Raw genomic sequence first — 109,342 nt, forward strand, 5'->3', positions numbered from 1 at the left:
TGGTTGATGAGTTACATGAGACAGGAACTGCCCTTCCGCTGGAAAAATGAAAGTGACACTTGATCAGTAGACTGTGTATTACAGAAATTGCAAACCCATTAATGTATATGGCATGCTTTTTTTTGTCAGTCCCTCACCCTGTTTTCTCTCCATTTCTTCCTTCTCCCACCTCCTGAACAAATTGGGCTATTTTTTCGTATTGGTCCAATTAAATCAGGTGATGTGCAGTCTGTATGCAACTAAAAAAGCTTCTGAACATAGCTGCATTTCTGGGGTCCGTCCATCTTCGAGATGTGGGCAAGCGTCGAATGTTATTCAATGGGACCTATTGAGCCCTCGTTCAGCTGGGGTCACGGAATTCCTGCGCTGCTGCAAGTTTAAAAGGGTTGCAGCAGCAGAAATAAATTTCTGTTGTTGAAGTTTGTTCTGCAAACGCAGGATAATGTGAATGAGCAGCCAAAACAGCAATAGGGCATCACACTTGGAGGAGGAGGCCATGGGAATCTTACTGCAGCAGAGCTGTCATTTTTCTTTCCTCTGCAATGGCACATCAGCTGAATGAATCAGGCAGCTGGAGGTCACTAATTCTGTCAGTAGCAGCAACACTGTATTGAGGATCTGGGTTCAGAATCAGAAAAGTTCAAAATGGTGTGAAACTCTACTGGTATTCATATTAATGCAGTGCAGCAACTATTGCTGGCACAAACTTACTATTTACCCATACGTTCTTACAGTATTTGACTGGCTTCCTGAGATTGCCTGTTAGGCTTCCTAATACCTGCCCTTCCCAAGAGCACTATTTTAGTAGGTATTCTACAACCTGCTACTGTACGATTAACTCCTTCCATTTACAGCACCTGCATAATGTATGTTTTGTCTTCTCAACGCTTAGGGTAAGTACCTCGATGGTAAACAAGTTAGTAGTATCCTTCATGTTAGCAATTTTAACTACGCAGTCTATTACTTTTGGTTTTGAAGAAAATTGCACGTCATTCGTGTTTGTTACCTCTAGACTTCACTATTCTAATGCATTCCTGGCCCACCTTCTGTGTTCTACCTCTGTAAACTTGATCCAATCTCTTCTGCTTGTGTCTCAACTCATGCCAAATCCCATTCACCCCTGTGCTCACTGATCTGCACTGGTCCCTGATTCAATATCTCAATTTTAAAATTCTGATCCTTGTTTTTAAAGCCCTTTATGGCACGCGCCTTTTTATTTATGTAATTTCTTCTAGCTCTATAGTCCTTCCAGTTATCTGCGCTGCTCTAATTCTGGCCTCAAAAGCAACCCCAAATTTAATTGTTTCACCAGTAGTGGCTATGCTTTCAGCTGCCTGGGCCCTAAGCTCTGAAATTTATTCCCTAAATCTCTATGCTCTCCTTTAAAACAGTTCTTATTACCTACCTGTATCAACAAGCTTTGATCAAGATTCGGTCATCTATCCTAATGTCTCTTTATGTGGCTCAGTGCAATATTTTGCTTTATACTGGTCCTATGAAGCATCTTGGCGCATTTGTTATGTTAAACATATGCCGAATAAATACAAGCTGTTGTATAACAAGAGGGAAAGTATGAGAATGCACCCCTTCTCCACAAACAAGACTTCCAAATGCAGGACTCTGAAGGGACAGAAGGAGAAGGAGAGTACCAGGCCCAGTAGAGTGCTTGTAGTATACTTATTCTTCCTTTGGCCTTCATTCTGATAGACACCCTAACTGATACTGTAACAAGCATTAAACAGCAGACCCCTATACCAGTATTGTAAATCAATGGATTCTGAGGGCAATTTTTTAACCACCTTTTGTTGTGTTTCTATAGGCATGGTAGAAAAAGCTAAAGCATTTAGAGCTCATGAGCTAGCAATAAGAATGTCATAGGGCTGGTATGCTCAGGATTGTCCAAGCCAGAAACATAGACATAGCAGGACCAGCTGGGTCTGATTATCAGGGAGATTATACAAAACATGACTGGTTATCCTAGAAATCTAGGGACACAGATCAGTTGTTAACCACTTATAACAAAGTGGTGTGTTTATCCACTGAACCAGTGGAGCTTTATTGAGCCAATTTATATACTTCAGATCCAAAGTTCCGTGCGCAACGTTAATCTATATGGCTAATGAAATCGACAAACTCCATCTTACTGCTGCTAAAATGAATTAAGCAGTAAGTTATTAGATTAAAAGAATGTATTCCCTTGCTTGAACCACTTCTTTCCCCCAACAATGAAATGGTATATATAACCTGATCCCCATGCTGATGATTTAATTGTAAAATGGTAGTCACCCAATGGTTTTTTCCATGCATTGGTGTACTGAGACATTTAAACTATTCTATATATAAGTAGTCATTTGGTAGTATAGATTTTGAGAATTGCTAAAAAAAAAGAGACATGTTGAAGCATACCAATAAAAGGGGAAAGCAACAATTTATACTGTAAGTGAAGAGAGCGCTGATTGGTTGGCAAGTGGACTCTGATTGGTAGAGTCGTTGCCATGGAGAATACACCAGTGATGGTATTCTTGCGAAGTGTCCTGATGAGTGCAAGATGAAAAGCTTTGACATGTCTCTTTATTTTAGGCAATACTATTGTATGTGCTGAATTACTTGGAGTACATTGATATATGTGCTACAAATGGTTGTTGTGCTTTTAGGTTTGCAAGGAATCCGTATCTTGTGTCCTGCTCAGGGCCACGATCTAGTGACTGCTGCTGAGTGTATTTTTGTGGACTTCTTAATGAGATATGCCTGTAATGCTCTCCGTGGCTGAATAACCTGTTGACATTCTCTTGACAAAAAAATTTAGAATGGCCATGTTGGAAGGGTACTGGATTACAGCTGGTGCACTGGAAAACACCATCCACAACTGAAATTTTAGATGAGATGAAGGGGCAAAAAAAGGAAAACTATTGCTCTGACAAATTCATGGAAAACTGGTTAAGATAATCAAAGAAAATGCTTCTGCCATACTTCTGACAGAAATAACGTCATTTATAATGTTCTGAAATGTCACAGTTCTCAAACATCAAATAACATTTTATTTTCATCTTTGACAAATGCTAATGATCTTAGTACGAATATAACTGGTAGAAAGCAACATCAAAACGAGGCTTCAAACAGAAGACAAAAGTGGAGCATAAATTACTAAAGAGAGTCACAAAAGAGCAGATAGGCTCATTAAAAACACATTTAATTTTGATAATCAGAATAGGGACATGACAGAAATGCTAAATGAATTCTCATGTCCTATGCAGAAGGATGATGCAATGCTTGAGGTACACAGAAAACTAGAGACTAGATAAAGAGGGAAAGTTAAAGCTTAATTCAAAGTGGGAAAAAATGAAATGAACAAAATAATGGGATTGAAGTCAGATGGCTTCCACCTGAGGATATTAGAGCTGGAAACACCGAGAAGGGAAAATAATAAACCAAATAAGTATATTCAAGTGAGTTTGCCATCGGAAGATTCCTATAACTTATCAGAGTCAAAATAGGGGAGCACACACATCCCCGCCACGATACTTGAGAAAGGTATAACAGACTAGGGTAGGTCAGTATGATTTTGTGAAAGGTAGGTTATGTGATAACTACTGACTGTTGGATAAAGGAAAGTCAATGGATCTCGTATGCATGGATTTTGAGAAGGCATTTGGTAAAATTCTGCATAAGGGATTGCTGGCAAGAATTAAGGCATCTGAAATTAGAATTAGCCTTGTGGCAAAGATGGGAAGTCAGGTGGAAGAAAGCAGATAAAGTTGGGATAAAAGAGACAGATAAATTGGTAAGCAGTGAAATGTGTTTCCCCCCAAGAATTGGTGCTGGGGCTTTTCATTGTATATGAATGACCAAGATTTTGGAATAGTTTATCCAAGTTTTTCAGATGATTTTAATAAAGAAGGGAAGGTATAATGAATTGTAAAGGGAACTGAAAATTGCAGAGAATCTAAATAAACAAATTATAAAGATGGCAGATTTATTTTTATGTAACAAAATGTGAGCGAGGACACTTGAGACACAACAATGGCATATAGGGGTATATGTGGGTGATAAGAACTAAGGAATGTAAAGCAAAAACAGCAAATCTGGAAATCTCAGATCAGGCAGCACCTATGGAGGGAGAAAGAATTAACATTGCAGTTTGATGAATTTTCATTAGGATTGATGAGAAGCCATCAACCTCATGCATTGAGTCTGTTTCTCTCGCTCTACATGTGATGGCTGACCTGCTGAGTATTTCAAGCATTTTCTGCTTTTGTTGTAGGTTTCCAGTACCCTCAGCATTTTGTTTTCATTAAAGGCTCCAGGCACATGAAGCATTAATAACTGGTTCACAAATGCAAAAGAGCAACCAAAAATGTTAATGGTTGCTGGGTTTCATCACTTGGTTTAGAATACAAATGTAAGAAAACCCACCAGTAGATCAACCCATATCTTCAATCCATATCAATATATCACCAGCAATCCTATGAGGCCTAATTGTGTAATAAGTCCTTGTTTGGCACTTTACTGAATGTTTTTTGGAAGTTCAATACAACACATACACTGGTTCCCCTTATTTATCATGCTAGTTAAAACCTTAAAAATCTCTGGCAAATTTATCAGAAACGTTTTTCCTTTAATAAGTCTGTGTTCACACTGGCCATTCACACTATGATTTTCTAAGTGTCCTGATACTATGTCCCTAATAATAAAACCCAGCACTTCCCTTAATACTGATGTCAGACTAACTGGCTTGTAGTTTCCTGTTTTCTTCCTCACTCCTTTTTTGAGTAGTAGGGTTACGTTTGCTACCTTGCGATCCACAGGCAGCATTCAAAAGTGGAGAATTCTGGAAGATCAAATCCAATCAGCATATCTATAGCAATCACTTTTAAAGCCCTGGGATGTGGCCACCAGGTTGCTGATTTTTAGTCTTATACTTTCTCATGTGCTATTTCTTTACTAATACTCATTCCCTTAAGTTCCTCCTTTTCAGTACATCTTTTGTTCCACACTATTTGCAGAGTGTTTTTGTGTTTTCTGCTGTGAAGACAGGTACAAAGCATTTGCATTTAGCATCAGTGTCATTTCCTTAATTTCTCTTGTTTCTGCCTCTAAAGGACTCATCTTTTACTTTTACTAATCTTTTTACATTTTTTTATTCATTTACAGGATGTGGGCTTTGCTGGCTGGGCCAGCATTTATTGCCCATCCCTAGTTGCCGTCGAGAAGGTGGTGGTGAGCTGCCTTCTTGAACCGCTGCAGTCCATGTGGTGTAGATACATCCACAGTGCTGGTAGGAAGGGAGTTCCAGGATTTTGACCCAGCAACAGTGAAGGAATGGCAATATATTTTCAAGTCAAGACTGACTTGGAGGGGAACTTCCAATTGGTGGTATTCCCATCTGTCTGCTGCCCTTGTCCTTCTAAATGGTAGTGGTTGTGGGTTTGGAAGGTGCTGTCTAAGGAGCCTTGGTGAATTCCTGCAGTGCATCTTGTAGCTGGTACACACTGCTGCTACTGTGTGTCGGAGGTGGAGGGAGTGAAAGTTTGTGGATGTGGTGCAATCGAGCAGGCTGCTTTGTCCTGGATGGTGTCAAGCTACTTGAGAGTTGTGGGAGCTGCACTCATCCAGGCAAGTGGGGAGCATTCCATCACATCCCTGACTTAGACCATAAGACCTAGGAGCAGAAATTGGGTCATTCGGCCCATCGAGTCTGCTCCGCCATTCAATCATGGCTAAGTTTCTCAACCCCAATTTCCCACCTTCTCCCCATAACCTTTGAGCCCCTTACCAGTCAAGAACCTATCTATCTCGGTCTTAAATACACTCAATGACCTGGCCTCCACAGCCTTCTGTGGCAATGAATTCCATAGATTCACAACTCTCTGGCTAAAGAAGTTTATCCACCTTCAGACCTTTCAGTTTTCCTAGCACCTTCTTCTTCGTAATGGCCACCATTCTCACCTCTGCCCCCGACTCTCTTGAGGATGTCACTCGTGTCTTCCACCGTGAAGGCTGATGCAAAGTACCTTTTCAGTTCTTCCGCCATTTCTTTGTTCCCCACTACCAATTCTCCAGCGTCATTTTCCAATGGCCCAATGTCCACTTTTGCCTCTCTCTTACCCTTTATATATCTAAAAAAACTCTTGCAATCTTCTTTTGTTTTACTGGCTAGTTTACCCTCATATTTAATCTTCTCCATCCTTATTTCTTTTTTAGTTGTCCTCTGTTGGTCTTTGTAGGCTTCCCAATCCCCAGGTTTCCCACTCCTCTTCGCCACGTTGTATGCTTTCTCTTTAGTTTTTATGCTGTCCCTGACTTCCCTTATCAGCCATGGTTGCCTCGTCCTCCCTTTAGTATGCTTCTTCTTTCTAGGGATGAATTTTTGCCGTGTCTCCCAAATTACTCCCAGAAACTCCTGCCATTGCTGTTCCACTGTCTTTCCTGCTAGGCTCATCTCCCAGTCAATTCTGGCCAGCTCTTCCCTCATGCCTCTGTAGTTGCCTTTATTCAACTATAATACAGTTATAAAAATAAAAACAAAAAAACTGCGGATGCTGGAAATCCAAAACAAAAACAAAAACAGAATTACCTGGAAAAACTCAGCAGGTCTGGCAGCATCGGCGGAGAAGAAAAGAGTTGACGTTTCGAGTCCTCATGACCCTTCGACAGAACTTGAGTTCGAGTCCAAGAAAGAGTTGAAATATAAGCTGGTTTAAGGTGTGTGTGTGGGGGGCGGAGAGAGAGAGGAGTGGGGGTGTGGTTGTAGGGACAAACAAGCAGTGATAGAAGCAGATCATCAAAAGATGTCAACAACAATAGTACAAAAGAACACATAGGTGTTAAAGTTAAAGTTGGTGATATTATCTAAACGAATGTGCTAATTAAGAATGGATGGTAGGGCACTCAACGTATAGCTCTAGTGGGGGTGGGGAGAGCATAAAAGATGTAAAAAAAAATGGAAATAGGTGGGAAAAGGAAAATCTATATAATTTATTGGAAAAAAAAAGGAAGGGGGAAACAGAAAGGGGGTGGGGATGGGGGAGGGAGCTCACGACCTAAAGTTGTTGAATTCAATAGCCATCCGGACTGAATATTGAATTCAACAACTTTAGGTCGTGAGCTCCCTCCCCCATCCCCAACCCCTTTCTGTTTTGCCCTTCCTTTTTTTTTTCCAATAAATTATATAGATTTTCCTTTTCCCACCTATTTCCATTTTTTTTTTACATCTTTTATGCTCTCCCCACCCCCACTAGAGCTATAACTTGAGTGCCCTACCATCCATTCTTAATTAGCACATTCGTTTAGATAATATCACCAACTTTAACTTTAACACCTATGTGTTCTATTGTACTATTGTCGTTGACATCTTTTGATGATCTGCTTCTATCACTGCTTGTTTGTCCCTACAACCACACCCCCACTCCACCTCTCTCTCTCTCTCTCTCTCTCCGCCCCCCCACACACACACCTTAAACCAGCTTATATTTCAACTCTTTCTTGGACTCGAACTCAAGTTCTGTCGAAGGGTCATGAGGACTCGAAACGTCAATTCTTTTCTTCTCCGCCGATGCTGCCAGACCTGCTGAGTTTTTCCAGGTAATTCTGTTTTTGTTATAATACAGTTACATCTGATTCCAGCTTTTTCCTCTCAAATTGCAGAGTAAATTCTATCATATTATGGTCACTTCCTCCTAAGGGTTCCTTCATCTTAAGCTCCCTTATCAAATCTGCCTCATTACACATCACTAAATCTAGAATTGCCTGTTCCAGCACAAGCTGCTCCAAAAAGCCATCTCATAGACATTCCACAAATTCCTTTTCTTGGGATCTACTATCAACCTGATTTTCCCAGTCTACCTGAGTATTGAAATCCCCCATGATCACTGTAACCTTGCCTTTCTTACACACCTTTTCTATCTCCTGGTGTATCTTGTGCCCCACATCCTGACTACTGTTCAGAGGCCTGTACATAACTCCCATTATGGTTTTTTTTACCTTTGCTGATGGTCGAGAGGAGACTGATGGGGTGGTAATTGGCCAGATTGGATTTCTTCTGCTTTTTATGTACAGAACATAACTGGGCAAATTTTCCACATAGCCAGGTAGATGCCAGTGTTGTAGCTGTACTGGAACAGCTTCACTAGGGGCATGGCAAGTTCTGGAGCACAAGTCTTCAGTACCATTGCTGGAATATTGTCAAGGCCTATAACCTTTGCACTATCCAGTGCCTTCAGCCAGTTCTTGGTATCACGTGGAGTGAATCAAATTGGCTGAAGACTGGCATCTGTGATGCTGGGGACCTCCGAAGATGGCCGAGATGGATCATCCACTGAGGATGGGGATATTTGTGGAGCCTTCTCCTCCAGTGAGTTGTTTAATTGCCCACCACCATTCACGACTGGATGTGGCAGGACTGCAGAGCTTAGATGTGATTCGTTGGGATCGTTTAGCAATGTCTATCACTTGCTGCTTATGTTGTTAGGCATGCAACCAGTCCTGTGTTCTAGCTCCAGCAGGTTGACACCTCATTGTTAGGTATGCCTGGTGCTGTTCCTGGCTTGGCTTCCTGTACTCTTCATTGAACCAGGGTTGATCCCTGGCTTGATGGTAATGGTAGAGTGGGGGATATGCTGGGACATGAGGTTACAGATTGTGTTCGAGTACAAATCTGCTGCTCCTGATGTTCCACTGAACCTCATGGATGCCCAGTCTTCAGTTGCTAGATCTGTTTGAAATCTATCACATTTAACACGGTGCCACACAACATAATGGAGGGTACTCTCAATGTGAAGGTGGTACTTTGTCTCCACAAGGACTGTGCAGTGGTCACTCCTACTGATATTGTCTTGCTCAGATGCATCTACAGCAGGCAGGTTGGTGAGGATGAGATCAAGTATGCTTTTCCCTCTTGTTGGTTCCCTCACCACCTGCCACAGACCCCGTCCAACACTATGTCCTTTGGGACTTGGCCAGCTCGGTCAATAGTGGTGCTACCAAGCCACTCTTGGTGGCGGACTTGAAGTCCCCCACCCAGACTACATTCTGCGTCTTTGCTACCCTCAGTGCTTCCTCCAGGTGTTGTTTAACATGCTGTCCCATCAGCTGAGGGAGGACAGTACATGGTAATCAGCAGGAGGTTTCCTTGCCCATGTTTGACCTGATGCCTTGAGACCTTATGGGGACTGGAATCGATGTTAAGGACTACCAGGGCAACTCCCTCCTGACTGTTTACCACAATGCCGCCATCTCTGCCGGTGGGACAGGACGTATCCAGGGATGGTGACGGTGATGTCTGGGACATCTGTAAGATATGATTCCGTGAGGATGACTATGTTAGGCTGTTGCTTGACTATTGTGTGAAACAGCTCTCCCAACTTTGGCACTAGCCCCCAGATGTTAGTAAGGAGGACTTTCCTGGGTAGACAGGGCTGGGTTTGCCGTTGTCATTTCCGGTGCTTAGATCGATGACGGGTTGTCCGTCCAGTTTCATTCCTTTTTTGAGACTTTCAGCAATCTACCTTGGCCAACTCACCCCTTATATCTATGTAGTTTGCTTTGCTCAGGTTTAAGAACATAGTTTTGCACTTAACTAAATCACTCTCAAAATCAATATAAAATTCTATAATATTATGAATGTTCTTCCCCAGAGGCTTCTTAACTACATGGTTATTAATTAACTGATTCAAATTGCACAAAAGTAGATCTAAAATAGCCTATTCCATAGTTGGTTCCTTGATATATCAATCCAGAAAACTATCCTGAATGCATTCCATGAACTTGTCTCCACACCATCACAGAAAATTTGGCTTGATGAGTCCACATGAAGATTAAAGATCCCCATGATTACTGTATTACTCTTGTTCTATGCACCTCTAATTTACTAATTTATACTGATGAACATACTACAACTATTTTTAAGGGTCTATGAAGTACCCCCACCAGTGTTTTGTGATCCTTGTCATTGCTAAGCTCTACTGATTCTATATCTTGATCTTCTGAGCTGACATCCTTTATCTCTACTGTCTTTATCCCATTCATTATCAGGGCTAACTTCTTCGTCCTTTCCATTTTGCCTGTTTCTTCGAAAAATAAAGTACCAGTATTCTGGAATATTTAGTTCCCCAATCTTGGTCACTCTGCTGTTATGGCACAGCCGATGGTAAATGCTGAGTTGTTCAAATCCCAGAGGGAAACTTGAAACAACTACCAGAACTTGTTTTGCAGTTTGAATAAATTTCAAGATGTGCACCTTGAATTCAATAGTAATAAGACCACCAAGTCTTATAGGTTTTTACAAAACGAGATTAAACATTTATTAATAGAAGAAATGATTTTAAATACATATATAGATCTACAAATTACTACGATGATAACTTCAAATCCCCTAATTAAGCTAACCCCCAGTTACACTTTTGTTTAGGCAACAGTAAGACGCATAGATTTTAAAAGACCCAGGCAAGGTGACACACAATGAATAACCTGAACCAGTCAAATTCAACATGAGTTTTCTTAACTTCAGTTCTTTGAAGACAGCAGCTTGAGGTGTAGATGCTGAAGGCCTTTCACACTTGTTAGATCTTAAAAATACTTTCCCTGATACACAACCTTCGCTCCTTTATACATATTTTCCCCTTTGAATGCAAATTCCCATTGTTTCACTATTTCTTTTACCTTTCTGATAATAAAAATCTCTTATAGTATTAAGTTTTACCAGTAATCTTTGGGAAAAATAAACACAATCTTTCTAAACTTCACCTGCCTAGGTGACACATTTCACTCCCTCTTTGAAAACAGCCGAGTCTGGCTTATTTAAAAATGCAAATATTCCCTTGACACCTATGTTTACCTACTTAACATTTCAAACCTAGCTCATCTTCTACCACATCAAAGCCTTCAGACCATTTGCCTTTAATCCAATTAAGTCTCTCTCTCTCTCTCTCACACACATAGACAGATACCACTATTTTACAATAAATTCCAATAACGTTATGAGAATTATTATATCTCCCTGACACTGCAACCATGTCTCTGTAATGGCAATTAGATCAAACCAATTTATTTCTATCTGTGCTATTATTTCACCTGTTTTGTTGTGAATGCTTTGCGCATTTACAGTGCCTTTTTCTTTAACATTTTTCTCGGATGTCACCTTAGTCACTAACGCCCTATTACCTTTGTTATCTTCTTGGCCCTCTGCTTATTTTTACCTAAATTGTTAATCTGCACTACAGCCTTGACTTTTCTCTGACTGCTTCTGAATTTACTCTTCCCTGAATCCTGATGTCTCTTATCACTCCTGAGACATGCCATGAATGGAATTAACATTACACCAACAGTAACCTCAGCTGAGTCAGTGATAGGGCACTACAATTGGTTGAAAATCCTGGGGAAGTGAGGGGAAAACAAAACAGCCATAATTCCCACTAATGATTGCCTCATCAAAGCATATGTGTAGGACCATCAGGTCAATACAGGATGAGGACTGTGATGCTTTCCACAACCTAACAGCCTGCTGACACTCACTATTTAGGCTTCCACATTAATAATAACCAATTTTATAAGGTATCAGACAACTGTAGGTATCCATGGAATCTGTATCCCAGCAAGAGTCAGCATTTTTGAACAAGAGGAAAAAAATGGAATGGGACCATCAGCAGATTTAATGAAAGTCTTCATATCTTCAAAATCTTGGTTCAATCAATATTTCTCCTCTGGCCTACCCTCACCACCTGTTCATGAATGATTTATGGGGGATGGCTCAGATATCAGTTTGTTGACTATTTTTTCTTCTTCTTTGGAGGTGGGGTTACCCTCAATAGCTGGGGTTATTGGCAACGTTACTCTTGGGTTCAGGAGTTTCAGAACAGACACCCTCTGAATAGCATAGTTAAGGTTAGCAGAATGAATTATGGGTAAGAATGAATCTAAATTTTCTACAGCATCCTATCACTACCTCAAACTTTCCATAACTAATTACTTTGAGGTAGCATTTTTGCTATTTGGCAGAAACAACAGTCACTTTTGCACACAGCAAGTCCCATAAACATCAAATGAGGTGGCCTTTAAATCTATTTTTACTGGTGCTAGTTGAGGTAGAATGTTGGCCAGGACAGCTGAAGTTCTGAGGTAAATATGATGGAAACTTTTACATCCATTTGAACCACTGGAAAACACAAACATGGTTTTCATTTCACTGAACCATTCAAAAGACAGCACCTCCAGCAATGCAGTACTCTTAGTGAGATATAGAGAAGTCACCCTAGGTTGTTTTGGAGTGATGCTTGAAACCACAACTTTCTGAATGAGTGTTACCAACTAAAACAAGATGAAGCCTGTGACAATTTTACACCTAGGATAATGTAGAGTCTGGCGTGCTTCTTAAGCTGTGCCAGAAGTTCATGGATTTTTTTCATCTCAGATGCTCAGCCTCCTAAAGTCAGTGCAACTAAAAATTGTGAGAGATGTAAAAGGAGCTGCTGATTCACTATCAACCATGATAGCACAAAGTCAAATTTAGCCCTCTTAACATTTCCTCAAAACTGAAATTCCTGATATGTGGTGGAATCATCTTCATTATTACTCTATGTATCTTCTCAAGGGCAATAATATTCTGTGTGACCAGCACTGCACAATATAACCCTGACCAGTAACCTGACCTTTGCAGCAACAATACAACCTTTTAGATGTTTTACTCTATTGTTTTAATACCAATATGCAATGTTCTGTGAAGGATACAGTGCTGCTGCCCAGAGGCGGGAGGCTGATAACTGATGGTGCTTGTGTTAGGCGGAAGAAGCCAGCTGATCCTGATGGGTGAAAGTACAAACGAGCCTTTGGAGTGAAAACCTGTCCAACCTTCATTGGCATGAACAGTGCTGGAAAACAGATTTCATCTACCAGGGACAGAGAAAGACATGAATAAATGAACATATGCATTTTTTTTGGCAATTTTCTCTCCTTTTCTGAAATCATCCTGTTGGGATACTGTTTTAGTGGCAGCAGTTGCCTCTTGGTCATTTGTGAACCAGCATGAGTTGACAACAAGCTATGAGTTTAAAAGGGAAAATTTTCTTCCCATCGGGGGGTTGGGTGGCAGCGGGCGCGCAGCTGATTGCCGCCTGCAATTGGCTGCATGCCGCCATTTTATGTGGGTGGGCCAATTAAGGCCCACCCAGCATGATGCACACCCGGAAGTGCTGAGCGCTCCCTGTGTGGGCGGGGGGAGTAGGCTGAGTCGAGGCCTGCACTCTTTCACGCATGCATGTGAAAGAGCGCAGATTAGCTTGATTTTTAAAGATTTTAATAAAGAAAAAAAAAATTTAAGACATGGCCCCTCATGTGACAGTGTCACATGAGCTGGGACATGTCAATGAACTTTAATAAAAACCTTCATTCAATTTATAAACACTTCATGAAACCTCATCCCGCCTGTGGATGAGGTTTCATGATAAATGCAAAGGCTGCCTGGGCGCTTCGCCTGCCCACCAACCTTAAGGTTGGATGGGCAGTTCAGTTATTCACTTTAATTAGTTTTTAAATGGCCTTAATAGGCCTTTGATAGTTTGGCAGCGGGTGCGCAAAACTGAGGATCAGAATGATGCACAATGACATCGGGACACATGGCCAACATCACCGCGTGTCATTTTACATGTCGGCGAGTGAGGACTGCCCCCTCACGCCGACCCGAAGATTCTGGCCATAGGAATCATCACAATCTATACAGTTCCGATCATCGGCTAATGCCTATACACATACACTTTTGATTTGGGATCAATGGCTGGTGAATGGGACAGACCCAATATCAAATTTGGGAACTTCATGTTTGTATGACTCAGGCTTATCTTTTAATTATTAAGGGGCATCTTTGGTTGTCATCATGACGACATTTCATTTGTATCATTGTGTGATTGCAAGCCAACAAATATGGTTTGCAGTATAATTTATTGTATTTTTCATCTCCTTAAAGCTGCTTGTGTCTGCTGAGGATGGCCCCTACACACACATCATTACTGTTCTACAGCTGGGACCCTGGGAAATATGTGAGTAAAGGTGACTTTTCTTCCTCTAGGGACTGTGTCTGGCTTCCATCTGACCATAATAATAGTTGTGAATGGAAAGCTTAGCAAGTGGGAAATTATATGAGTGAGCCTGTGACCAGCTCTTCAATGCTGCATGTGCCTCCTTCATGATGAGGGATCTCCTGTAAACATTAAGTTGTTTAAATAATTTCCTCTCAACCACCTTCCCTCTTCTGGTCCCCTGAATTCCATCAGGAAAATGCCCCTACCTTGGAGGAGCAAGTTTCTCCTGCACAGGTGAAGCTCACTCAGGTTGTTCAGTCTTGTTTTTGCAAAGACCAACTTCACAAGTAGTCACTTGCTCAAGGGTTACTTGTATAGAATTATTATAAACCAACTCAATTCTATTAATTTCTTAAACACGATATTTTGCTCCCTCTTTTTTGTGCCTCCTCTAAAACCCCACCTACAGCATCATCTGAGAGACTGCGAATTAAGTACAGGGACATACATATTACAAGGCTGTGGAAGCTGCAAGTAATGAGGGGTGACTGTGTGGCTTTAGGGAAGTGTCAGTATGAATTTTTGTCAAGCTTGGCATTTTTGATACCTACGCGTCAACCTGGAAAACTAGCAAAAGCCAACAACTTAAAAAATTACCAAAACACAACAGATAACGCAAACAGCCCTGAATATTAGAAATGGGAGCTTGAAATTGTGTCAACCAGGGTGTTGGGGATAGGGATAATAATTCTAGAGTGGTTCTGATAGGCGAGCAGAACCCAATTTGATGGGTTTATTGACATATGGTGCTCCTGAAATTGGTGGAAACCTTTTTACACTGTCCTCATTGCATTACATCGCACGGCTAGTTTGGAAGTGTGTCGAGAAGTCTTTCTGGGAAAGCCACCTGAAGCACCCTGGTAAGACCAGCAGGATGTGTGTCTGCGAAGAGCAGGCTTGGGACCTGTTCTAGGCTTGGGCCCTTCCCCAGACCGAGGGAAGATCCCAACTATTAATAGTGCAACAATAATCCACAACAAGAGAAACTGATCACTCTAACAGTGATCTTACCCCTGAGGGGAGAAAGTAGTGTAGCAGTAATGACACTGGCTTAGTAATCCAGAGATCCAGGCTAATGGTCTGAGAACGTGGATTTATATCCCACCATGGCAGCTGGTGGAATTTGAATTCAGTTAATTAAAAAAATGGAATTGAAAATTAGACTCAGTCATGGTGGCCGTGAAACTATTATTGATTGTCATACGAATCCACCTGGTTCGCTAATGTCCTTTGGGGAAGGAAGTCTGGCAAACCTACTTGCTCTGGTCTACGTACAACTCCAGACCAACAGCACTGTGGTTTACTCTCAACTGCCCACTGAGATGGCCTAGTTCATAGGCAATTAGGGATAGGCAACAAATGCTGGCCATGTCAGTGACACCCACATCCCAAAGAATAAAAAGAAATTTGCCCAAATTCAGGTAAAAAATATATCGCACCTATTTTAATTTTTCGAAGAAGTGACCAGGTGTGTAGATGAGGGCAATGCATTTGACGTAGTCTACTTGGACTTCAGCAAGACTTTTGATAAGGTCCCGCATGGGAGACTGAGACCATGGGATCCAAGGCAATTTGGCAAACTGGATCCAGAATTGGCTGAGTGGCAAGAAGCAGAGGGTGATGTTCGAGGGGTGTTTCTGTGACTGGGTGCCCGTGTCCAGTGGAGTTCCACAGGGATCAGTGTTGGGTCCCTTGCTGTTTGTGGTATATATAAATGATTTAGACTTGAATGTAGGAGGGTTGGTCAATAAGTTCGCGGATGACACGAAAATTGCTGGGGTGGCAAATAATGAGGAGATCAGCTTTAGATTACAGGAGGATATAGACGGGCTGGTCAGATGGGCTGATCAGTGGCAAATGGAATTTAATCCAGATAAGTGTGAGGTGATGCACTTGGGCAGGACAAACAAAGCACAGGAATACATGATGAATGGTAGGACCCTGGGAAGTATCGAGGATCAGAAGGACCATGGTGTACATGTCCACCAGTCCATTAAGGTAGGACAAGTAGATAAGGTGGTTAAGAAGGCATATGAGATACTTGCCTTTATTAGCCGAGGCATAGACTATAAGAGCAGGGAGGTTATGCTGGAACTGTATAAAACGCTGGTTAGGCCACAGCTAGAGTATTACGTGCGGTTCTGGAATCTGCATTATAGGAAGGATGTGATTGCACTAGAGAGAGTGCAGAGGAGATTTACCAGGATGTTGCTTGGGCTGGAGAGTTTTAGTTATGAGGAGAGATTGGATAGACTGGGGTTATTTTCCCTGAAGGAGAGGAGATTAATTGGGGACATGATTGAGGTGTATAAAGTTATGAGGGGCATAGATAGGGTAGACAGAAAGGAACTTTTCCCCTTGGGGGAGGGATCAATAGCCAGCGGGCATAGATTTAAGGTGAGGGGCAGGAAATTTAGAGGGGATGTGAGGAAGAATTTTATCACGCAGAGGGTGGTGGGAATCTGGAACTCACTGTCTGAAAAGGTGCTGGAGGTAGAAACATTGAAGAGGTATTTGGATGCCCACTTGCGATGCCATGGCATTCAAGGCTATGGGCCTAGTGCCGGAAAATGGGATTAGAATAGATACTTGTTTGACCGGCGCAGACTTGATGGGCTGAAGGGCCTTTTTCTGTGCTGTAGACCTCTATGACTTTATTTTCAGTCCCATCCAGGTGCAACTCTGACTTTAAGCTGACTCAGCTGTGGATACCTTACCCTTTTAGGTAAATCACTTTATTTCCGGATTAGGGACAGAGTCAGCAAGGGAGTTCCTCTTCCTCCACATTTGACCTCGGTTTCTATCTCCTGCTTCTGTAGTGGGGGATTTAATGTCATTGTATTTTGGGGAGGAACTCCTGATCTCTCAAGAATTTCCACTCACATAAGGTAGCAGCTAATCCTTTAAGAGGTGGATGTGGTGCTAAGAAGGAGGGAGGTAAAATTGATGTTGAGGGACAGAGACAAGAGTAGTGCTGAGGAAGAGAGTCAGTAGTCGCATTGATTTTCTTCCACAAATGCAGACATTTCCTGAAAACATTGAACATCCCTGTGAAAGATGGATATTTGGCATGAAAGTTAACAACAAGATTTGGAGTGAGGGCTCCAGCTGCGACTAAGCTTTCTAATGTTGAAATTGCTAAGCCATGTGTGTTTGAAACGGACCTTTTCTTTATTCATTTATGGGATGTGGGCATCGCCGGCTGGGCCAGCATTAATTGCCCATCCCTAATTGCCATTGAGAAGGTGGTGGTGAGCTGCCTTCTTGAACCGCTGCAGTCCATGTGGTGTAGGTACACCCAGAGTGCTGTTATGGAGGGAGTTCCAGGATTTTGACCCAGCGACAGTGAAGGGACGGCAATAAACTTCCAAGTCAAGGTGGTGAGTGCCTTGGAGGGGAACTTCCAGGCGGCGGTGTTTCCATATATCTACTGCCCTTGTCCTTTAAGATGGTTGTGGTCGCAGGTTTGGAAGGTACTGTCTAAGGAGCATTGGTGAGTTCCTGCAGTGCATCTTGTAGATGGTATACACTGTTGGCACTATGCATCGGTGGGGGAGGGAGTGACTGTTTGTGAATGGGGTGCCTATCAAGTGGACTGCTTTGTCCTGGATGATGTCAAGATTCTTGAATGTTGTTGGAGCTGCACTCATCCAGGCAACTGGAGAGTATTCTATCACACTCCTGACTTGTGCCTTGTAGATGGTGGATAGATTTTGGGGAGTCAGGAGGTGAGTTACTCGCCACCGGATTCCTAGCCTCTGGCCTGCTCTTGTAGCCACATTATTTATAAGGCTAGCCCAGTTCAGTTTCTGGTTAATGGTAACCCCCAGGTTGTTGATAGTGTGGGATTCAGCATTGATAATGCCATTGAATGTCAAAGGGTGATGGTTAGATTCTCTCTTGTTGGCGATGGTCATTGCCTGTGTGGCGCGCATTTTACTGGCCACTTGTCAGCCCAAGCCTAGATATCGTCCAGGTCTTGCTGCATTTGGACATGGACTGCTTCAGTATCTGAGGAGTCGCAAATGGCGCTGAGCACTGTACAATCATCAGCAAACAATTCCACCTTATGATGGAAGGAAGGTCATTGAAGAAGCAGCTGAAGATGGTTGGGCCTAGGACACTACCCTGAGGAGCTCCTGCAGTGATGTCCTGGAGCTGAGATGATTGACATCAAACAACCGCAGCCATCTTCCTTTGTGCTAGGTTTGTCTCCAACCAGTGGAGAGTTTTTCCCCCAATTCCCATTGACTCCAGTTTTGCTAGGGCTCCTTGATGCCACACTCAGTCAACTCTGCCTTGATGTCAAGGGCAGTCACTTTCACCTCACCTCTGGAGTTCAGCTCTTTTGTACATGCTTGAGCCAAAGCGAGAATGAGCTCAGGAGCTGATTGGCCCTGGCAGAACCCAAAGAGGGCATCAGTGAACAGGTTATTGCTAAGCAAGTATAGCTTGATAGCACTTTACTGATGATCGAGAGTAGACTGATGGGGCGGTAACTGGCCGTGTTGGATTTGTCCTGCTTTTTGTCAATGAGACATACCTGGGCAATTTTCCACATTGCCAGGTAGATGCCAGTATTGTAGCTGTATTGGAACAGTTTAGCTAGGGCGTGGTAAGTTCTGGAGCATAAGTCTTCAGTACTATTACCGGAATATTGTCAGGTCTCTTAGCCTTTCTAGTATCCAGTGCCTTCAGCTGTTTCTTACTATCATGTGGAGTGAATATAATTGGCTGAAGACTGGCATCTGTGATGTAGGGGACCGCTGGAGGAGGCCATGATGGATCATCCACTCGACACTTCTGGCTGAAGATTGTAGCAAATACTTCAGCCTTATCTTTTGCACTTGTGCTGGGCTCCCCATCATTGAGGATGGGGATAGTCGTGGAGCCTCCTCCTCCAGTGATTTGTTTAAGCGTCTACCACCATTTACGGCTGGATGTGGCAGGACTGCAGAGCTTAGATCTAATCTGTTGGTTGTGGGATTGCTTAGCTCTGTCTATCACTTGCTGCTTATGCGGTTTGGCATGTGGGTAGTCCTCTGTTATAGCTTCACCAGCTTGACACCTCACTTTTAGGTATGCCTGATGCTGCACCTGGTATGCCCTCCTGCAATCTTCATTGAACCAGGATTGATCCCTTTGACTGGGCGTAATGGAAGAGTGGGGGATATGCCAGGCCATGAGTTTACAGATTGTGGTTGAGTACAATTCTGCTGCTGCTGCTAATGGCCCACAGCGCCTCATGGATACCCAGTCTTGAGTTGCTAGATCTGTTCAAAATCTATCCCATTTAGCATGGTGGTAGTGCCACACAACAAGCTGGAGGGTATCAATGTGAAGGCAAGATTTTGCTGGACTGTGCGGTGGTCACTCCCGTTATTATCATGGACAGATGCATCTGCAGCAGGCAGATTGGTGAGGGTGAGATCAGGTATATTTTTCCCTCTTGTTGATTCCCTCATCACCTGCTGCAGACCTATTCTAGCAGCTATGTCCTTTAGGAATCGGTCAGCTCGATCTGTCGTGGTGCTACCGAGCCACTTGAAGTCCCCCACCCAGAGTACATTCTGTGGCATTGTCACCCTCAGTGCTTCCTCCAAGTGGTTTTCAAGATAGAGAAGTACTGATTCATCAACTGAGGTGGTGGTGGTGGTGGGGTTGGGGGGGTGGGGTGGGGGGTTTGTCAGTGGGTATGTCGTAATCAGCAGGAGATTTCCTTGCCAATGTTGGACCTGATGCCATGAGACTTCATGCGGTCTGCAGCTTATGTTGAGGCCTCCCAGGGCAATTCCCTCCCAACTGTATACCACTGCCCCACCACCTCTGCCGGGTCTATTCTGCCAGTGGGACAGGACAAATGTAGGGATGTTGATGGTGGTGTCTGGGAAGGTATATAAAGTACGATTCCATGACTATGGCTATGTTTGACTAGTCCAGAGACAGCTCTCCCAACTTTGGCACAAGCACCCAAATGTTAGTATGGAGGACTTTGCAGGGAGGACAAGGCTGCATTTGCCATTGTTATTTCCGGTGCCTAGGTCGATGCCAGGTGGTCAGTCCAGTTTCATTCCTTTTAGGCTTTAAAGCGGTTTGATACAATTGATTGGCTTGCTAGGCCATTTCAGAGGGCATTTGATAGTCAACCATGTTGCTGTGGGTCTGGAGTCGCACATAGGCCAGACTAGAAGAGGATGGCAGGTTTCCTTCCCTAAGGGACATTAGTGAACCAGATGGGTTTGACCGACATTCCAGATTTTTATTGAATTCAAATTTCACCACCTGCCTTGGTGGCATTCGAACCCGGGTCCCCGACAAGTTACCCTGGGTCTCTAGATTACTAGTCTGGTGACAATACCACTATGCCACCCTTTCCCCGTGTACCCCAGCGCCCATGTACCCCAGTAGGAATCACTGCCTTTGGGCAAGATGGGGAGAAACTTGGCAGTAAAACAGCAAACAAAAACTTGACTGTATTTCAGTTTGTGTGAAGTGTTTTAGCCAGACCACAAACCTTTGCTTCTGTTACCATTTTTCTTGCTGTCTGAATGCAGGTGAAGTCTCTTCTGGACTGAAAGCTGCTTCTCAAGATTCCGACGAGTCTCAGACTGAAGATTTTCAATTGCACTCTGTTTGCTTCTCCACATGTTCTCCTCCAGCACTTTCATTCTCTCCCAAACCTGAAAGAGAACACCAAACTCCTGTAGTGCCGTGGGTTCTCCCTTGTCATTCCACTGTGGAAACGTGAGTCTGAATCCAGTCCAGAATGATGGGGTGTAGTTCCCTGCTATCTGCTGCCCGCAAGAGTCCTAGTCATGTGAATTTGTACAACTTCAAACCATAAATAGTGGGAATATGCCTTATCCAACTTTGATTTGACAATCTCATTCAGAGGGATCACAAATATGGGAAATGTAAAAATGTTACAGGAAATTGGGTCAGGAACTTTAAAGTAAAATTTAATAGAAAAGGTTTCTGGCTTTATTTATTTCTCTGTTGACTGATTCCTGCTAGTGACAGCAGCTCTGCTACCATTCTCCATCTCTCTTACTCAAACAATGCACTGGAAAGGGTCAACTTACCCGCTTTTCCCTCCTCCAAACAGCATTATGTATGGTGACTCCATTATTTGGCAAAGTACCCGGATTTAATTATGGTGCAATTCTGAGACAAAAAGACCAAGAAAATCCCTGATTCAATCTCTGTACTGTTAGGAACATAGGAAATAGGAGCAGGAGTAGGCCATTCGGCCCCTCAAGCCTGCTCTGCCATTCAACTAGATCATGGCTGATCTTCTACCTCATACCCATTTCCCCAGCCTCTTCCTGTATGCCTTTATTCCCTCAGAGACTGAAAATCTGTCAATCTCATCCTTAAATATATCAATTATCGATTTAAAAAACTAAATGTAGAAATGGTGGTTCTGCAAGGCAATTCAATTTTCCCTTCCTCCTACATCCTGGAGGTTTTAAGACCCAATCATTGCAGCACTTGAGCAACCACTTTTGGATTTACTTTGACTGTTCTTCTTTTCTTTTCAACATTGGTGGCACTTAGGCCTTGACAAATTCACAACTATAAAGGAGACATCACAGCGATATAGGCTGCTACTCCTGACACAATTGTCTGACTCAACCACATGGAAGTAAAATTCTAGTTGTTGTTCTACATCTACAGCAGTCATAAGAAAGAAGACAACCTTATGTTCTTGACTTAAAATCTTAAAATCAAAAGAATAAATAGCTCCTACTCACACTCATCTTCTGTTTTTTAGCAGCACTGTGGGGAGAATGAGACAGAGATTCACAATGAGACAGACAAACACAGAGTGAGGGGAACAACCAGAGCCAAGATTTTTCACAATTATTGCGATGGGAGGGATCGGTAAGCTATGAGAATGTGACTTCAATGGATCTCCTGACAGATTAGCAAGACAAGTTTACAGATGAGACATTTGGGTTCTAGAATTCCTTGTCAACTTGGTGGATAAATGCGCCACCCAGTATGTTATTACATTCTGAAGGCAGAGAAAATTCATTGTTCAACGCCAGTCTGCTGAATTAGCTCTTTGCTTGAGTAACTGTTGGAGGCACCAAACGATCCGCAGTATTCCTAGGCCAGGGTTCCCATTTCAGATCAAAAGTCTATGAGTGTCATCCTTCTGCTACAGGACACGAGGCCTCCCTAGGTGCAAACACTGTGTGCTCCGAGTTTCCCTCACTCCCACCGTGATACACCTAGTCCTAGGTGGTATTTTTTTTGCCTCTTTACAGTGGCATGGCACAGTTTGGAAGCAGTAATGGGTATCACCTCTGTTCTACCACTTCATGCCATACATAATGGTGACAAAGTTTTCCCCAAAACATTTTCTTTAAATTTCTTCCCCATCCCTTCTGAAGATGTTAACTCTTGTTCTGGGTGCAGTTATGTGGACAAATAACCATCATCTATGCGGGGGCCTACTCCTTCTAGCACTGAAAACCCAGGTACTGCAGAATTGAATTTTGCAGCCCAAATTTTCCACCTTTGAAACTATTTTTGAAACTATATAAAATAAACTTTATTCTCACTTTGATAACCTGATTCCTATCTCTTCATTTCTCACAATTAAGTGGTTTAGCTGGCACCAATTTCTTACCATTTCTGTGGTGGTTTTGGACTGGTTTGTGATGATCTGGAGCTTCGATCTGAGCGATTAAATGTCCTTCCTTCCTTTGTCTCTGTGTCACCACTCTGGTCCACAGCTGTCGATTGTGCATTCTCTGATCTCAGCACCCTCTCTGCCACATCTTTTTAAAAATATAAACTTTGGTTTGTTTAGACTACCCATTTCAGTCTTAGAAAAATAAGCTTAAAATTAAATTCATTAGAATTAATTAATAAAAGCACATACTTCAAGATGTACTGCAAACACTTAAGACTGTTAACCTAAATGTTGAACTCTGTCAGGTCATTAGATTCGTGCAGGATAGCTGATGAGATCCATCTCAAAGAATAAATAAAACCACAGCTCGAGATAGGAACAGATGACAAAGGCACTTTAATGCATGTTAACCCAAGCATCCAGAAAATAAAGAACTATTGCAACATCCAATTGTACCTTGATCAATTTTTGAGGTTTTCATCTCCAGCCATTCCACATGTTGATCATACTTTGTGCAAGAAGTTCTATCAGATGTCATTCCATATATCTACCCATTGGCAATTTGAATCTAAGCTCCGTCCCATTGGCATTGCATTCAAGTATTGCTGACGTTTCATGTTTTCCATACTATTTAATATCTTGTGATATACAGTTGCCATTAAGACCAAGGAATTCTGATTTTTCCTGTCTTTCCTCACATCTGAGTTCTCTGATTTTTGGGGTCAGGGGAGTGACTATGCTCTCCACCATTTCCAGGTTTTGAATTTTTCCCTTTTATCTTAAGCGATCAAACCTGGACATAATACTCATGGTGCAGTCTAACTCAAACACTTAAGTTTCACTATAAGCATTTCAGACATTGGCACGTTTATGCAGCAATACTGTTCAGCATTCTACGTTTTGATATGGCTTGATGTTAACTGCAAGTCTACAAACAAGCCAGGAGTTTAAACTTCATTTTTAGTTATTGCTACACTTTTCTCAAATTCCTTTGCCCATTTTTTTCTCTTCTTGATGCACTGCAGGAATTCACCAAGGCTCCTTAGACAGCACCTTCCAAACTCACGACCACTAATATTTAGAAGGATAAGGGCAGCAGATGCATGGGAACACCACCACCTGGAGGTTCCCCTCCAAGTCACTCACAGTCCTGACTTGGAAATATATCACCGTTGCTGGGTCAAAATCCTAAAACTCCCTCTAACAGCACTGTGGGTGTACCTACACCACATAGACTACAGTGGTTCAAGAAGGTGCTCACCACCACCTTCTCAAGGGAAACTAGGGTTGGGCAATAAATACTGGCCCAACCAGCGAAGCCCACATCCCGTGAATGAATTAAAAACTGTGGCAGGGTGGGGAAGTGGCTGTGCAACATTTTGAAAGGTACATCATGTGAAGCAGCCTTGATGAAAAAGCCTCTTATGCTACATTTGCAGAAGTCTGCTGTGTCCAGCAACTAAAGTTGTGTTAAAGGTCTTTGGAAGTCCAGTAGGTGCTGTGGCAACCTTACTGGACTGCTTATTTAAACTTAAAATCTATTTTGAACTGTTACCTTAAAGGTGGTGTGTAGTTGGAAGTCAGGTTAAGTTGGAATTTTGAGATTTGTTCTGATATCAAGTAACTGTAATCTTATGTGTGTGTTTGATTTTTTTAAACAAATGTTTTAATTTAATTTTTTAAAATCTCTGAAGTTGTTAGCGGACTCATTACTTTGGTATTCAGTGCACAAATCTTCTTGTAACAAATACAAATTGCAAAACCATTGTGATAGTGTGGCCAAGTCTCCCTTGTGGATTTGTTCTGCCTGGCACATATCACCTGCCACATCATAACAGTCCCCTATGATCTAAAGTGCCTTGTTTTCTTCCCAATATCTATGTAAATAGTAACATGACCAAGGGATCATAACAGAGAATTAAATTCAATACAATAGCTTCAAGAATGTATCACGTTCTGTCATGTACATTTTCCCCTCCAAATGGTAGACTGAACAAACTATTACTGAATCAAGACATAGGCTTTGAACTAATACTTGGTTTTATTTATGTAAGATGCATGAATGAATAGTCAACAGTTTTGATATAGTGGGATATACATTTCCTTATTCTCCTTAGTATTGGATTCGGAGTCTAGATGGAGTTTCTTTAGGGTTTGCCTATTACCCTATGAATGCTGCCATAGACGGTTATTTGTAAAAACCATTCTTGTTTATTTACAGATCAATATACATCTCAGTCCTCTAGACCAGGTCTTACTTCTGCTTCCCACCAAATTTCAGTCTCTTAGCCATGTGACATTGCATCAAAGTTACATCAGTATCAGGTGTTCCTAATGTTAATCCTTTACATCTCCCCGCAAGTCTTTATCCCTGTTATGACCAATGAAGTTGGTAAAGCAGAGTTATTTAAAAATCCCAGAGGGAAACTTTAAACAACTATCATAACCTATAATTTTAAGTGTTATGTTTGAGATGACTCTAAACTCAGGAATCAGACCATCAGTTCTCAAGGTTTTACTTTAAACTAAATGAAACATTTTATTAATTTACACAGGTTAAAAATATACATGGCTACAAATTACTACCATCATAGTTTTTAACAAATTTCAAATAATCTCCATTCCACTAAGGCGACAGCACCCCACAGACTTAACCAAACACTAGACAAAGCATTTCCCCTTATGAATTCAAAACCTATGGAGCCAGTTGGAGGCTTACTGCTGCCTTTTGATCTTACATTGCCTCTGCTCTGCACACCCGAAAACTGCTGAAGTTATACCTACCATGCCCATTGAATGTTAATTCTCATTGTATCAACAACTTCTGAACTAAACCTCTCTAACAATGAAACCCCATTCATTGTACCAATTTTATTTGCAATATAAACATTTTACTTGGTGGCTGCTAGATAGGCATCAAGTTTTCATCCCACTTCTTGAATGCTGTATTCAAAAAATGCAAATGCACGCTATCTCTCTTACATACCAAAACTAGTACATATCAAAGCATCCAGCCTAGCTGGCTTTAATTCAATTAAGACACACCCACAGACTAAACCTCTATTTTAAAAGAAAAATATTTTCTAATAATATTATATACATTAATAGCTTCATGACAATCCCAACTATATACATCCTCCTACAATTCCCCCTAAAGTCTCAGACTTCACAGGGTTAGCTCTGTGGTGCTTTGACCAATCTCCCTGATCTGATCCTGATTTAATTTTAAGGTTGAGGACGAACTACACTCTCTTGTCATTCAATAGGAGTGTCTTCCACCTTGATGGTTGTAGAGTTTCTGGTTAAATCCACTGGGATTTAAATAATATGTCCAAAGTTCCACTGGTTTCCTTCCCAGTGATATCAAGGCTCCTTGGTTCCTTCTGATATTTCCCTGATCTGGCTCAACTCTATAAGATCTCAGTTGTGAAGCTCTTTCTTTAACAGTGCCTTCTTTCTGTTGACCTCGTATCCACACTCTCTCCCTGGGCTGTAGCACTTTCAACTCTCGTGCTCTGTGCTGAAGTTGAAATTATGAGCTTGACTGTCTCTTTGTTGTCCCTGATGCTTCCTAACTTTCTGAGATCATGTTAGGTTGTAGTGATTGTTGTAGAGCTGGAGTTGTATTCGCAGCCATCTTCCCATCAATAGTTCTGATGGTGAGAACCTGTTTTTTAGCGGTGAAGTTCTGTCGTTAAGAAGGGTTAAGTTCATGGCCAGGATTTTCCATTCCGAGCCTAAGTCCTGTTGTGGGGGCGGGAACTGAGCGTTTCCCACCATAGAGCTCAGTGGGAATTTGCATCAAATCGTGCTGGGCTCATTAATTATGCAGTCAGGGGTCTCCTGACGTATTGTACGGTAGGGCGGGATGGATGTCATATCCGGGCGCTATATTTAAAAGGCGCCTGGGCATCAACTTCTCTATTGTGAACTCACCATGGAGGAGGAGATCCCAGGTAGTGTTGGCTCCCAGGTTCAGCAATGCTTCCCTTAATGTGCTGCTCAACACAGTGGAGGCCAGGAGGGGTGTCCTGTACCCCAAGGATAGAAGAAGGATGCCGAGCCATGTGACTAACCCTGCATGGGAGGAAGATGCCAGGGTGGTCAGTGCCCATGGCCTCCACCGGAGGACTGCCCTGTTGTACCAGAAATGGATGAATGACCTCATCTTTGCTGCCAGGGTAAGTGAACCCTTAATTGCTCACATTCAGTTTACTGAATGGTAAAGGGCTCAAGGGCCTCAGTGGCAAGGACACCATTCTTGTGGCCCATGCATAAAATTGATAAAGTGATGCCTCATAGACCCACTGCAATCCATCTAGTCTGCAGATAGAGAGGCCACTGCAGGTCCCTGACCCTTCCACTGAGAGCTCAGATCCTGTCTGGGGGTTGGTGGGGATGGGGGGTGGTGGGGGGGAAGGGGCTTAGGCACCAGCAAGCACTGCTAATGACATGCTTCTGTGAGCTTTATCCTTCTATCTCATGGGTTCACCACTCTGGTGAGTGCTGCCCCATAACCCTTGTGAACAACCTGCAGTCACATGGTACCCAATCTAGTGGGTTATTTGTAAGAGTGGAAGAATGAAAGAGATACCTGAAACCCAATTGCTCTCAACTCCACCTTGTCTCTTTGCACAGGGAATGTTATGGAACAACAGGAGAGAGACAGAGAGAGAAAAGACAGGAAGGGGCCCGCTTGAACTAAAGAACCTTGCAGAGTTTGAGGAGTGGGCAGCCCAGTTGGCAGCGGAGGAACCGGACTGAGACTGTCCAGATGGAGAGGTCAGTGGGCAGCCTCCATCCAGTACAATCTATGCATAATGTAGTCACATAGAAACCTAAGGGTCATGTGTTCCTCCATGTTGGAGGTAGCTCATCCAGTCATTCGCTCTCCCCTGTCTCAATTACAGGTGCCAGCAGGAAGAGGAGAAGGCCAGAAGAGGAAACCTTGTCCAGCAGTAGAGGACCAAGGACGTTGGGGAAGAGGAAGAAAGTGCAACTGGAAAACCGTCACAGCAGTCATCAGCTCCCTCCACCAGCCCAGAGACACAAACCTCAGTGGGTACTGATCTAGTTTAGACCATAAGCAATAGGAGCAGAAATTAGGCCATTCGGCCCATCGAGTCTGCTCCACCATTCAATCATGGCTGATAAATTTCTCAACCCCATTCTCCTGCCTTCTCCCCGTAACCTTTGATCCCCTTACCAATCAAGAACCTAACTACCTCGGTCTTAAACACACTCAATTACCTGGCCTCCACAGCCTTCTGTGGCAATGAATTCCATAGATTCACCACTCTCTGGCTAAAGAAGTTTCTCCCCATCTCTGTTTTAAAAGGTCTTCCCTTTACTCTGAGGCTGTGCCCTCAGGTCCTAGTCTCTCCTACTAATGGAAACATCTTCCCCACGTCCACTCTATCCAGGCCTTTCAGTATTCTGTAAGTTTCAATCAGATCCCCTCTCATCCTTCTAAACTCCATCGAGTATAGACTCAGAGTCCTCAAACGTTCCTCATATGTTAACCCTTTCATTCCTGGGATCGTTCTCGTGAACCTCCTCTGGACCCTGTCCAGGGCCAGCACATCCTTCCTGAGATATGGGGCCAAAAATTGCTCACAATATTCTAAATGTGGTCTGACCAGAGCCTTATAAAGCCTCAGCAGCACATCCCTGCTTTTATATTCTAGTCCTCTCAAAATAAATGCCAACATTGCATTTGCCTTCTTAACTACCAATTCAACCTGCAAGTTAACCTTAAGAGAATCCTGGACTAGGACTCCCAAGTCCCTTTGCACTCCAGACTTCTGAATTCTCTCCCCACTTAGAAAATAGTCTATGCCTCTATTCTTCCTATCAAAGTGCATGACCTCACACTTGCCCACGTTGTATTCCATCTGCCACTTCTTTGCCCATTCTCCTAACCTGTCCAATTCCTTCTGAAGCCTCCCCGCCTCCTCAATACTACCTGTCCCTCCACCTATCTTTGTTTAGGCAGGGTCTCACATTCTGGTGGTCACTGCACGGACACATGTCCACAGCAGGAGGAGGCAGGGTCAGTCAGCCAAGCTCACCAGCACTCGGAGGACTGCTGGGGAAGAGGCATCTGTGACATCCAAGTTGGATGATGAGCTTCTGGGATTGGCCTTGCATGTGATGCTGCAGATGCAGCAAGAGACAAGGGAACATCAGGCAGAGATGGCGAAGGCTCTCAACAGTGTGGCATGTGAGGCGGGAGTCTGTCTGCTTGTTCTCTGACGAAGTGGTTCTGCTTCATGAGGAATGCCAAGGAGAACCTCATCTAGCAGAACGCCAATTTTTTGTCAGAAATATGCGCAGACCTGCACTCCACTGCTGTAGCCATGGGTGAGATCTTGTTGTGGCTACGTGTCAGGGGGACAGGGCACCTCAACTTCCCTCCAAGTGCCCCTTCTCCGCAAGATGTCAGGCAGGGGCCCTCGGGCATTCAAAGGATTGGCTGTTGGACACCCCTGGGACCTCTACTCAGGACTCTGAGGGTGTCCAGCCCTTCGGAATCCCCCTTACCTGTGACCCCTTTAGCCTTGTCCTCTGTGACCACAGAGGAAGCAGCTGCCCCACAGCAGGACAGCCAAAGTAACCCAGGGCCCTCCAGGCCTCAGATCTCCAAGGACAGACTCCAAGGTCATTCAAGACAACAAGGCAAATTAGTCACAGGCTGCCTCCATCCCTGCTTGGATGTCGGGGGAGCACCTAAAAAAAAGTGATAAGCGATGAAAGATTAAGAAATGATTTCACACATGGTTTCATGGGTGCACTCTAATTGTTAATGTTCCTATACTTTTGTAAATAAACTACACTTGCCCTTTAATGAGGTCTGATGTGGTTCGTAGTCATGAAGCCTGTGTGCCATTCCCCTTCCATCTCACCCCCAACCACCCCCCACCACCCAACTATCTTCAGGGGGATACCACAGGCTGGGTCCATGTTCCCCAGAATCATGCATGGAGAGGGAAGCAAAGATTTTTGCCAGAGCCCTTGCGAGCCATATGCAAGAAGACACCCGTGCATACTGAGCCTTTGACCTTCATGTGTTCATCTCAGCATTGTCAATACCACGTGCTGGCACTCCCCTTCAGTTGTCCAGTTGAGCTGACCTGCCATTCCACCCACCCCCAATGACCCAACCCCATGCAGCATCTCAAGATCTCCACCTCGAGGCTCTGGGTAGTTGCAAGCGGCCATGGTCCCTGTGACTTTTCGGATAGAGGCCAACACCTTCTAGCTTCCCCTCTGTGATCCATACCCTTCCACCATATCCATAGCGTGACCTTTGACCTCCCACAGTCACCCTACAACCCTCCCCCATTACCCTGCGTACCATGCAGGTGAATGTCCATGTCCCCTACCTTCCCGAGGAGCCCGCCCCCACGACAAGAGACATGCCCCATCCCTAGCCTGCTGATCCCCATAATCCGGCTTTATTTTCATGTCCCCTTCAACAACCATCAGCGTCCCTTCATCCGTCACTGCAGAACCCTCACCCGAACAGCTCCCACTGCGCCCTTTAACCCTCATCACCCCTTCCAATTTCCACTGTATGCCCTCCGGGACTCATCAGTTGACACCACTCCCTCTGAATCCCTTTCCTCTCTTCCCCCCACCCATACCTGCTCACACCTGCATCGCCCCCGTGCCCGTTGACACCTGCACCGCCCCCGTGCCCGTTGACATCTGCACAGCCCCCGTGCCCGTTGACACCTGCACCGCCCCTGTGCCCGTTGACACCTGCACCGCCCCCGTGCCCGTTGACACCTGCACCGCCCCCGTGCCCGTTCACACCAACACTGCCCGCATGCCTGTTCACACCTGCAACACCCCCCCCATGCCCATTCACACTTGCGCACATCTCCATGCCCGTTCCTACCTGCACACCATCTACCCTCCTGCCCACACTCCACTACTGCCCTTTTCACCCTCCCTATCCACACACCTCACCCATTCTACGACCCCCGCAGCATCTCTCACCTTCCCCTGCCAACTCCAACATCCCCCACCCCTCATTAGGCCTCCACATCTGCCCCACCTCTTCATTTCTCTCCTCCCCGTCTAAACACCTCCACCCATCCTGCACAAACCATTGCCACCCGACAACACCTCACGCAGTTGACCACTTACAGCATGAAGATCCACGTCCCAGAAGCTCTTGCGGCACGAGGATCCATGTCCCGGAAGCGCCTGCGATGTGAGGATTCACGTCCCGGACACTCCTGCGGCACGAGGATCCATGTCCCGGAAGCGCCTGCGACGTGAGGATCCATGTCCCGGAAACTCCTGCGGCACGAGGATCCATGTCCCAGAAGCTCCTGCGACGCGAGGATCCACGTCCCGGAAGCTCCTGCAGCGCGAGGATCCACGTCCCGGAAGGCCCTTTGGCACGAGGATCCATGTCCCAGAAACTCCTGCGGCACGAGGATCCACGTCCCGGAAGCTCCTGCGGCACGAGGATCCACGTCCCGGAAGCTCCTGCGGCACGAGGATCCACATCCCGGAAACTCCTTCGGCACGAGGATCCACGTCCCGGAAGGCCCTTCGGCACGAGGATCCATGTCCCGGAAGCTCCTGCGGCACGAGGATCCACGTCCCGGAAGCTCCTGCAGCACGAGGATCCACGTCCCGGAAGCTCCTGCAGCGCGAGGATCCACTTCCCGGAAGCTCCTGCAGCACGAGGATCTACGTCCCGGAAGGCCCTTTGGCACGAGGATCCATGTCCCAGAAGCTCCACCCACTCATTGCTGCACGTGGTGTTCCAGGATCCACGGTCACCGGAGGCCTCAATCTTCTACTCTCCACAAGCAGCCCCAGGCTTTCTTCCAGATGATTCCTGACATGTCCACACCACATTGTTCCAGTGTGACGTCCCGCTGGTGGCGCAGATAATTGGATGGGAGGCGGGGACAATTACGGTCAGGGCTTCATCTGCATCCCATTAACGGGATAAAAAATGGCTTCACGCTAGCCTCTGACAGGAATGGCAGCCCACCATGACAGGCGGGAGCGAACGTTCCCATAGTCATTTTCAGTGGAAACCAATTTTTCAGCTTCCACCATATTGCCACCCCCCACCTGCCATTACACCCGCTGCTGTTGGAAACGGAAAATCCCGGCCAACAGCTTGATTACATACGAACATACAAATTAGCTGCAAGATAGGCCACTCGGCCCCTTGAGCCTGCGCCGCCATTCAATAAGACCATGGCTGATCTGATTTCTCCACTTTCCGGCCTACCCCCTATAATCTTTCACTGCCCTATTTATCAAGAACCTACCTACCTCTGCCTCAAAAATATTCAAAGACTCTGCTTCCACCACCTTTTGAGGATGAGAGTTGCAAAGACTCATGACCATCTATGAGAAAAAAATTCTCATCTCTGCTTTAAATGGGCAACCCCTTATTTTTAAACTGTGTCCCCTGGTTCTAGATTCTCCAACAAAAGGAAACATGCTTCCCACATCCACCCTGTCAAGACCCCTCAGGATCTTATATGTTTCAGTCAAGTCACCTTGTATTGCTCTAAATTCCAGCAAATACAAGCCTAGCCTGTCCAATATTTCCTGATAAAACAACCCACCCATTCCAGGTATTAATCTAGTAAACCTTCTCTGAACTGCTTCCAACGCACTTACGTCCTCCCTTAAACAAGGAGACCAGTACAGTACACAGTACTCCAGATGTGGTCTCACCAATGCCCTGTATAAAGTTATAGAGTCATTATGGCAAAGGGGGAGGCCATTCGACCCATTGAGTCCATTCCAGCTCTCTGTACAGCAATCCAGTCAGTCCCAATTCCCACTCTGTTCTCATCATCTAAGTTATTTCCCTGAAGTGCCTATCCAATTTCTTTTGAAGTCATTGACTTCCAACACCCTTGTAGGCAGTGATCTTCAGGTCAGTGCCACTCGCTGCATAAAAAAAGTTCTTCCTCAGATTCTCCCTGTATCTCTTACCTAAAACCTTAAATCTGTGTCCCCTAGTCCTTGTACAATCAGCCAATAAGAAGTTTTTCTTTCTCTATCTTATCTAAACATGTCATAATCCCCTACAGTTCTATCAAATCTCTCTTCGATCTCCTTTGCTCCAAGGAGGACAATCTCCCAGCTTCTCCAACCTAACATTGTAGCTAAATTTCCTCATCCCTGGAACCATTCTGGTAGAGGGAGATGGTAGCACAGTGGTAATATCACTAGACTAGCAACCCAGAGGCCCAGGTCAATGCTCTAAAGTCATGGGTTCAAATCTCACCACTAAATCCGGAATATAAAGTCAGTATCAGTGGCGGTGACCACAAAACCATTGTTGTAAAAAACCCATCTGGTTTCCTTCCTTTATGGAAGGAAATCTGCCATCCTTAACCAGTCTGGCCGACATGTGACTCCAGACCCACAGCAATGTGGTTGACTCCTAACTGCCTTCTGTATCGGCTGAGCAAGCCACTCAGTTCAAGGACAATCAGGGATGGGCAACAAATGCTGGCCTCGTCAATGATGCCCACATCCAAAAAAGAACTTTTAAAAAAACAATCTCCTCTGCACCCTCTCAAGGACCTTCACATCCTTCCTAAAGCGTGGTGACCAGAACTGGACACAGTTCTCCAGCTGTGGCCTAACCAGAACCTTATAAAGGTTCAGCATAACTTCCCTGCTTTTGTACTCAATGCCTCTATTTATGAAGGCCAATATCCTAAGATCCCATATGCTTTGCTAACTACTCTGTCGGTATGTCCTGCCACCTTTAAAGATGTGTGCCCATGAAAACCAGGTCTTTCTGTTCATGCACTTTCTTTGGAACTCAATCTATATTGTTCTCCCTATCTCTTTAGCCAAAATGCATCACATTCTCTACATTAAATTCCACCTGTCACTTGACTGCCCATTCTGTTAATCTATCTATGCCTTGTTAGTATTATTGGCATCATCCTCACTGTTTTGCCACACTTCCAAGTTGGCATCATTGGCAAATTTTGAAATTTTATTTTTTATTCCAAGATCCAAGTCTTTCATATATATCAAAAAAGCAATGGTCCTAGCACTAAAGCTTCTATTACCACTGTCTATCACCCTCCAATCTGAAAAACAACCATTTACCACAACTTCCTGTTCTCTGTCCTTAAGCCAATTTTTTATCCCAGCTGATATTAACCCTGCTATTCCATGAGCCTCAATTTTGTTAACCAGCCTTTTATATGGTACTTTGTCAAGCACTCTCTTAAAATCCATATAGACAACATCCACTGCATTCCCTTCATCAACCTTCTCTGTTACTTCATCAAAAAATTCAATTAAATTCATCAAGCACCATCTGTCTTTAGTGCTGTGATGTTTGCACAGAAATACTATACTCAGCACGTTGAAAAGGAAGGAAGACAGCCAATGAAGTACCTTTGAAGTGTGATCTCTATGGTAATTTCAGAAACATGGCAGCCAATTTGTGCACAGCAAGCTCCCACAAACACCAACAAGATAATGATCAGATGTTCTTATTTTGTGATATTGATTGAATGATAACTATTGGCCAGGGCACCAGTAATAACTCCCCTGTTCTTCTTTAAGTAGTGTCAATGGATCTTTTACATCCACCCAAACAGGCAGATGATGTTTGGGTTTAACATCTCATCTAAAAGATGGCACCTCTGACAGTGCAGCACTCTCTCTGTATCATGCTTAATTTTTGTGCTCAAGCCCTGGAGTGGATCTAGTACCCAGAACCTTGTGATTCAAGAGGCAAGAGTGCCACCAACTAAGCCACACTGACTCTGCAGCACTACTGCACATATATAAACACACGCATGGCCACGGACTAACTGCCTCCAGAATCTCTCACAGCACTATGGGCAGAATTTTACCCCACCCCCCTGTCACAGGTTTCAGCTCCCCTCCCATTCTGAGACTGGACTTCCTCCAATCAACTGAGGGGCGTAAGTCCCAGCTCCATCTCCTTGGAGTATTAAATGGCTGTGGGGCAGGCAGTATTGGCAGTGATGTGTTCGCTGCAGACTTCTCTCGAATACTCAGTAAATGAATCGTATCTCATGAGTCTATGTCTAAAATGTTTAATTCGAGATGGCATTTTTGTAATTTCCTTTGTATTAAGAAGAACATCCAAAGGTTTGTGGCCAGTTTCAATTTTAAATCTTAATCCCATGATATAATCAGAGAATCTCTCGTAGGTCCATGTGGCTGCTAATGCTTCTTTATCTATGGATGCATTCTTCTCTGTGTCCATGAGAGATCCTGAGGCGTAATTAACTGATGGTCTTTGTCCATCTTTTTGAACATGAAACAACATCATGACCAAGTCTGTAGATGATGCGTCTGCTGCTACAATTGTTGGCAATTCTGATTGGTAGTGCACTAGAATTTCTGATGAAATTAAGAGATTTTTGATCTTGTCAAAAGCATTTTGCTGGTCCACGTTCCAGCATTACTGTTGATTTTGTCTCAACAGCTGTCGTAACAGCTTGTTGATTTCCAACAAGTTTGGTAGGAACTTGCCTACTTGATTGACCATCCCAAGGAGCCACTGTAATTCTGCAATGTTTTCAGGCTGTGGGAACTTTCTAATGACCTTGGTTTCCCTAATTCCCAAAGCTTGGACAATATGTCCTAAGAATTTTATCATAGGCTTTGCAAATTCACATTTGTCATTTAATGTCAAACCTGCTTCTTGTAGGACTTTGAGGACTGTTCTTACACAATGGTCATGTTCTCTCTTTAATGAACCATGTATGAGAATGTTGTCCATATGCCATATTGCTCCTTCTTTGTCTTCCAGGGTCAGAGACATTGTTCCTTGGAATATCTCAGGTGCAGAAGCAATTTAAAAAAAAAATTAATTCTCGGGATGTGGGCTTCGCTGGCCAGGCAGCATTTGTTGCCCATCTCTAGTTGCCCTTCAGAAGGTGGTGGTGAGCTGCCTTCTTGAACTGCTGCAGTCCATGCAGTGCTGTTAGGAAGGGAGTTCCAGGATTTTGACCCAGCGACAGTGAAGGAACAGTGAGATATTTCTAAGTCAGGATGGTATGTGGCTTGGAGGGGAACTTCTAGGTGGTGGAGTTCCCATCTATCTGCTGCCCTTGTCCTTCTAGCTGGTAGTGGTTATGGATTTGAAAGGTGATGCCTAAGGAGCCTTGGTGAATTCCTGCAGTGCATCTTGTAGATGGTACACACTGCTGCTACTGTGCATCGATGGCGGAGAGAATGAAAGTTTCTGGATGTGGTGCCAATCAAGTGGGCTGCTTTGTCCTGGACGGTGTCAAACTTCTTGAGTGTTGTGGGAGCCGCACTCATCCAGGCAAGTGGGGAGTATTCCATCACACTCATGACTTGTACCTTGTAGATGGTGGACAGGCTTTGGAGAGTCAGGAGGTGAGTTACTCGTCACATTATTCCTAGCCTCTGACCTGCTCTTGTAGCCACAGCATTTATATGGCTAGTCCAGTTCAGTTTCTGGTCAATGGTAACCCCCTATGTTGATTATGGGGGATTCAGTGATGGTAATGCCATTGAACATCAAAGGGCGATGATTGGATTCTCTCTTGTTGGCGATGGTCATTGCCTGACAGTTGTGTGGCGTGAATGTTACTTTCCACTTGTCAGCCCAAGCCCGGATATTGTCCAGGTCTTGCTGCTTTGGATATGGACTGCTTCAGCATTTGAGGAGTTGCAAATGGTGCTGAACATTGTGCAATCATCAGCAAACATCCCCACTTCTGACCTTATGATGGAAGGAAGGTCATTGCGGAAGCAGCTGAAGATGGTTGGGCCTAGGACACTACCCTGAGGAATTCCTGCGGTGACATCCTGGAGCTGAGAGGACTGACCTCCAACAACCACAACCATTTTTCTTTCTGTTTGGTATGACTCCAACCAGCGGAGAGTTTTCCCCCCGATTCCCATTGACTGCAGTTTTGCTAGGGCTCCTTGATGCCATACTCGATCAAATGCAGCCTTGATATCAAGGGCAGTCATTCTCACCTCACCTCAGGAGTTCAGCTCTTTGGTCCATGTTTGAACCAAGGCTGTAATGAGGTCAGGAGCTGAGTGGCCCTGGCAGAATCCAAACATGGCATCAGTGACCAGGCTATTGCTCAGCAAGTGCCACTTGATAGCACTGTTGATGACCCCTTCCATTACTTTACTGATGATCGAGAGTAATTGGGGTGGTAATTGTCTGGGTTGGATTTGTCCTGCTTTTGTGTACAGGACACACGCGAGCAATTTTCCACATAGCCTGGCAGATGCCAGTGTTGTAGCTGTACTGGAACAGCTTGGCTAGTGGTGCGGCAAGTTCTGGAGCACAAATCTTCAGTTCTATTGCTGGAACATTGTCAGAGCCCATAACCTTTGCAGTATCCAGTATCTTCAGCCATTTCTTGATATCATGTCATAAATGATCAGCTGTCCTTTTTTACTATCAGGCAGTTTGATGTTCATTGTTGTTCATGCACAAATTAGTATTATCAAAAAGCAAAGCATGATTTTCTTTAATAAATTTAAAAAAATAAAGTTCAGGATTAAGATTATCAGGTTTTAAGTTACAGCCCAAATGGAACATCTGTGATGCTGGGGACCTCCAGAGGAGGCCGAGATGGACCATCCACTCTGCCCTGAGGGTTATGTGATGTGCTGCTTTCAGTTTTCCTGAGCTTGAAAATAGAGATGGAAATTCATTCCCCAATGCCTCACTGGACTGCTCATCGGCAATTTCATCAACCTTGTAAATGAGCCTCAGTTACAAGCATGCTTTTCTGCTCAGTAAGGATGATTCCTGGTCCTTTATCACATATAGGGATTCCACAATTCCTTTATCCTTGTATCTTAATCTTGTCAAGTGTTGACCTATTACTTTTAAAGGTGTCCCTCCTGGACCTTGCAACTGGATGGAGGATGGCTGTAATGTAATATTTTTAAGCCATTTTACTTCATCAGGTAATACTCGAATACATGCCCCAGTACCTAGCTTGCATTCTGTGCGGTGACCATCAATTTCTAATTTAATGCTTCAATAGTTATTTTCTGTTTTGTTAACTTCTCCTAAGGTGGCTATTTGTTATTTTTGTGGCTCTTCCACTTCTTGGATTTTACTTAGTTTCATTGTTCTCTCTTTCTTCATATGAGCTATTTGTTTAATTCTTTCATGGGATGTGGCTGGCTAGCATTTTTATTGCCCATTCCTAATTGCTCTTGAGAAGATGGTGGTGAGCCACCTTCTTGAACTGCCTCAGTCCATGTGGTATAGGTACACCCACAGTGCTGTTAGGGAGGGAGGAAGTTCCAGGATTTTGACCCAACCACAGTGAAGGAACAGCGATATATTTCCAAGTTAAGATGCTATATGGCTTGAAGGGGAAATTGCAGATGGTGGTGTTCCCATGCATCTGCTGCCCTTGTCCTTCTAGGTGGTAGAGGTCATGGGTTTGGAAGGGACTGCGAAAGGAGTCTTGGTGAGTTTCTGAAATCCATCTTGTAGGTGGTACACCCAGAAATCATCAGTGGTGGATTTTTAATGTGGTGGATAGGGTGCCAATCAAGCAGGCTCCATTGCCCTGGATTGTGTCGAGCTTCTTGATTGTTGTTGGAGATGCACTCATTCAGGCAAGTGAAGAGTATTCCATCACGTTCCTGATTTGTGCCTTGTAGATGGTGAATCAGGAGGTGAGTTACTTGCCACACAATTCCCTGCTTTTGTAGCCACAGTATTTATACAGCTGGTCCAGTTTAGTTTCTGGTCAATACTAACCTCCAGGATGTTGATAGTGAGGGATTCAACAATGGTAATGCCATTGAATATCAAGGGGAGAAGGTTGGATTCTCTCAAGTTGGAAATGGTCATTGCCTGGCACTTCTGTGGTGCAAATGTTACTGTTGGAGCTTTGGATCCTGCTTGTGTAGGGTTTTCCCATCACACCAAGAGCATCTCAAGATGGCATTTGGTACACTTTTTCCAATTTCGCGGGCTTTTGCTTCACTGTGTTTTCTCTTTTCTGTCTGATATATTAAATGGCTTCATTTATTTTTCTCCAAGGGACATCACTTTCCCCATGAACAACCAACCTGTTTAGCTTCCTAAGCTGAATCTGTCACACTATTTGCCCTGGCTTTAAGTTAAATCTTACCTCATTTGCAAAAGATAAGATAGGATTTTATCCAAGATCCCATCCACTATATAATGGCATATTATTTCATCTCTGGAGGATTCTGTTGTCACAATTCCCTACAAGTCTGTACAGGTCATTTATAAATGAATCCATGGACTCGCCTGGTTTTTGCCTCCTCTTATAAATTTCACTTGCTCAATGATCAAATATTTTTGAGTGTTGAAGTATGAATTGAATACCTGGAAGACTTCCTCGTATGAGCTCAAAGCCTCATCAATACCCTGTCTTGCAATAATGTCATCTGCTATGACCCCTGCTGCATAGAGTAAAGTACTGACCGGAACTTTCTGGTCCTTCTTAGGCAAATCTGAAGCTGTTCTGTATCTGGAGAATCTCTTCCTCTAATTGTCACAGTGTTGAGTATGTTGCTAGCCTTCAGCACTTCAGAATGGTTCAGGGAGTGGCAATGTCGAGCTTACCCTAAGCACTGGATCTATTGCTGCTCCAGATGTTTGGCTTTTTGACTGTGGTCTGTCCTCACTGCTGATAGGACTCTGGGTCTGTGTGGCTGCTTGCATCTGCAGCACCCACGATGCTCCATTCTCAGGTGAGTCTTCAATCTTTTTTCCTGTCTTCCAAGCATTCAGAGGTATCTCAGGTGTGCAGTTTTCCCTTGGAGTTTTTCTGGGCCTTTCCAGTCTGTCTGTTGCCACCATGTTTAAGGTGGTGCATATAAACAGTCGACAGAAATCATCAGCTGCCACCATGTTTCATCTTGGGTTGAGATCTGAATGGGGTTTCTTTAGGGTTTGCCTGTTACCCTAAGAATGCTGCCATGGACCGTTATTCGAAAAAAAAACATTCTTGTATATTTGCAGATAGATATACATCTCAGCACACTACACGAAATGCTTCCCAGCAGATCGCAGTCTCTTAGTTATGTGACATTGCGTCACAGTTACATCAGAGTTATATCAGTTATCAGATGTTCCTAATGTTAACCCTTTTACTCTACAAGTGTATAAAAGAAAAATGCAACTTGATCTTTCTCTAAATAAGGACCTTAAAACAAAAAAAACACACCAAACACACAGCAATGCGGTTAACACTTAACTACCTTCTGAAATGGCCTCGCAAGCCACCCAGGCAAGTGAAACCTCTATGACAAAGTATAATATTACTCCCGGTGATGGTGCTGAACTGCTGACCCTCTGATTGGGCCGGAAGCTCTTGGGGTGGGCCACCATCCTTACCAGAACAATGGTCCTGGTGGCCATCACTTAAAGGGTACCACAGGCCAAATGCAGCCACGGGTTCCGCTGCTTACCAAAGCAGGGTCACCCCTACCTCCTCACCCCACTTCCGGCCATGCTGCCACTGAAAAATCCCAGCCAGACTGTTGACTTAACGCCCCTCCCTCAATATTTCACCAGGGTAACTTCAGGTTATGACTTTACACCCTGGTAGAGGACTCAAACATACAACCTTCTGATCTAGGTACAATAGTACCGACTATTGAAACAGGTTGTCAGATCTTGAAGAATAATCTGAGGCAGCAATCACTTGGGAAGTACGGCAGAGTCGAAAAGATGTAGGTTAATGGCCTTGTGATGCTGTGAGTCCCAAGTCTAAATATTTTCAAATACACTGAAGTACTTTGACAGCTACCCCAACTGAGTCCAGATAATTCATCCAGATTAGGTATACAACCTAGGATCTTTGCAGCTTTTATGATTCCTTCTCATATTGGACAGAAAATGATCAAACATAGCCTTTCAGCAACTCAACTTTTGGCTGTTTTACAAAGAAAACATTATTGCCCCAAATCCAGATTTTATGATATTACAGACCATAGTAAAGAGCTGAATGCCACTCAAAGAGACCACAAGTGTTAGTCATTGATGTATAACAATATTAATGTAGAACTCTTTCATAATTCTCAAAGTGGTAGCAGTCAAATATGGAAATACAACTATAAATATGCACATACACAAGCATATCCTTATACACCCCTAGTTACCTGACATTAAGCTCTGCTGGAGAAGACTGTCTGTTGCAGGTGATCTGAGCAACTCCAGAAGGTTGCACATCTCCTTCCTGAAATTTCACAGCAAAGTAGCAATGAGATTCTGAGTTCAAACAAATTTTGTGCCATTTGTATACTTCTCATTTGTGTTGGCCAGTACCTTTAGAACATATGCTGCTTCTTTCTTTGTGTGCTATTTCCATCAACTGATTGGGCACAAAATCATGAAAATATCACATGAGAAGGGGGTTCCAATGTATTGTCAGGGTTATGCTGTTCCTCATTCTTGTCATTTCAGAGCTATAAGAGCCAGCTCAGAATTTGCCAGATTTTTTTTTTATTCATTCAAGGAATGTGGGCATTGCTGGCTAGACCAGCATTTATTGCCCATCCCTAATTGCCATTGAGAGGTGCTGGTGAGCTGCCTTCTTGAACCACTGCAGTCTCTGTGGTGTAGGTACACCCACAGTGCTTTTAGGGAGGGAGTTCCAGGATTTTGACCCAGCGACAGTGAAGGAACAGCAATATGTTTCCAAGTTTGGTTGATGAATGGGTTGGAGGGGAACTTCCGTGTGTTCCCATCTATCTGCTGCCCCTGTCCTATGAGAGGTAGTGGTCATGGGTTCGGAAGGTGCTTTCAAAGAAGCCTTGGTGAATTCTTGCAGTGCATCTGGTACACATTGCTGCCACTGTGCATCGGTGATGGAGGGAGTGTGTTTGTGGAAAGGGCGCCAATCAAGCGGGCTGCTTTGCCCTGGATGGTGCCAAGCCTTTTGATTGTAGTTGGAGCTGCACTCATCCTGGCAAAGGGAGCGTGTTCCATCACACTCCTGACTTGTGTCCTGTAGATTGTGGACAGGCTTTGGGGAGTCAGGAGATGAGTTACTTGCCGCAGGATTCCTAGCCTATGACTGCTCTTGTATCCAGTACTTATGTGGCCAGTCCAGTTCAGTTTCTGGTCAATAGTAACCCCCAGGAGGTTGATAGTGAGGGATTCAGCAAAGGTAATGCCATTGAATGTCAAGGGGCGACGGATAGATTCTCCCTTGTTGTAGATGGTCATTGCCTACCACTTGTCCAGGTCTTAGTGCATTTGGACATGGATTGCTTCAGTATCTGAGGAGTTGTGAATGATGCTGAACATTGTACAATCATTAGCAAACATCCCCATTTCTGACCTTATGATGGAAAGAAGGTCATTGATGAAGCAGCTGAGGATGGTTGGGCCTAGGACACTACCCTGAGGAACTCCTGCAGTTATGTCCTGGAACTGAGATGACTGACCTCCAACAACCACAACCATCTATCTTTGTGGGAGGTATGACTCCAACCAGTGGAGAGATTTCCCCTAATACTCATTGACTCCAGCTATGTTAGGGCTCCTTGATGCCATACTCGGTCAAATGCAGCCTTGATGTCAAGGGCAGTCACTCTCACCTCACCTCTGGAGTTCAGCTCTTTTGTTCATGTTTGAACCAAGGCTGCATTGAGGTCAGGAGCTGAGTGGCCCTGGTGGAACCCAATCTGAGTGTCAGTGAGCAGGTTATTGCTAAACAAGTGCCGCTTGATAGCACTGTTGATGACCCCTTCCATCTCTTTACTGATGATTGAGAGTAGACTGGTGAGGTGGTAATTGTCTGGGTTGGATTTGTCCTGCTTTTTGATTTCAGGACAAATCTGGGCAATTTTCCAAATTGCTGGGTAGATGCCAGTGTTGTAGCTGTACCAGATCAGCTTGGCTACGGGCGCAGCAAGTTCTGGAGCATAAGTCTTCTGTACTATTGCCAGAATATTGTCAGGGTCCATAGTCTTTGCAGTATCCAGTGCCTTTAGCCATTTCTTGATATCACGTGGAGTGGATCGAATTGGCTGAAGTCTGGCATCTGTGATGCTGAGGACCTCTGGAAGAGGCCAAGATGAATCATCCACTTTGCATTTCCGGCTCAAGATTGTTGGGAAGACTTCTGCCTTGTCTTTTGCACCGATGTGTTAGGCTCCCTCATCATTGAGGGTGGGGATATTTGTGGAGTCTCCTCCTCCAGTGAGTTGTTTAATTGTCCACCAACATTCACGGTTGGATGTGGCAGGACTGCAGAGCTTAGATTTTATCCCTTGGTTGCTGCTTACGCTGTTTGACATGCAAGTAGTCCTGTGTTGTAGCTTCACAGGTTGACAGCTCATTTTTAGGTATGCCTGGTACTGCTCTTGGCATGCCCTCCTGCACTCTTCACTGAACCAGGGTTGATCCCTGGTTTGGTGGTAATGGTAGTGTGGGGGATATGATGAGCCATGAGGTTACAGATTGTTGAGTACAATTCTGCTGCTGCTGGTGGCCCACAGCACCTCATGGATGCCCAGTCTTGATCTGTTCGAAATCTATCCCATTTAGCATCATGGTAGTGGCACACAACACAATGGAGGGTATCCTCAATGTGAAGATAGGACTTGGTCTCCACATGGACTGTGCGGTGGTCACTGCTACTGATGCTGTCATGGACAGATGTATCTGCAGCAGGCAGCTTAGTGAGGATAAGGTCACGTATGTTTTTTCCCTTTTGTTGGTTTCTTCACCACCTGCCACAGACCCAGTGTAGCAGCTACGTCCTTTAGGACTCAACCAGCTCAGTCAATAGAGGTGCTACAGGTGATGGACATTGAAGTAGTACATTTCTCACCTTTGCCGCCCTCAGTGCTTCCTCCAAGTGGTATTCAACATGGAGGAGCACTGATTCATCAGCTGGTGTGGGGCGGGGGGGGGGGGGGGGGGGGGGGGTGTGTGTGCAGTCTGTGGTAATCAGCAGGGAGTTTCCTTGTCCATGCTTGACCTGATGCCATGAGACTCATTGGGGTCTGGAGCTGATGTTGAGGACTCCTCGGGTAACTCCTTCCTCACTGTATACTACTGTGCCGCCACCTCTGCTGGGTCTCTCCTGCCGGTGGGACTGGACATAGCCAGGCATGGTAATGGTGGTGTCTGGGACATTGTCTATAAAGTATAATTCCATGAGTATAACTATGTCAGGTTGTTGCTTGACTGGTCTGTGAGACAGTTCTCCCAATTTTGGCACAAGCCCCCAGATGTTAGTCAGGAGGACTTTGCAGGGTCAACAGGGCTGAGTTTGCCATTATAAGTTCAGGTGCCTAGGTAGATGCCAGGTGGTCCGTCCAGTTTCATTCCTTTGAGACTTTTTAGTGGTTTGATACAACTGGGTGACTTGCTAGGCCATTTCAGAGGGCGTTTGAGAGTCAACCACATTGCTGTGGGTCTGGAGTCACATGTAGGCCAGACCAGGTAAGGATGGCAGATTTCTTTCCCTAAAGGGCATTAGTAAACCAGGTGGGTTTTTACCACAATCGACAATGGTTTCATGGTCAACATTAGACTTTTAATTCCTGATTTTTATTGAAATTTCATCTGCCATGGTAGGATTCAAACCAGTGTCCCTGGAGCATTATGCTGGGAGTCTGGATTACTGGTCTATGCCACTGAGTATGGGAGTGGCCTCTGAGTAGTCCATCCTTGGGGGTCTGGTGAAGAAGGTGGATTCCATCCAGATACCCTAACTTTCAAAGCCTATTTTAGAGTGGGCACTCCTGGCAGCTGAAGGAAATGTTCCTTTCAAGTACACATTCAAATGTCATCATGCATGGACAATTTGCATCAAGGTCAGTCTAAACCTATAATAGAGTTTATGCATAACTGGGAACACACTGTAAGATGGAACTTCAATCTAGAACAAAACTTGATCAGTCTGGGATATAGGACATCTGGCAAATTCTGAGCTGGTTCTCAAAGCTCGAAATGACAAGAATGAGAAGCAACATAATCTTGACAATACACTGGAACCCCCTTCTCATGTGATATTTTCATTCCCAAACTCCTTAGTTATATTGCTTAGACTATCAGGGTTGCTGAATTTGTGTCACTTGCGCGAAATATCATGATGTTGTGTCTGCATGTATCTCTTCTGGAAATTGGGGAAAGATTATTTCAACTCATATTACTTACACCACTCTTTCAGAAACAAAGCCACGGGTGAAAATGCACTTTCAAAGGGTACAAACTCTTCATTTACTTAACCCATGAGGGAGGCTAGGAATCATACGAGGAATAACTCACCTCCTGATTCCCCAAAGTCTGTACACCATCTACAAGGTACAAGTCAGGGGTATGATGGAATACTCTCCACTTGCCTGGATGAGTGCAGCCCCCACAACACTCAAGAAGCTTGACACCATCCAGGACAAGGCAGCTTGCTTGATTGGCACCATATCCACAAACATTCACTCCTTCCACCATCGACGCACAGTAGCAGCAGTGTGTACCATCTACAAGCTGCACTGCAGAATTTCACAAAGACTCCTTCAACAGCACCTTCAAAACCCACGACCACTACTATCTAGAAGGACAAGGGTGGCAGATAGATGGGAACATCATCACATGGAAGTTCCCCTCCAAGTCACTCACCATCCTGACTTGGAAATATATTGCTGTTCCTTCACTGTCGCTGGGTCAAAATCCTGGAACTCCCTCCCTAACAGCACTGTGGGTGCACCTAGACCACATGGACTGCAGCATTTCAAGAAGGCAGCTCATCACCACCTTCACAAGGGCAATTAGGGATGGACAATGTATGCTGGCATAGTCAGTAAGGCCCACATCCCCTGAATGAACAAAAAAAAAATTTAAAAATCCCAGAGGTCAATGGTCTCACTCAGCCACAGAGTAGACACCTCCATTTCTCTGCTGAGCTGAATTCAATCCTGGATCTCACTGGAGAAAATAATTTTAAAATTATTATCCCACTCAACCTTCATGTCTAATTATCTTAGTTCTAGCACACATAGCTAAAAGCTAAGATGGCAAATCTGGCATTAAACATCTGCCTTCTCCTTCACTGATGTGAGAGGTATGATCCTCTATTGTAGTTAGCCACAATTACTCACTCGTGCAGTTCCTGTAGCTGGGCAAGCTGGAGATTGTGCTCTTTTATCAAAAGCTGCACTTCTTCCTCAGAAACCAAATTCTGAAAAAAAGGAGGAAAATATAATAGATTAACTTCATCGCGTTGAGTGTTAGACTAAAATGTTGGTTCAAGTCTAGCCCTGACTGATGAGTTGATGTGTTTGAGTTTGACTATGAAGAGTCTTTCCAGTACTAACATACCTTATGTACATGAGAAGGAAACAAAATAATGGACACGTGGGAGTGAGTGGCAGGTTGGAATCTAATTGAGGGTTCAGCTGATTTTGACATTGACAATAGTATACAGTAAGACACTGTTTTGGCAGACTGTTCAACTGTGGAGTGCATCAGAATCAAGCCCTATTCAGTTCTCATCGAACATTTGTAGATAAGCACTTGTCACCTGAGATGACTGGATAGTGATTGGCAATAGGAATCTCTGGTTACTTTTATGTCACTTTTTAATCTTCTCTTTCTGTCCAGCTGTGCATTGCACTTACTGATTTTTCTACAGGAGAGGATGCCCAGGACATTGCAGAAGTGCAGCATTCTCTTAGCTCAGGTCTCTTGAAGCAATTCTCAAGCTCAACTCGACTAGTTTCCTTAAGGTCTATCCCTGTGGAAGAATCATGCACAAAGGATTACAGTGGAAGTTAGTGTTTTAAATTCAGAATAGTCACAAGCCTGAAATGTCTCCAGATGATTTTCCATTCCCATCTTCGGGGAAATGTTTAGCCTTTCCTCCTGACAATGTCTGATATTAGGATCTTGCCATGTGAGATGCATAGATGCAAGAGATGCTCCCTGTTATTTATAGTAGGTTACATGCATTTTAAATCTAGTTAATTTTTAAAATGAAGAAACTGAGGCCAAAGGCCAAGAATGAGAATGTCAAACACAAAGGTTCATCTTGTTTGTTATTACTTCTTCCCTCTCTCTTGGAGGCACTAGTTTCTTGTTGGTTTAGTTCCATGGATGCTGGCTACCACATTACCATCAAAATAACCGAGTGAGTGACAACACACTGTTCAACTGGCAAGGGCATCACAGCTGAACAAGATCCTGTCCTCACCAAATGCATACATGCACTTTTAATCCAGAAGCACTAGAAGTAATCAGGGGCTGAATTCTACCTAGTTCCCTGAAAAAGCTATGGCCCATTTACTATTGCCTCAGACAAGATCAGAAAACTCAGCTGAAACCAGGAATCAAAGCTGGAATAATCCTAGTCTAATGGCTCAGTAATACACCAATATGCAGTGCATATGACAAAAAAACTCCAGGAAATCTCTATTTATATTTTTAAAAAGAATTTTCATTGACATAGCATCGTTTATGTCCTCAGGATAGCCTAGAAACCTTCACAGTCAATTAAATACTTCTAAAATATAGCCACTGTAAATTTCAGAATGTACAGTGAAATGTACACTGTAGCCAAATGTCTCAGTCAATCTGAACACAGCTACTTCCCACAAACAGCAATGAGATAAATGACAAGATAATCTATTGTTTTTAATGGTGTTATTTGAGAGGTAAATACTGGCCAGGACACTAGGAGAATTTTCTTGGGCCAGGATTTTCCAGCCCCCTGTGGCGGGACCTGCCGTGGGAGATGCGGCAGGCCAGGCAAAAGTCCATTGAATTTCGGCATAACCAGGAGATCCCAGTGGTGGGAGGGGCTGAAAAATCCCGGCCTTGCACTTTTTCAGCGTGTCAAGGATCTATTAAGTCCACCTGAGAGGGCAGAAAGGACTACAATTTTATGAATTATCAGAAAGACAGCACCTTCAAGAATGCAGCATACCCTCAGTACAATGCTAAGTGTCTTCCTGGATCATGTTCTCTGGGGCTTGAACCTGCAACCTTCTGTTTCAGAGGCAAGAGCCCGCATGACAAGGCTGACACCTTGGCCTCAGGTGTAACCTTGTACATAATTTGTGGGAGCTGGACTGAGAGGGAAGTCCCTATGTACTCTTGTGGGACCTGGGCAACTTTTACTCTCCTGCCTCATTTAATTATCCTGACACTATCACCCGATGCCTGCAAGAGGCAGGAGTAAAATATCAAACAACTACTGAACAGCAAGAGGTAACAAAGGATATGGTCCCTAGAAAGGTAAATTCTTGACAATTGTAGTTGGTGGTGGGGTGGGGGGGGAGCTTGGGGCAGAGATGTAGGATCAGGAGGATCCTCTTTGACCCTGTTCCTGAATGATTCGTACATTTCAATTAAAATAGCATCAGAGTCCAAATTACATCATCAGATCACAACATTTAAATATTTGTGAGGCCTCCTTTGCCTGCAACAGGTAGTCTTGATGCCAAGAGTTAAAATGGTGGTGAGTGGGTAGTATTTAGTTGCCATTTTAATACACTGCCTACACTGTTTCCCGCTGGGTAAAAATTGGGGTTTTTAAAATTTTATTTCAAATTATCTTCCATAACTAGTTTTGCCTGTAGCATCCAAGACGAGCTCCTCTAGACTCCAAGCCTCAGTGGACTGGTCCTTCCACATTTCTTCCTCCATCTCCTCCAAGTGGAGGCTGATGCATAGGGCCGCCATGGTTCTAACTGGTAAGCGTGAAGATTTAGGAGTAAAAAGTTGAATTTCTACATTATTCATATGTTTCTGTTCCTTCTGTAGATCCTGAGAGGAAGTCAAGGTAGGGGAATCAGCCTCTCAACCAGGGGACAACTGCATTCTACTTCATTTATTTACTCCATTTAAGTTCCGCTCATCAAGTTGAAGGGTATCAGTGCTGCACAGTAGAACATTGTTCCACTTTTGCCCTGAAGCACCAATACAAAGCAGCAAAAAGCTTTATTTACATTTTCCCAAGAGGTTATTCTAGGTCAAGTCCAGCACAGGTTAAATGCAGAATGAAGCTCCCTTTACACTGTTCCTTCAATCGTTCTCAGTTCAGCACTGGCTAGCAGCAGCATAAAGAACCCTTAGCGCTGTTCAGTGAAGCATCAGATCAGAAAAATTTTGGGTTAGAAGCAAAGAGAAGCTTCTTTTAAGATGCTCCTTTAAGCATGTCAAGGCAGTTACAATACTGTTTATGTGCTCCTTCTACACTGCCATAGTAGCAGTTCTTAAGCTCACCCTCCATTGTATTAATGTAACATTTAAGACATCCATCATCGTTGAGTGAGACTGCCAATCCTATTATTCATAATTTAATCCTATGGTCCCACAACTACCCATAACTAGGCTGAAATTCCTTCAACTCATTTCAATCACAAGTACTGCATCCTAAAAGCCCAAGCATGTAAGGCTACATTTAAATACAAACTTAAAAGAATTGTATTTTAATTATGCTGCCCAGAATGTTCCAGGTTTTATCTTCAGTCTTTGCTGAGTTACCTAATCTCAGCCAGGTAGCAATATGGTTGCTACAGCAGCCTTCAACACCCTTTGGTTAATGAACATATGAAATTGGAGAAGTAGGCCATATGGCCCTTCAAGCCAGCTCCACCATTCAATAAGATCATGGCTGATCTGTTGTGTCGAATTCCACATTCCCATCTACCTCTGATAACCTTTGATTCCCTTGCCTAACAAGAATCTATCTATATCTGCCTTAAAAATATTCAATGACCCCGCCTCCACCACCTTCTGAGGCAGAGTCGCACAACCCTCTGAGAGAACATATTTCTCCTCATCTCTATCCTAAGAGGGTGACCCCGAATAGTTATGGACTCACCCACAAGAGGAAAAATCCTTTCGGCGTCCACCTTGTCAAGGCCATTCAGGATCTTGTATATTTCAATCAAATCACCCCTCACTCTTCTAAACTCCAATGGAAACAAGCCCAGTCTGTCCAACCTTTCCTCATAAGACAACCCACTCATTCCGGGTATCAATCTAGTAAACCTCCTATGAACTGCCTCCAATGCATTTACATCCTTCCTTAAATAAAGAGACCAAAACTGCACACACTATTCGAGATGCGGTCACACCAACGCCCTGTATAACTGAAGCATACCATCCTTACTTTTATGTTCAATCCCTCTCATAATAAATGATAACATTCCATTAGCCTTATTTATTTGCAGTACCTGCAAACTAACTTTGTGTGATTCATGTACTAGAACGCCTAGATCCCTCTGCACCTCAGAATCATGCAGCCATTCTCCATTTAAATAATATTCTGCTTTTTTGTTCTTCCTGCCAGAAAGAACAACTTCACATTTTCCCACATTAAACTCCATTTGCCAGATCTTTGCCTACTCACACAACCTATCTATATCCATCTGCAACCTCATGTCCTCTTCATAACATACTTCCCTACCTATCTTTGTGTCATCTGCAAATTCAGCTACCATGTCTTCACTCCCCTCATCTAAGTCATTGATGTAAATAGTGAAAAGTTGAGGACCCAGTACAGACCCCTGTGGAACTCTACTTGTCACATTCTGCCAATCCGAAAAAAACCCATTTATGCATACTCTCTGCTTTCTGCCTGCCAGCCAATCTTCGATCCATGCTAATATGTTGCCCACTACACCATGTGCTTTTATTTTCTGTAATAATCTTTGATGTGGCACCTTATCAAATGCCTTCTGGAAATCCAAGTACAGTATGTCTACTGGCTCCCCTTTATCCACTGCACATGTTATTACTTCAAAAAAACTCCAATAAATTGATTAAACATGATTTCCCTTTCACAAAATCATGCTGACTTTTCCCTATTGCCTTGAGCTCTTCTAAGTGCCCAGCTATAACCTCCTTATTGATCGATTCTAATAACTTCCCCATGACAAATGTCAAGCTAACTGGCGTATATGAATCTCACAGGCTGCTGCCAGGGAGCTCTCAAGGCCACATATGTGAAGTCGATGGCACCCTGCACTTGTGGGAAATGGGCGATCGCAGCGAATCCCACAGCTTTGTCAGCCAGGCTTGCTTCATCCATGCAAAACTGCACAAAATGGTGAGCTTTACTGAAAAGGGCATCTGTGATTTCCCTTTTGCATTTGTGTGTTGCCGATTGTGAGATTCCACAAAGGTGGAAGCCCTAGAAGGACCTGTTGGCAAAAAGTTCAGTGCAGCTGTAACCTTCAGAGAAACAGGCATTGGATGCCCTCCAAGTCCGTGCGGTGTGAGTTCCTCACAGGGAATGTGACAAATGTGAGCTACCACATCCCTAGGCGTGAAGGCATCTGTGGCGCTGTCTTTTGCTCAACTCCATGTATGAACTCCATCTTCTGTAGGCCCTTGGTCTACAGAACATCTTTGTGGATTTAGCCCCTCCTTCGCAGAATCTGGAACTTCCTGGCTTCGCTAGCTCTTGATTCTCAGGGCAATGGTCTTCCCAGAGCTGTGCCAAATGGCGACAGGCCCTTTTTCTCCTCATTCTAATCATAGCTATCAACAAGGCACCGTTGCCTGCAGCCTGCATTCTCCACTCCTCCTTGTATCTGTGAACGTATATAATTGAGCAATCAATGTAATTCCCTTTGAATGGTCTCCTTCCATATACAAGGCAGGAATCCAGTCTGTAGCCCTTAACTTGCACTCAGTCTATATGTGGCATACCAATGCCACCCCTTGCAGGATGACATCATCATGGTGGACGACAGGTGGCTAAGTATCCCGCTCAGATGTGGCTGCACGTTTACGAGGGTCTGATGAGGGTCAAAAGACCCATGTCCTATAATTTACCGTCAGGCTTCTGGTGGTTGTCTTCCAGTGGCCTTGATAATAACTATCAATAACCCAATCATTGTACTTATATCATGACTGCAAGCATGGTGCCTTGAATGCCATGATCAGTGCACAGGGAACACCGAGGCTTGTAGGGTTTATGCTGCATTTGTGCAGCAGCCATAGCCCTTGATTGTTTGACCCTACATCCATTCTCACATGCCTCTATAAGGATCTGAGGTCACTTAAGACCATATGCACCACAGCACCTAAACTTGATGAATTCTCGTCCAAATGTGCAACATTCGTAAAGGAGCCAAACTTGCTCATTGTGTATTGGACCCTAAAGTTCAGCACTCAGCTGAGGCAAGCTCTCCATGGTTCGAGCAGGAACCTGATAGGGTGCCCTTTTAATTGGCCAAAAATTGTTTGGCTGATCTCCTCCCACACATCCAGAGACCCCTCCCCGACCAATCTTTTCTAGCTTGTTTTTCAAACTGCGTCATTCCTAAGTGAATGCAAAAATTGTGTTGTTGACTTTTGTGAAAAGACCAGCTTCCAACCTCCTCCAATCGCCATCAAGTTCCTCCCATCCCCCTCGATACTCACTGCCTCCTAATTCCCATTCCTCCTGAAGCTATCCAGCCTCCCTGTTAACTTTGATCCCATCATCATTCATGTGGATATTCCTGTTCTCCACTCCAAACCCCTCAACGTTGATGTCCCCATGTTGTTTGTCGACCTGACCCCTCCACTTCTCGAGGTCATATGCACCTTGCTTTTTGGGACTGCATCCCCACCAGCAATAAGACCATCCAATACCCACCCCCATGACTTTTCAGCTACCAACTTACAGGATCCAAATTCCTCCCCAGTGCCCTCTGCCTCACAACACCATGGGCTGAATTTTGCCCTTGACGGGCGGGCGGGCAGGCCCGACCGACTCAGCAGCAGGCGGGCAGCTGATCGCCACCACCGAAACGGGCCACGCCGCCATTTTAAGTGGGCGGGCCAATTAAGACCCACCCAGCGCGACGCCCGATGGGAAGTGCTATGCGCCTCCTGTGCAGGCAGGGGGATTCCCCAAATGCGAGAGTGCGCTCTTTCGTGCATGTGTGTGAAAGAGCGCACATCTCCCTGAGGCTAAGTGGTGCCTCAGGGAGATCGCTGAGAGGTTTTCAAAGTTTAAAAATAGAAAAATAAAAAAATTAACATGTTGCCCTCATGTGACAATGTCACATGAGATGGGACATGTTAATAAAGTGCACAAAAACTTTATTAAAGTTTTTTTAAAACCGACATGAAACCTCATCCTGCCGGTGGATGAGGTTTCATGTTTTTTCAGAAGCCCGACAGGGCTCCTGGCCTGCCCACCAGCCTTAAGGTTGGACGGGCAGGACCTTTAATTGTTTTAATTATCCTGTCAATGGCCTTAATTGGCCATTGACAGGTCGGCGGGCAGACAGCTGATTGCGCTGTGCCCCCACCTACCTGAAGATTTAAATGGGGTGGGATGACGTCGGGAGTTCCCCCCGACGTCACCCCACATCATTTTCGAGTCAGCGAGCGGGCCATGCCCCCTTCTTGCCAACGAAAAAATTCAGCCCCATGACTCAAACCCCCAGGACCAAATTCCTTAGGTGACTGACCATGCCATACTGTGCAATACTGTCACTGCCCAGAGAGGCCTTGCCCTGCACAAGACCAGGACTAAGTCATGCGAGCCATGCAGAGCCCTGCACAGCCTGAGGACAGTCTCTTCAATATGCACTGACAGAGTGGCCTCAGCCCCAGGACAGTCTGTGACTCTTCCTTGGACAATCTTATAACTCTTGCTCCTGGACAGTTTTTCACTCTTCCACTCTGTTCCTTGATCACCCCTAGTCCTGCTTCTGTCTGTTCCCTTCCTCTCATGTTTCCCTCCCAACCATGCCAGTCTATGCCCTTCCTTCGTGTTCCCCCACCTCCCGAGTCCTGCCTCTGTCTCCCCCACACCTCTCATATTTCAGACCACCCAATCCTGCCTCTGTCTTCCCCTCTCCTCTCATATTCTCCCCCAGTCCTGCCTCTGTCCTCCCCCATCCCCTCTTGTGTTTCCACCCCCTCAAGTCCTGCCTTTGCCTCCCACCTCCCCTCTCGAGTTTCCCCAACTCCTCCCTCCGCGCTGGTCTTGCCTCCTGTGCCCAGCCAGTGTTACAGGCACCCGATATTTTGCAGTCTTAAAGGAAGGCAAAAGCAGCATCTACTGACCATCAAGTCATGGATGAAGTGAAGCTTGCCAGGTGCATGCCACTTACATACAGTCGTAAAACAGACCGTTCCAATTATTTGCTGGCAGGGCACTCAGTTTGGAGGGGGAATGTAATTCTGGCGAGATGCCTTTTAATGAACATTCATGAGATGCAAATGAATGCAAATGTGGTTCCCAACATAGATCAGCAGGAAACTTGATCTGCCTTTAACCCGCCATCAAAATTGGGAGAACAAAGTTCCAAACTAATTTTCCGCCAGCAAGAAACTGACTTTTTCAATTTAGTGCCTCTGCCTACCACGCCAATGGTGGGAGCAGAAAATTCTGCCCCTTTTATCGGTTGATCACTATTTCTAGGGCTAGATTGAGAGGGAATGCTCCACACTCTAGATCCTTTTGTGCAATGTACCTTCGTCTCATCCAAAGAGGTGCCAGACACAAGCTGTGAGAGCCCTGCTGATGTAACACTAAGTGATTGACGCATATAGGTTTGGTCTCTGGTACACCCTTGATCTGAGCTGTGCCATAAAGTGGCTGGGGGCACAGTGGAAAGAGAAAGAAAATCAGAGGAATTTACATTCCTTGGACAGTTCCCAGCTCAATAAGCCAACATTCTTGGCAGCAAAGGCATCATGGCTGGGTAGAATGAGGTAGCCAAAAATTCACAGGAAAAATGATACTAAAAATAATTAATAGGAAAACAGCAGTGTGTCATTGCTACCTGTGGCAATCTGAACTCCCCTTTGGCAATCACTCCTTCCTGATTACGGTAAAGCAACACCTCCAGCATAGAGAAATCCTCCTTTTCTCCTGACATCAGCAATTCAAACTTTGCTCCTTGGGTGCTGAGATACAAATAAAAAACATGAACAGCGTCACCAGACAGAAAACAACATTTTTATATCCCTGAAATTTCAGTGTCATCAGATAGCATATTTTCCTTTATGATTTTCCAGTTTATTTTTCCCTTTTATGTCCACAGACCAAGGAAAGGATTTTTTTTCTAAATTGAGAAATTAAAGTGAGAAGGCCTAAATGCAGAATGTCACAAAGGTTGAAGACAAGAGGAAAAGAAGTAGCATTAGCTGGTAGATTGTAAGAAGACCAGCAGACAGAGAGGTAACAAGTTCCAGAGTTACAGTGGAATAGGACACTTTGATCTTCGTTTTTAACATTGCAAAATAAAATAACTGTTATATGTTACAGTGGTTCCACCTGATTAATGAGTTGTACTAAACTGAACCTGAAGATGCCCCTCTTCTAATGAGACCCAATCTTTGATAATTTTCTGGTTTCTTGGTATACTTGAGAACTGAATTCCAGGATTGGGTTTTCAGAAGCGGTCTGAATGAGCATGGCAAGACCGGGTCATTGCAATATCCTCTGACATAGGTGAATACTGTCTGGATTTAAGCAATTTTGTTATGTATTAAAACCCACCCTGTTATGCTGGCTGCATTGGTCATTATTATATAATTGCAGCTGCACCTGAAAGCTTAAGGTCAACACTCTCCCGCAGCTGAGGACAGGATTGGGCTCAGCTGTGACAAATATCCGGTCAACACTTACTGTCCACGTTCACAATTGAAAAATAGCCACTTGCACGAGATACTGGAAAACATCCATTGCCTGGAACTGTATTCCGGCATGAGTCAGTTTAAAGGAACAGCAAAGATAATGGTGTGGGTGAAAGGCATCACTTACCCAGTCAGCACAGACTCCATGGCTGACTTTGCAAAATCACTCTTGGCTGCTTCTGACATTTTTAATATTCCAGATGTAGACTCAGTGACAGGCAGATCTGTCAGTATAATAAAATTTGTAACACTTAGCATTAAATGAGTGTCATAAACCCAATAAATCAGAGTATAGCACCAGGCTCACAGTGTGTTATATTCAGTGCAATATTCTTTCCTGCATTTACATTTTGTTAGTGTTATTTCCATAATATCTTTCATATTACACACATGAGAGATTAGTAGTAATTGGGGATTTAATAGCCAAGGGTGCAGACATGCAGTTCTGCTATCATCGATGTGAGACCAGTACGCTTTGGTGCCTTTCTGGTGCCAAGGGAAGGAATACCACTGAAAGGGTGCAGAGCATTCTGCAAGGGGAAGGCAAAGAGCCAGAAGTCATAGTCCATGTCAGACCCAATGAGATAGGGAGGAAGCAGGTTGACATCCTGCAGTCAGAGTTTAAGGAGTTAGGGAGGGAGTTAAAAAACAGGTCATCAAAGGTAGCATTCTGTGGATTATTCCCAGTGTATGTATGCTGGTACTGTATAAAACATTGGTTAAGCCACAGCTGGAATTTTGCATAATGTCCTGGTCATCCCATTACAGGAAGAACATAATTGCTCTGGAGAGAGCACAGAAAAGATTTACAAGAATGTTGCCAGGGCTGGAAAATTGCAGCTATAAGGAGAGATTGCAAAGGCTAGGGTTGTTTTCCTTAGAACAGAGAAGACTAAGGGGTGACTTGATTGAGGTGTACAAAATTATGAGGGGCTAAGATAGAGTGGACAGGGAAGACTTAATTCCTCTAGTAGAGAGGTCAATTACCAGGGGGCACAGATTTAAGGTGATTGGTAGAAGGATTAGAGGGGATATGAGGAAATACCTTTTCGCCAGAGGGTGGTAGGCATCTGGAATTCACTGCCCGGATTGGGTAGTTGAGGAAGAAGCCCTCAACTCATTTAAAAGGTACATGGATCTGCACCTGAAGTGCAGTAACCTGCAAGGCTACGGATCAGATGCTAGAAGGTGAGATTAGAATGGATGGCTGGTTTTTTTCCTCAGCTGGTGCAAACACAATGGATTGAATGGCCTCTTTCTGTGTCATAACTTTTCTATGGTTCTATGAGTTATAGAATCACATAAGAGCATATGAAATAGGAAAAGGAGTAGACTATTCGGCCCCTCTAGCCTGCTCCACTATTCAATAAGATCAGGCTGATGATCTCGTATTTCGATTTCCACATACTCATCTAACTCCAATAACCTTTGATTCCCTTGCCTAACAAGAATCTATCTACCTCTGCCTTAAAAATATTCAATGACCCCACCTCCACCGCCTTCTGAGCCAGAGAATTCCAAAGTCACAGAACCCTCAGAGAAAAAATTCCTACTCATCTCTGTCTTGAGAGGGCAACCCCTAATTTTAAAACAGGGGTTACAGTACAGGAGGAGGTCATTTTGCCCATTGTGTCCATGTCAGCTCTCAACAAGAACAACTCAGCTCGTCCCACTCCATTTTCCATAGCCCTGCAAATGTTCCCTCTTCAGATGCTTATCCAATTCCCTTTTGAAAGTCATGATTGAATCTGCCTCCACCACACTCTCAGGCACACAGTGCAGACCTTAGCCAGTTGCCGCATAAAAAAAAATTTCCTCGTGCTGTCATTGATTCTTTTGCCAATCACCTTAATCTGTGTCCTCTGATTCCCTACCCTTCCACCAATGGGAATGGTTTCTCCTTATCTACTCTGTTTAGAACCCTCTTGATTTTGAACATCTTCACCAAATCTTCTCTCAGTCTTCTCTAAGGATAACAACCCCAGCTTCTCCAACCTAGCCACATAACTGAAGCCTCTCATCCCTAGAACAATTCTTGTAAATTGTTTCTGCACCTCCTAAAACCATCATATCATTCCTAAAGGAGGAGGTAGCAGGATAATGCACAGTGATAAATATAGTGCACCTGAGAGGGCCTCCGATTCCTGGGACATTGGGACCATTCTGTGGCAGGAAGGGCTTCTTCAATATGGATGGATTCCATCTAAACAGAGCTGAGGCCAATAACCTTGCTGTGGGAGGGAATTTAAAAACTAATTCAGCAGGGAGTTGGGCACCAAGATATATTAAAAAAGTACAAAGGTGCACAGAGGACTGGGAAAGACAGAGTTAGAAATAATACAGAAGTAGGTGTGACCACAGAATATGCTAATGTGTCCAAGTTAAATCTTGAGTGCATATGTGGGAACATAATTTGATGAGCTGCAGGCACAAATAGCCACGTAGGAATAAAGCTGCACAAAAAGGTTGCTTCAATGTAAATTCTTGTAAACTGGACACCAGACTAGAGAGAGGGATCCACAGTGACAATTGCGGTGCTGGAGACATTAATGTACATGTCTCCAGATGGAGAGGAGGGTCGACTCCTGAGTCCAGCCCCAAGAACTCTTATAGCAAAAGTGCTATAAGAGGTCTACTGACCTCATGTGGGTGCTCAACATTAGTGAATACATCTTCACATGATATCTCCTACCACTGCTCCACCAGCCTCATCACTCACCCAGCAGCACTCCCTAGTATTCTAGACTCATGTCTAACTTCCAAATACCCCACCTCATCCTCAATGCTCCTAGACTCACACCAGCTCTCATAGCCTTTACTTACCTCCAGCTATTCATCCACGACAGGCACATGACCCAAACACAGAGCTACACAAGCTCTGACATTCTGCCCTCCCTCTTGCAGGACAAGGTGGCACAGAATAGAAGGAAACAGAGCAGAGCTGGTGGGGGACATCTTAGACGTACAATGTAAATGATTCTCTGCATCATGGTGCCGGCTGTGACAGGGCCAGCAGTATCTGATATAGAGAGGTCTTTAAGCTAAACGTGGGAGGGTGAGGGATCAAGCTTGGATAGATGTGGCAAATCAAGGAGTAGATTCAAGGCAGGGGACCATAATAGTAATATGGGAAATGAGGGTCAGAGAATAGCAGGAAGGGGCAGAGAGATAAAAGCTGAGAATACACCAACAGTCAAGACTAGATGTTACAAAATTAACAAAAAGACAAAACTAAAGGCTCTGTATCTAAATGTGCAATGTTTCTGTAACAAAGTAAATAAATTGATAGCGCACATTGAAGTAAATAAATATGAAAGCCACTATGGAGGCATGGCTGCAGGATGACAAGGATTGGGTCCTGAATATTGAGGGTTTATGACATTCAAGAAGAATAAGGAGGCTAGGTAAAGGTGGAGGGGTAGCACTGTTGATCAAGGATGGTGTTTGTGCAATAGTTACAGATGACCTTGGTTCAGGTGATCAAATGTAGAATCGGTTTCGGTGGAGATGAGGAATAGTAGGGAAAAGAAGTCACTAGTGGGAGTGGTCCACACGCCCCCTAACAGTAACCACAATTTAGGACAAAGTATACAAGAAGAAATATTGAGTGCTTGTGATAAAGAGACGGCAATAATCATTGGTGATTTTAATCTACATATTAGACTTGGTGTGGTGTAATGTGACAGGATTAATTAAAGACCTCAGCGTAAAGGCACCCCTAGGTAGGGAAAGAATGGGTCTAAGACTAGTATTTTAAACTTAAATAAGGGCAACTATGTGGGCATGAAAGCTGAACTAGTTGAAGTGGACTGGGATACTAGGCTAGGGGATAGATTCAATGGAGCAGCAGTGGCAGACATTTAAGGGGATATTTCAGAATGCTCAGAATAAGTGTATTCCAATTATAAAGAAAAATTCTAAAGGGAGGACCCACAATCCATGGTTAACATGGTTGACAAAGAAGTTAAGGAAAGCATCAAACTTAAGAAAAAAGCATAACTGCACAAAAATGAGTGGCAGGTCAGATGATTGGTCAGAATATAAAGAAAGGCAGAGAATGAATAAAAGGTTAATCAGGAGTAAGAAATTAGTATATGAGAGGAAGCTAGCTAGAAATGTAAAATCTCAAAGCAAGAGTTTCTACAGGTATATAAAAAGGAAAAAAATAAAACGAGTGTTGGTCCTCTAGAGAGTGACAATGGAGAGTTAGTAGTAGATAATAAGGAAATGGCAGATGAAATGAACAAATATTTTGCTTCTGTCTTCATTATAGAGGATACAAAAAACATTCTGGTAATAACTTTAAAACAGGAGGTGGAAGGCAGAGGGGAACGTGGTGAAATTACAATCACTGGGAAAGTGGTTCAAGGCAAATTGATGGAGCTGTGGGCTGAATAGTCTCCGGGTTCTGAGGAAGTGGGTGCATTGGTGTTAATTTTCCTACATTCTGGAAAGGTTGCATCTAACTGGAAAGTAGCAAATATAACCCCTCTATTTAAGAAGGGAGGGACACAGAAAACAGGAAATAATAGGCCAGTTAGCTTGACATCTGTCACTGGGAAAGTGTTGGAATTGGTCATTAAAGAGGTTACAGCTGAGCACTTAAGAAACTCAAGCTAATCAGGAAGAGTCAACATGGTTTTGTGAAAGGGAAATCATGTTTAATCAATTTATTGGAGTTCTTTGAAGGAGTAACATGCACTGTGGATAAAGGGGAGCCTGTAGACGTACTGGGATTTCCAAAGGCATTTGATGAGGTGCCATATCAACGGTTATAGTGGAAAATAAAAGCTCATGGTGTAGTGGGTAACATATTATCATGGATAGAAGATTGGCTGGCTGGCAGAAAACCAAGAGAGTGCATAAATGGGTCTTTTTCTAATTGGCAGGATGTGATCCGTGGAGTTCGGCAGGTGTCTGTGCTGGGGCCTCAACTTTTTACAATTTGTTTCAATGACTTAGATGACGGGAGTGAAGGCATGATAGCTAATTTTGTAGATGACACAAAGAAAGATAGGAAAGTATGTTGTGAAGAGGACATAAGGAGGTTGGAGATGGATATAGGTAGGTTGAATGAGTGGGCAAAAAAATGGCAGATGGAGTATAATGTGGGAAAATATGAAGCTGTTCACTTTGGCAGGAAGAATAAAAAAGCAGCGTATTACTTAACCGGAGAACAGCTGCAGAATTCCAAGCTGGAGTGGGATCTAGAAGTTCCAGTGCATGAGTTACAAAAAGTTAGCATGTAAGCACAGCAAGTAATTAAGAAGGCTACTGGAATGCTACTCTTTATTATGAGAGGAATTGAACATTAATGTAAGGATGTTATGCTTCAGTTGTACAGGGCTTGGTGAAACCGCATCATGAATATTGTGTGCAGTTTTGGTCTCCTTATTTAAGGAAGGATGTAAATGCTTTGGAGGTGGTTCAAAGGTTTACTAGATTGATACCTGGAAAGATAAAAACAAAAAAACTGCGGATGCTGGAAATCCAAAACAAAAACAGAATTACCTGGAAAAACTCAGCAGGTCTGGCAGCTTCGGCGGAGAAGAAAAGAGTTGACGTTTCGAGTCCTCATGACCCTTCGACAGAACTTGAGTTCGAGTCCAAGAAAGAGTTGAAATATAAGCTGGTTTAAGGTGTGGAGGGGGGGGGCGGTGGAGAGAGAGAGAGAGAGAGAGAGAGAAGTGGAGGGGGGTGGTGTGGTTGTAGGCAAAAGCAGCGATAGAAGATCATCAAAAGATGTCAACAAACAACAGGACAAAAGAACACATAGGTGTTAAAGTTGGTGATATTATCTAAACGAATGTGCTAATTAAGAATGGATGGTAGGGCACTCAAGGTATAGCTCTAGTGGGGGTGGGGAGAGTATAAAAGATTTAAAATATGTAAAAATAATGGAAATAGGTGGGAAAAGAAAAATCTATATAATTTATTGGAAAAAAACAAAAGGAAGGGGGAAACAGAAAGGGGGTGGGGATGGAGGGGGGAGCTCAAGACCTAAAGTTGTTGAATTCAATATTGAATTTCTTTTCTTCTCCGCCGATGCTGCCAAACCTACTGAGTTTTTCCAGGTAATTCTGTTTTTGTTTTTGATACCTGGAAAGAGCAGGTTGTTTTATGAGGAAAGGTTAGACAGGCTGAGCTTGTTTTCATTGGAGTTTAGAAAACTGAGGGGTGACTTGATTGAAGTACATAAGATTCTGAATAGTACTGACAAGGTGGACGTGGAAAGGATTTTCCTCTTGTGGGTGAGTCCAGATCTCGGGGCACTGTTTAAACTTAGGGGTTGCCTTTTTAGGACAGAGATGAGGAGAATTTTTTTCTCTCAAAGGGTTGTGTGACTTTGGAACTCTCTGCCTCAGAAGCGGGGTCATTGAATATTTTTAAGGCGAAGATTCTTGTGATGCAAGTGAATCAAAAATTATTGGGGGTAGACGGGAATATGGAATTTGAAACACAAACAGATCAGCCATGATCTTAATAAATAGCAGAGCAGGCTCGAGGTGCCGAATGGCATACTTCTGCTCCTAGGTCATATGTTCGTCTGACGACAAACACTGTCATTAAAATGGCTGAGTGGTTGTTCAATTATTTCCCTGAAAGTGCTTCTTTATTTATAGTGACAAAAATCATATTCATCTTACCTTGTTTACCTGCACTTATTTTGACCTGTTTCTGTATTTTTTTGTTCTGCTTGGTCTCTGGGTCCTGGATAAGCTGTATCTGGTGACTTTCTTGTCGATAGGTAAAGAGGCAGGACAGACCTTGCTCAAAGGCGCCATAAAATTTAGTCACTGTCACACAGAGAAATCTGATTAAAAGAAACATTTGCACATTATAATTTAGGCTAACAGAAATGAAAGTCTGCTGCACTGTGAATTATAACTCCATTATGAGTGGAACCATATAAAACTCTATCAAATGGCATACGTCCATTAAAATTGAGACACTTTGGAACGGAATGTGAATCTTGGAGAGCAAAAAAGTAAATTTTAAGACCTCACTTCTACTATAGAGTCTCACTCAAATAGAACGTGGATCAAGGAACCGGATGCAGATCCAATTCATGCACACCCTAATGGCTGGTAATTAAAATTAATCACTGGAAAAAAAGGAGCATCACAAGTGGGGTGCACAAATTTTCACAGCTTTGATCGGCATTCCAGTTAAACGAAGTTCTGCAGAAAGAGGCTATCCTCAGAGCATTTATCCTTATATTAGACTCAGTGTTCAGCAATCACATAAAACTAGTTAGTTGCCTTGAACTGGTTGAAATCAGTAAGGAACATGCAAGGTGACAGGTGACTATGTCAGAGTGAGATTGAAACTGAGTGAGTAGCGAATTAGGTTCACGTGGGAATTTGGTGCATGGGGGAAAAGAGGTATGGTATACATAGCAATTACTCTAAGTTAATTAAGAAAGTAATTAAATTAAGCCAACAACACATTACAGAGCCCATAAATCAACAGGAATTTGGAGAGAGAGAGAGAGCCCATAAAACAGTGGAGAGAGAGCCGGAAGCGTACAGGTTAAATCTATAAATGATGTCACAGGAGTCCCTAAGTTGATTGGTTGGTAAGTATAGGGCTTTCCAGACTTGGCACAGTGGAGACAATTGGTGATTGTCATCAAAGTATAATAATTCTCGTAATATTATTGTGATTTATTGTAAAAGTAGATTAATAGTAGGGTTTGGATAGTTTGTGTATGTGTGTGGGATTTAACGGAATTGGAGACAGCTCGTCTGGAGGTTTTGACTCATCAAAAGAAGCTAGGTTTGAAATGAAATAAATACGTAAACATGGCTGAAGTTTTAGAATGTGAAGTGAGGAGAATTTGCATTTTTAGATAAATCAGTGTGTTTAAATTTCAAAGACATGCTAGGATGTTACACCCAGCCAGAGAAGCAAGGCCAAGCAGTGTTTATTTTTCCCAAAGGTTACTGATATTATCAGCACCATGAAAAGATTTATTTAATGAGAAAGGTAAAGTTCCAAAGACATATGGGAACAATGGAATTTGCATTAAAAGGGAGAAATATGTATAAAGAAGATTCAGGTTATGTGTTAGAGAGGCATCATAAAATCTACCAGAAGTGTGAAATGCTTCCAGTATTTTGGCAATATGCTGCTGTCTACAGAAGCCAAATCTGGGAAAAGCCACTTTGAATTCTACTGTCCAGGGTATTGTGGTGACTTGCCTGGATCTGTTTAAAATCTTTCTTACTGTTGCCTTAATGGGGGTGTACCTGGAAGCCAGATCAATTAGGGGTTTTAGGAGTTATTATAGCAGTGATTTGTAGACTTATGTATATGTTTGAAATCTTTTGTAATAAATTTTTAAATTTAGCTTTCTAAAAAAAACTCCAAAGTCTGGGTTTGCTTATTACTACTGAACACAGACCACACATCCTAAAATAAATACAAATTGCAAAACCATGGTGACCACATGATCAAGATTCCCTTGTAGATTTGATCCACCTGGCACACATCATCTGCCACATCATGAGTGACTGGTAAGTTATTACATTATACCATACTGTAGTAAACACTTTAAATTTTAAGGTATGTCAGTGCAGCGCAGTCATGTGTAATGTGCATCCTGTGGGATGTGGGAAGTCAAGCAGGCACAAAGTGTCCTCAATGACTACAGCTGCAGGAAGTTGAGCGCTGGGGTGTGGAACTTGAGTGGAGCTGGAATCACTGTGGTGCATCCGCAAGGCAGAAAATTATATGGATAGCACGTACATAGAGAGGGAATGGGTGACCACTAGAGTATCCAACAGAAACAGGCAGGAATCCCCTGAAGCTATCTCGCTCTCTAACCACTTTTCCATTTTGGATACTGGTAAGCAAAATAGTTCCTCAGGGGACTGTAGCAACAGCCAAGCTCATAGGAGAACGGGTGGCTCAGCTGCACAGGAGGGGAAGAAGAAGACTGCAAGCGCTTTAGTGGTAGGGGATTCCATAGTTAGGGGAGCAGACAGGTGCTATCGTGGCCGTAGATGTGACTCCAAGATGATACGTTGCCTCCCTGGTGCCAGAGTCAAGGATGTGTCAGAGCAGCTGCAGGACATTTTTTGGGGGAGGGTGATCAGCCAGAGGTCATGGTCCACACTGGGACCAATGACACAGGTAGGAAAAAGGATGAGGTCCTGAAAGCAGATTTTAGGGAGTTGGAGAGGGAATTGAAAATCAGGACCTCAAGAGCAGTAATCTCAGGATTACTCCCAGTGCCACATGCTAGTGAACATAAGAATAGGAAGATTGAGCAGTTCAACACACAGCTGGAGAAATGGGGTAGGAAGGAGAGTGTTGGATTTGAGGCATTGGGACTCACTCTAGGGCAGGTGGGACCTGTACAAGAAGGACAGGCTACACCCTAACAGGACTAGGACTAACGTCCTCACAGGGAGGCTTGCTACTGCTGTCGGGGAGGGTTTAAACTAGATTAGCAGGGGGATGGGAACCTGAGGGGAAATTCAGAGAGTAGAAAAACTGGCATTGGGAAGTAGAGAAGTATAGGAGGATATATCAGAGAGTAGTATCAAAATAGACAGAATACTTCGAGAGTTTGATAGAATTAGAGAAGGCAATAGTAAGTCATTAAATGGGGTCAGAATAAGGGGGAAAGTAAAAACACCTTAATCAGGGCTAAGGTGCATGTATGTGAATGCATGGAGTGTGGTTAATAAGATTGGTGAACTACTGGCAACAGGTTGACATATGGAATTATGATATTATTGCTATAACAGAGACCTGGCTCAAAAAATGGCATGGCTGGGCATTAAATATGCCTGGGTACAAGGTGTTTAGGAGAGACGGAAAAGGAAGTAAAAGGCAGGGAGTGGCAGTATTGACTAAAGATGGCATTACAGTACAGGAGAGAAAGAGAATGTTCTAGAGGGGTCAAGCACAGAATCTCTCTGGCTAGAGTAAAGGAATAAAGGTGCAATAACCTTGATTGGTGTAGTATATAAACCACAGTGGAAGGGATGTGGAGGAACAAATCTGCAAAAAAAATTCAGAGAGGTGCAAGAATTATAAATAATAATGGGGCGCTTCAATTATCCAAATATCGACTGGGATAGGAATGGCACAAAGGGACAAGAGGGACGAGAGTTACTGGAATGTGTTCCAAGATAATTTTCTGTGGTAGTATGTTTCCAGTCCAATGAGAGGGAAGGCACCGTTGGAACCAGTTTTGGGGAATGTGTTGGCCCAAGGGGATTAAAAATCAATGGGAGAGCATTTAGGGGACAGTGACCATTGTATCATCAGGTTTAGGTTGGCCATGGAAAAGGACAAGGAACAATCCAGGACAGGGATAATTGATTGGGGGGAAGCCAACTTCAATGGGATGAGAATGCATCTGAGTTGAGTGAGTTGGAGTCAAATGTTGGCAGAAAAGATGGTGGCTGAACAATGGGCCACCTTCAAAGAAAAAGTATTGCAGGCAATGTCAAGGTATGTTCCCTTGAAGAGGAAAGGTAGGACAAATAAATCCAGAGCACCCTGGATGATGAGAGAAATAGAGGTGAAGATGAAAAGGAAGAAGTGCTCATACAACAGATGTCAGGTAGAAAATACAATGGAGCATCAGGCTAAATATAAAAGGACCAGGAGGGAAGTGAAAAAACTAATAAGAGAAGCAAGAAGAGAGCATGAAAAGAGACTGACAGTTAATATAAAAGGAAATCCCAAGGTCTTCTATAAGCATATAAATAATAAAAGGTGGTAAAAGAAAGAGTTAGACCAATTAGGGGTAGAAAAAGAGACTTGCACATGGAGGCAGGAGAAATAGTGGAGGTATGAAATGAGTACTTTGCATCTGTCTTTACAAAGTAAGGAGATGCTACTCAGGCTGAAGTGAGAGAGGAGGTAACTGGTACACTATAAGAATTTACAATTGAGAAGGAAGGGGTTTTAGAAAGGCTATCTTTAGTTAAAATTGATAAGGTACCAAGAACGGGTGAGATGCATCCAAGGTTATTGAGGGAAGTGAGAGTGGAAATTGCAGAGGCACTAATGATAATCTTCCAGTCTTCCTTAGGCACAGGGGTGGTGGTACCAGAGGACTACAGAATTGTGAATGTTACACCTTTGTTCAAAAATGGGTGCAAGGATAAAGGCAGCAACTACCAGTCAGTTTGACTTTCAGTGGTAGGGAAATTTCTGGAAATTATAGTTTGGGACAAAATCAATAGTCATTTAGACAAGCACAGGATAATTAAAGAAAGCCAGCATGGATTCAATAAGGGAAAATCATGTTTAACTAACTTGCTGGAGTTTTTTGAGGAAGTAACAGAGAAGGTTGATAAGGGCAATGCTGTTGATGTGGTGTATATGGATTGTCAAAAGGCATTTGATACAGTGCCACACAACAGACTTGTGAGCAAAATGCCAGCTCGTGGAATAAAAGGCAGAACAGGGGCATGGATAAGAATTGTCGAAGTGACAGGAAACAAAGAATAGTGGTTAATGGATGTTTTTCAGATTGGAGGAAGGTTTGTGGTGGAGTTCCCCAGAGGTCAGTGTCGGGACCCTTGCTCTTCCTGATATACATTATGACCTAGACCATGGTGTTCAGGCCATGATTTCAAAATTTGCAGTTGATACAAAGATTGGAAATGTTGCACTTCAAAAGGACATAGGCATGTTGGTGGATTGGGCAGACAAGTGGAAATGAAGTTCAATGAAGAGTAGTGTAAGGTGATTCATTTTGGCAGGAAGAATATGGATGGACAGTATAAAATAAAGGAAGAACAGAGGGTGTGTATGTACATATGTCATTGAGGATGGCAGGGCATGTTGAGAGAGCAGTTAATAAAGCATATAGTATCTTAGGCTTTATTAATAGAAGCATGAAATAGAAACAAGAGTAAGGAGGTCATGTTGAACTAATTTACTAGACACTAGTTAGGCCTCATCTGGAGTACTGAGTCCAGTTCTGGGTGCCATACTTGAGGAAAGATGTGAAGCCATTGGAGAGAGTACAGAGCAGATTCACAAGAATGATTCCAGGGATGAAGAACTGTAGCAATGAGGATAGATTGGAGAGGTTGGTTCTGTTTTCCTTGGAGAATGGAAGGTTGAGAGGAGACTGAGGTCGAGATATTCAAGATCCTGAGGAGTTTGGACAGGGGGATATAGTGAGAAACTGTTCCCACTCAAGAGAACATCAAGAACTAGAGGGCATAGATTCAAAATAATTGGCGAAAGGAGTAAAATTGATGTGAGGAAAAAATTTTTCACCCAGACAGTTGTTGGAGTCTGGAACGAGCTTCCTGAGAGGATGGTGGAGGCAGGTTTGATCAAGGCATTCAAAAAGGAATTGGACGGCCATCTGAAAAAAAAAATGTGCAAGGTTACAGGGAAAAAGCAGAGGAGTAAGACTAGGTAAAATGCTCTTTCAGAGAGCCAGTGCAGACTCCATGGGCCAAATGGACTCCTTCTGCACTGCAAATTTTCGGTGATTCTGTGAAACCCTGAGCTCCATTGACTATTGAGTGAGTAGATTTGATACTCTGTCAAAGATTAAGGCCAAAAATAAAAATACAGAGGCAAACAACTTTAGGAAGATAACCTTTGAAGCTTTCAGAAGGATCTTAAAAGCAGAAACCAATAATGTGGAAAGAAAATATTTCACATAGCTGTATAGAGCTCTACTTATTCAGCAGGATAAGGAATACACACTGTGAAACTTTACAGAGTTCTGTAGATTTAACAGGTAATTTCTCATGTAATCAATCAAGGTTAGGGATACATGCTATGAAATTCTATGATATTCATGTTTATACAATAGAGAAAGATACACTTACTGTGAAACTATACGTGAATTCCTCTTTACTTAGCTGGATAAAAGTTTTAAAAATGCCCGTTGAGTTCCATGGTTACTAACAAGTTAATTGTTCTTTCTATACAGAAGATGGGGAGATAGTGGTGTGTTGTAATGTCACTGGACTAGTAATCCAGAAGCCCAGGTGAATTCTCTGGGGACATGGATTCAAATCCCATCATGGCAGCTGGTGCAATTTAAATTCAATAAATAAAATATGGAATTAAGCGCTGGGCTCAGTAATGGTGACCATGAAACTTTCATTGATTGTCATAAAAACCCAGCTGGTTCACTAATGTCCTTTAGGGAAGGAAATCTGCAGTCCTTTCCTGGTCTGGCCCATGTGTGACTCCAAACCCACAGCTGTCCTCTGTAATAGTTGAGCAATCCACACAGTTCAAGGGCAATTAGGGATGGGCAACAAATCCTGGTCTTGCCATCAATGTCCGCATCCTATGAAAGAATAAGGAAAAAAAAACCTCTCTTACCTTTGGTGGAGAGCGTCACCAGTCCAGGTTCCTTGCTCCTGCGTCTGTCCTTCAGTCTGTGCTTCTCCATCAACAATGTCCTTCTTTAACAGGACACTTTCACCCTCCAATGAAAACTGCAGAGAAAGGTGAACAAGCAAGCATAAGGCTGGTAAAAGGCAGGAAACCCATGCAGAGTTGAATGGGAATGTCAATGTCAGGATGAGCACAGAAATACATTTTTAACGTAACATCTTTAGTGTTGCTTTACTGTTGGGATCAGTGCATGAGTGATGTGAAATTACTTTGACTTGATTCAACGATATTGATTTAACCATAGGTGACCACTGTGATAAAGGCAGTGCTGCACTCTACCTCAGTACAATTTCTGCAATAAATTTTGGTTTTGTTGACATGACTTGAAAAGATAGATATTTATGTAATTTAAAGATTGACTGCAGGTTGCTGTATTATTTGATAAAGACATCATTGTCAAAATTCCTGGACCTGGGTTGGCAATTAAAGCCTTGAAATAGGAGACTATAATTTGGGACAAACACCAGTTCTGCTGGGTCTCTATTGCCTTTTACTGATCAATGATAATTTTTGCATCCATTCCTTCTGCCCTGACATCAATACAGAGGTGGGTTTGGTGGGATAACATTCCTAACCAGAAATCCTACCAGTCCTGCATACTTGTTGCCTGCATGATAGAAGCAGTCTCTGTGAATGTAGGCAAGAGATGTTGACAAGCCACGTGATTGTGACAAGCCAATTCTCTAGTCACTCAATGTTCATATGTCCACTTTCCAATACTGGTTGGTGATCAGGAAAGGAATAAGTAAGATCAGCTGAGTGCAGGCCAAGCACCTTATACCCTGCTTAGTTTATTGCCTTCAGATGTCAGCCTTGGCTCTATCACCTCTGAATCAAAGGGTCATGGGCTCACCTCGTTCAGAGACATGAGTTCATAATCTCAAGTACCAATTCAGTGCTACAGTGATGAAGGTGCTGTCTTTTGAATTTTTTAAAAAATTCATTCACGGGATGTGGGCTTTGCTGGCTGGGTCAGCATTTATTGCCCATCCCTAGTTGCCCTTGAGAAGGTTGTGGTGAGCTGCCATCTTGAGCCGCTGCAGGCCATGTGGTGTAGGTACACTCATAGTGCTATTAAGAAGGAAGTTCCAGGATTTTGACCCAGCGACAGTGACAGAATGGCGATATATTTCCAAGTTAGGATGGTGAGTGACTTGGAGGAGAACTTCCAGTTGGTGGGATTCCCATCTATCTGCTGCCCTTGTCCTTCTAGATGGTAGTGGTTATGGGTTTGGAAGATGATGTCTAAGTAGCCTAGGTGAATTCCTACAGTGCATCTTGTAGATGGTACACATTGCTGCTACTGGGCGTTGGTGGTGGAGGGAGTGGATGTTTGTGGATGTGGTGCCAATCGAGCAGGCTGCTTTGTCCTGGACGGTGTCAAGCTTTTTGACTGTTGTGGGAGCTGCACTCATCCAATCAAGTGGGGAGTATTCTATCACACTCCTGGCTTGTGCCTTGTAGATGGTGGACAGGCTTTGGGGAGTCAGGAGGTGAGCTACTTGCCGCAGGAATCCTAGTCTCTGACCTGCTCTTGTAACCACAGCATTTATATGGCTAGTCTAGTTTAGTCTCTGGTCAATGGTAACCACCCCCCAGGATGTTGATAGTGGGGGATTCAGTGATGGTAATGCCATTGACCATCAAGAGGCAATGGTTGGATTCTCTCTTGCAGGAGATGGTCATTGCCTGACACTTGTGTGGCATGAATATTACTTGCCACTTGTCAGCCCAAGCCTGGATATTGTCCAGGTCTTGCTGCATTTGGACGTGGGCTGCTACAGTATCTGATGAGTCATAAATGGTGCTGAACATTGTGCAATCATCAGCGAACATTCCCACTTCTGACATGATGGAAGGAAGGTCATTGATGAAACAGCTGAAGACGATTGGGCCGAGGACAGTACCCTGAGCAACTCCTGCAGTGATGTCCTGCAGCTGAGATGACTGACCTCCGACAACCACAACCATCTTCCTTTGAGCTAGGTATAACTCCAACCAGCAGAGAGTTTTCCTTCCGATTTCCATTGATTCCAGTTTTGCTAGGGCTCCTTGATATCACATCAGTCAAATGCAGCCTTGACATCAAGGGCAGTCACTCTCACCTTACCTCACCTCAGGAGTTCAGCTCATGTCCCTGATTCAATCAAGGCTGTAATGGGGGTCAGGAGTTGAGTGGCCCTGGCGGAACCCAAACAGGGTGTCAGTGAGCAGGTTACTGCTAAGCAAGTGCCGCTTGATAGCACTGTTGATGACCCCTTCCAATACTTGACTGATGATCGAGAGTAGACTGATGGGGCGCTAATTGGCAGGGTTGGATTTGTCCTGCTTTTTGTGTGCAGGACAAACCTGGGCAATTTTCTATATAGCCAGGTAGGTGCCAGTGTTGAAGCTGAACTGGCTAGGGGCGCGGCAAGTTCTGGAGCACAAGTCTTCAGTACTGTTGCCAGAAGATTGTCAGGGCCCATTGCCTTTGCAGTATCCAGTGCCTTCAGCCGTTTCTTGATATGGAGTGAATCAAATTAGCTGAAGACTGGCATCTGTGATGCTGGGGACCTCCAGAGGAGGCCAAGATGGATCATCCACTTGGCACTTCTGGCTGAAGATTGCAGCAAATACTTCAGCCTTATCTTTTGCACTGATGTGTTGGGCTTCTCCATCATTGAGGATGGGGATATTTGTGGAGCCTCCTCCTCTAGTTGTTTAATTGTCCACCACCATTCACGACTGGTTGTGGCAGGACTGTAGAGCTTAGGTCTGATCCATTGGTTGTGGGATCGCTTAGCTCTATCAGTTGCTTATGCTGTTTGGCATGCAAGTAGTCCTCTGTTGTAGCTTCACCAGGTTGACACCTCACTTTTAGGTGTGCCTGGTGCTGCTCCTGGTAAGCCCTCTTGTACTCTTTAATGAACCAGGGTTGATACCTTGGCTTGATGGTAATTGTACAGTGGGGGATATGCGGGGTCATGAGGTTAAGGATTGTGTTCGAGTATAATTCTGCTGCTGATGGCCCACAGCACCTCATGGATGTCCAGTCTTGAGCTGCTAGATCTATTTGAAATCTATCCCATTTAGCATGGTAGTGGTGCCACAAAACACGATGGACGGTATCCATAATGTGAAGACGGGACTTGGTCTCCACAAAGACCGTGCGGTGGTCACTCCTACCGATACTGTCATGAATAGATGCATCTGCGGCAGGCAGGTTGATGAGGATGAGGCCAAGTATGTTTTTCCCTCACCACCTGCCACAGACCCAGTCTAGCAGCTATGTCATTTAGGACTCAGCCAACTCAGTCAGTAGTGGTGCTACCAAGCCACTCTTGGTGATGAACATTGAAGTCCCCCACCCAGAGTACATTCTGCACTCTGGTTAGTTTCAGTGTTTCCTCCAAGTGATGTTCAACTAATTCATTAGCTGAGTGAGGGTGGTATGTGGTAATCAGCAGGAGGTTTCCTTGCATATGTTTGACCTGATGCCATGAGATTTTGTGGGGTCTGGAGTCGATGTTGAGGACTCCCAGGGCAACTCCCTCCCGACTGTGTACACCACTGTGCCGCCACTCTGCCAGGTCTGTCCTGCCAGTGGGACAGAGCATACCCAGGGCTAGTGGTGGTGGTGTCTGGGACATTATCTGTAAGGTATGAGTCCGTGAGGATGACTATGTCAGGCTTTTGCTTGACTAGTCTGTGAGACAGCTCTCCCAATTTTGCCCCTAGCCCCCAGATGTTAGTAAGGAGGATTTTGCAGGGTTGACAGGGCTGAGATTGCTGTTATCGTTTCCGATGCCTAGGTCGATGCTGGGTGGTCCATCTGGTTTCATTCCTTTTTTTTTGACTTTGTAGTAGTTTGATATAATTGAGTAGCTTGCTAGGCCATTTCAGAGAGCGTTTAAGAGTCAACCACATTGCTGTAGGTCTGGAAACACATGTAGGCCAGATCAGATAAGAACGACAGATTTCCTTCCCTAAAGGACATTAGTGAACGAGATAGTTTTTTTTACAACAATTGACAGTGGTTTAATGGTCATCATTAGACTTTTAATTCCAAATCTTTTTTTTATTGAATTCAAATTCCACCATCTGCCATGGCAGGATTTGAACCCCTGTCCCCAGAGCATTTCCCTGGGTCTCTGGATTACTAATGGGGCATTAAGCTAAAGTCTTGCTAGGACATAGAACTCGAAGAGTGGAGTGTTCTCCAGTGCTCTAGTTAATATTAATCCCTCAACCAACATTACTAAAACAGATTAACTGGTCATTTATCTTATTGTTGTGGGAACATGCAAACTGCATTCTTACACTACAACAGAGATTATCCTTCAAAAGTATTTCATTGGTTATGAAACATTTTAGAGATCATGAGGTTGTGAAAGAAGCTATATTAATGTAAGTTTTTACTCTTTTTGCTCAGTACATCGAGCAACTGTACAGCTTCTTTAGGTTCTGAAAATTACTTACTTTCTGCACTGGGACCACAGCTTCCTCGAAGTCACTGTCCTCTTTCTCATCTTCCTCGTCTTCATTTCTTTCTTTTGCATCAGCCTTTTGATCCTCACTGCTAATCAGGCTCTGTCGGGATTCCTTCAAGAAGGAGCAATGCCAATCTGCTTATTTATTATACATTACAAAATCTGCATCATATTCCATGCACAGAGGAAGTTTTCTGTCTGGATGCCTGTGACAGTAAAGATGACTAGATGCTTCACATATACTGAAGTTATGATGTGAGCATTTTAAGTCAACTGAAAATTGTACCTTTTGCTGGTCTTGAAACTTCAATTTTATTCCACATTTTATTTATAATTTTAGTTTGTAATAGTTTTTATTCAATTTTCATCACTCCTCTCTCATGTTGTAGTGCCAACTATCCATTGTTATTTTGTCAAACTACTATCTCTGATGCATGAGCAAGATAATACAGTGCTGGCAGTGCTTGACATGAAGGGAACGTCACAACGAAACCTGATACTTAGGGAATGGTGACGTCGCAGTAATTTTATTAGACTTGTGATCCAGAGGCCCTGACTAATGCTCTGGGAACACATGTTCAAATTCCACAACGGGAGCTGGTGGAATTTAAATTCAATTAAATAATAAAAATCTGGAATTAAAAGCTAGCCCCAGTAACGCTGACCATGGTCCAAATCTTCTGGTCAGTGTTGAAACCCCTCGGAGTGCGGGTATTGGGTGGTGAGGGTTAGTCAGGTCAGGTTGGGGGTAATCAGGAGAGGCATCAGAAGGGAGTCAGGTGGTGGGAGCTAGTCAGGTCAGGTGGGTGGGTGTCAGGGATCAATGGTGTAGTTGTGGGGGGGGAGAGAACGTTAAGGGGGCAGTCAGCAGGTCAGTGAGAGTGATTGGAGAGTCAGTTCTGTAGTTACTGAGGAGTTAGACTAGAATTTTTTTCTGTCTAAGATTTCCTGGGTAACTATTCAAGTAAGTAAGTCAGAACTGTCCGAAGTCTCCAACTTTGACTCAAAGTTGGAGACTTTTTTGGAGGGTCCCAGGGAACAGGGGAATCATCCATTGGAAGTTCAAACTTCCTTGACAATTGCCACAGAATCAGTGCAATGGGACTTCCAAAGGGTCCCAATTGTGCATCTTGGGGAGTACGTCCAGTCGTCGACTATCCTGAGGCAGGAAGATCTGCCCATAAAAGAAGGGCCCATAACACTGCCAGATTGTTATTAAAAACCCACCTGCAGGTAAGGCAAGCTGCTGTCCTTACCAAGTTTGGCCTACTTGTAAGTCCAGACCCAAAGCAATATGGTTGATTTTTAATTGCGCTCTGAAATGCATAGCAAGCCACTCAGTTGTACCAAACCACTACAAAAAAGGCTGAAAAAGAGTAAAACCAGATGGCACTTGGCATTAATCGAGACACCAGAAATGACAATGGCTCACCTTGCCTAGTAAGCCATGGAAGGTGCTCCTTACTAACATTTGGGAACTTGTACCAAAATTGTGAGAGTTGTCTCAGTCTAGTCAAGCAACCCGACATCAGCTCACAGGGTTTGTTGGGGGCGGGGTGGGGGGGGCAGAGCTCAGTGTTTCAAACAGTTTCACGTCATCCACGCTGAGCAGCCAGAGCTGCAGACCTGAAAGACTGCTTAAAAAAAAACAGATCTGTCAGGCTGAGAGTTCTGATATTTTTTAAAGCCTGTCTGTCAGTGTCAGATCAATTTCACTTGTAGCTGCTGCTGTTGCTTCCGACCTTCAGGCAGCTTCGTAATTCCGATTTTTTTTTCGAAAAGTCTACCAGGAAACCACGAACCTGCCCAGAGTTTAGAAGCAGCAGCAGCAAATGAGAGTGTTCCTGCTTGAAAAATGGTAAGTCAAATTCCTGTAATTTTGCAACCAATTGGATGCTGTATTGGAGGGGTTGGGTGGGGGAGGGTTCAGGGGAAGGTTGGGGGGGAAGGTTGTAGGGAGTTTGGGGCAAGGTTGGGGGTGGCTGGGCAAGCTTGCAGGGGGTTTAGGGAGAAGGTTGGAGGGGTGTTTGCAGGGAAGTATGGAGGGGGAATGGGGGGGTAAGTTTGGAAGGTGTTGGCGGAGGTCTGGGGGGGAAGTTTGGAGGAGAAATTTGGTGGGGTGTTTGAGGAACATTTGGAGTGGGTGTTGGGGGAAGATTGGAACGGGTGTTGGGGGGGAAAGTTTGGAGGGGATGTTGGGGGGAAGTTTGGAGGCGGATATGGAGGGGCATTGGGGGAAAGTTGGAGTGGGGGTTGGGGGAGGTTGGATGGGATAGTTGGGGAGGAGGTTAGAGGGGGGTGTTGGGGGGAGATTAGTTACAAATTTGTATTGTATTATAAATGTAGTGATTTCTTAGCCACTTCCTTAACATCAGTTGATTGCTTTGTGATTAATTATCCTTAGAGATTATCATTGGGCTTCCAATTTCACCATTGCTACAGGCACTCTGCATACTACATGCAGGTACAATGAAAGAAAGACAAAACCTATATTTACACAACTCTTTTCATGTTATCTCAAACTGCTTTACAGCCATTAAGTACTTTCGAGTTGTAGGTACTGGTATAATGTAGGCAATGTTATCAAATGGCAGAGCAGACTCAAGGGGCCGAATGGCCTACTCCTAATATGTATGTTTGTATGTCATTCTGGATGGATGAGATTAGGTAGGCTAGATGGCCTTTGTCATTCATAATTACCTTGCGAACCGAGGATAGAATCATGGCTGGAGCTCTGTTTATTTTGTTGCTAATGAAAGTTTTCTGTGAGTGGGCTTTGTGGGGTGAGATTGCCAGGGCAGAAGTGCATAATGGGCTCATTGTGACTCAGTAACTTATTTTACACTTATTCTCAAGAGTCTTTTCCACTGACTTCAATCTTGTCCTTTTATCTACTTACCTATTATCCCAATATATCTTGGTGCTTTTTATGAGTTTTTTGAGGTATTGCATTATAAAGTTGTGTTGCATTGTAGATATTGAAAATATCTTGTAGTGAGAAGCAGCAAAGTCTTCAGACTTGCTGATCACAAAAGAGATACATTTGTGAACCATTCACTCTTTGTTCTCTGGCCTCTTAAAAGTTCTGTTGCACAGACACACCCGAGGGCTCGAAAACAGGAGAAGCACTGGGGCCCATGATTTCTCTCCCTGGTCTTGCCTGACATAATCATACTCACCGATCATACCTTATCGCCAATGTCCCAAAATCCCCCATCCCACCAGCAGCACAGACCCACCAGAGGTGGCGACACAGTGATATACATAGCCAGAGAGTCCCTGGGAGTCCGCAACATTGACTCGGAACCTCATGAAGTCTCAAGGCATCAGGTCAAACATGGGCAAGGAAACCTCCTTCTGATTGCCACGTACTGCCCTCCATCAGCTGATGGATCAGTGCTCCTCCATATTGAACATCACTTGGAAGAAGGAGCACAAGGAGTAGGAAAGGTACAAAGGCACTCTGGGTGGGGGACTTCAATGTCCATCACCAAAAGTAGCTCAGGACACCACTACTGACTGAGCTGGGCTGAGTCCTGAAAGACATATCTGCCAAACTGGTCCTGCTGCAGGTGGCGAGAGAACCAACAAGAGGGAAAAAACTGCTTGACCTTGCTCTCACCAATATACATGCCGCAGATGCAGGACAGTATTGGTAAGAGTGACCATTTCATAGTCCTTCTGGAAACAAAGTTCAGTCTTCAAACTGAGGATACCATCCATTGTGGCACTGCCATTGTGCTAAATGGGATAGATTCAGAACAGATCTAGCCGTTCAAAATTTAGCATCCATGAGGCAATGTGGGCCATCAGCAGCATGATAACTATATTCAACCACAATCTACAAATGCAAGATCTGGTATATCCATCACTTGCCATTACTATCAGGTTTAATGAGGAGTGCAGGCGAGCATGCAATGAATAACACGCCAGGCATACCTAAAAATCAGGTGTCAACCTGGCAAAGCTACAACACAGGACTACATGCATGCTAAAGAGTAGAAGCAGTATATGATTGGCATAGCTAAGCAATCACACAGCCAATAGATCAGAGCAAAGTTCTGCAGTTCTGCCATATCTAGTTAGATGGCAGTGGGAATTAAACAGTTAACTGGAGGAAGAGGCTCCACAAATATCTCTATCTTCAATGATGGGGGAGCCCAGCATGTCAGTCAAAAGACAGGGCTGAAGCATTTGCAACGATCTTCAGCCAGAGGTGCTGAGTGAATGATCCATCTCGACCTCCTCCTGAGGTCCCCAGCATCACCGATGCCAGTCTTTAGCCAAATCACTTTACAGCCAATTAAGTACTTCTGAGTTGTAGTCACTGGTTTAATGTAGCTGAAGACACTGAATACTGCAAAGACAATCCAGCCCTGACAACATCCCAGTCCTGGCAAAATTGAAGTCAATGGGAATAGGGGAAAACTCTCCAGTGGTTGGAGTCATACGTAGCACAAAGGGAGATGGTTGTGATTGTTGGAGACCAAGCATCTCAGCCCCAGAACATCAAAGCACGATAATGTCCTAGGCCCAACCATTTTCGGCTGTATCATCAACAGCCTTCCCTTTATAATAAGGTCAGAAGTAAGGGCGTTCATTGATGATTGCAAAGAGTTCAGTGTCATTCGCAACTCCTTGGATACTGAAGCAGTTGGTTCCCATAAACAGAAAGACCTGGACAACATTCAGGCTTGCACTGACTGTCAATTGACATTCGCATTCTACAAGTGACAGGCAATGACCAATCCCGACAAGAGAAAATCTAACCATCTCCCCTTGACATTGAACAGCATTTCTGTCACTGAATCCCCCACCATCAACATCCTGGGGGTTACCATTGACCAGAAACTGAACTGGACCAGCCATATAAATATCGTGGCCACAAGATCAGATCAGAGGCTGACTGCCTCCTGACTACCCAAAGCCTGACCACCATCTACAAGGCACAAGTCAGGAGCGTGATGGAATAGTCTCTGCTTGCCTGAATGAGTGCAACTCCAACAATATTTAAGAAGCTCATTACCATCTGGGACAAAGCAGCCTGTTTGATCAGCACCCCATCCACCGCCTTAAACATTCATGCCATCCACCACCGGCACACAGCAGCAGCAGTGCATGCCATCTATTAGATGCACTGCCGCAACTCACCAAGCCTCCTTAAACAGCACCTTCCAAATCCGTGACCTCTAGCACCTAGAAGGAGACAGAGAGCAGACACATGGGAACATCACCACCTTCAAGTTCTTCTAAATGCCACAAGCCATCCTGACTTGCAACAATATTGCTGTTCTTTCTTTGTCGCTGTGTCAAAAAACTGGAGCTACCTTCCAAACAGCACTGCGGGTGTATCTACACCAGAAATTGAGCTCCTTTTTGAACCATGGCAGTCTATCACCTTTTCAAGGGCAATTAGGGATGGTCAACAAATGCTGGCCTTGCCAGTGACACTCTCATCCAATGCAAGAATTTTTTAAAAATCATCAAATGCATACATGTTTCCAGCAGATGAAAGAAGCTCACTGATATCAGTAATGAACATCTTGGACAACTATCTCCTTTATAGCCAAGGAGTAACCCCGGCCAATTTTAGTTCCTCAGTTGTTGTCCTGGTTGAGATTGGATAACTCAACATAGACCAGGAATTGTGTCCGGTTTCATTCTTGTCTGTGTGGCTCAGTACCTTAATACACACTGAATCTACACACTTATCCATTGAGAGTGCTTTGCATACAATTTTGAACGGAACCATCTTTTTCATGAAAATAGTAAAAGATACTAAAAGGAAATAGCGCAAGAAATAGAGATATGTTTAACAAAGCAGTATAAATGGCTCATCCTTGCATAATTAAGATTTACAACAAAATATAGATCAGACTCCATCATTTCAGAAATGCTGGGTGGACAAGGAGGGAAATCTCCATTAGTTCAAGTTCACAGACCCTGAAAAAGTCCTGGGCAAAGGGGACATTAGGCCTAGGCCCAAGTACAAACTTGGTCTGATACAACATAGGCCTGACCAGGCCCCTCTTTGCAATCCCTCCCTTCTCCTACCAACAGCCCAATCCACAAGAATCTTGGAAAAGTACCTGCCATCAAACAGAAAAGGGCTAAAACCAAAGCATTTAGAGATGCAACTGAATGTAAGGAAGAGAAAAAAGGGAGAGGGGAAACTTGAAGGTAGAATCCTGAAGGTTTGCATAAAAACCACCCTTTGGGGCACAATCCAGAATGCTCAACAGTCTTGTCATTGATCAGTTCTGGCAGGCACAACACAGACAAATTTTCTGAGGGCCCCACAGTCAGGAACCCTCTGATGTACATCATAGTTATAATGCAGAGCCACATGAGCCAGCGAAATAAGTTGGGCAACATCACAGTACAATAATGGTCGTTAATTATCCATTAAAATAAAAATTAATTTGACTTTCCAAATTTCATTTTAATTGCTACTCTTGTTTAGTTCTATCATACATGTCTGCCAATAGCAGCAACATGGCATCTGACAGCCAGACAATATTGTCTTTTTAGCTATTTTATTTTTATTTTTCTATTTTTCTCCTTTGAAGGCGCAAGAGTGAACCCTACTGGATATTGTTTCACGGGTGCCAGTAGCTGATCAGAAACACACCAAATGGAGAGGGGAGAATTAAAGGATAATAGTCCTGAAGGCTCAGAATTCAGAACCATCAACACCCAATTCCTGTTGTGGACATCATCAGAATTTTCAGAGATATACACCTAAGGTATGTGATTAACTGTATGTCCCATGAAACAATGTGTTAGATGGGTACCACCATAATAAAGCAGTCATTATTCAAGTCTGCACTAAGAAAATGGAAGTGGGCTGGCTATTCAACCATGTGTGCATCACACTAAGCTAAAAGCAACTCTGAAGAAAAGTCAAACAGACTCAAAACGTTAACTCTGTTTCTCTCTCCACAGATGCTGCCAGACCTGCTGAGTTCTTCCAGCATTTTCTGTTTTTATATTATATTATATATTACTATGGGTGTGCCACAGCCAGTCTTATCATATTTCAGGGGTTAATGAGAAATTGTCAGGATCAGGAATCCTGAATGATTTTCTCTTCCCTAGGCCAGGGGCACTGAAACCAATCTGACACCCCTTTTACCACTTTGTCTGAAATTAAGCAACAGCAATAGGACTGCCTTGTTTGTCTGGCCTAGTTGCATAGAATTACTGTATATATTTTTATTAATATTTTGTTAATTTCATTTTGAGGTGTACTTCATCAAGTTCCCAGTCTGGTGCAGCCTCCAATTAGGTGGCAGTAATATAAACACAAACTCTGACAATAATAATTAGCTCAGTTTTATCAGGTTTTTTATTAAATAAACCCACTTACAGTCTCTTCAGATACAACGTGCAGCTCTGAGTCAATCTGTCCATCCCGCATCTCAGACTCAGCTGGGGTCCCTATGAATAGTTGTGACTCTAGGCTGTAACAGTGACAAGAGAACATTTTCAATCCCCAGTCACGATAGCACTGTGGCCTGTAATGAACAAATGTGATAATCAGATTGCTTCTGCCTACCTTAATCTATCTTTCCTCTTCAGATAATCTACTCGAAACTTCCACCGTCGTCCATGGGTCTTCGCAGTCTGCAGACAGAGAGGAGACAGATTGCCACAGGAAAGGCTTGCTCAGTCTAGTACAATGCATAATGTCACTACATGTTTATTTGCTGTAAATATCAAATTGTACAGTTCACGTATGTTTTAGTTCCATCACTTTCACCTTGGAGTACTGTGAACCTAACTGAATCAGACACTGGATTACTTGATATAATGGATTCCAGTTTGGTTGGATGAATGAAACATCTTTATTTTATCCCGGACCTGGATTATGCTCAGGCCTTTCGCTGTCTTGAGTGTACTGTACAGAATAACAAAACCACGTACCATCAGCTTTCCAAACAACTTCTCCCAGTTCAAGATTTGACGTTCCCGAGCAATCCATCTGGCCTAAAAAAGGGAAAATTGAAGAGAATACCAGAAAGCACTTGAGGAACGGAATAATAATTACTATGTGAGGGTGACTGGCTCCCCAGAAAGACGTGGGATTCTTTTGTTTACTCATGGAAAATGGGCACAACGATAATAAAGGACAATGGAACCATTCATTGGGCTCACAGGATTCATGATATTCTGAATGGTAAGCACATTGCTGCTCATAGTATCAGTATCTAACCTACAATAGCCATTGTTAAATTACTGTTCTTTCGTCTCTTGATTCCTAGGCTCAAATTCAGACAATGAAAAAGGCATGAAGATCTTTATCTGTCTCTGAAGAAGCTGGATTATTCCATGAAGTCCAACAGTAATCTTTCACCTCATATCCTGAAATCAGTCGAGACATTGGGCTGAGCTAGAAAACTTTTTGAAAAAGGTGCCTTACTTTCGTTTAGGGCTTCAGGTTCGAATTGGTTTAGGCCACATTCATCCATTTGGAGGCTGGTATGTTTTACCTCTCCTGTAAGTATTGATTTCCAGAGATGCATTGTGCTCCAATTGAGCTATTGGAGTGGGACCTCTGGAAAGCGATATCCCTACCACGGTCAGTCTGCAAGAATCTGAGAGAGAGAGTGAGCAGAGAGATAGAGGCAGCCAGTCTATTTTGTTCACCATGCTGAATGTGGGTGGGAAAGTTTGTGCTCAGGTTGAAGAAAACAAGTTCATGAGGATTTAAACGAGGCTGGAAGATTTGCTTAGCTTTGGCTAGGGGGAGGGATCCAAGATAACACTCACCATGAGAGTCAGTTCAAGGATTAGAAGTTAGTTAGCTAGAAAAGGAAAAATTAAGCAAGCTATCAGAAGCTGAGAATAGCTTTGAACTGGTTCCGGGCAAATGAAGTGTCCATTTCAAGGGCAGAGTAAAGTATAAACGGTGAGGGGGATTTTCTGTCATTTTATAAGTTAAATTGGGGATTTTTTTTGTACTTTAGAGTACAGGTTGCCGATTGAATAGTGTTTAGACAACATTGCTTTTAGCTTTTTACAGTACAGGTCAGAAAACCTTGTCATGTGATCTATCCAGTCAGCCACTAGAAATTTGAAATTTTTCTACAAGTTCTGTCTCTACAGGGATCATAATACGTTTCCAAGTTAAGTCAGAAAAGCTGGAAAAAGCAGGAGACTGGCAGAACTCGGGAGAAATTTTGGCCCCAGTAATATTTAGCTTAGTTCATGGAGGCTCTATATTATAATTGACAAAAGAAGCAATGACGACATGAGGGAAAACATTTTTACACAGTGTAGGATTATTAGGTTACTAACAAGAATACAAATTGTTAAAATCTAACTTTATTATAAGAAACTAACATCTAACCTTGTAGTTTACTAACACGACTTTTTAGATACCCTTCTTTGTAGGATAGTATAGTGAGAAAACTTAGAAGTAGAGCACAGTATAAAAAGATGCCCAGGTAGAGAGGTTTTGGGAATTTATGTCAAATTATAAAGAGCTTGCTCACAGCAAAAGGACAAGACCTTGAAGACTATCTGTGAATAGTCTGCTTGTGTGAGAATGGAATGTAGATATCTTTCTCTACCAGATAAGGAAGCATGGTATGTAAAAGCATTGAGATACAAAGGACATTACTTACATAAATATGTAAGCTTAGCAACAGCCACGTATATTATTCCCGTTGGTCAAGGAAAATGTCCTCACATACAGGGCCAAAGATGGTTGGGTTGAGGGAGGGGTTAATTGGATAACAGCCAGAATAAAGGATGCCCTGAGTTTGCCTTCTTGGCGGTGAAGAAAAAGACCATCTAGAGGCAAGAACAAAACTAGACAAAGGAGAGAGAGAGACGGGGGAAGAGGCTCAAAGACCCAAAAGTATCAGAGAAAATATTCTGTGTGCTCTGCCATCCAGGTCTTAACAGAGGAATATTTATTGCATTAAACTATAAATCACCCCCCAAGTTTATTGACATAGTTTATCTGAGAAGTTAGTAAATTTGTCTCAAATAAGTTGATTCACAACAAAGCTTTGCTGCCAAGTCTGTTCCTGTTTTAAAGGGGTGCAAAGACCCCAAAATCTTACAGTAGTAAGAGATTAGAATCTGGAGTGCATTGCCTGAGAGTGTGGTGGGAGCAGATTCATTCATGGCTTTCAAAAGAGAATTGGATCATTGTCCGAAGAGAAAAAATTTGCAGGGCTATGGGGGAAAAGGCAGGGGGAGTGGTACTAGGTGAACTTTTCAAGGCCAACTAGGGATGGGCAATAAATGCTGGCCAAGCCAGCAAAGCCCACATTCTGTGAATAATTTTATTTTAAAAACTGCTCTTGCAGAGAGCCGAGAGACACAATGGGCCTAATGGCCACTTTCTGTGCTGTAAGAATTCTATGATTCTATTTTATAATAAGTTAATTGGCAAATTAAGAATAAATTTGAGAATGTATATTTATCTATCTAGTAAATAGCAGCTTTGGGATGTATAAAAAAAGAGCTCTGGTGTGTTGCTATACTGCTTTTGAGAGCTGAAGTGAGACCCTTGTGTACCTAATAGCAATTATACAGCTGGCTGGTAATTTATTGTGCATGTTATTATACCTTACATAGATTCCGAGACCAAGGTAGATGCCCTTGAGCACTTGAGACTTGTCCAGCATAGTGATCGAATATATGAGAGCCAAATTAATCTAAGGTAAGAAAACTTGTAAAGACATAAATCATAGCAGAAGCACTATTTATCCAAGATTCCAGAACAGGACACAGTTACAAACTAATAAGAGGTAACCAAAAATAGCATGCTGTAGTCTGCTAATGTAACACTTTTTTCTTCCACAGCAGCCTTTCTTATTGTTCAAGCACCAGGGACACCAATGCGAGTGACTCATAGAGGCAGTCAGCTGAGATCTCCAAATTCAGCACAGAACAAACAATGAACTTAAATCTTTCTGGTTTGTATGGCTCAGATATACACTGTCTTGTGATGAAATCCATTGTTTGCAAGCTATGGTTGGCACCGACTAGAGTTTCAAAGCGTGTTTCTTTTGAGACAGTCCCTGACTGAAACAGAAACTAAGTTCCCGGTTTCTGGGTGGGGGTTTGTTAATTGGGTTTCCTGGCTGTGACATCAGTCTTCTGAGCTGATTGAGGAGAAAAAAGCTCAGAGATTGGATTTAAGCCGATGGTCATAACAGACACAGAGACTCTTGGTGTTGTGTTTTTCACTGCTGGTGGTCAGAACAGGATAGAAGCTCAGAAAAGCTATGTGAACAGTCCAGGCCCACTGAGGAACTGGGTGGTTTTTACTAGAGACGACCATACCGTGTACCAAGGATAATATTGAGTGGTCGGATAAAACTGACTCTGGGAAGCTACACCATCAGGACTGTGGTGAACTGAGTGAAGGAGGTTTGACATAGTGCACCTTTTTGGTGATAACCAGAACTCAGATGGGGCAAAGCATTGGAGACTACTTGATGATCAAATCATGTGTCAGGGGATTAACTCTACTTGGGGAAGCCTGAATTGTGAAAGACATTGGGGACTGTCCTGGTCCATATGCACTGAGGAAAACAGCCAGTAATTCTGAGAGACTTGTCATGGTTGTATCAGTTATTTAAGGTGTAATTTTTAGTTCCTACTGAATACAATTTTCCTGATAGTTCATGTTTAATTTATTTTGATTTTGGTTTGATTTTTACAGGAAAAGATTTAAAAAGTGAAATCTTGCCCATCGGTTTCTTCTGTTGTAGTCCTTTTGGACGTTCGCTTCTTTCACATTATTGGTCTCCATGCCGATTGCAACAGGCTTGATTAGCTAACTAGCATTGTCTGGCAAACCCGCCCTCAACTCTAATGAACTTTATGGGGGGAACTTACATGACCATCAAGTAGCTGCAGTCGCCTCACTGCCACACCCAGCTGATGCTTTTTCCTGAAACTGTAAAACAGAAAGCTTTTATTATGTAGCAACTACTCACACCACTGGGAGCAAACGTGAAAAACTGCACTGTCTTTTGGATAAAAGCAAAAAAACTGTGGATGCTGGAAATCCAAAACAAAAATAAAAATACTTGGAAAAACTCAGCAGGTCCGACAGCATCTGCAGAGAGGAACACAGCTAACGTTCCGAGTCCGTACGACTCTTCAACAGAACAGTTCTGTTGAAGAGTCATATGGACTCGAAACATTAGCTGTGTTCCTCTCTGCAGATGCTGTTAGACCTGCTGAGTTTTTCCAGGTATTTTTATTATTGTTATTACTGTCTTTCGGACCTCATTTTAGAGTGGTATGGTGCTACTTTGATATTCAGCTAGCAGTTTGGAGTGGGTAGTGGTTCTATCACTGCAACTTCGGACAGTTAAGCTTCCTGCTCTGCTGCATTTGAGCTGGCATTTCAAGGCCTGCAACTTTGTCTCCAAGCCATCTTTAAACCACAGTACCATGGTTCAGAGTTATGGACCAACTATCCAGTGTATTGCCAACATATTATGGTTCTGCATTTCAGTTTGTCTTGTACAGTGCCATACTGAGGTGGTATCTTTACCCACCAGTCCACTAAAGGTGCTATCAGTCTGGCACATTTTTTCATTACATGGAAAACGAGGAATCCATACCTCTCACAGTCTGCATATAACAACTCCAGGATTTCTTTCTTCTGCTGCCACGGAGTAGAGTAGAAACGTACAAGGCGGATCAACTCGGTGGTCGGAGTGCACATGTCAGAAACACTGGGCCATCAGAAGCACAAAAGGGTGAATGTTAAAGAGGATAATGAAAGCAGGAAGTGGACAAACTCCTACTGTCTCATGAAAGAACATCTCATTTCAGAAAACAACTAAGGATTGGAACAGTAAAAGATCTAAAAAGTGAAATCTTGCCCATTCGTTTCTTCCATTGTGGTCCTTAGGGAAGTTCACTTTTTTCACATTATTGGTTTCCACAGGGAAACTGTCTTGATTGAATAACTAGCATTGCCTGGCAAACCTGCCACCCCAACTCTGATGAACTTTATGGGGGAAACTGACTTGACAATCAAGTAGCTGCAATTGCTTTACTGCCACATCCAGTTGATTTTATTTGAGTGACCCAAGTGAAGGGCCAAGGCACACAGTGGGAAGACCTTAGTAAAGCTGAAAAGACCAAGACTGAAAATGAGGTAAATCAAAAAGTAGGTGGTATCGAGCTTAGGTTTTAAAAGCCTGTTGACTGTATGAGAAAGAAAAGATTGAAGAAGTTAAGGACTTCCATTGTTTTGAAATCCTGGGAGAGAATGAGGTGAATTTTTCCTTCTAACAACAGATGGAAAATGAACAGTAGCAGGTCCACCTATCTTACATTGTTGGTTTCAATTTTTATTGACTGCAGTGTAAAGGAAATCTAGGTAGAGTGTAAAAAGGGCAGCTAACCCCCATGGCCAGTCTTCAACCAATCAATTAAAATTAAAATGCACCCTAATTAACTAGCGTGATGAGTCTTCATTTCAACACTGCAAGGAGGAGGACGAATATATAGAACTGGATACTTGCAGGTAAAGTCTGTTTCAATGTACAATACATCTGAAATATATCTCACTTCAAAAGGGAGCATGGAGAGGAATAAAAAGGTTAGCTGCGCCCCACTACACACAGACAACCCATGTAAGTCTAGCACATTTATTGGGCCCATTTTCTTTCAATGGCCCCCTGGTAAATATCAGGCACTCAAGTGTGCAGTTCTACAATATACTGAAAAATCATAGGTGGGCGGGGCTACTTACAATGTTTTTTAAAGGGATCCTGGGCATTAAACTTCCCAAAATATTGTATAGCTGAATCTATACTGAAATCTTGATCAGAGGCTTCTAGCAAACTTCAGGTTGGCCTTTTGGCTTCAATGATTAGGATAATCTTGTGGCTGAAAGCAGAGGAGCAGCAGGCAACAGCCCAGAGACCTCCAGCTATAGAGAAGAGGCAGAAGGCAGGAGTTTGGATGAAGCGTTACCCCACTGGAATGAACAGGCAAAGAGCTTCATCCATGCTACCAATCAAAAGCATGAATACCACTGGCAGCTGACACTCACAATGGACATGAAGCATAAACCTCAAAATGGCATTCATAAAACAACAACAGTTTCAGACAGGGAAAGTGGATATCCCATCAATCTTACATCCATTTTGGACTCTACTTGAGAGTTATCTCCTACATCCATATATTAGGATCTTATACCCAAGCCTGATCCTGTCCTCACTTGATGTCCATACAAATGTACCTTCCTATAGAGCTCTCTGGTTAGTAAAGAGGAGCAGGAACCCTTGCCAAGTTTTAGTGCTCCAAGCCTAGGTGTGCTCAGGCTAATTGTTATGCTTCTTAAGCTGCCCTAGCTGGGATCAGCTAACTCAGTACTGTCATGAAAAGCCAAATTTACAGCTACAAATTACTTACAGGCATATTGAACTTTTTAAGGAAGATATGTGTGTTTTTAAAGAAATACAAGCAAGGACACTGAGCAAAAGATGGCTGATAACGTAAAGTGACCTCTTTCTGAAAAACTCCTAAGAGGGTTAAACTGATAAACTGTTCCTGAGAGAACATGGAATGTCACACCTGAAGAGGTGTCATGGCCTTCTTCTAGCAGAGACACTTGAAAGGGAGACACGAAAGATGCAAAAGACTGAACTTTAATCTCCAATGGTTGCAGAGACAAAGACTGATTGTTACTTCTCAGCAGTCATCTAACATCCATCTCCTGCTGGTATATATCTCAGAATGTGTAAAATGGTCGGAGATGAAAGAAAACAGACTCTGAGCACAAGACATGCGGTAGGATCGTTCCAGATTTGCGCTGTGTGGTAGCGGGTGGGAAAAACGCTGTTTTACCCGCCGGCCAAATGGCAACTTCTCATGCCATATAGTCCCAATCCTGCCGCATTAATTATGTATTCTCAGGAAACACACCATCTCGATTGCGGGCGGACAGGTTTTCAATTGCCCGCCATGCCATCACCCTGCCACCTCATCATGCTGGACGCCACATTTAAAGTGCAGCCACATGCACACCTCTCAGTGCTTCCAGCCCACGACTGCAGCAAAGAAAACATGGCCCCTAAAGGCAAAGAGACTGCAGCCCACCCCCGGTTTAATGACGTGTCCCTCGAGTGCCTTTGGGACGCAATGGAGGGCCATCATGATGTCCTCTACCCCTGCTCTGGCTGCAAGATGGGCAGCAACATCACCAATCCAGCATGGGAGGCGGTGGCAGTGGTGGTCAGCGCCAATGCCCTGCAAAAGAGGACAGCCACCCAGTGCCCACCACAGGATGAATGGTCTCATCCGTTCCACCAGGGTAAGTCACTCTTCTCATCACTCTCAACTCACACACTCGCAAACCCATCACACATCCACAGGGATCTAACACCACTAACTCTCACACACACCCTCACATCTTCCTCAAATTCATAACCCTCTAGAGCTTGTGGCCTATCCCATCCATGTCTCCACCCGCCACACAAAGATTCCATGCAGTGCCATGTGTCCTGCTCACATTCTCTCCACCTGTTTTCATGCAGGAGAAGCCTGCTTACAACAGCAGGGAGAGGTCCCAGGCTAAGGCTGGAGTGGCCCACATTAGGTCCCTCACTCACTTTGTAGAGCGTGCCATCGTCTTGACCCTGCCTGCGGCAACGGTGAGATCGGCAGCGAATACCTTCGTGAAGATCCTGCACCACATCATCCCTCTCTCAAAGCAACTGTGAGTGCTCTCTCTCCTGCTTTTGACTCTGCTGACATGCACTAGTTATCTCTACTTTGGTTCACAGGGAGCTCTGCCAAGTGACTGACACCCTCGGCAAGCCAGTCCCTCAGCTCCATCCACGTCCTCACCTCCAGACAAGAGGACTCCTCCTCCATTGAAGAGTTGGACAGAAGCAGCCTGGAAGACCTATCACAGCACTTACTCACACCCTCCATCAGCACAAAGACACACACCTCGGTGGGACCTAGATGTAGAGTAGGCTCGGGTTCACAACCTGGTGGTCATCACACAGACATGTGTCCGTAGCAGGAGGAGGCAGGTTCAGCCAATCTGCTCAGCATTTGGAGGACTGTTGAGGAGGAGGCATCTGTGAGGTCTGAGTCAGATGACGAACCTCTGGATTTGGCCTTCCAACTCACCCTGAAGAGTCAGCAGAAGGGAGGGGTACATAATGCAGAATTGTTGGAAGCCCCCAACAGAGTGTCACGCAAGTCAGAGGAGTGCATCTACCTGCTCTCTGAAGAGGTGCCCACATATGCTCGTATGGAGGTCTCCATAAGGAGGATGGCAGACACCATGGGGACCCTGGATCAGCAGAATGTGGAGATGTGTGCAGACCTGCACTCCACATCATGGGAGCCATGGGTGAGTTCCTGCAGTGGTGATGCAAGGGGGAAACAGGGCACCTTGATGTCCCCCCAGTGCTCCTTTCACTCAAGGAGTTAGGCTGGAGTCCCTGGGCACCCGAAGGGAGGAGCAGCAACTGGACACCCCTGGGTCATCCACTCAGGGGTCTCAGAGGCTGTCCTCACCCCACAAGTCCCTTTTGCCTGTGACCCCCTCAACCTCATTCTCTGTCACTGCAGAGGGAGCAGCTGGCCCACAGGAGGACAGCCAAAGCAAACCGGGGCCCCCAAGGCCTCGGATCTCCAGAGGGCCCACACTGAAGACATCAGAGGCAACAGGACCAACCATTGCTCAAGCTGTCTCCACCCCTGCTACAGATATCAGGGCAGCAACTAAAAGTCTAAAGCGTTCAAAAGCCAAGAAATTCTGATCACAGTTGGTTGCATGGGTGAACACATTTTGTCACTTTACAATCTGGAAATATTGTCACTTTCACTGAATAATGTGTAATGGTGTCTTTCAGCTTTATTGACAGGCTTCGCGAGTCCTCCCATTGCATCCATCATCCCCCCACGTGCACCACCACCCCCCCCACCACCCCCACACACACACTCACACACACACACCCCCACCATTAGCAGTTCAGCTGCACACAGCTGGCCCATGAGTGATTCTGGAGGGCGAAGTGTGTGTGTGACAGGGTCTTTTGGAGCCTCGTGTAAGCACTCTCCCACACAGGCTGATCCTTCCTGTATCACACTCATCTCAATGTGCTGAGTATTTTGAATGCTGCCTGCTGGGGTTTTCTTTCAGTTGACCATCAGAGCTGACCTGCATCTCTGCCCACTCACTGATCACACTCCCATGCAGCACCTGATCTCGGCCAGCACGACTCGTTTCACTTTCGATTTAGCAAGTACGGTAATATTACAGTTTTTCTTTTGCTCCCCTGTTCTTTCCTCTCCCTCAGTCACCCATTTCCTTTCCCCCATCACTGGCAACACCCCTGGCATCACCTTCCACCTCCCCTTCGTGACCTACCAGCCACAACCCTTTTCTTTTGGGGATGTCCAGGTGAATGTGCATGTTCCCTTCCTCCCAAAAAATCCCACCCCTATCCACATTAACCTCTCTGACCTCTTCCTTCCCACTTCCAGGGTCTGTGTCTGCCTCCAAGTCCCCACCAACCACCCTCGCCGTCCCTTCTACCGGTACCATTGAATCCTTACCCTCCCATCTCACTCTGCCCTTGGTCATTCTCACCATTCCCACAGACCACATCAATCCCCAGTTCACTCCCCAGGAGACAGTCAAGGGCATTAGAGCCCTCCCTTGCATGTTCACCTGGACACCCCCTCCCCCACACCAGACTTTTCCCCCACCTTGAAACTCCTTGCCCCCCACCCGCCAAGATTTCCTCTCCCCACCGTCGGACAGCCCCCTCACCAGACTCCCATCCTCTTACTCCTTCTCCCTTCCTGACTCCTTCCTCCACCCTTACTTCTTCCTCCACACTTACTGCCTTCCCTCTCTGAACTCCTTCCCTTACACCTACCACCCCCCTTACATCTACCTCCCCAAATGCCGTCTTCTCCTCCGTTACACCCTCCTTCCCCGCTTCCCCCATCCGACACCTTCGTTCCCCTCTCCCAACCTATCCCGACACCTTCGTTTCCCCCTTCCAACCTCCCCCGACACCTTCGTTCCCCCCTCCCAACCTCCCCCGACACCTTCACTTCTCCCTTCCCAACCTCACCCTTCCGACACCTTTGTCCCACCACAACCTCACCCCCCCACCCCGACACCTTCATTCACCCCCTCCGAACCTCCCGACACATTCGTTCACCGTCTCCCAACCTCACCCCAACACCTTTGCCCCACCACAACCTCAACCCCCCGACACCTTCATTCACCCGGTCCCAACCTCCCCCCGACACCTTCGTTCACCCCCTCCCAACCTCCCCCCCAACACCTTCATTCCTTGCCTCCCAACCTCACCCCCCCCATGCCTTCGTATCCCCTCCCAATCTCACCCCCTGACACCTTGTTCCCCCCCAACCTCACCCCAAGCACCTTCATTCGCCCCATGCCAATCTCACACCCCACCAATACTTTCATTCCCACCCCCAATCTCGCCTCCCACCCCCAACACCTCTTTCTCTCCCAGTCAATGCTTGGCCTTCCTCTCCCTCCCCCCTCCATACATCTTCCTCTCCCAAACAAAGCGGGACCTTCCTCTTTACCCCCTAAATTATCATCCGTTGTGATGGTAGGCAGCATTTGACCAAAGTGGTGGTGCTGATGGGGCGGCTGGGGGGGGGGGGGAGAGGAGAGGAGAGAGAGAGATGTGAATAGGCTTAGCATCTTTGTGTGAGTGTTGGGCAGCAGCGGGGTGAGGAGGCACTGGTGCCCTGCAATGTCCCACTCTGGTTGGGGTGGGCCGTCCATGCAGAGAGTCCAGGTACAAGTAGCACTAATCAATGCTCTTCTCTCCTTTTCAGAAGAATGCACATAATGCCAGTGAGCGGGTGAGTACTGGCGCAGGGCTGGCCCAGTTGGCAATTCTTAGCTGCTTCGAGGAGGAGGCCCTAGATTTGGAGAGGTGCCATGTGCCCAGGTCCACTGGTGTCAGTGAGACTGGGGTGCCACGGGCAGGTATGTATGCCCAGCAGTGAGGTCACCACTGTTCTCCCAACAGCCATAGCAGTGCTGAATGTTCAATGTTTGAAGTTTGCAACATGGCTTGACCATTGCTTACGGAAGGATGAGTGCATAATGATCCAGGGGCAGAGATGCACATTGACATTGTCTCCACACATGGATGAAACAAAAGAATTAGAGTGGGAAAAGTAAGCTGTTCCTTTGAAACAAAAAAAAACCGCAAAAAAGGTTTTCTTGAGTCTGCCCTACTAAAGTTAGAATTAGAATTTCAACCAAAAGTCAGAAAACCTGAAATTTTATAAGGGGTGGCCAACGGTCTACAGGTGGAAATTGAGGACGATGAAATGGATAGAGTAGTGGTAGAGAGATTAAAATTGGAGCAGGGGAAATTAGAATTTCAGGAAAAGAGAAAAAGAAAGACAGGAAAGAAGAGAGAATATTTCAGGACAGAGAGAGGGAAAGTGAGTTTAAACTAAAACAGCTCAAGCTGAGGGGTAGGAATCCTACTGTGTCCCTTGAAAACACCAACAGCTCAGAATCAAGGACTGAGGCAATCTGGTTTGCTCATTTAACCCTTAAGTCTGATGAAGCAGAGGTGGAAGCCTTCTTTATTTTTTTCGAGTGTTCAGCACAGCAGTTAAAGTGGCCAGTCCAACACTAGTCCCTACTACTGCAGAGTAGGCTTTCGGAAAAGCTCATGAGGTTTACTCCCTCTTACTTGAGGAAAGTGCCCCTGACTATGAGGCAACATAAAGAGCTATTTTAAGTGTGTGCCGGAGGCGTACCGTTAGGAAACAGTCTGACCAGGCATACATGGAATTTGAAAGGCTTAAGCAACTTGCTTTTGGCCAGTGGGTGCGGGAACTTAAAATGGAAGCCACTTACAAAAACCTCTGTGAAATAACTCTCCTTGAAGAGTTTAAAAACTCCATATTCTTCCCAATAAGGACACGTCCAGAGGAACAGAGGATAACAGGGGCCATGCAGGCAGCCACACTGCTGATGATTATGAGCTGATCCACAAACCCTTGTCCCAGGACAGACGCTCCACTAGTCACCCCCAGCCAACTGGAAAGGATAGAGGTGGAGAGAGTGATAGAAAACTAAGCATCATAAGAAAGAAGGAAGTGCTGGGGACCCTCCTCAGGACAGGAAGTGTGGTGCTGAGGTGAAAAGTAAGGCCAAGAAGCCTGTGTGTTTTAACTGCCGAAAGTTACAGCACCTCTGGGCCAACTGTTGAAGGTTATGGGAAAAACCAGTGGGATTTATCAGGGCATATATACCTGTGCAGCGAATGGGAGTCAGTCAGAGAGCAGAGCAGACCAGGATATGGCTCTGAATCCCTGCAGATGAACTCCTGAGAGTGCAGATGAGGTTAAACAAATCCCTGAGAGGGATTTTGTATCCAAAGGGAGGGTGGCCACCTTTCTCCAGAGTGAGGCAAGTAAGCCTGTAGTGATACTGAGGGATATGGGGGCCAGCCAAACTCTACTGCTGGGAAATGGCATGGCATGTACAGTAAGTGCCAAGGCATTGGTAAAGGGGATTGAAGGAGGGTACATGCCCACCCCCTTTTCAGGTGCGCATATGGAGTGCGATCTGGTGTCAGGACCAGTGGCTGTGGGACCAGTTTGCCTGCAGACGGGGTTGACCAGATCAAAGGTAATAGCATCCTCAGTGGTTTCAGAGGAGCCAACTGAGGTCAGGAGGACAGAGCAGCTGCAGGAGAAAGTGCCTGGCATTTTCCCTAACTGTGTGGTAATGCGGTCTATGGGCCAGACAAGCTCTGTCAGTGGAGGCTGAAGTGGCACTGCAGACAGAAGACCCTACAGTCTGGTTACCTGAAACCTTTCTCGGGAGCCCAGAAGACCCAAAGGAGATAATAAATAGATCTTCCTTGGTAGCAGCCCAGCAAGCTGACCCACTGTTAAAAACATTAGCTCAGACTGCCCACACTGAAGCTGAGGCAGAAGCAGTCCCTGAATGCTACTACATTAAAAATGAGGTGCTAATGCAGAAATGGAGACCCCCTCACAGACCTGCAGACGAGGAGTGGACAGTGATCCACCTGGAATTGGTGAGCCAAGGTCCGGAAGGGAAATATTACAGCTAGCTCACAAAATTCCGATAGCTGGGCATGTCGGTATATACAAAATCCAAGCCCTCATCAGCCAGCATTTCTACTGGCTACACAACCAGAGGGATGTAGTAAGATTTTGCAGAACCTGTCACACCTGCCAGGTTGTGGGAAAACCACAGCCTGCAATAAAATCTGCACCTATGATTCCTGTGCTGGCTTTAGGGGAGCCATTCAGCAAGGTGTTAGTGGACAGTGTGGGGCCCCTGTCCAAAACAAAAGGGGACTACCAGTACATCCTTACCATCATGGACATGGCTACCCACTTCCCAGAGGCTGTTCCCCTGAGAACCAATCTGCCAAAACAGTGGTGAGGGAATTAATCCAATTCTTTACCAGATTTGATCTGCCCACCGAGATCCAGTCAGATCAGGGCTCAAATTTCACGTCCAAAATATTCCAGGAAGTCATGGGTACCTTGGGCGTGACCCAGCTGAAGTCTTCAGCATTTCACCTGCAGTTGCAGGGAATGCTAAAATGGTACCATCAGACTCTAAAAACAATGATCAGGACATACTGCCACAAGTACCCCCATGACTGAGATTAAGGCCTAAGTTTTCTTCTGTTTGCTACCAGGGACTCACCCATGAGTCCACCTGTTTCACTCCATTTGAGTTAGTTGGGGGGCACCAAGTGTGAGGGCCTCTGAAACTAATCAGGGAGAGGTTTTTAGAACAGAAGGAAGGAGTCACCAGGTTAGATTACCTAACAGTTTTCCAGGAACAACACATGAAAGCTTGTGATGTGGCCAGAGAACACTTAAAAATCTCCCACACAGCTATGAAGAAACAGGCAGACAAACATGCCAGGGCCTGAACTTTTCAGCCAGGAAACTGTGGTCGGGATTTTCTGTGCCTGCCGTCATTGGGCCTGTTTGGTGCCATGAGTGGACAATATGGCGCAATGGGTTTCACAACAACGTGAAATCAGTTCACGATTGTCCGCTTAGCCCGCCGATGGCAGAGAACGCGGCCCACCATCGGATGTCAGGAACCTCATTGTACTATATCAGCATATCATTAAGTCTGCTCACCGGTATCGCCGCCCTCCTCCCCCACTGGATCACCTGCCCACGTCAGGAAAGCACGCCAGTGTAGAACACATCCTGACCACTGTGGCATGCACAAGTTGGGACTTACCCGTCAGAGCTTTGCTCACATTGTGGGCATCCGAGGAGCAGAGATGCAGAAGCCTGACACCAATGGCACACAGGAGGAATGTCCATGGCTTGCTGGGTGGATTCTCAAGGACACGGTTCCACTGCAAAGCAGCGCACCAAAGTTGAATAGTTACTGTTGATGCTCACAACGGGTGATGGTTGAGGGGTTGGGAGAGGAAAGCTTAGGATCAGTTGGGAGTGGAAGAGGTGTCAGGGGGGTGGGGTGAAGTTGGGAGTGGGGGAATGAAGATGAGTGGATGCGGTGAGGTTGGGAGGGGTGGAATGAAGATGTTGGGAGGGGGAGGTAGGTGTTGGGGGGGGGGGGGGTGGAAGGTGAAAGTGAAGGAGTGCAAAGAAGGGAGGGTGTCCAGTCAGTCAGGTGACCTGGTCAATCTTGCAAAGAGCGAGTTCGCTAAGGCTCAGATAACCTATCTAGGACACAACGTATCAAGGACAAGTACTGCCCAGAGCCACAAAGGTACAGGCTGTAGCACAATTCCCATTGCCACAAATGAAACAGGGAATCATGAAGTTCTTGGGATGTGTGAGTTCTACTGCAAGTTGATCCCAAACATCAGCGCAGTAGCCACCCCAGAGAGACCTACTACAGAAAAAAGCAAATGTGGCATGGACTGAGAAATGCCAGACAGCTATCAAACATCCAAAAGCCATTTTAATAGGCAAGCCTGTGCTTGCAACTCCAGACTTTAACCAAGTATTTAAAGTAGCCATCGATGCAAGGGACATCAGGGTTTAGGCTGTCCTCCTCCAGGAAGACAAATCAGGGATAGAGAGGCCAATCGGGTACTTCTCCAAAAAACTAAACAAGCATTAGAAATGGTACTCCACAGTGGAGAAGGAAATCCTTGGGTTATTACTGGCTCTCAAACACTTTGGGATATATGTCTGAAATGGAAAAAGAGCGACCAAAGTCTATACTGACCACAACCCTTTAACCTTTGTGGGAAAGTTTAATCCACAGAATGTCATGTTATTCTGTTGGAGTTTGTTTCTCCAACCGTACCACCTAAAAATCGCCCACTTTGCTGGGGAATCAAATGTGATCCCAGGCATCTGTCCCAAACTTAGAGATCTAGAACTGAAGAGGTAATATTAAACAAGGCTAGGAGAATGAGTGTGACTGAGTGTGTGTGTGGTGTTTTATTTTTTCCGCCCACTTGTAACAAAATGAGAATGAATCGCATTTAATTCATGCTGCAGGGGAAGTGACACGAAAAGCCAATTACAACCACAAATTACTTACAGGCATATTGAACATTTTAAGGAAGAAGTGTGTGTTTCTAAAGAAATACAAGCAAGGACACTGTGCAAAAGATGACTGATAATGTAAGGTGACCGCTTTCTGGAAAATCCCTGGGTGGATTATACTGATAGATCTGTCCTGAGAGACCATGGAATTTCGCGCCTGAAAAGGTGTCATGGTCTTCTTCAAGCAGAGACACATGAAAGGGAGATAGGAAAGATGCAAAAGACTGAACTTTAATCTCCTGTGGTTGCAGAGACAAAGACTGATTATTACCTCTCAGCAGTCATCTAAAATCCATCTCCTGTTGATATATATCTCAGGATGTGTAAAATGGTCAAAAATGAACAAAAACAGATTCTGGGCACAAGGCATGGTTTTTTTTCCCCCTTACAGGAATACACAGGGAAAAACGAGTTAAAAAGCTAGCTACAGACCAGTGCAGTGTATGCTGATGTGCTATGCGTGTGACAGCAAGGAGACCAACTAGTCACCCCTGCAGTTGCAGGCGAAGTCTCTCTCACTCTCTCTGTTGCTGGAAGAAAGGCTCAGCAGAAGCCACCGTCAAAAAGGAAATAGGACAGCTTCTTCAGCTGTACTGCAGAACCAAGTGTCTCCAAACCAACTGCGAAACTGCCAAAGTTAGCCCTTCCGGAATCACCCAACTTAATGGCCACAACGTTTTGCCAAAGACTGATTTGTATATCTTTTTAAACTTTTATTTGGACTCTTAACTTCTCATTTCTGATCTGTGTACATATGTTGCCTTTTAATTATTTTTCTCGGGTTTTTAGTACTAATAAACTTACTCTTTCTTTGACTCACGAAAGCCTGATTAAATTGGCACCTTCTAAAAAAATATATATATTTGGACTGGAAACAGGTATCTTCAGGGGAAGGGATCCCTTTTAATTGAACCTGGTTGTGACCAACCAGGGAGTATGAATAAAGAAGGAGAGCAAGCTCATTCCTCCTCACCTGGAAGCATAACAAAATCAGGGTCCCATTTGGGAAGTTAACAAATTGGTGGGCTTCGCCTGGGGACTGGTTGTAACAGTACAGACCAGAGATTGAACATGAACGCTAAGCTTCAAGCTTTCCTGCCATAAAAAGCTCAGTAGCTTCTGTGAGCCTTTATACAGTGAACCTTTCAGGGAGCTCAACACATGAGTTTTTATAAAGATGTGGAACATTCAAATGGATGGTGTCACACTTGAACAAGTAGATAGGTTTATCTATTTAGGACAAATGATAACTGAGGATGATTGATGCAATGACAAAATTGGAAGGATTGAGGTAGCCAAAAATAATTTTGTGAAAGTGAATGATGCGTTAACAAGGTAAAAACTCATATGCTACATTCTATCCATTTTCATGTTTGCCTCAGAAACTTGGACAATGAAGAAAGATCTCTGGAAGAAAATAGAGGGCTTTGAAATATGGATGCTAAGACGTGCTAAAACAGCCACATAAAAACCATAAAAGGAGATGGTGATGCTATGGTTATGTCACTTGACTAGTAATCCAGAGGCCCTGGCTAATGCTCTAGGGACATGGGTTCAAATCCCACCATAGCAGCTGATGGAATTTAAGTTCAATTAATAAAAAACCTGGGATTGAAAGTTAGTTTCAGGGTCAACATTACTGGGACTATCATTGATTATCGTAAAAACCCAACCAGTTCATTAATGTCCTTTAGGGAAAGGACTCTTTCATCCTTACCTGGTCTGACCTACATGTGACTCCAGATCCACAGCAAAGTGGTTGGCTCTTAACTGCCCTCTGACTGGCCTAGCAAGCCACTCAGCTCATAGGCAATTCGGGATAAGCAACAAATGCTGCCTTTGCTAATGGCGCTACATCCCAGAGTAAAAAAAGACCAATGAAGTGGTGCTTGAAATTGCAACTAACAAAAGAACTCTAAAAAAGAACATCCAGAAAACAAAATCTTACTTTTTCTGCCATTTGGTCAGAGCTGAAAAGCTACAGAAAAGCTACAGAGATCTCTTCTAGGAGGCAAAGTGAAGGACAAGTGAAGGACCCAGGTGTAGTTGGATGAAGGGCGGTTGCACTTGGATGTGTGAGGATGGCATAAGACAGATGAGCATGACATACTATGACAGCAGCCACAATCAGCAGCACCCAGGAACATTCATGGTTCAAGGGACCATCCACACTTTACTTGGTGGTCTCGTCTTTTTTACTGAGAAGTCTAGATGAAGGATCAAGGGTCAATGTGCAAGACACCAGATTAGGAGAGAAGGTAAGGTACGTTAGGAAGTAGTAGTTATCCAATGCCAAGCTTGCGTTTTAAAAGTTTCTATGAGAACGAGGAGGTGGCTGACAGTAGTTAGGATCAGTACAGTTTTGAGTCCTTGGGAAAGAATGAGATTGAGTAGGAGATGGTACAATGAGCTTGACCTTTTGCAATACCTGCAGAAAAGCCGCCCTGTGGTAATGACCAAATGGGCTAAGAGGCTGGTGGGAAGGGCATGGTTCATCAGTTGATCTTTGAAATCCAGAAGCTGTTGGAAAACCAGAGAGAGAAGCAATGAATAACTGATACTGACTTATGCTCCATAATTTTGGGGCGGGGGGGGGGGGGGGGGGGGGGGGGTGCAGGGGGTGGTCTAGTCCATTTAGTAAGATTCAAAAATTTAAGCCCCAGTTTTCTGACAGCAGTGGCATTGATAGGTCTGTGCCTGTTGTTAGCATCACTGAATTTTGCATGGCTGGCCTCTTCTAATTCCTTGTGTAAAAAACACACACAAGTGCCCTGGCTAGCAGGATGTTTAGGTTGGGAAATTCAGCCAAGTCATTGCTCCCAAATGATTGCCATTAAATAAGAGCTTTTTTCTGTTTGTCTGAACTAAGCCTTTTCTGGCAAGAAAATATTTGTTGTGCCCCTGGATCAGCTAGACACAGGTCCAGGTAAAACACTTCTTTATTATGATTACAGTCATTACAACTTTTACTGTTTTCTTTGAAATGTGTAAACAACAAAGATGCTTCTCCTAAACTCCTGCTCAAGTTGATCCTTGAAAGATTACCACAAGCCACTGATTTATTTCACTCCCTTTTTTGGCTTCAGACAGACTGCTAATTTGAGCCTAAATTGCCCAATACATCCACAGTTTAAAGAATGTAGATACAGAGCTGAAAATCAAAGGCACTATAAATAATCTTCAGCGATGCTTCTCTCACAGGCCCAACCCATGCCTTCACACCAGATACAGATGTCAATCAAAACCATTACACTAGAATGTAAATCTTTCATTTGTCTGTAATTGAATGGAATGGCTTGATGCATAGAATCATAGAATTGTTACAGCACAGGGTAGGCCATTCAACCCAGCTCTATATAAGAGCAACTCAACTCCACTCCCCTGCCTTTTCCCTGTTGTCCTGCAAATGTTTTCTCTTCAGATAATTATCCAATTCTCTATTGAAAGCCAGGATTGAATCTGTCTCCACCACACTCTCAGGCAGCGCATTCCAGATTCTAACCACTCACTGCGTAATAAAGCTTTTCCTCAAGCCACCTTTAGTTGTTTTTCTATTCACCCTAAATCTGTGTCCTCTGGTTCTCGACCTTTCCGCCAACTGGAACAGTTTCTCCCCATCTACTCTGTCCAGACTCATGATTTTGAACAACTTTGATCAAATCTTCTCTCAATCTTTCCTTCTCTATGGAGAACTGCCCAGTTTTTCCAATCTGTCCATGTAATTGAAGTCCCCATCCTTGAAACCATTCTTGTAAATTTTTCCTTCGCACTCTCATATGCCTCCAAATTCCTCCTAAAGTGTGTTGCCCAGAGTTGGACACAATACTCCAGGTGAGGCCAAACCAGTGTTTTAAAAAGGTTTATCATAACTTCCTTGCTTTTGCACTCTATAAAGCCCAACATCCCATTTGCTTTAATAACCTCTTTCTCAACCTGCCCTGCCGTTTTCAATGATTTATTCACATATACCCTCAGCTCCTGCATCTCCCTTAGAAGTGTAACCTTTGTTTTATATTGCCTCTCCTCATTCTTATCTGAATGTGTCACTCCACACTTCTCTATATCAAATTTCATCTGCCACATGTCCGCCCATACCACCATTCTGTCTATGTCCTCTTGCAGATTATCACTGCGCTCCTCACAGTTCACAATACTTCCAAGGTTTGTGACATCTGCAAATTTTAAAATTGTGCCCTCATTTATCTGTGTCAAATACTTTGAATGTGTCATGTCTCCATCCAGGTATAAACTGAGCAACCAACTTGTGCGTACCAAGGAAATTAGGAAACAACGCTTCATGCAAAGGGTGATAGAAGTTTAACACTCTCTTTTGCAAATGGCAACTGATGTTAGATCATTTTAAAACCCGAGATTGATACATTTTTGTAAGCCAAAGGTTTTAATGGGTTATGGGGCAAAGGCAGGTATGTGACGCTTGTGGACAATCGGCCACAAATGGTGGAACAGGCTCGAGGGGCTAAAACGGCCTACTCCTGTTCCTATGTTTCTGTAAGGAATTCCTCAGCAATGCATATTTTTTACCTTGCCCTGATATGCAAAATTTAGTCACACTACAATACAAATTCCCTACAGTTTGCAGAAAAAAGATAGCCATCACTGGTCTTAAACCTGTGTGAGTACTGTGGTCAATGATAAAGTAACAAGTAAATCATCTAACAGAAACCAAGAAAGCTTCACTTTTGTTACAATGGACATTGTACTTCTCTTACAGTCTACTGACCCCTTGTTGAGGCATGATTTTGCTGATGATGAATTCTAGTACGTAGAATTAGGTCGATATGAGGTTTCAATTTTCCTTTAATATGGAGATCTTTTTGTCTTCTCTGTCAACAAAATACGGGGTTTCACCCATCTCTTCAGACACAATGGCCAATCTTTATGTATGACTGCAGAGTGATGATTGTAATGTGGCTATTCAACAGAAGCAGAGCATCACTGGACCTAACTCAACATACACAAAAACACATTTTCTAGAGGAGCCACTGGATAACGTTCACAGTAGGTGAGGTGCTAAATGCGCCATGTGGTGTGATACTGAGGCATATAGACCAGGAAGATCACATGGTCAACCTCCTGTATGTGCTGAAATCGCTGATATGAGCCAGAACAGCAGTTTGAGGAGCAGTAATTGATTCCAATGTCCTTGAACTAGAGAAAGGAACTTCAGGCCCAGTTCCCCCTGTTGATCACTAGAAACTGTACACACAGCACAGTTAAATGAGGGCACTGTCAAATTCAGTTCTGATGTCCTCCACAGTCAAATTAATTGCAAACAATCAGCCATCCAGTTACCTCAGCAAGAGTGAGGAGAGTGGGAGAAAACTTACACAAAAAATGTTACAGCTCTGTATAGGGCTCTAAAATTAAAAGACAAATCTCGGACAAACGTTTTGTGAAGAAACTGTGAATTATAGAATTGCAGGCGTACCTCAGTGATGCTACTCTGCAGCAGTGCCAGCGATGATAGGATAGTGTCACACAAAGCCTCAAACAGTGTGCAATCCTTTGCCTCCACCATCCTTGCATCCTTCCAATAAAACAGAAAACAGGTTTTAACACTATCACTGTCTCATTCAATCTGAGGACTCCCATTTAGGTAGAGTCTCATGTTCAGAATCCATTTTCATGAAGCAGTCTCACCTTCAGCATCCACTGGCTGAAGGTGAAATTGCTTTATGAAAGGAAGCCTCCTCAACAGGAAGCCTCTTTATCAAGCTGTCTTTTAAAGACACAGTGTTACCAATTGAACTTCTCCTTTGTTGGAAAACTGGCTTCTAGTCTGCCTCCATTTATCTCCACATCAGGCATCACCAGAATATGTACCTTCTATAGTCACATGCAACCCATTGACAACTCTCACCCTTCTCATTCCTCCCGCTGAAGATATTCCTTTCCTTTAGTGGCCTCATCTGGGGGTTTACTGCAGTCAGGTCAATCACTACACCCAAATTGTGGGGAAGGGGAGGAAGTGGAAGAACCAGGGAAGAAATATGGCAGGGCAGGTAATTGAGGGAGGAAGAAAACAGATGCTAATAACTGGGGTAGAAACAGAGCAGATAATTGGGAACAGACAGATGAGAGAGTGTTGGAAAGGTATCAACCAGGGGAGGGAGAGAAAACATAGAAAGGAGAATAACAACTGGGAGAGGGCAACAAAAGAGATGAGAGTGAGTCATTCAGTGAATGGTGGAGACATTTCATGGAGGATGTGAGGCTGCTTAAAACCATTTAAAATTATTTTTAAAAATTTGCAATACTGCAAGGTAAAACTATGATTTTTGAAAACTGGCACAGAAAAATTCCAACTTTCAAGGAGCTGGTGTTAAAACATGAATTTTACTCAAAGGATAGACAGCATGAGAATTTCAACTTTGTGCTTAGATAGTACCAGGGAAACTTAATGGCATGTCAGTAAAGCAGCTTTAACCTTTGTGCTGGCTTTAACCTCTGGCCTGCTGTGCACTGTTCTGCAATTTGGTGAAAATGGACGTGCAATCAGACACAGACTGGGCTACATTGTACCTCTTCTGCAGTCCTTTTTGTCTCTTTGTTTTCCCCCTCTTCTCCATTCCTGGACAGCAGGTCTGCAGAATCAAGATTACCTGCAGTATCAGAAGGAAAATAATCACCACAATAATGACCATCCAGAACGAAGCCTCAGCAGTTTGAATATTCCTAAAACACCCGTGTTGTTTTATTTCACCCTAAGGTAACAAATGAGATGTAACTTGTAAGTACTGAACATATTTGTTAATTACCGAGTACTATTTCATGTTAAGCCATGAAGTTCAAAAGAAGATATATTCAGAGATGTCAGAAAGTGCTTCTTCACAAAGGCTGATTGAGACATGAAGTGGTTTGCTGAGTAGGCTAGTGGGGGCAAAACCCTCTAGAACCTTTCAAAAGACAGTATATAAGGAAGGTGAGCAAAGAGCTCTGCGGTTCTCTCACATCTGTACCTATCTGAGAAAGTGACCGATCCATAAGTTTGGCATTCTTCGCTTTTCCCAACTTTAGTCCTCTGCCAACTGAAAGTACTAGCTCTTGCTGTGGTTTATTTGTACAAAGTTCAATTTGTACAAAGCATCCTCTGGTACCTCACCCAGCTGATTATTCTTTGTATGTGAGTTTAGACAGAGGATGTTAGCAGGTTATTCAATTGAGATAAGCATTACAATTGAGCCTGATGCTGTCGTCACCCAATGTCTGCATCTTACATTTTCCAAGAAGGGGTAACTGGATGGCTAGCCATATACAGGAACATTTGCTGAGGGGTGCAGATGGGGAATGGAGGCTATTTTTAAAAAAAGCAAGAATTCCCTGGATAGCCCACTCAAAAGTCAGACCATCTGAACCAATACCAAACAAATTATAATACCTTGGGGACTAGTTAACTGAAAACTTCAGGCAAGGGAGAGTGAAGTCAGATAATAAGCCATTTCTAAATACGCTATGCTTGTCTTGTCAAGGAGTTATGCTTGGGAAAAAGGACCCAAAAGGGCAAAGTGAGAATTTGAAGTAAACAGCGAAACAGACTGTCAGAAGTTATGTTCTGGCAAAAAGCTACAGAAAGAGCTAAGATTCCAATCCAAAAATTAGAATGGGCCTTCCAGGTTTCCAAAATGGTACTCAAAAGTATCTTCTTAATATATAACCAAAATGCAGCATTAGTAGTTTTCCCAAGTTACCTCCCTCCAATGACCTCTGGTTTGGGTCACCATGCATCCAGTTTCCAAATGGACAATCTGATTTCTGAGTGAGCATTTTCAAAATGTAAACCAAACACAAAAACAAGTTTTGTTTTAAAACAAAACTTGTAGTTCTCCTGTGACAAGTCAAAGGTTGCAAAATGTAGGTCATGGATTGTTGGGAGGGGGTGGGGGCAGTGTTGTTGGGCACATGGTCACTGGAGGGATCTGGAAAGAAATTGGTGGGATGTGTGTTCATAAATGGGGGTGAGTAATTTTGATTGACTTAAATTTTCTAGAACATTTACAATATTTGTGAGGAAATTCACAATATCAGGGCATTCATTGATTTATATCATGACAGGGCCATTATACCATGTAAAACACAATGAATCAGACTTTCAACTATTTACACAGTACATGAAGATAATGTGGACATGGAGGATTACACACCCGCAACAAGTATGCATATTGTCCTATCCTGCCTCCCCAAATTTCTTCCAAGAGATGCACCTGGATTCATTTATACAATTTATTATAATTTATGCCCAAACACAAGCAGAGGAAAATTCACCCCAATGTGTTATTCTGCTGCAGCATTGTTAGTCTATGTCAATTTAAGGCTAACAAATTTAGCTGGTATTAAGCAAACACTAAAGAAGTCCATTCAAAGTTTAAAGCTCAACATCTTGCCTTGCTTGCAATTAACTATCTTTAGATATTGAGGCTCTGGTATTTTCTGCTCATGGAGAGTTTTCCTTGGCCCACTTTTTCCGTCACCCAGATCTCGATTGTCTGGAACTTCTCCCCTTTATCAAACAGACGTATTTCCCACAATTGAGTGAAGAGGCTCATACCAACTAATGGACTACAACTTTCAGAATGCACTATGCATTGCAGCTTAAATTCCTTCAAATTCAGATGAAGCAACCTGCCTTCTGCATCCAATGAAAACTGCTATATCTGAGGAAGGGCATTTAATCCCTTCCTAACAACACTGTGGTTGTATCTACACCACATGGACCGCAGCAGTTCAAAAATGCAGCTCACCACCACCTTCTCAAGGGCAATTAGGGGTGGGTAATAAATGCTGGCCTCGCCAACGATGCCCACATCCCATTAATTGATACGATTTTTTCTGATTAGCAGTAAAACTCATCATTCACATAGTATGTCGGGGCTTGTTGATTGTATGCCCCAACCGGTACGCTGTGTTCAGTAATCGAAGAAGACGAACAGTCCAAAATCCAGGAAGGTAATTATTAATAAATAATAAAGATAAATGTGGATTTAGTTTTTCGTATAAAATGCACAAAATAAATTAAACTTGAGCTATTTGAACTCTCTGAGATACCTTTGACAGACAAACGATTCAATTAACAAGGGGTTGTTCATTTACGTAACTACAGCATTTAACCAACACAAATGGTCGCTTAGGGAAAGGAGGACACTTGACACCCATGAAACCTATAGTCCTACTGAAACACTCAGAGCAGAAAGCAGTTCCATTCTGGTGGAGTCAGTGCCTGACCCTTGGAGAACAAACAGGGAATTCTGTTTCCCCCTTCCCCCTTTTTTTTCCAATAAATTATAAAGATTTTCCTTTTCCCACCTATTTCCATTATATAAAAAATCCCCACTAGAGCTATACCTTGAGTGCCCTACCATCCATTCTTAATTAGCACATTCGTTTAGATAATATCACCAACTTTAACTTTAACACCTATGTGTTCTATTGTACTATTGTCGTTGACATCTTTTGATGATCTGCTTCTATCACTGCTTGTTTGTCCCTACAACCACACCAACCCCCTCCACCTCTCTGTCTCTCTATCTCTCCGCCCCCCACACACACACCTTAAACCAGCTTATATTTCAACTCTTTCTTGGACTCGAACGCAAGTTCTGTCGAAGGGTCATGAGGACTCGAAACGTCAACTCTTTTCTTCTCCGCCGATGCTGCCAGACCTGCTGAGTTTTTCCAGGTAATTCTGTTTTTGTTTTGGAATACGCCTACCTTCCCATTACCGCCCCCCAAAAAAACTTCCTCTTCCTCCTCCTCACCTTTCCTTAAACACTTCCCCGTTAATAATATTTCAAGAATATAGTTGGAGAATTGATCCATTCCTCGACTATCGTCAGTAACACTACATTGTGAACTCTGCCCGACAGTCAGCAGCCTTTTCTAATCTTCTTAAACCTCTTCCCTCAGCAGCAGCATACGGCTGCTATCCTTTCTTACCCGGGGCGCTCTCCATATCCAGCCTGACTACCTCGCTCTGCTGTGCGCGGGCCCTGGTTGCCCAGCGACCGGTGATTGGAGGTCTGTGGTCCTCCTGGCCTGCAGGTGGCGCACTAGCGCTGTGCGTGTGGACCCTGGTTGCCCAGCGACCAGTGATTGGAGTCCTCCCAGCCTGCAGGTGATGCACTAGCGGCGGAGGAGCCATTCGCTCGAAGCTGTCCTGAAGATCCAACCACAAGGGGTGTGGAGACTCCTACTGGCTTCCTTCTGGATGAACACCTTTCTTAAAAATGTACACGGCCCGGGATAAGCTTGTTCAGATAATATCATACCAACTGTGTTTTTCAAGCTTTCACACAATTATGATTATTCCTCAAGTTTTGTTTTGAAATTCTAAAATGGTGATACATCTTCTGCAGCATTTGGTCATGGTCTCGAGCACCCCTCGGCTTCCCCAAAGAAAGGTGACCAGTTTGTGATTGTAGAAAATATACAATAGACGACCTTGCATCCACGGGGAATGCGCCAGAAGTATTAACCAGACTTTTCTCTTTATAATTATTGATAGATCTCTGAATTTCTAGAATTTTCCCCTTTATTGAGTTGAATCTACATTGGCTTTGCTTTCCTTCACCATTGCTCCTCTTCTTTCTGGCTCTGTTTATTCATTGTATCTGCTTCTTGCTTTCTCTTCAGATGAGTCCAGTTATTCACCGCAGCAAGGTAGCTTTCTGCCCTTTTTCCCCCAGACAGCAGAAAGAGGATGGTTGTGGAAGGAAAATAGATAGTGGAGATAAAGAGAGAGAAGGAAGGAACATTAGGGCTGGATTGGAAGTGTGGAGGGGGATCAGGAAAATGAAAGCATACTGACAATCATTACTAGTTGGCTAAAAGTATTATTAGGAGCAAGTCCGAATTTACTGCAACCTGATGACTGCAAAGTAATCATTTGTAAGATATTCCATAGTGGATACAGAATGGAAAGCGCTGAGGCCCAGGAGCAAGCAAACGACTGCAGCTACTTCTGGGAGCACAGGGCCAAGTGGAAAGCTCAGAAAGTCAAGCACTGTCACTCAAAACGTTAGGATAGAAAATGTAGATTAATGGGGTAATTAACAAACGCTTAACATTCTAGAAGAAATATTGCATGGTGTACCTACACCACATGGATTGCAGTAGGCAGCTCACCAAGGGCAATTAGGGATCGGCAATAAATGCTGGCCCAGATCGCATCGCCCACATCCCATGAATGAATAGGAAAAAATGTGGGTGTTTTTTGTGTCACCTTTTGCCATTTGCAATTTCACAACCTTAATCTGGGTGAGCTGAGAAGGAAACTTTTTTTGTTGAATTTCTGCTAATTGGTCACCCATTGTACTGGACATGGCCTGAGGCACAGTAAAATGCAGTTCTGCTTTTCAATCCTGGACACACCCTTGCTGCTGTCACTTGAGTTGGGGGAGGGAATGTTCTCCTGTCCTACTGGTCCACATACCAAAAACGACATGGCTCTATAATCATAGAAGTTTATGGCACAAAAGGAGATATTTAGCCCACCGTGTCCGTACCAGCTTTGAAAAGGTTATTCAGCCTTATCGCATTTTGCAACTCTTCATCCATAGCTTTGCAGGTTATAACACTTCAAGTTTCATATCCAGGTACTTTTTAAATGAGATGAGGGTTTCTACCTCTGACATCCCTTCAGACAGTGAATTTCAGAACACTACCACCCTCTGAGGAACAAAAAATCTCAACTGTCCTCTAATCATTCTACAATTACTCTAAATCTGTCTCCTGATTATTACATCTCTACTAAGGAAAATATGTCCTTTCTATCCACTTTATCTAGACCCCTCACAATTTTGTACATCTCAATTAAATCTCCCCTTGGTCTCCTCTATACCAAAGAAAATAACCCCGGACTATCCAGTATTTCCTCATACATAAAACTTCCCAGTCCCAAAACATCCTCATAAATCTCCTCTGTACCTTCGCTAATACAGTCACATCCTTCCTTTAATATGATGACTAGATCTGTAGAGTGTTATAGCTATGGCCTAACTAGTCTTTTATATAGTTCTAGCATAGCTTCTCTGCTCTTGTATTCTATACCCTTGATAATAAAGTGTTCCACATGCCTTCTTATGTTATGGCTATGTTTTCCTTCTAGTTCTGTAAGCTGATTGATTGCAGCTGAACCTACTAGAAAGCAAAGTTGGACTGAGAATTGTACCGATACCCTTTTTATCATATAGGCAGGTAGGTGAATAAGACTGAATATCTCTTGTATGCCAATTCCCATCAATTCCTTAAGACCATAAGACATAGAGCAGAAATTAGGCCATTCGGCCCATTGTGTCTGCTCCGCCATTCAATCATGACTGATAAGTTTCTCAACCCCATTCTCCTGCCTTGTCCCCGTAACCTTTGATCCCCTTACCAATCAAGAACCTATCTATCTCGGTCTTAAATACACTCAATGACCTGGCCTCCACAGCCTTCTGTGGCAATGAATTCCATAGATTCACCACTCTCTGGCTAAAGAAGTTTCTCCTCATCTCTGTTCTAAAAGATCTTCCCTTTACTCTGTGGCTGTGCCCTTGAGTCCTAGTCTCTCCTACTAATGGAAACATCT

At 43.9% G+C, this 109,342-nt stretch overlaps 1 protein-coding gene across 12 annotated transcripts; it reads right to left on the bottom strand.

The window, feature by feature from the left end:
- Positions 1 to 445: 445 nt before the first annotated feature.
- Positions 446 to 106,806, bottom strand: LOC121283204. Of its 12 annotated transcripts, none has more exons than XM_041197465.1 (21): positions 106,708 to 106,800; positions 103,300 to 103,379; positions 102,206 to 102,304; positions 99,185 to 99,276; positions 85,788 to 85,901; positions 85,051 to 85,111; positions 81,115 to 81,177; positions 80,747 to 80,814; positions 80,558 to 80,651; positions 73,178 to 73,300; positions 68,642 to 68,757; positions 61,960 to 62,126; positions 55,440 to 55,536; positions 54,457 to 54,580; positions 45,817 to 45,896; positions 40,864 to 40,940; positions 22,705 to 22,855; positions 21,821 to 21,845; positions 20,581 to 20,746; positions 12,721 to 12,878; positions 10,948 to 11,859 (listed from the first exon to the last, which is right to left on the bottom strand). In XM_041197465.1, exons 1-21 carry the CDS (start codon positions 106,721 to 106,723, stop codon positions 11,719 to 11,721), a joined length of 2,112 nt encoding a protein of 703 aa, XP_041053399.1. In that variant the 5' UTR covers positions 106,724 to 106,800; the 3' UTR covers positions 10,948 to 11,718. The 12 variants fall into 12 exon arrangements, with proteins under 12 accessions (XP_041053408.1, XP_041053399.1, XP_041053398.1 ...); XM_041197464.1 differs by lacking the exon at positions 106,708 to 106,800 and adding an exon at positions 106,530 to 106,698 and having other exon boundaries at positions 20,596 to 20,746; XM_041197463.1 differs by lacking the exon at positions 106,708 to 106,800 and adding an exon at positions 106,530 to 106,698.
- Between the last annotated feature and the right edge of the window lie 2,536 nt (positions 106,807 to 109,342).

Source organism: Carcharodon carcharias, chromosome 10 (genome assembly GCF_017639515.1).
Source record: "Carcharodon carcharias isolate sCarCar2 chromosome 10, sCarCar2.pri, whole genome shotgun sequence".
NCBI classification, from domain to species: domain Eukaryota; kingdom Metazoa; phylum Chordata; class Chondrichthyes; order Lamniformes; family Lamnidae; genus Carcharodon; species Carcharodon carcharias.

What these genes read in the sequence shown, in the direction of transcription:
- LOC121283204 (XM_041197463.1), bottom strand. Translation starts at nt 106,590, where the DNA reads ATGGATCAATTCTCCAACTATATTCTTGAAATATTATTAACGGGGAAG. An exon ending in TTATATGCAGACTGTGAGAG is followed by an intron (nt 85,112 to 85,787) that starts GTATGGATTCCT and finishes TCTGTTTTACAG; the next exon opens with TTTCAGGAAAAAGCATCAGC. An exon ending in AATAAGTGCAGGTAAACAAG is followed by an intron (nt 55,537 to 61,959) that starts GTAAGATGAATA and finishes TTATACTGACAG; the next exon opens with ATCTGCCTGTCACTGAGTCT.